Here is a 105,166-nt window from a genome sequence, read left to right as displayed (position 1 = left end):
GAATTCTGCGCGAGAGTATTGTTAGATCTTGATATTTAAATCAAAACCATTATTACATTATTTGCATTATTCTACATCAGTCCAACCCAGAGCCAACAGTGAGCCAACAATGAACCAACATTCAACCAACGTCGAAACGACTTTGGTGACAAACATGTTAAAAAGACTTAATATTATTATTGATGCAAAAATGTATGTCGGTCTCAAGAAAATAAAACTAAAAAGCAAATCAGGATGTATGAAAGCAAATATTTTGTTGCATCTAAACTGCGATACTAAGTTGGGCTAACGTTGGCCCAACGTTGAAAAACCAAAATATATATATTAATATAATTTTACTTCTTTCAAAAAGTATTGCTGGCTCTTTTCTTGAGTTCTGTTAACTGCATGTTTAATATTCATGCAACAAGTATTCCATTTAATATTTAGAACTTAATAACACAAAATAATTATTATGAATAACCAAATCTAATTTATTATAACAACAGTGTACATGATTTACCTCCCCCTTATGCAGCTTTGTAACTGAGACTACAATACACCTTTTTAAAACAAAAGTTGTCTCTCATTTGAAACAAATGCATACATATTTTCAATGTAAATTCATCCTAAACATAAAAGATTGACAGGTATTATCATATGTCTATTCAATGCAAAAAAAATTGCACATACCGAGTTTTAAGTGGAGTCCGAGTAGCTTATTTGCTTTTGTTACTTTGTATGTATGATTTCAGTTACTTTATGTTCTTTGTTTTGTGTGTCTGTTTTCTATGTCTGGTCTTTGTCCCTGGATTATATTCTTTTGATTCCCGCTATAACCTTGGTACCCTTGATTACTCTTTCAATTAATTTATATGATAAACTGAGGGGAAATGGGAGCCCTTACTCTGTAGGAGTGCACAGCATCAGCACTCTGCGGCATGACCAGAAAATATATAATAAAATTATGTTCTCATTTCTGAAGGAATACGATTGTCTGGCCATATGGTTAGGTTAACGTTGGGCTTATGTTGGGCCAACACTGGGGATTCGTTGGGTCAGTGTTGGCATTACGTTGGGCCCGAAAATCCGTCATTAGAAGCTCCTGACATCTTCATTAAAAGGGTCAGATCGAGAAAAAAATGGAAAATAGACCCTTTTGTGCTAACGTTGGGGTATTCGATGAGCATGCCCTACATGAACATGCGTAGAGCATGCTCAATATAAACTTCCGTGAGGAAAATTCTTTTGTTCTACCCAAGCTCTACCCCGCGGAAGTGTATATTGAGCATGATCACCAACTTACCACAAAAGGGTCTATTCCTCCCTGCGAGTGCGAATGTGCGGGTCAATTTGACAAAATAGTCCAGCTCTCTGCGTCAAAATTTTAATAGTTAATATCATATACATGTAATTATTGGAATCTTGCAGTTCTACACTTATTAAATAGCCTTAATGTCGTTATACGCTCATATCGTACGTAAAGTAAACATCACATTTTTGACATGGAGTATGATCGGCGGCTGAGCGACATCTTACTGCAAACTTTGAAAGGAGAATAACCCGCGGAGTGTTATTTTGTTAGTTATATTCTGAAATGTCTACCTTGGTTACATAATGTGGTTGCCGACGATCTCTAAGTCAAGTTCAGTCTATAAATAGACTTCCTTGACAAAAATAGCCTGGACACTAATTAATATCTGAAAAAGCATTCTTGATACTATCAAGAAATACCCTGGAAAACATTTCATCTCAAAAACTATCCGAATCATAAACACTTAAGTTTGTGAACTCTTTTTACGTCACAAAGAATCAATCCCTACTTTTTACATGGTTAAAGTAAGCCTAGAGAAAATCCTTTCACACACTTGTATCTTTAATCAAGATAAAGGTTGATTGTGTATATGGAAACGATTTAACACCCATGGAAACATTTAACTATTATGGTAACTATTGTCAAATTTTGGCAGACAAAAAGTTCTTTTGTGAATCTTTAAAATACTGTAACTGTGACCTTTGAACGGCGCATGTTTCCTGATTCCTACAATGTACCAGTTTTCATAAATTATAAAAATATTATACCGTTTTCCGTTCTTTTAGTATGATATTAATAAATACGAAGAAAAAGGGCATGGCCAAGGTAGTTGAAGCATACATTTGGTATGCAATTACCACAAAAAAATCATTCCCCAAAACAATGAAATTGTATTCAAAAATAGGATTTACGGATAAACAATAGGAGTATCAACCATAACCAACGGTTGTTACGGTATCTCCTAAGCTCGCAGACTTACAAATGTATGGCACGCCGTTCTCGTGAAAAGTATGGAAAATGTGATGTAAAATGATTCATTCCGCACTCAAATTTCTAATTACACACTCAAAATGTTTATTACGCACTCAAAATATGTATTCCTCACAAGGATTTCAAACATGCACCAGAAATTGCTAAATTGCACGAGAAATGAAAGGACACGCTTAAACAAGCAAAAAAAAAAAGAAAGTAACGCACCAAAAAAACGAAAATATACACATTCAAAAATGTGCGCAATTTTGAACGGCGTGCCATACAAATATTTAAAATCACTAAGACACACGAACATGAGGCTTTTTACTGTCCATTGGCGGATTGATTTGTTGATGGTGTTGTGTTTTTTAATGAAAATAAGCGAGAATGATTACAGATTTTTTAGTATAAATCATTGCCAATGAGACCGCCATCAGCCAACAGCTATGCGACAAACAATTAAAATTCTACATGTCACCACATGGTGCTGGGCAAAACCCATGCCATAAAGCAAGTTGTAAAAGGCCACAAAATAAATGAAGTGAAACTATTTATAAAGGATGAAATGGAACTAATCTATAGAAGAAAACGTACATGTAAAACGAATAACTATAATCTTAAAAAAACAACGACAGCTACTGGACTACAAGTTCCTGGCTAGGGACGGGCTCATAAAGTGTATGGCGGGGTTAAACATGTTTGTGAGCGCTCAACTGGGACAGTGGTGGGAATCTGTTAAATTTGGATTTAACTCTTGAGATCGATACAGGATATAAACAGTATAAGCAATAGGACAAAAGACAACACGCAGCTTCTACCTCGGAAGAGTGCTCGCTCGTTTTTCTAGACAGAACGTATTGTGGTATATCAGTGTTCGTGTGCTCGTTCGTGCGTCGTTTACACTTCGAACAGTTGCTCAAATTACTGCAAACTTTGGCGATTATGTGTGCTTCCTATTAATGCTTATAAAGTTCTAAATGCTGAGAACTATGTTTGGAATTCAATGGAAGAAAGTTTACATTGGGTGTTACAAATAGTGTGTTTTATTGCATTAAGTTATCGACTTTGCCCTATAATCAATTAATATGCAAGATATTTTATTATAATACAAGATTTCTTATTGAAATGCAAGAATCTTTTATTAATATGTAAGACTTTTTAATCCATATGCAAGATTATTTAGTATTATAATAAAATATATTGCATATTAATGAAAAAATCTTACACATTAATGATAAAGATATTGCGATATAATATAAAATATTGCATTTTAATATAATACATATCTATAAGAAAATATTGAATACAAATTGAAAAGTGATCAATTTTGCAACACATCACGTGCCATATTGTTTACAAGAATTTAATGCAGAGTATTGGTGTAAAATACTGCTAGCAAGTGTGCATTGTATAAATATATGATTTCTACAATTTTGTCTATAGCCAGATATTTTTAGTAAACTATTTAGAAATTTGACAAACGTTTTGAGTATTACACTTTTGAAAAAAGTTTAAGGTTATTTTTGTACATGTATATATATATAATTAATCGTCTAAATAATAGTCAACAATCAATCACTCTTACGGGGTGATGGATCGTTAAAAACGATGCGAAACATAACAGTAAATAAAATAAACGTCTAAATATGTTTAACATCACCAGAAGATGGTAAAATTTAAATTGAATATTTCGGATAACAGATATCCTTCCTCAGCACAAAACTCATAAAACTATATGAGCATAAAACTCACAAAACTTAACGAGCATAAAACTCACAAAGTTCAAGATCAAAACAGATTCAGAAGCTGAATAGCGTGCACTGTGGGTGATTGTACCTTTATCAAAGGCTCACATAAGCAACTGATGAGGAGCCTGAATGCAAATAACAAAGAGGGTCTTTTTATCAAAGTTACAATTAACTGTTGAAAACACTCAGTTGGTTTTGAGTATACGTCCGTGGAGAGCTCTCCCCTCGATAAGGTGCTGGAGGTATCGAGGAACGAGATGCTAGTAGCAGATGTTTCGTGAGTGAACTTAATTGAAAGATGTTGATTGTTGGCACAAGCGATAACCATATTATCACAGGGTTTTCAATATTCTTCGTAATAAAATAATCCAGAACCCTAGAGTGAAGTTGAGTTTTATACTTTATGCCAGAAGAAACTGCTTCTATATAAATATAAAATCGTATCCCTCGACGTATAAAAAAACAAAAAAGCACCTCCGCACATGTGCAATCGTCTACTTCCGTGTCGACAAATTTCGTCACTTCCGTCAGAATATTTTTTAACTATTCATAGTTCTGGTCTTACATTCTACATATACAGTGTATATGACGTCGCACACGCATCGTCCATACATGTACTTAAATCGATTAACAAAATCAACCAGCGCTATGACATGTACTTCCATTTTGAATTTAAGCAGTCGTGCACGTTCGTGCGTTTGTACATCTTTTTGCGTAATCCCAAAATAAACGCACGATGGATGTGTTCGTTTGTAGAATCATAAGAACATTTGTTTAAAATGTCCGATGGGAGAATTTGTTTGCATGCAAGACATAAGCGTTATTGACATATTGTTTGCTTAATATGATAATACGTATATTAATAAATACCGCTTATTGAGCATCTTCATTATACTAATTTCTCATTGGTCTATTGTTCTGGGTAGTAGAACATCCAGAAATTCGAGACATTTATGTTTTAGGGAGAAACCAGGGAATGTTTGGACGAAAGCTATTTTCAGCTGTTGTTCTAGTTACTTGTAGGTTATATAATGTACATGTACTAGTATGAAGTTTACCGACAATTCTGCCTGAATGAACGGGAAGACACGATAACGTATATTTCCTACTGAAATCTAAGCAACACTTACCTCAACATACTATAGGTAGTTCCATGGGTGTGTTGAAATTTATTTTACGACCAGATAAAAAGGCATGTCATTGGTTTATTCTACAGAATAGGCGTGTCAGATTAAATAAAATCTTTGAGATCTATCATGAGATTACTGCCATGTGTGTATGTATGATTAACCTAACGTCACCTCAAACCGGACAAGTTAATCCTGTAACTTCACCTACGCATAGGGACATTTGAAACAACGAACGTACTGTTTACTTCTGTTTTACATAAATGTTGTGAAAAGGGCATCGAAAATCATATAACATGCTTCTCTACCATACAGTGTTGTGCTGTACTCAAGTTTTCAAATTAAAATGAAGTATACTCAAAAGTTTGGTCTAACAAGTCACTATAGAAATACAGCACAAAATGTGGTTTCACAAAACATATAGATTTTCCTCGAATCCTACCTCAACTCGAATTTCAGCCGATCATATTGCTTGAAATTGAAGATTTGAGGAAAAAAAATAAGAACTTGGGTAAACCGTCAGCTTGAGATTTATTTATGAAGCCCATGTCTGAACAAACGAATTGGAATGTGCTTATACATGTATGAACTGACATCATACATCGTGTAATTTAATAATTTACAACGGACCAAACAGTTGCAGAACGACTGTATAATTTGAATAAAAAATTAAACATTTGTTTCTTTTATTTAACTCCCAATCGCATAGTAAAAGATGTATTTTTGGAAAGTGGGGTGTATATATATTTTGCACATATGGCTTGGAATCCAGGAATACTTTCCTAAATATTTATATTTCTATTATAATAAAGTAACAAGTCTATTTCATTTTCATGTTGAATATAGGTAGCCTGTTATGTTTTGACTGTTGTTTGATTCTATATTTGGAAGTTATTGGAAAGAAAAGTATTTTGCACTTGCCGTAAGAACACTTACCATTTTAAATTTCCATGTTAAAGAAAAAAAAAAGATTTAATATGCAAACAAGCTGGACCCGGTTCAACTTGTCATTATCCCTAAAGCAGTCGTTCAAAGACTTTAACGCATCGTAAAAATTAACATATCGTTAATTCTGTTGTTCAACTTTTCGTCAACTTTAATGCTTCGTTAACCATTCGTTAAATAGAAAAAAATTGTAACACAGCAGGTACCCTTCGTTAAATGCTGAACCGAAAGATTGAAAATAACAAATTGACTACGTTGATTACACCTAGACAAAGACAAGAGCCAATTTATAGGGGGACAGGGTGTCATTCGGTTAATTCATCAGATGAGGAAATGAGAAAAAAAATCAGATTGGCTAGGACTCCATTAGTTATATATGTTGACTTGTTAGCATACCTTTAAAGGAGAGCAACTCAAAAGACAATAGCCCTGAAAGTGGAGCAGCAGGTTTGCATTGCGTTAAGGTATTATGCCTCAGGGTCATTCCTTGAAGTAATTGGTGATACCAGAAGATTCTATAAGGGCACGCCCCGTGCAGGTTCGGGTGTTAAAAGAATAGGCCTGCAGCAGCGCTAAGCTTGTCGTATAAGGCGACTAAATAGTGCTCAGAAACCTAGCCGGGGGCTAGGCGCTCTGCCCACAGAGCAACTGGGATGTGTGCCCCAGGTGGTGGAATGGGGTACCCCTGGCGTGTTACATGCTGGGGTTGTCAGGCTATAATACGGAAAACCTGACCGCAAACCATAGTGGTGCCCCGTGTTGGGAAAGATGTCACGTTCCTCGCACGTTAAAGAACCCTGCTGTGGTATTCGATAGGAGTAGGAACCTTTGCGCTCCGCCACAGGAGGCTAAATTGCCCGACCTTACCCATCCCCCCTTTTTCCAGTGGCAATCAAAATTTGTCGACCCTATTATCCTTGTGACCCATCCTTTTTTTTTCATTTCATGTTCATTTTATCATCCATTTCATGTTCATTGTCTGAATATAGCTGAAATATTGCTGCTCGGACGTTAAACCCCAACAAACAAACAATTCTATAAGGGCACAGTGTCCAGAGTTATTGATGATGTGACAAATGCACTACTAGGAAAGAAAGGTGATTTCAACAAATAGCTTACAAGTGTAGCTGATAAGAACAGTATAAAATGTGGTCTTATCAAAATTTCCTCCGGAGTGAAATTAGGTTTCCTATTTCACTCTTTTTGCGCTCATGTCCAAAGTTAGGGTTTGAGGCAGCCATGTTAGTTTGCATAAAAAGTTTTTTTTAAACAATTGCATTGTTGGAAAAATAGCTTCCAAGCCAAAATTAAAATTTAATGCAGTTTAGTTTATTTTAAACAATATTTTACTTTTTCAGTATAAGGCTGAATAGGATCGGGCAGCAGGGAATGTCTATATGAGCGCAGGCGATGTCTATATGAGCGCAGGCGATGTCTATATGAGCGCAGGCGATGCCTATATGAGCGCAGGCGATGTCTATATGAGCGCAGGCGATGCCTATATGAGCACAGGCGATGTCTATATGAGCCCTCCCCAAAGATTCAAGGTACAATATTGAGATTCGATAAGCAATACAACATAAACTGTTATAAGTGTGTACATTGTACATGTATATAATTAGCATGACTAATTTTGAGAAATGTGTAAGACACATTGGTTGACGAATTTTTAGAATTGATACCTATATACACATGAATATGTTGGTTAAGAGAGGACAAATTCAACAATCAATATGACTGTATGTTATGATTTGGCTTACACCATGTACTCAAATTGACTCATGATCAATGGTACTTGTTTAGAAATTATTACAGCCCTTATTAATGCATCATTGTTAAATAATGTTATTCCAATAAAAGAACAACCTTTCAATGTCCCCCGCATAAAAAAGATAAATTTCAACCATCAAATTGCCTCCTTTATCAGTGTCAATGTAATGTTATAATACTTACAAAAGATAAAATCAATTGGTAAAAGTATTACAAAAATGTTGCGGAAAACTTTAAATTCACTGATAGTCCAAGGGCCGTAACTTCTGTGAAATCATTCAACCCTAACCAAAGTCGAACTTACTCTGTAACTTCTCATAGTATGACAGCATACAAAAGATAAAATCAAATGGTAAAAGCATTACTTAAAAAATGCGGAAAACTTTACATTCACTGAAATGTTCTAAGTCCAAGGTCCGTAACTTCTGTAAAAATTATCCAAAGTCGAACTTAATCTGTAACTCTTTATAATAAGGCTACAAACCAAAAACAAACTTATTTGGTAGGAACATTACAAAAAAGTGCGGAAAACCCGGACAGACGGCGGACGGAGGTCCGTCATTTCCATGTCCCTTCGCAACGCATCGCGGGAGGAGAATAAAATAATATCAACACAATCAATTATTGCTATCGATATCGTTAAGTAATGCTATCGTTAAATAGTGTTGAACAACAGCTTTGTTTTTTGCATTTTTTTTATTTTTTGTCGGTCGTATGACAAGGATGACATGAATTTATATCAGAAATTGTTTATTGCTCGTCATTTTCATGTCCCTAATTGTTATAGGGATAGGGCCATACCCCTTTAACCATGAAATAACCATTTATGTACCCACCATTTTCATTCTGGTGGGGATGGGGCGGATTTGATGTTGGATAATATTTTTTTCGTACATGGGCAAAATTTTCATTTTTATTTCAGCAGCAACCAAAATCAATATGACAAACATAGAAAATGGATAGAAAGATATAAAAGTCCAACAAAACTAAAATGGCTTCTTCACACACTCAAAACCTAGCGTCAACTGCCCAGATAAAAAAGTGAACTGGCCAATAAAAAACAAGAACGGAGTATGAATATCTAAGTAAAGAGAACATAGCAGACTACAAATGTACTATGAAAGAATAACATACAAGATTACAAGTACAATCACTGAAATTGATAAAACTAACTTTTATTCAGATACAAATTACACAAATAAATCATATATAGAGATATATGACTGCTTACAATAATATACTGTTCACAAACACAAAATAATAAAATACAGATATACCACAATTTGTTTTCATTGGATGATACACAATTTGTTCTCCAAAATTAGCAAAAAATGTTTTTTACCCTGTTAAAATGGACGGTCTCTTAGATATTTGGTTTCTTTTATTTAGAAGAAGTCCCAATGCAATAACCATTATTAACTTATAATGTAAAGTTAAGGGTTCTCTAGATTTCTCTAAGTTATTTTGACTACCCTTGCGATGAAAGCGTGTTCTATTTACTGAAGAAAATCCCAGTACCTTATACGTTCACTGCTTTTTTGTCGAGTTACCCAATTTAAATAAGAACGGTCTAAGAGATGACTTCGTAAATTCTTAAGAGTTTACTGTCTGAACAATAATTTAAGAGAAGTCAATTCTTCATTGACGGTGTGTAGTTACTCGATTTATACTTAAGTTGTTCTAAAGATGATTTTAAGATTAAAGAGAGCCTCTAGTTACTGGCTCTTGTTTAGTAAGATTTTCGTTATCATTTTAACGACATAAATAATATTCACTGCACCTTGGAGTATTATTTGGATGTTTTTGATTTAAAAAAATGCGATATACCAGGTGAAATGAGAAGAAGGTATCTTGTTTTCCACCAAAGTTGCTTTAGAATATTTTTTTAAGAAACAATGTTACGTCTTGATCTAAAATTTCTTTGATTTTCTTTTTCGTGTAATAAGATCTGTCAGCCTGACAACAATTATAAGATAGCTAAGCAAATTATTTTCCTAGTGACGGTAGTCATTCACGGCCATGTACATTTTGTAAAAGGTGTGGATTCAGAATTTATTTTTGAAAATTGGGATCCGATCTAGTGAAATAATTAAAGACATATACATGGAATAAATATAAAAAAAGGTTTGCCCCAATGTAATTTGCTAATAATTGTATTCACAAATTTGGCACTGCGTTATAGATTGGGTTCCGAACCTCAAAACCTCACCCTAAAACTGTCACTATAATTATAATAAAATATTCCATTTTTCACCATGATAATAGATCGACTTAATATTAGTGAAAAAGATTTTCGGAAAGCTATTTTACCAGGGTCTCATTTCAATAATTTTCTCAAATGTTTAGTAACGCTTCCATTGATATTTACAAGATACAAACACATACACACTTTTCATATTTGGTGAAAAAAAGGCAAGTGTGGGTGTGATGTCACGGCAGATCCTTGTTTCCGAAATTCATACGAAAATAGAATAACAAGTATGTAGGCGTCCATTCCGTTAGGTAGCCTATCCAAATCCGGACTTTTCTGTTATATAAATCTTGATAAAGATCAACCAACCACAATGACTGGTTACTAAGAACCTAACTAAGAGAACCCTGTCGATCCGAAACTTCATTTTCGCTTTTTTTTTTCGTAAACAAAGGATGAGAAGCACTACAGCCCTCATTCTTTGGACAGTCGCCGTCTACCAGACGGTTACATTTTCGATTGCTGCAGGTCAGTTGAATATTGTATATACCATTCTCATATATAGATATGTGTCTTGAGTCAGGCAGATCGGCTTATATACAAAGTTTTGCTTTTTATGTACAGATCCATATAAAAATAAAAAAAATGTATACAGAATATAACTTTCTTAAGTACAGATCATTATAAGAGTCAGGCAGATGGTGATGATATATATTTCTTTGCGGAACTTTCTACTGTTGCGATAAATTAAATACAAGTAAAGTCTAGAAGCACTCTTAATTTGAACAGAGGTTTTTGTTGAGATAGCTATAGTAAGGTGAAGAGTGATATATTTTGACTCGGGTTGCAGAAAATGAAATGACAAGAAAAATATTGCGGTAAAATTCAGTCAATATTCAAGTAATGCACCATCTGCATAATAAAATATGTTGGATAATTGTTTTTGGTAAATTTCCAGCAATAAACAAAAACTGAAAATAGGCGCATCGTTGTTGCATGAATTGATCGTATGGCAAGCCTTATTGCTACATGTACATGGATCTTTTTTTTTAACAGTAACTCCTTTTTATTTTGAGTTGCATGAGGTCCACATGAAAAAAAAAAAACAAAACAAAACAAATCAAAACAAAAACAAAAAGGACCGGTATAGACGTGTGGTTTGTGCTGGTAAAAGGAAATTGTTAAAATAAATGTTTTTGAAAATCAGATAAAAACATATGCAATAATGCATGTACTAACACATGTTAAAAATAAGGAAAACGTGTATTTATCATAAAAGTAGTATATTCTGTGGCCAAAGTTCGTATATTCTGTGGCCAAAGGTCGTATATTCTGTGGCCAGTTCTTCAGTCCCAAACAATTGCATGTTTTTTTTTTTAAACTAGAGACTCTGGACTCACATATATTATTCATGTGATATTGATGTCAATCGAGCTTCTGACGAAATAAACTTAACAGGAAAAGCATGTGATGTTTATGAAAAATTCACTTTATATGAATTTAAGGTGAAAAAAAAACACCCACGAGAATTTCACATGTTTTATTTGCTTCAATTCAGATGAAAATCATGTGAAATTCATGTAAAAATAATGAAAAAAAAAACTGTTTAAGCTCATTTTATTTGGTTTCTACTATGAAAAAAATGAAAAATTTCCCGCAAAATGTTTGTTCGACAATTTACACTATAACCACACAAACTTATTTTATAATTTACACACTGCTGATATATTAATTGTATCTATTTAATAATGTATAAAAGGACATTTTTGCTGCGATCTATTTTTTTAGAATGAACCGTGCACGTAAATAAGTACATGTATTTCTCAAACCAGTTCCCGAATTTCTTGAAATTCGGAAATTTAAAAAAAAGTTTGGAATCTCTCTCTGAAATTTGAACATCTCTCAATGACAATCGTTGGTGAATATTTCATTCACCGAGAGCAACAACAATTTCGTGTTTGAAAAATAAAAAAAATCAATGAACATTTGTAAAAAATATCATGAAAGATGTCATGTGAATCTATCCTACCACTTCCTGATTGCTGATAAGAACTTGGTATACATAACCTATGATCTTACATACACATGGCGAATACTTCAAGTTTTTCTAATTTAGAACTACCTTATCTATCACTTATCAGGTACACGGAAATCCGGCTTTCTTACATAAAACAAGGGTCAACAAGTTCCATTGCAAAAACGATTTTTTTTAAAATAATTGATTTGTTTTGCAATTCTAGCAAAAAGCAGACATTCACGCTGTACCAGTCAAGATATTCAACCATTTTTCCGTTCACAAAAAGGGTGACAAAATATGTTTAGTTAAAGAAAAGATAAAAAAGGTACATCTTTGCCTATAACTTTATACAATCGATTTCACAGTATTATAAATAAATTGTATTTCATTTGAGTACTAATATAGAAGTTGATGATGTTTTCAGATTGTTCCTCAAAGGCAGATGTTACATTTGTGTTGGATTCCTCAAGTTCAGTTGGACAAACAAACTTTGCTAAACAATTAGAATTCGTTAAAAACACTGTGAACAATTTAGATGTACGTCGAGAACACGTACAAATTAGTACAGTAACGTACAGTTCGGGTGTACACAATCAGTTCTTCCTGAACACTTACGACACTAAAACAGACGTACTGAATGGCATCTCACGTATCAAATATTTACCTGGTACAGTGGATACAGGGGACGCTATAACGTACGCCACACAAAATTCGTTCTCACCAAACCATGGGGCGAGAAGTGGTGCTCCTCACGTTATGGTTCTTGTCACAAACGGTCCGTCTGTAACTAGGGAGATAACCAAATTAAAAGCTCAGACAGCTAAGGACAACAATATTCTGATCTATACAGTTGGCGTTGGTAATGGTATAGACACAGACGAACTAACTTCTGTTGCCAGTGATCCCGACTCTAGATACTTCCTTACTGCTGACAACTTTAACTCACTAAATAGTCTGTCTGATCTACTAGCTACAAAGATTTGCAATGGTCAGTAATAAGAACACTGAGGTAATGGAGAAATGTCCCGGGTAAAAAATGCTCGAATGATATATGTAAGGTTTAACTGTATTGTTTTTTCAATTGCATAATCTGAAGATTTGAAAAATCAAATGCTGAACGGAAATTCGTTTTTTATATATTTAATATGGTATTTGTATTTACACGTGTTTGCTTCTAGACAAATAGAAGTATGGCTCTGATTTACTTTCATACATATAACTTGCATAAACGTTACACTTGGTGCTTTTTTTTTCAGAGATACCAAGTCCGGATCTACTTCCTCAACCAGATGGTATGCATATTACACTGTTTATCGCCTTTCTGTTTCAGTTAGGTCTATAGTGTAAGACGGATCCTGTGCATTTTGTCAGTCTTGCATTTTCAAACTTTTGAAAATTCCTAAAATTTTGGGATACCAAAGTACTTTGTACGATTATTGTATAACATTTCCGAATCCCTTAAAAGAAGTTTTAATTATGAGTTATCTAGATTTTATTACATGTCACAGCAACATTCACAATTCATGTTTAGAGTATTTCATTGAAAAAAAAAATCAATGATTATATTTTCTTTTGATACTTTAACTGTACCAATTGTCCTACATGTTCTTTTAAGTAACCATGTTATACATGAATGTATACTGTACGTAACAGGTTGTCTACAGAAAGCAGATGTTGTCTTCATGCTGGATTCCTCTAGTAGTGTTGGAACACTCAACTTTGAAAAAACAGAGAACTTCATTAAAAACTTTGTCTCAAAACTCAATGTTGGAAAAGATGGCGTCCATGTCGGACTAGAACAGTACAGTATCAAACCACTCTCTGAATTCCCACTGCGTATGTACAATAACAGGTATGACGTCATGAGAGCTATCCACGGTATGCAGCTCCAAGGCGGAGGAACCAATACCGGTGACGCTATTCAGTTTGCTAAGACGACCATGTTTTCCCCACAGGTTGGAGCCAGATCAAACGTTTCCAGAATTGCCATTATGATCACCGATGGAGGAAATACAGAAGTTAGTGCCTCCGTCAACCAGGCTAACCTTGCCAGACAGTCTCACATCGGAATCTTGGGAATTGGAGTGGGCCCTGCAGTAAATGTAGCGGAACTGAACAATATTGTCGACCAACCAGCAGCCACTCATATGGTTACTGTCAATAGTTATGACCAATTAGAAACTGTTTCTAATCAATTAATGGACATGTCTTGTAAAGGTAAATTTAACTCCAAATCAATAGCTTCAAAAAGCCCTTCTTATTGATATAAAATCTATGTTAATCTTAGAAAACTAATCTATAATTAGAGATTCTAAATACAGTTTCAATGTAAAGTCTTTTAACAAAAACAAACAAAACAAAACAAAAAAACAAAAACAAAAACAAAAAACTAAACAAAACAGTTTGGGCTATACAAGGAAAAAAAGAAATAATATGAATGATATGATTAAGTGTACAACGGCTACTATTAAAACCCATAAATGTATCAAATAATAATTTAATAACATGTATAATAAATTGGACAACGCATTTTATTTAGCATATAAGAATCCGATATATTGAGTAATAAATTAAAGAGAAACAGTTTTGGTCAATATCATGATCGTTGTTTTGATGTCCGTAAAAATGTGAATTTATTTTTTTCAGTTCAATCCTCAATCGACTTCCAAGCACGTGAGTGTTCACTGTTATAATACAGATCAAAAGAAAAGTCTGTATAATTATTTTTACAACTTCGTAATTATAATATTGATATTCCATGACGCGATATGATGACTTAAATTACGGAAAGTAAATGTTCATTCATCAATAAGTGTTGTATACAACAATTATATTCGTCGATGGCAAATCAAGAGAATGATTTTGTTCATTATGATATTCAATTGTTTTTTCTAAGCCCAAGCTTCTTGTGGTGATAAGATCAACAACTGCCCTGAGTATGGATCTAAAGTATGTATCGATTATCCAGTATGGTCATCTGAGAACTGCAAGGCCTTCTGTGGACACTGCAAGTGTAAGTTATTATATATACTGAAAAAAATCATACAACTGATGTGTGGGTGAAAGAGCGCGGATATATACTAAATATTACTGTTGGTGTAGCTCGGATATATACTAAATATTACTGTTGGCGTAGCTCGGATATATACTAAATGTTACTGTTGGTGTAGCTCGGATAAATACTAAATGTTGTTGTTGGTGTAGCTCGGATATATACTAAATATTACCGTTGGTGTAGCTCGGATAAATACTAAATTTTATAGTGTTGGTTTAGCTCGGATATATACTAAATATTACTGTTGGTGTAGCTCGGATAAATACTAAATGTTACCGTTTGTGTAGCTCGGATAAATACTAAATGTTACTGTTGGTGTAGCTCGGATAAATACTAAATGTTACTGTTGGTGTATAGCTTGTTGTTACGGTTGGTGTATAGCTTGTTACTGTTGGTGTATAGCTTGTTGTTACTGTTGGTGTATAGCTTGTTGTTACGGTTGGTGTATAGCTTGTTACTGTTGGTGTATAACTTGTTGTTACGGTTGGTGTATAGCTTGTTGTTACTGTTGGTGTATAGCTTGTTGTTACGGTTGGTGTATAACTTGTTGTTGCAGTCTTGTTAAGTATTGCGTAATGCATTGCTGGGTTTACAAACTACTCTATTTTACCTTTCATTTACACCAGACTTTAATATCATTCATAAGTATTTATTTCGTATATTTACATGTAGCTGTAGCTGTAATTTACTCTCTTGAAGCTAGTCTTATATGATTTAATGTGATAAGCTGAAGAGTATAGCGTTTCACACATCTCGTTCAAAACGTTCGATTTGCATTTTTATAGTCACCTACACTGTTCCGAAAGAGACATGTTCTGATGGTCTGAGCAGCTGTACTAATTACGGTCAAACAGTTTGTAATGCGTACTCACAGTGGGCCAACGATAATTGTAAACAGTACTGTGGATTCTGTAGTGAGTAGTCCTTCTATATATGTCTCGTCGTAGATTGATTTTGACTTCAAATATTAAATGTAAAATTGAATAAATATGATTATAATAATTCGTTAATCAACAAAAACAAAGTTTTTGAATTCAGAGCACCTTCTAGTTGAATATATATTTCACAATGTATTAACAACGTGTATTTTTTTTCAGATGCCACAGGTGCTACAGGTGGATTCTGTAAGTATCATGTCTAGCACAAACATATATGGTACTGTTTCCTTCTGATTTACTGAGCAGTCAAGTATCAATATAATCTTAGAGCGAGTTTATGGAACTGTTGATTTACTAACAATCAAGTATCAATAGAATCTTAGAGTTGGTTTTATTTGAGATATTTGATTTTTAACGGTCGTTTCCCCTTACATGTACATTTGAATAACGTGCATAATGTATGCACGTACATAACTCTTTTACCCCATTAAGAAAATGCCCAAGAAAGGCGGGTATCCCTGGTTCGGTTCGAAAGTGATTCTGTTACGTGTGAAAAATATTTAAAAAATAGATGTAGGATTTTGTACAAGTAACAATTCGTCTCTTTTTGTAACTGGTAAATCCATGAGTAACAAGTTGTTATTAACAGCACGACAGACAAACAGCAAGAGTGAAATCAAAATACACATACATGTACATGTAGAGCGGTACAAACCCCACTGACAAGGACAAGCAGCAAGAATGAAAGAAAATACACATACATGTGCACGTAGAGCGGTACAAACACCACTGACAACGACAAACAGCAAGAATTAAATCAAAATACACATACATGTACATGTAGAGCAACACAAACTCCACTAAAACAAAGTGTGCTGCAGAAAGATGTTCCTTCATTCAAATACAAATAAGTACAATGTGAGGGTTAATAAGAACTTACATGTATAATGATGTTCTCTATGGCAAAAGTATTGGAATTAATCATAGACATTTTGTTCTAGTTCTCACAGCCTTTGCTACCAGGGTTCATCGTTTTGATTGTCCAACCCGACTAATATTGTAAACGGCAATTTTTATGTTTATATTTGTATGTATTTTAGACAGCAAGTGTTCTTACAAGGGACACGTCTACGGTCCAGGAGAAAAATGGTACGATGGATGCGATTATGAATGTGTTTGCCAGGATGGTGCAAGTGGAAAATATCAGTGTTATAACAGGTTGGTGGTAGATAATAGTGATTTGCATTAAGTGACGACATGCGTTTATATTATTGTGGAACACTACAAAACAATACAAATATATAGTGTGACGACTTATTGACTACTTTGGTCCGAAGAGATATACCAATAATGATTATTCTAGAGAGTTTTCTGTTCTGTTCAATTTCTGAGTTTTATTCTCGTTGGCTTTTACAGAATGAACGTCACTAACAAAAACAAAAAAAATATATTATCAATGTTTTGATGTTATTATTCTGCTTGTAGATGTCCTGTCTATTATAACCTGCCGTCAATGTGTACCCTAATTGAAAAACGAGGTGGATGTTGTCTAGAACCTGTGTGTAACTTCAACCCAACTGTACAGAAATTTGAATCCTCTGGAAAGGGACAAAATGCAATTGGAATAGGTAAAACACATGCTATGCTTACATGTACGTGTTTAATCAGGAAAAAGTAATTCAGAAAAGGATTGATTGATTGATTGATTGATTGATGGGGTTTAACGTCCTTGCAGCAATATTTCAGCTATATTCAGACGATGAACATGAAATGATGATGAAATGTAAAATGGGATGGGATAAAAGGACAATGGGGTCGACAAATTTTGATTGCCACTGGAAATAGGGAGAGGTGGGTAGGGTCGGGCAATTTAGCCTCCTGTGGCGGAGCCCTATGGTTCCTACTCCGGGAGAATACCACAGTAGGGTTCTTTATAACGTGCGAGGAACGTGGCATCTTTCCCAACACGGTGCACCACGATGGTTTGCGGTCAGGTTTTCCGTATTATAGCCCGACAACCCCAGCATGTAACACGCCAGGGGTACCCCATTCCACCACCTGAGGCACACAACCCAGTTGCTCTGTTGGCAGAGCGCCCTAGGCGCCGGCTAGGGTTCTGAGCACTATTTAGTCGCCCTTTCCAACAAGCTTAGCGCTGCTGCGGGCCTATTCTTTTGACATCCGGACCTGCACGGGGCTTTAGAAAAGGAAGCTACATGTATGGTAACCATGACACCACATCATACAACCATTTGTGAGGTTGACACTATTATATTTTAAAAGTTGACACAATGTAAGCTGTTTTCTACTGATTTATTATTATAACTCCACAAAACAGGAGATATATATTCGTCATACTGTCTCTCATTCTCCGTTTCAAGTTCAAATCCGCAACTCTTCTGAAACCACTAAATGGAATTTGATTTAATTTTTTCACATTTATTGTCACAGGAGGCCAATGCGCGTCTCCTTTTTCGTTTTTCATCTATTTTGGGGATTTCGTGGTGCCAAATTTGACTTTATTACCAAAGGAGGGACCATCTTCCACACGCAACTTCTGTTTTGTAGTAATCCTGTGATTGCTTGTTTTAGATGTATGTGCATACAAAGGAAAGCAATACTATCAAGACCAGTCCTGGACAGATGGTTGTGATTACCAATGTACATGTTCTAATGCTACAAAGGGAGACTACCAATGTGAACAACTGTAAGGCTAGTTATATCCCCTGTTATATAGAATATAGTAGGGTTCTACACTGTATACATTATCATTATTATATATGTTATTTCTCAATATTTCTCAGTTTTGATACCGTTCTCAGAAATGCGCTTGATATCAATTTGACATCTTGATAAGAGTAATCAAGGGAACCAAGGTTATAGCGGTAATCAAAAAAATGTAATCCAGGGACAAAGACCCGACATGGAAAACAGACGTACACAACAAAGAACATAAAGTAACTAAAATCATACGTACAAAGAAACAAAAGTAAATGAGCAACTCGGACTCTACTAAAAACTGGGAGCATGGACCAAAGCATGGATAAAAAACGATACTGCACAGTGGATGTTTTAGAAGTAATGACACACGCTTTCGATTTTTATGTATTTTGTACGAAAGAAAGGGATGAAGACATCCCTCTAATTATATGTTAAGGGATGAAGACATCCCTCTAATTATATGTAAAGGGATGAAGACATCCCTTTAATTCCATGTAAAGCGATGAAGACATCCCTCTAATTATATGTAAAGGGATGAAGACATCCCTCTAATTATATGAAAAGGGATGAAGACATCCCTCTAATTCCATGTAAAGGGATGAAGACATCCCTCTAATTATATGTAAAGGGATGAGAAATCCCTTTAATTCCATGTAAAGGGATGAAGACATCCCTCTAATTAAATGTAAAGGGATGAAGACATCCCTCAAATTATATGAAAAGGGATGAAGACATCCCTCTATTATATGAAAAGGGATGAAGACATCCCTCTAATTCCATGTAAAGGGATAAAGACATCCCTCTAATTATATGTAAAGACAATGAATTAATTTATAATGAATGTCTAGAAAATATATTTAGTGTTTGTATATCTGGTTGAAAAATATTTTTGTTGGAAAATGAAAACAAAGATATTTAACACCAGACCGAGTCAGAAACTCACTATTACACCAGATCGAGTCAGTCACTCACTATACATGTAACACCAGATCGAGCCAGACACTCACTTTAACACCAGATCGCGTAAGACACTCACCACAAAATACGTATATTTCAATCAATTAAGTCACAAAAAGTTAACTGACGTGTTTCGATCATGATGATAGATAGTTGCAGTATATAATAACTTCACTCCAAGTACCATCATGGTATCAAAAAGCGATCTCTACTTTTCGCCCCTGGTTTATTATGCCAAAAACATGATACATTCCGTAACCTAAGCACTTAAATTTTATAAATGTGTCTAGTCAGTCCATCGTTTATACCCATATATATATATATACATTTGTATTTATAACAGAAATACAAGTGAGATATATGCAAGTTTCATCATTTGAGTTTTAGTCCAAATAAATTAGCGGTTTCACCATGTGAAACTTTGAGGTCCAAACTCAACGGTTAGGAGAACACGTATATTTCCATGGTACACCTTATTCTGATTAAGAATCAAGCGCAATATAAGTTTATATTTATAAACACTGAAAAATGTTGAGCATCACAAAAAAGCTAAATAGTAAATAGATACTTTTTATAACACATTTTCTTCTTTAATATTTTTAAAATAATCTGCAACAGTGTTATTCAAGGGTGGATAAACGGCTTAGGGTCTGTGTACGTTGAATAAACCGCGAAGCAAAAATAAGTCTTATATCTTAATTCAAAAACAACAGAAAACAAAAATAAAATCACAATATATTGTTTTATAATATGGAAGCAGCATTTTCTGAAATGCAGGTTTATACTTCTAACTGTCAATCGATTGCGTTATTTGTAATTTACATGTATTATTTTTAGTATATTGGGATACTCCATTGAAGTACAAACTGTTGTTACGTATTGAAGGGGCATGGCTAAAATACCAAGTTATACGAAATGGACAATGTTGCTCGACAACGCTGAACCATTCAGAATTTTACAAAATGACACAAAGATAATTTTGTATACAATGTACCTTTTTATTAATCTACATGATCGCGAAACACCATGGAGCTTATTGTAGTCATGTTTGTTTCCTCGTGATTTATGTGCTATCTACAATAAGATGGTACATCAGTTTGAAACCTTACATTATCTCCTGAATTTAGATGCCCATCCTATACAGTATTGCCACAAATTTGTCACTTAGAACGAACTCCCGGACAGTGTTGTAGACAACCAGTATGTGAGTTTACACAGGCGGTCGGTACTATCGGTGGTAATGGAATGGTTAGTGGGAATGGAACTAGTAAGTCATAAAGCCTAGAAGATGTACATGTTTATGCTTTAAAAATGTTAAGACACAAATCAAATAATTATTATTAGAGCAATCTTTTAGGTATGATGACCCACAACACTGGACCATGTATAGAAATTATTGTATTAGATAAAACGGCTCCAATCACTTGACCACGACTAGTTACACAATATAATGATTTATATAATTAGTTATAACGGCCCTGGTTACTGGACCATATGACTCTTTTAACAATACAATATCATAAGTGTATAATGGCCTCGATCACTGGACCGTGTGTAGTACATTGTTATACAATGTTTACACAATAGTTCATGACTGTGAAGACAATATCAGAAAATGCGGGCTGCCAAAGGGTAGGAAAATGGACCAAGAAAACTGATATTGGCCGAGCCGAAGGCGAGAAGTAATCTCAGTGTATATGTATATATAAAATCAATATATAGGTATTAAAATGCAGAAAATTATTATTACATAAATTCATAAATGGTTTTTATTGAAACATGCAAGGAATTACTTTTCCAGTTAATGATTGAAATTTCTTTGATAGTTACCATGGCAACGGAGTTACATAAAAATTAAAACAGTTACTAGTATTGCTTTCCACGTTTACATGCTAGGATGACGTCATTCAGTAAAAATAAGCTGGACACTTGTGTTTGCCATGTTTTCCTTATATTTTTGTCCTTTCAGAGAATTGCTCTTAATGTGTCCAAGTCACTGATTCGTTTTTTTATATTTGGAATAATGCACCAATAAGAAGTGGCCCAATACATATTTTACTGTTAATACCAGATAGTAGGACCTGTTTCATTAATTTGGATTTCTAAACATCAGCTGATCAACATTTAACCTTTTGAATGTTAGAATTTATTACTGATATGCAATAATATTATTAAGGTATAACGACCCCGACAATATTGTGTTGTAGGTATAACATAACGAACCCGATCACTGGACCATATATATATATATATATATATATATACAGTAATACAATATGATGTTGTAGGTATAACATATCGACCCCGATCACTGGACCATATATATATATATATATATATACAGTAATACAATATTATGTTGTAGGTATAACATAATGACCCCGATTACTGGACCATATATATACAGTAATACAATATTATGTTGTGGGTATAACGTATCACTAGACCATATATATATATATACAACGTCTCAGAATGTGACGACTCTATTTGCTACACTGCTCCATCGGATCAAATTGATACAGGGAAGATATATAAACGTATAGAAAGGTCTGAAAAATTCCCAACTATGTTAGAACTGTCAAATTTGCGATGCAAATTTTTGGTCGTTTCCTCCGCGGGACTCGAACTCGTACTGCTGTGACATCTATGACAACACCGCCTGCACAAAGTCCAGCGCCCTAGACCACTCGGCCAGCTAGGCTATATAAAAATATAGCTTTCGCTGGCCGGGTCATTCCTCCTCGTAGGATTAATCTAGGGTTGTAACTTAGTACACGATGTAAGGTGGTACGGGACAGTTCATTTAGATTTAGAACACATACATATATAGTTTTACCATAATTTGTTCTGTTAAAGGTATGACGGCCCCGATTACTGGACCATGTCTAGATTTAGTAACATGCTCTAATTATGGAAATGATGTTTGTACTACATACAGAGACTGGGCAATGAAGAATTGTAAACACACTTGTAATTTTTGTGAGTACTAGAAGTTCTGTATTTTGGCATTTAGTGCCCATGCAAGTTCATTCCAATGATTATACGTCTACTTACTTTCTACTTTCATTTCAATAACTGACATTCTTATAAGTAATATTATTGGCATTCCACATCGATGCTTTATAGAGATTTGAAAATATGACATATTGAACGAATCCGAGTCAACACATAAACAAATATATATGCTTATTGAATATAAAGGGCTCAGGGTTTATCGACTTCGAATGCGGAGAAAAGGATTGTAATGCTAAGCATGGGTTGTAAGTTTCTCAACATATTTTTTCTGGTCAAAATCGTACCCAAAAACAATCTTTCATTTCTGATCCCCGGATTAACAAAAAGCTCCAACATATAAGAAAAGAAACTAACACATATCATCCTCCACCCTGCCTCGGTGGATATAATTATCAGTTATTGTGTAACTTAAGATAAGTTCTATATTGTTTCAGGTACAAGTACACAGCAGGCTGGACCAAACGGTAAGTTATGACCTCAGTAATGTAAGTATAATAAATGATAAATTACTGACCAATGAAAGAGATAAAGTTTATCTAAGAACGAAAAGAGTATTTCATACATATATATATCTATTTTTTATCAACAATTCAAAATAAAAAAATAATGTAACTTAGATTCCACATTCAAGTTTTAATTAATTATCTGTAATCATATCACAAAATGGTCATATTCAACATAAGAAAGATTCGCTCGGATTATCATTACACAAGTCAAATTACAATTTATTTCTGTTACAATAAAATCAAAATAAAAAATGCATATATTTTCTGTCCAAATTTATGTATTTTTTAAGTATAATGATACTAACGGCTCTTTGTATTTCTGTTAACAAAAGTACGTGTATGTATCTTTCAGACCGATCTTTACATTTTTGTTAACAAGAGTACGTGTATGTATATTTCAGACCAATGTTTAAATTTCTGTTGACAAGAGTACGTGTATGTACATTTCAGACCGATGTTTAAATTTCTGTTGACAAGAGTACGTGTATGTACCTTTCAGACCGATGTTTATATTTTTGTTAACAAGAGTACATGTATGTATCTTTCAGACCGATCTTTATATTTTTTAAACATCAGTACCTGTATGTATCTTTAAGACCGATGTTTATATTTTTGTTAACAAGTGTACATGTATGTATTTTTTTCAGACCGATGTTTATATTCTGGAAGACAGTATAAACAAGGAGAAGTGTGGGCTCCATCATGTGGAGAGAGATGTCACTGTGAAAATGCTAAATATGGATACTACAGATGTATCAACACGTTAGTTTTAATAATATATTGTGTCTGATAAGTGTTCTACTAAAATCACTTGTTAAGATTTTTATGACGTTTTGTTTGAAGCATTGATGACTTATAACCAGTTCTTGACGATGTATGCATTTGATTTTTGCTATTGAAAATATTTTCTTCTTTTCAACGATACAGTACAAACTTCTACATGTGATTCGTAAAATGTTTGTCATAAACAATAAACAAAAAAGATACCCCATGAAATAAGACAGTAATATGTGTATTCATTTGTTAAATATTTACTTATAGGTGTCCTAAATACGCAAACCTGCCGTCTGGTTGTTCTGTGATAAAACAGAAAGGTGAATGCTGTCCCTATGCTCACTGTAGTGATGGTGTGTTTCTCACGTCGGCAAAGACCACTTCTCTAGGTGGAGGTACAGACATACATGTAAACAACCCTGGAGTGCCGCAATTTGGACAACCCCTTTTTGGGAATGGTATCACACCTCCAACCATTGGTGAGTACATTTATAATAATGTGATGACCTATAGGTTTATATTTGTCTGCATTTTTCAAATTTTAAGGGCAACATACAGGAAACGGTTGTTAAAGTCCTATGTCAACTCTAACAATTGGTTTAAACAACAGGTTTGGGAGCCGGGATGGGGTGTGAAAACTCTTTCGTATAGGTAAGTAGAGCATACTTCATAGCCATTTTTTACCATAATTGCTGAGTAGAACTTCAAGAAAGAGTAAGGTTATGAGAGCCCTTCAATAAACATTGATCTGTTTAATGAAGAAACAATGAAGGTACAAAGCAGGAAAACATTGTGGACTAAACAACACTAGAACTTAAAAAACACAACTAAAACAAAGAAAATAAACATATAACAAAGAACTGAAAGTGTACACAGAGAAAAAGGAACAAAATGAAGGATGAACTCAGGTGCTCCGGAAAAGTTTTGAAATCTTGCTTCTTGCAAGACACCTGCCTACAACTCATTGAGTCAAGTCCAGTACAAACGGGACAATAAATACGACAGATTATAATTCTTAATTTTAATTTCTTCTTTGATAGAAAGCATAATAAAGGTATAGATAAAGATCTGCACAATTATTCTAGATGAAATTGTATACATGATCTATATACCTTTTTGCTTATTTTCTTATGATTTTCTTATGTGATATTTTGTCTAATATTAAGTTACTGTCATGATTTTAAGCATTTTGACCGAAACAACTGAACATATGGATCAGGTACTGTCTTGTTTTGTTTTGGATTTATATTGAAGTCATATGATATAGAAAATCTTTATGAGTTTCGTTTTAAATTTCAATTTGTTCAATGGGGTTACTATGTAAATCTTGTTATTAAACTTTGGTTATGCGAAATAAATTTGTCATTCTGGTTTTTATACAGTTTTATATATGATATAACAAATGATAAATTTGTGTTACAGAGGGTTGTTTGTATAATGGAAAGGTATACACACAGAACCAATCATGGATGGATGGCTGTTCGAAATATTGTGTTTGTGTGGATGCTAAGAAAGGACAAATGTCATGCAAAGCCAGGTAGGTGTTGGTCTAGACCAAGACAGCTGACAATCAGGGCCACTCCCGTGTGCCGTTGGTAAGAGGTTAGAGCCCGCTTGCTGAAAGCAGGTCTCTGTAAGCCATGGGTAGGGGTCTAGAGCCAGATAGCTGACAATGAGGTCTCTTTAAGACATGGGTAGGTTGGTGGGTAGAGCCATACAGCTAACAAACAGGTCTCTGTTAGCCATGGGTAGGGGTCTAGAGCCAGATAGCTGACAATGAGGTCTCTGTAAGACATGGGTAGGTTGGTGGGTAGAGCCATACAGCTAACAAAAAGGTCTCTGTTAGCCTCGATTAGGGGTTTAGAGACATACATATACAGCTGCAAACAGGTCCTTGTATGCCACGATTAGGGATATAGAGCCAGACAGCTGACAAACAGGTCCCTGTATGCCACGATAAGGAGTCTAGAGCCAGAAAGCTGACATACAGATTCATTAGGGGTCTAGAACCAGGCAGTTGACTAAATAGGCCCGTGTATACTATGGGTAGAAAAGGTGTAAACATAGATGCTCTGTATCTTTCTACAAATGTTCATGTTTGCGTATTTATTTCCCAATATAGATTGACTTGATTTATTATGTAAATTTTGCACTAAGAGCCCATATTCGTACACGTATTACATGATATAAGCTACGCACTTTTTAAAGGAGGTTTTTTGTTCAGATCATGTATCCTTTCCTCTGTGAGAGTTACATGTAATTTCGTTACATTATCAAAATTGTAAAGAGTGACGCATACGCAAATTGAAGAGTTTTATTCTTAACTGACACTCTTGACACCTATGCATAGTCTGGTCAATTTAAAATAGACCAGGCATGAAATCGTTACTTTTGAAGTAAATGTTTTACTTCATATTTTTTTCTATACATAAAGTGAGGAAAGAGATGGTTGGGATTTTATACATCGCGTTTACCCCCAAAGGATACTACAGGCACTTTGAAGTCAGCTTCATATCTTGACCTACACTTTGATACCGGTTGTAAAGGACAACTATTGTCGAAACTATGTCAACTTTCCTTTCATCTGCGGCACCTTCGTGTGTTTTCATATCACAACTCATATGTTATGAAAGAGCTTGCCGTAACTACGCGGATGTTTTGTACCGGGCAAGACTTCTTACAATTGGGCTTCTGGAACAGGGTTGTGTTGCTAAATTTGAAGTCATCACTATAGAAGTTTTATGGTCGTCATCATGAACTTGCGGATCGTTACAGTCTTTATTTTGTATCCATCTGCACTTTGAAAACCGATTTGTTCAAAGTGTCTTAGATTTCAATTTTCCTTTCGTCTACACGGGATTTGACTTTTTATGAGCAACTCGGCGGGTGTTTTTATTATGTAGAAAAGCAGAGGAGGGCGCATACCCTACCGGTGCATCTGGTCCCTGCTCTCAGTTTTTAGTGGAGTCCCATTTGCTTATATACTTGTGTTGCCTTGTACGTACTATTTTGATTATTTTATGTTCTTGGTTGTGTTTGAGAATTTTCTATCACTTGGCGCCCATCATCGTAGTTGTTAACATTTTTTTCATACGTCTTAAAGTTTTTCTCTTGAACTCCTGAACATAATTCAATGAAAATTAAAATTATTCGTCCTTAGGGTACATGTGTATTCTGCACAAAGTTTTTGCTTGAATTCTTGAATCATAGAAAAAACATGCCCCTGTTACTTTAAAATAGAATATTGGGGTCAGACAGCAGTTTTTATCATATTTTTTTTATATGTCCAAACCTGTAAGGTTTAGTCATTTCTGACATGTAATAAAATTGTTCAGCATAATGACATGTATCTGTGGGCAAATTTTCGTTAGAAATCTATTTACCCATGTAAAGGTTACTGCCCTTTTTGGATGCTTTCTTTTGCTATTTTTGAAATAATTACTTTAAAAATCTTGTCCTAAGAAACTACTGAACAAAATTCAATGAAAATTGATGTGATTTTACCGTAGTAAATTCTAAATGAAATTACTGATTTGATTTTTGATCCATGAAAAACGTGGCCGGCGTTATCGTATAACATATACATGTATAACCATTAGGTATAAGCCGAAATATGACAGGGGTAAATATGAACAGCAGGATGAGATGTGTAGCCCATTTTTTTTTTGAAAATCTGTTCATCCATGTTGGAGTTAGTGTTCTTTTTGGATGTTTGGGCTTAAAAATCGTCTTCTCAAGGAACTACTGAACAAAATCCAATGAAAGTTGAAATGATTGTTCCGTAGGATATCCTGCACAAATTGCCCTTTGAGATGTTTTATCCATGTAAAAACATGACTGTTTTTACACAAAATAGACTGTAATGTAGCATATTAACAAAAAAAAAAAAATAAATAAATAAAAAAAAAATAAATAAATAAAATAAAACATAAAAAAAACTACGTTAATTCCAAACTTGCAAAACAACATTTTGGTAGAAAAAAATAATTAAACCTTTAGATGTATGGACGATATTTTGGCTCTTTACAACGATGACTTCAATATTTATACTAATGGTGTATGTAGAACTGTCTTTGAATAAAACAAATATTGGTAATGAAGAATGTCCGTTTCTTAATCTTAGTATTCATATCGATAATGGTAAACTTTACTTATTTAAATGTACGATAAACGGGATGATTTTTCATTCCCTATTGTCAACTATCCGTTTTCAGATGGTGACGTCCCCTTGTCACAATTGGTTCGATTTGCTGGAATTTGTAACAAGGTTTCGGATATTTTAACGAAAGGAATCTTAATATAACCGGGATATTACCACTTTGAGGTTTTTGGATACCACAAGCTCGTAAAAACAATTACAAAATCTTTCAACCGATTCAAGGAACTCACTCTCAAATACAGATGCACTTATAAAGGATCAATACGTGTGGGTATCTTTCACCCTTTGTTTTACGGTAATATTCTACACAAAGCACGGTAAGCTTGATACTCACCCAATAAGTTATCTAAACCTTTGAATAGGTTCATTCGTAAGGGATATAGTTAATATATTGTTGTCAAATCGTTAAGGATAGCATTTTTGTTGGTATTAATATTGATTCGCTCATAGGGTCTTTACATAGAAATTAAAACCCTATATTTAAAAGCAGTTTTTGGCTTGAAATGGGTTGTGTCCTCATTGTACCGTGATTCTCAATCCTGCAACTCTTTCGCTGTACCTGTTTACAATGATTTTTTGGGCAGCCCTGTAGTATGAGATTTTCATCCCGGTGGGGTTATTGTCTATTTGACATATACACCCTACCTATTCTCGTTGTACCAAACTAGGTGAGCTATTCAGGTTGTTTATGGCTTTAAGTTTATTTTCCAATAGAACTTATATTTCATCAGTTACTAAACACGCAGTCATTATATTCTTTAGTTTTTGATTTTTTTCCCAACAACAAAATATCTTTTATAAACGGCAACTCCTTCCTGCTCAATTCTTTTTTTTTTATCTCCCGTCTACTATCCACTATTTTGTTCCCTAATTTACAATTGAATGAAATGTTTTCCCTATTCGAGGACTTCCATAATAAACAAAACTTCCTAGATTCAAGCTTAAACCCACTGGTACATGTTCTGTTTGTGTAATTCGACCCTTAACACATTGACAATGATGAAGTACTTTTAAAATTGTCTATCAGAAATTATTAAGTATGTATTGTTCTTGATTATAGATGTCCAGCATACACAGGCACGACTCCGACATGCGTACTTAACGTAGACCAAAACGATCCTTGTTGCAAAGTTCCTAAATGCACTTACGATGCCAACCTAGGAAAAGTACCTCAGCCCGTACCAACATTTGGCCAGGCATCCTTGACCTACTCGGTCGTGTCACCCAAGACTAGTGCTGAAACTAATATCACTGAACAGAAGTACATAACTTTGATTGGCAGTGGAATAACTCCAGCTTCTCCAACCGTAGACCAAAAGAAAATGATTGCTGGTGGTAGGTATAATATGATTTTGGCCCATGCCTATGATCCTACGATGGACGGAGCTCAATGTCGTATTTTAGACAAAACAGCTCCTGCGCACTTGCACTCGCCTACTTCCTTGTCGACAAATTTCTACTATTCCGTCAATATTATTTAGCCATTCTGTTCATACATTCTATATATATATAGGACGTCGCTAACGCTCCGTCCATTTTAGATGTATCATATTTAGTGTAAAATCTAATTAACAACAATTATAAAAATTATATTCAGTACCTTGCAAGTTGTAAGTTTGACTATTATAATCAATCTCACTGACTGTCTGCTATTTCAGTGTATTATTTACTTAACGGACAATTTCGAGTTATTTTAATTCGTGCAATTTTAGGCTTCTGTTCGTACGATGGAAAAAAATACAACGTTGGAGAAAAATGGGATGTTGGTTGTCGGTATAACTGTATCTGTGACGACGGACAGCGGGGTCATTACACATGTATAGAAAAGTAAGTGTTGATAATATTGCTGTATTTCAAAACAGTGATTATCAGTTCAAGGTTGGACTTGTTAACGGCTCCCTTTCTCTTGCAAAGGGTCTTTACCACTACCTATATGGAAATCGATAAGTATTGATACCGTTATTATAGCTGTACAAGTTTTTAATCGTAATACGATTTGACCTTGAACATCTTAAGTAGTGCAATAAAATACACTTTGTGAATTTCTTTTGGACATATATTATATGCCTGCCTAGGTAGTTAGGTTGCAATAAAGACTAAGCTAGAAAATCTAAAGGTCTATCTATTTTATAACATGCAGCTCATAAAAGTTGAGATGCAGGTCAATAACATGCAATAGAAGAGATGGTTACACTTGTGGATGAATTTACAATATAAAAATTGGAGATGTGGTATGAGTACAAATGAGACAGTCATCTATCAAAAGTCAAGAAACGAACAATTAAACCTTTACAGATCACCACATTGTCCTCAATGATGGGCAAAACCCATACCATAAAACCAGCTGTGAAAATCCCTAAAATAAGTTATTATCGTAGCTAACTTTTTAACTTCAAGAGAAATACTAACAACCAATAAATTTACTATTGTTTTTCTGTGTAGATGTGAACACTACCAGCTCCCTTACGGATGTTTCCTCGTCCAAGATCCTAAAAACCCTTGTTGTAAGGTACCAAAATGCATCGCTCATCCAGCACACGAGGGAATTACTGGAATCAGAACCACACCCACTACTAAGAAAGGTATTTCATGAAAATTTGTACTTTTTTATAGTTATAATAGAGATATCCAAGTCAATGCCTTGTTCTATGTTTTATTTTAAAACAACTTAACCACCATTGTAACTTTCTTATTTTAGGAGCATGCAGTTATAATGGCGAATTTTACCAACAGGGACAAACCTGGTATGATGGATGTAGTTATAGATGTACATGTGAAGATGCTGAAAATGGTATTTACAGGTGTATGAGCAGGTCAGTACGGTATTCTCAGAAGCATTGGTACATTGTAGCAGAAATCTTACTTATCACACCTGAAAAGCTCAAATACATTGTGTACATGAGCACTAATTCCATATTTTGTCATACTATCTCACTATTGTTTAAATGTCTACATAGGAATGTGACAGAATGATATTGTACCTTTCTATTTTTGTAAAATTTGGAATATTCAAAGCAATTAACCATTGGGTATAAAAAACATATTTTCAAAAATTTGAATTTAATTTTTATTTTCATTGACTTTCTTTGACTCGGTATAGAATAACTGCATGTATGTATATACTTCATGTAACTTTGTTAAAAATTAAATCTTGTTTTTGATATTTTCACTGATTACTAAAAGTGTGTAAAATAAAGTGAAATGTGATTGTGCCAAGAATGTATTTAGTCATACACATGCTACACACTCATTTACATGTGTACATGTGTACATGTAAATCACAGCAGAAGTGAAAAAAATGCATATGTGTTATAGGGTAAACTTCATGCGTTTATTATCCACGATGGGCTGAGAAGTTCATTACACAATCCAAATGAAGTAGAATATAATATGGATGTTGCCTTTTCACGTCAAATAACATTCCTCTCGACACATATAAACCTTCAAATAAGAATCTCAGGTTAATAATGGTTGACACATGATTGACATGATCTCATCTTTTGTAGTAATTTTTTAACAATCTTTCTTACATAATGATGAAGATTTGAAGAGCATCCTTTTCAATCGGAAGACAAATCATACGAATCGATTATTTTAGATGTCCAGAATATCAACTAAGTACAGGAGCAGACTGTCAACTTATTCGTGATCCACGCGATCCAACTTGTTGTGAGATGAGAGTTTGTGGAGGGAAGAATGGTACGTCAGTGGTTCCACCTGCGAAGTACACTGGGGTAGAAACTAGTTTCCAAGGTACGGTATGGTTTTGTCTATTTGGAATATTCATAACATAGCCTTGTTAATGTATGTACAATAACTCTTCGAGTTTTAAGTTTTTTAAGTATCTAGAATAGAGATCAACCCAATTTGTAGATGTTTGTTAATATTTTGCAACATATTGTAGGAAAGAGTGGAGTTTGCATTTACAAAGGACAAGCCTATAAGAACGGAGACATCTGGGAGGATGGTTGCGATTTCACATGTCAATGTGATGATGAGATAAAAGGAACTTACTCTTGTACCGACAGGTAATGTCAAAGGAACTTACTCATGTACCGACAGCTAATGTCAAACCTTATGTTTTTCTAGCTCATCTTCCAATATGTTTTCAATGCTATTTAATACTGAAGACAGACTGGTCACTTCTAGAAACCATTATATTTATAATTGTTTTTTTTTCTTTTAATACCATATCTGTTTTTATGAGAATTCGTCATACACCCAGTGTATAAAACAAATCACACTATACATGATTGTATAAATCCACTGTTCAAGTCTTTTCTAAAAACATACAATTTTGTTTATTTAGTCACCAAATTTAGTCACCAAAAGGACCAGGTGTGCTTATGCTATCACTTTGCGCTTGTCACCGAACGCTGTCTTCCATCTGATAATATTTATGCACATCTGAAACTACTTGATAGGTTTTAAGAAAATTTGGTAATAATGATGAATAAGTAGTCTTCTATAAACGACCTACTTTTGGTACCGTTTAATCAAACACGATTGAGATGCTTCTGATTTCAAATGTCTACTTCTCAAACTATGTGTGTTGAAACTTATACGGTTGTTGACTTGAATAACGTCTACAAAATATTTATATTTGGTGCTGATGAAATACCGAGATTTCAGACAACTGACTTGTATATACATGCAACACAACATGGAACCGACTTTTATAGGGGTTTTCATATCAAAGTTCAACTTTAGATTGCATTCTTTAAACAGATGTCCAGTGTATGTCAACCTTCAACCTGGGTGTACTATGGTGAAAGACTTTTCTAATCCATGCTGTGAGAAACCACAATGTGTAGTGACTGGTATTCCACCCACCCGCATCTATTCAAAGGCTACAAATATACCTCCAATGCTTCAGCCAGAAAAACGTATGTACTACAATCAGCCCAAAACATGTTACCATGGGATACACAGCACTACTGTATAAACATAAAAGTTAAAAGTTAAATACAAAAGATAAAGACTTATCAAAGTACTAGAATACGTACTAATACCCAAACCATCGTAAAAGGTAGTTATGGACATGCACTCAAGACAACAAAATGAATACTTATCTTTTAAACAAAGTAAATAAGAATAAAGGTTGGGATGCACTATTGATAATTTCACAATGAATTATCACTTGGTTGTATTTTATCACAGAATATTGTATATACAAGGAAGTAAGCTATCTCCAGGGACAAATATGGGAAGATGGTTGTAGCTATAGATGTAGATGTGATGATTCCAGCAGAGGCATTTATACCTGTAACCAGAGGTTTGTAAAACATTTGTTTGACCTTTGACTCGTCTTTACACGTAGAATCCTTTTTGAAATTGTGTTGAATGTATTTCTGTGAAGCTAAAAGTATACTATATAATATTAATTTTCGATAAAAATTCCTTCTTTAAGGGACTAATAAGTTTTTATTGTTGAAAGCTAAGTGAGTGTTTAAACACATCAAAAAGGTATTTATGACTCCTAACGAACAACACTCAGTCTAATGCGGTTTTAAAGACAAATTTTAACTGTTAATCGTACAGTAATTGTACGAGGGTAAAATGTCAAATCTATGGTATAGTATATGGTGGACGGAGAATAGAGAATGGAGTTGGAGTTCTGAAATCGAGATAAAATATGTGGGATGAGGATTTTTAACGAGGATGTTCAGGGGAACCAGTTTTTTAAGTATTTATTTACACATGAAAGCTATACATAATTGAAATGAAAATAACAGTTTAAGAATTTGGCAATATGAAAATCAGCTTGATAATATATCTTAAAAATGTAGTACAGCTCTTAAATGGCATAAAGTTCAATATACAACACCCCATTCCATTTCCAATTGCCGAAGCCCTATTGTCCATATAAAATATCCTATTCCCTAGAGAAAAATAGCTATCGCCCATAAATTCCCGATTCCAATTTTCTTTATCAAATATATATATGTATGTGCTCCACTCGATCATGTTGTAGCAGTTGGTCTATCGATATCAATGAGTACTATTTGATATTAAAGTGCTCCACCCGATCCTACTACACTAGCTGGGTATTGTTTTATGGTGAATTATACTTGTAGTGTACAGATTCTACACTACACTAGCTGGGTGTTGTTTTATGGTGAATTATACTTGTAGTGTACAGATTCTACACTACACTAGCTGGGTGTTGTTTTATGGTGAATTATACTTGTAGTGTACAGATTCTACACTACACTAGCTGGGTGTTGTTTTATGGTGAATTATACTTGTAGTGTACAGATTCTACTATACCAATCGGCTGCTCTGTAATAGTGAATCGTATTTGTTGTTTACAGGTGTGCTCCACTTGATTCAAATATACCAGTTGGATGCTCTGTAATGACAGATCCACGTGATTCTTGTTGCTTAGCTCAGTTTTGTACAGGGGCAACAATTGGTCCCGGGCCATTTAATGTACCGACGCCAGTTCCAACTTTGAAGATAAATGCAATTACTGGGCAATATCATATTCCAACACCAAAACCAGGGCTTCCAACACCAACTAAACTAGGTATCTATAGGCCATATCTGTCTATGTGTAGGCCTTTTATAACTCCCTTGGCGATTTCTTTTCTATATTTTATACGATGAATTGTTGTGAAACAGATCATTGTACCTATTTTTTTTTATTAAGGTTTATTATAAAATACTCATCATAACAATAATCACAAATATTGGACAATTTCAACACGAATTTCACTTTATGTTTAGAAAAATCTGTGATCTAAACCTTTTGTAAGGAATAACATGTCCTATATATTAAACGGATACAGTAATTATATGTAAAATAAAATTAATTCACCTTACTTTTGCTGTGGATTTTGTCCAACCAGCAGAATATTACAAAATAAACTAACACCTGAGTTTAATTTAATACGGTTCACTCATTTACCGAGTTTAAATGACCTGTTGTCCACAAGTTATTATTGTCCTTCAATTGACCATTATGTCAATTTGAAAACAGATCATCTTTGATATATAGAGAGAACATTGTCTCTTATCATCATCGCATTTCAATACCGTGACTTCATTGACGTCTATAAAGCAGTAATCAGCGATTTACAAAATCCAAAAACCAAATATATTACACGATAAATCTATAATTGATAATAATCATTTGGACTAGAATTGATTTTAACCTGAAATTTTTTTCATCTCCTCAAATGATTTGTGAAAAAATGAAAACACTACTTGAAGCAAGTTGCGATCCTGATTTAGTTTTTTTTTTCTGGGTTTATTTTAGGTGTTTGTATATACAAAGGTATAGAATACACTCAAGGACAAACCTTTGAAGATGGCTGTGACTATAATTGTGTATGTTTTGATGCAAGTGAGGGAAAATATAGGTGCACTCCAAAGTAAGCAAATGTTAATCAATTTAAAGTATTAGGCTGAACGACACATCACTGTCTCCATTCCAGATAAATTAAATGAAACACGTGTACAGCAAATCGATATTTGTGACATCATATGATGGGTACTTTAATATTCGTAACCACAGCTGGCTGACAAAAGGTCCCCTTGGGTATTCACTAACCCAGTAGTCAGACTTGTCTGACCATGAATCATTTTATCGAAATTTGCAGTAACACAAAAATTCATGAAACACTAAGGCTTCATTCCTTGTATAGCACATGGTAGAGCTTCTTGGTGCTGGATTTAGCTTTATTTTTCGACACTTATGGATTTGACAACTTATATTCATTTCTTTGGAATTTGTATTTAGTCTTAATGTTGCTGATGAGAAGGTACTACTTGAAACACGTGTACAGCATATAGCTGCTGATGAGAAGTTACTCCCTGAACACGTGTACAGCATATAGCTGCTGATGAGAAGTTACACCTTGAAACACGTGTACAGCATATCGCTGCTGATGACAAGTTACACCTTGAAACAAGTGTACAGCATATCGCTGCTGATGAGAAGTTACTCTTTGAAACACGTGTACAGCATATAGCTGCTGATGAGAAGTTACACCTTGAAACACGTGTACAGCATATAGCTGCTGATGAGAAGTTACACCTGGAAACAAGTGTACAGCATATAGCTGCTGATGAGAAGTTACACCTTTGAACATGTGTACAGCATATCGCTGCTAATGAGAAGTTACTCCTTGAAACACGTGAACAGCATATCGCTGCTGATGAGAAGTTACACCTTAAAACACGTGTACAGCATATCGCTGCTGATGAGAAGTTACACCTTGAAACAAGTGTACAGCATATAGCTGCTGATGAGAAGTTACTCCTTGAAACAAGTGTACAGCATATAGCTGCTGATGAGAAGTTACTCTTTGAAACACGTGTACAGCATATTGCTGCTGATGAGAAAGTTACTCCTTGAAACACGTGTACAGCATATAGCTGCTGATGAGGAAGTTACTCCTTGAAATACGTGTACAGCATATCGCTGCTGATGACAGGTTACACCTTGAAACACGTGTACAGCATATCGCTGCTGATGACAAGTTACACCGTGAAACACGTGTACAGCATATCGAAGTTTGCAATATTATATGATTGGTACTTTTGTAATTTCATTTAACAACTGAAGCGTGTATCATTATGTGTACATAATAACTACGCAATGTAACCTTTTTTGAAACGATGTTTAGAATGAGGTGAATTTAGGTTTTTGTGTCACATTATATACTGTTATGCATTCCAGATGTCCAGTGTTTGGAAGTCTACCTAGTGCATGTCGATTGATTAAAAATCCCAGAAATCCGTGCTGTAAAATTCCAGAATGTTACAGTCCATTACAAACAACAGTTGTAAATCCAGCCTATACTGGTCCAACAACCACTGCTCCTCCATTAAAGCCAACAACAGCCAAGCCAATGCTACCAGTACCACTTATAAGGAGTTAGTGTTTTTGTAAAAAAATAATTTCTTGTTTGCTATACATGCTTAACCTCCTTGATACGAAAGTTCCTATCAATCTCATTTGGTTTCATTGATTATAAGAAGAAGATACCATACGAATCACCAGTTTATGATATATAATTCAAATTAAAGTCAATCATAGAAAAGATTAGAAATGATACTACTACATCATTCTTTTATGTCATATTGGACAGGCACAGGAGAAACCATCATGGAATAAAGGTGGACTTTGTGCACACTTTTGATGTAGAGTTTGAACAGTGAAATCGAAAATCAACCAATTAATTCTTTCGCGATCTTTTACATTTGGATAGAATGCTTCAAAATCACACTCAAATGTCAATATGAAATCATATGGTTGTATTCATTCATCTGAAAATAGAAAAGAATGATTCAGAAGGAGGTCGAAATTAATAGCTGTGTAAGCTGTATGAAAGAGTCTTCCAGGAGTGAGAGGTCACTTGATAAGTAAGCTGTTTAATGTTTGGGAGCCACCGATAAGGAAAAGTTTTAAAAAGATATATTGGAAACGTAGTGGTCAAATCGGTCAGAATGGTAATAAAATTACAAAGGCAGAAATAATGAAAATCCAGAGTCCAAATGATAGAACAGTTGAAGAGATAGAAGTCAAGCAATAACACAATTTAAATAATTAGGCCTCAATACTTTCCAACTTTCAGATGCTTGTAAGTACAATGGAATTACATATACAGAGGGACAGCAGTGGTACGATGGCTGTGATTTTACTTGTTACTGTGAAGATGGTACTGCTGGTGTTTACAGGTGTAACTCCAGGTATGGATTTTTACAAATGATATTATTATATATATATTTATTTTTGTTTCTAGTGGTGTTTCTACAGTTTGATAAATCCTCTAACACACGTGTCGTGAATGCTATATGTAAGTTATATCTTGAGTCATTTCCTTGATAATTTGAATTTTTTAAAGATTATTTTGTATCGTTTTTGTATTTCGTATTTGATAGTCCATATGAAATATCTAAATAAACAATAAGATATCTAAATAAACACCAAATTATTTAAATAAACACCAAACTATCTAAATAAACACCAAATGCGTTTAAAGCAATCGAACTAGTTCATTTATTTTATGCAACATATCATGTACATGTTACGTGTATAAGGGCACATGTTTTGAGTCATTGATTCTCAGTTTATAATTTGTTATTCATATAATGATTATACTAAAATAAAAAAAGAGAAAATATTGTTGTGATATAACCATAGAGAAGGGATGACATCCCGAATTTAATTTGCTTTGCGCTATTTATTTCAGTGATGGAACTTTGTCTTCTGATGTTTATGGCTGTATATTGTGGCCAACTGTTGTATAAAAGTTTTACATTCCAATTCGTCTCTATTTACATTGTAAAATTAAGAAATCTGTGTTTGAACATATATGTTCCATATAAGTCTAAGATTGATATCTTAATATTGTCTTTACTTTAAACCTCTTGATAAGCTTAAATAATCTTTGTTCATTTAGATGTCCACAAGTACCAACAGTAGATCCTAGTTGTACTATGCAGCCCGATCCGAGAGACCCATTGTGTTGTAAAGTTCCTAAGTGTATACAAACAGGTCAGACCACACCACAATACAACGTTATTCCGCCAAGACAAGTTACTGGTGGTGTCAAACCTGACTCTTTAAATCTTATTCCTCAACCATTGACTACACCATCATATATTTCACCTAGCGCCCATACAACAATATACCCTTATCCAACAATGAAACAGCCTGAACCTTCCTACACACCAATGATCCAGACTACACAGATACCAGTGTACAAAAGTAAGTCCATATTCCGACTGTTTTGTTCATTTTCGATACCACTTTTGTCGATACACTATAACAGTATGGTAAACTACTTGAATAATAACAAATATTTAATCGACCAAATTCTGAACTTAATAGATATTGATGTGCTGGTTGTTTTTTTTTCTTACCGTAAAGCTGTTTTATCTTTTTGTTACATGAAAGTAATTAAAAAAATAAATGTCATGTATGTGTCATATAATATGCATAGAAGAAGAAATTTATTATCAGATGCTTTGAAGGAGAAAAATAAGTATTACTGGGGTGTCCCTTATGCGACACTTCAAACCCTTGTTTTATATATTACACAGTGGTATAAGGTGTATATTATGTTTGTAGAGAACTTCTGTGTATACAAGGGTAAGACATACAGACCAGGGCAGCAGTGGCAGGATGAGTGTATGTATGACTGTGAATGTCTTGATATCCAAGGGAACTATAGATGTAGAGAAAAGTAAGTTTGAGTGACAACGTCCTTCTGTGCAATCCAATAGAAAGAACAATGTCATAGTTGTAGCGTTTAAGAAAGGAATTAGTTGCACACATTTGTAAATTAGTTTTTGCTGATATTAATTTAGATAAAATACATTTTGTTTAATAGATGTACATGTATTATACTATTATAAAATCACCACGTGATTGTAGGTGTGCAGAATACACAGACTTACAACCTGGATGTCGTCTTGTTGTTGATTACACAAATCCATGCTGCAAGAAGCCGTATTGTACTCCAACAACTACACTAAATCCTGATCTTCCAACACTTATACCTCCGTCACCAACAACACATGTTTCTACAAGTATACCATGTAAGTACCAAATTTATTATCTGTCCTGATCCAAATCAATCGTTTTTAAACATTTTAATTTAGCCTGGCCGCATAATAGAATTTTACATTCTTCAATTTGTTTATTAGTTGACCTATCAAACCAAAACAAATAACCTTACAACCGATCTTCACAAAACACCATCCAAAATAGGATTATGTTGCCATCAATACGTCAACAATTCTCTATACATATCAAATCCCTCAGCACCTGAAATGTTTGTTTTTACTATATTTGCAAATGAACCAAACATTTTGGTGATATTGATTGTTAATAAGAGATGATTTGTAGCCTTCTGTGTGTACCACGGTGTAACGTTCCGACAAGACCAGACCTGGAATGATGGATGTGATCTAACGTGTACCTGTGAAAATGCAACTTCCGGGGATTACAGGTGTAATGACAGGTAATAAAAGAAAAGTTAAACGTAATTTTGTTGTAATAAAGAGATCACACATTTTATTGGGTAAAACAAATCGTCTTTTCCTAGACATAAACACAAAGACGCCAAAAAACCTGTATGAAAAATTGCTCGTTTTATACTATAATTGAATTATGAGGATCTATTGAAATATCAAGTCTATTTTAAGTAACAATCAATCCCCTATGGTGCAGGTTTTTTTGCTGTGTACCATTTAATTGATTTTGTATTCTACCATGACAAAAATTATAGTGGTCATTCCTAAACTAAATCGATACATAAACCTGTAATGAAGTGACAGTGGAAACAATATGAATGTACAAATAATTTCCCTTACACTTTATTGATATGTATTATAAAACCTTAACACTGAAGCCTATGTTTATTGTTTGGCTAGATCCTTCAATCTCAGTTTCCGCTATATAGATGATGACGTATTTTCTTTGAACAATCCTAATTTCGGGGATTTGATACATCGCATCTACCCAAAAGAACTTGAGATAAAGGATACTACAGACACTGTGAAGTCAGCCTCATATCTTGATCTACACTTAGAAATCGTTGGTAAAGGAAAACTTGACCAAACTTTACGACAAACGTGATGACTTTTCATTCAGAATTGTCAACTTTCCTTTCATCTGTGGCAATATCCCTTCGGCTTCTGCGTATGGAGTGTTCATGTCAAAACTCATACGTTATGCCAGAGCTTGCCGAAACTACGCAGACTTTTTGTATCGCGCTAGAACTCTAACAAATAGGCTTCTGGAACAGGGTTATGTTGCTACAAGATTGAAGTCATCACTACAGAAGTTTTATGGTCGTTATCATAAACTCGTGGATCGTTATGGTGTATCCATCAGCACCATGACAACTGATTTCTTCAACGGGTCATAGTTTTCCTTCCCTCGTTTGTCTACCCCGGACTTGACTTTTTATGAGCAACTCGGTGGGTGTTTCTAGAAAAGCAGAGGACGCTTATCCTACCGGTGCACCTGGTCCATGCTCCCAGTTTTTAGTGGAGTCCGAGTTGCTCATTTACTTTTGTTACTTTGTATGTATGATTTTAGTTACTTTATGTTCTTTGTTATGTATGTCTGTTTTCCATGTTTGATCTTTGTCCCTGGATTACATTCTTTTGAATACCGCTATAACCTTGGTTCCCTTGATTACTCTTTATGTTGTTTCAGATGTCCACAATGGCCACCGCTACCAAGTGGTTGTTATCTGGATACTGATCCGAATGATGTGTGTTGTAAGGCACCAGTCTGTCAACCAAATGCCTTGAGACCACCAAGTGTACCTCTTATCAAACCAGATCAGGGCCCTAGTCCAGTGCCAAAAACGACTCTTCCACCAACTCCATACATCATTACATTGCCTACTCCTATCCAAGTCGGATATTCAGGTAAGTAATATCATTATATTTTTCATTAATTTATTGTTGAAGTGATGTTAATAATTTTTTTCCGTCTATACAAAAAATATTACAGTTATTTCCTACTATTTGATTTAATCTCAAAATCTAAGGAGTAAATATGAAGCTTAATGCCGTCACTGTGACATGGTAAAGAGTAATCAAGGGAACCAAGGTTATAGCGGTAATCAAAAGAATGTTTGTTTGTTTGTTTGTTGGCGTTGAACGCCCGAGCAGCATAATTTCAGCTATATTCAGGCGATGAACATGAAGTGGATGATAAAATGAACATGAAATGATGATGAATGGGAAAAATGGGATGGGACACAAGGATAATGGGATCGACAAATTTTGATTGCCACTGGAAATAGGGGGAGGTGGGTAGGGTCGGGCAGTTTGGCCTCCTGTGGCTATGGTTCTTATGAGAGAATATCACAGCAGGGTTCTTTAACGTGCGAAGAACGTGGCATATTTCCCAACACGGTGCATCACTATGGTTTGCAGTCAGGTTTTCCGTATTATAGCCTGACAACCCAGCATGTAACACGCCAGGGGTACCCCATTCCACCACCTGGGGCACACATCCCAGTTGCTCTGTGGGCAGAGCACCCTAGCCCCCGGCTAGGGTTCTGAGCACTATTTAGTCGCCTTTTGCGACAAGCTTAGCACTGCTTCGGGCCTATTCTTTTAACACCCGGACCTGCACGGGGCATCAAAAGAATGTAATCCAGGGACAAAGTCCAAACATGGAAAACAGACATACACAACAAAGTACATAAATTAACTAAATTCATACGTAAAAAGTAACAATAGCAAATGAGCAACTCGGACTCCACTACAAACTAGGGTATAAACATAATGTATATATTTTTTTGGCATCACAATCTTGTGAAATAATAAGACACATATTTATGATGAATTAATATCCAAGGCAATGAAATTAACTGAACAAGCTTTTTGCCTCATTTTCTTCTTCCTTTTTTTACAGTAAATGTAATGATGTATTTTAAATTATTATAATATTACAACAATGTATATTGTTATATATTTTGAAACTTCGGAAGGATGACACTTTAGAAGAATCATAGGTCCTAAGGATATTCAATAATATAGTGGTCAGACCTGTTAAGCATGTAGATATTTTTAGCATAATTTACAGTACAATTCAAAGCCCCCACAACAATCGTCCTTCTGTGTACATGGTAAAACTTCTCTGGTATTGGTATTTTAGATTCATGTCAGTACAACGGGTTAAAACATAAACAAGGAGAAAGATGGAATGATGGATGTTCTCTTGAATGTGAATGTTTGGATGAACAGGCAGGCAAATATAGATGTGTTTCAAAGTAATTAATTTGTTAATCAATAAGAGTTTTAATTTGAGAAATGCAGTGCCGATGTACAGAAAGTTAATAATAGTTCATACTATTATTTTTGTTGGAAATTTTAACCTTTTGCGTCTGAAACAATATTGGTCTAAGCCGACATATGATGTTGATGATTATGATTCATTTATGACATGTTCTATTCATTTTGATCCTCAGGTAAAAACTATACGTGTTTTTATTATAAAGACTTGATGACCAGTTGACCAATTTAAAAAAAATATCTGTTATCTCAATAGGTGTCAGGATTACTCAAATTTTCCAAGGCCCTCGTATTGTAATTTAGTTACTGACCAGCGTAATCCATGTTGTAAAGTTATTCAGTGTAATCCTTCACCTGTACCCGTAACAACGATAAACCCGCCAAAGGTATCAGTAGTATCACCAACCCCTTCGTCAACCAAACGACCAGGTAATTATGATACATATATTTTGGTTTCATTATTGTATTTTTACTCAACGAGTGGGTGATATATAGGAATTACCTTGTCTGTTTATCATTTTTTTCCGCCCGACTTTGGTCGCAATTATTCGATTCCCAGTGGATGGATAAATTTCGAATTGGTTTGTGGCTTTATAAAAGTTTGGCATACATCAGCTGTTCCGGTGGTGTAATATCTATGTTGCCAGATTTTTTTTAACTTGAGTTGATTACGAATCAGTTTAGTGTTCGATAATTTTGTTGTTACCCTAATTTAAGCGTGTTTGGTTGCTGTCCATCATTAACTTGGAACGAGTGGGATATACCAAGCTTGATAATACTGATTTGTAAGAGTGGGATATACCAAGCGATACTGATATATAGTATTGCACTCATACTGACCAGTTTAGATACATGTTACTTTTCATTTTGAAATAATTTCTATTTTCGCACCTCCTTTGTAATTGTTCACAAATGAGATGTGTTGGCAGTAAATGGAAAGTAATATTCTCAAGCAATTGCCTTTGACTCAGTGAATTAAAATTTAAATGCTGTAAATAAAAATTATCTTTGTGTGCAATGCATCTATTTGTTTATTTTCAGACGTATGTGTATACAAAGGTGTACCATACACACAAGGCCAGCAATGGTATGATTCCTGTGATAAGGTGTGTGTTTGTGAAAACGGACAATCCAATGACATCCGTTGTCGTCAAAGATGTACAATATATACGCCATCACAAAAATGTACAATGGTTCCAGATCCTAAAGATCCGAAATGTTGTCAGGTATACTACTAATACTTTATTATGAAATGATATTGTTTAGTCAGTTATTCATTATTCTATAGGGTATGGTAGACCTAATCCTCCTATACTCTGTCCTGAAATACAAGTACATGCTATGGGGAATATTACAAATAACCTCAAACACATGGCGCACACCGGATAAACAAAATCATTTTTGCAATCAGCCAATCTGTAATTTTATAATTATACTCAGATTAATCTCTTAGTGTTTATTGTTGACTCTACTGTGTATTTGTCATCTTTAATGAAGCTAAAATACACACATATATATACAACGTCTCAGAATGTGACGACTCTCTTCGCTACACTGTTTGATCGGGTCAAATTGATACAGGGAAGGTTACGTAAACTTATAGAAGGGTCTGAAAAATTCCCAACGATGTTAGAACTGTCAAATTTGCGACTCGAACTCGTACCGCTGTGACATCTATGGCAACACCGCCTGCACTAAATCCAGCGCCCTAAACATTTCGGCCAGGTAGGCTATATAAAAATATAGCTTTCGCTGGCCGGGTCATTCCTCCTCGTAGTATTAATCTAGGGCTGTAACTTAGTACACACACATATATATATATATATATTTTGCAATCCACTAATCGTATCTATTACTAATAGCACCAGTACAAACTCAAAACATATTATTTTTTTCATTGTTGTATCTGCATTTCCTTTGTACTAATCTATAAGTCTTGATTTTATTCTTCTGATCTCTCTAGGATTTATACTAATTGTCAAAAAGTGAAATAAGTTTTCTCTTTAGCCTAGCATAAATCGTTTTTTATCTAAAGCAAAATCAACATATATTGTTTTCTAATTTCCTGTTTAAAATATTCTAATTGTTACTTGTTACATAGCTTACATTTTTCTTACAATATTGACTTATTTAAATTTGTATAACGAAGAATTAGTATATATGTCTCTGTATAAAATTAACACTGGAAAAGTTATAAGTAGGTATTCTTACAAAGGTATTGACCTGGTGTAAATATAGGTACTGCACAGAAAACATAGTAATGTTTTTATAATTATAATACACATTGAAATTTTTTCTGCATATTTTCAAAAAGGATTGAAAGTTTCTTTTTGGTTTTATTACCAAAAACTTGTATTAGGTTTGATGGTACACGTTTAGCTAATTAATACCATTTATATTTTTCATAGATTCCGTCTTGTTTTCCACAAAAACCAGGAGAACATGTAACGGGTCCAGCTGGACAAGTTCCTATTTTTCAACCCGTGTCAGCCACACCTAATTTAAACTTGAATTCGTCGTCGCCAACACCAAGTAAGTTAATATATATTTTATTACTTTCTCTGTCTGTAATTTTGACAGTTTGTTATGTTTTAAAGTATTCTATTGGTTTTCGCCCGATAGTACTTGAAATTATAGAGACAACTAGAAAATAAGACGTTGGAATTTAAAACGTTATGACAATCGTGAGAATTTTGACTACCGGATAGTAAATATCTTTAAAGGGTGGATATTGTCCAATAAACTTCTCAATGAAGGGTGTCTTCAGGAACTACAGAAGTTTTATGGTCGACATCAGAATTAGACAGACTGATATGAAGATATCTTCAATTAGATTCGACGTTTACCGGATTGCCTAACCAAAGAATTTGACATCTACCAGCCGCATTAAAGAGTAATCAATGGAACCATGGTTTTAGCAGCAATCAAAAGAACGCAATTCAAGGACAAAGACCAAACATGGAAAACAGACACACACAACAAAGAACATCAAGCAACCAAAATCGTACATACAAAGTAAAGTAGATCTTTTTACAAAGTGGCTAGGTTAAAGGATTCACTACGGTTCTTCGTTGCAATTATTTATCGCAGTGCTGTCCTGATAATGTGTTTAAACTTTCAAAGTTTCATAAAAGGTGACATGTCCATGTGTTGAACGATAAGATTTATACATTATATAATTCTCTGCAGGAAGTGGATGTATTTGATACAGATTTTTTTCTCACATCATACCACACTTTAATATGATGACTGTGCTCTTGGATCAATGCGATTGTTTTCAGTTTCAAAACTATTATTTCTTTTTTTCGAATTTTAGTCCAAACTAAAGTAAATAGAATGTTCTTAAAATAAGTCCCCTATTAGAGATACAGGAACTTTTATACGCAGGTCCGGCTTAATATTAATATTGTCGATTAAACACATTTTATTTATTACTTTGATACGTTGTTGTGTCACTACGAGCATTGAGATATATATTTGATTTCTTTTGAAATCTTTTAGTAAATTGTTGGCCCTATATTAATTTTTTATCTCTTGATTTATTGTCCCGAATATCAAGTTTAAGATCAAATTCAGTTGGTTTAAAAATGATATTGGCGTAAGATTTATGGTAATTTTTGTGAGCCGAATTTGTCAATTCCAGATAATTCACCACTATTTCAAAGTTATCTACTACGTTTACATCATGATACTTTTTTTTAAATAAATGATTACACCTTAACGTGGATAATGTTTGGCCGGTGTTTCTGTGCCGCATTATTGTTGTCAGATTATTACCGGATTATACCTGCAATATGGCAGCTGTCGCTGGCGGTACTTTCCCTGCCTGAGCAACTGATTCAACTCCCTTCTTTTTCTAATTGCTAGTTGTTTGTGTTGTTTTGTTTTCCTTTATCTCAGTTTTTATGTGTAATCTTTTTTTATTCGGTTCGCTACATTGTGTATGTAAATCGTCTCTCCTTCATCTGTTCATATGTAGGCCATGGTTTGGGATTTTGACGTATTTGAATCATCAAACAGCTAACGCTTCGGTATTTTTACCGATTCAGCTGAGGTGCACATGTTTGGCAGACCTAAGCTACAAGTATTTCCGCTACTTATATAAATGTTTATTATGTGTCAGAACATGCTATAATAAATCGTCAGAATATCTATTTTCTTAAATTTGATAAATAACTTAATAAAACATTAATTTTCATGTTATAAAAGTTAATGTTAGTTGCGCACATTGTCAAAAATAATGACCGAAATATTTCTATTATCGTTTGACCGTTATTTGTATAAAGTGAATTTGAGAAATATTTTAATATGTATGTTTATTAAAACCACATTATTGAAGTAACAACATTCTTCTTAACATCACAAGACAACAATGTTTTCACCGTTAAAGTGTTTGATAAAGACCATAACATGTTTTGCGGCATTGTTTCGGATCTAAGATCTTTATTCATTTGTTCCTTTGTATTGTTATAGTAACTATTATTTCTTTGACAGTGATTGTTCTCATGTTTTCAGACTATTGTATCTACAAGAATGCACAGTACAAGTCAGGACAGAGATGGCAAGATGGATGTGATTACAACTGTAAATGTGTTAACGGAGTCCACACATGCAGTGAACGGTAAATATTTCAAATCTTTGAGGTATGATTTTTTCGCTTTATCATACTATCGTTTTTTTTAGTTTTTTGTTCAGCAATTTCCCATTCTAAGTTATCTAAGGCAATGTTATCATTATTTCTTTAACTATAGGTGAAGGCACCTACGTAAACATTTAAACGTTGCCTCTAGTTGTTCATTTGTTTACAGTTGTACAATTTGGCCCGCTAACCTGCCAGAAGGTTGTTCCCTTGTGCCAGACCCCAATGACTTCTGCTGTAAGAATGTTGTATGTAACCCTGATATGACAACACCCTATGTACCATTCATTAGCCAAAGGACTCCTCCAACATACAACCCATTGGCACCAAGCACGACACTGTCTCAGATAATATCTCCTACACCTCCAGGTTTGTTGCACTAGTGCCTAGTATATTACTATGAATCATGCAGAAGCTCATACTTATTAGTTCAAGCATATCTTTCAATCATTATATTTTACGAGGAACCCTTACAAAATTAATATGCAATTGTATTAACAATTAAAGTGCGGTTTAGTAAATAATTGAAGTGAAATTTTATTTGAATTCTTCAACGAACAGGAACATGAAATGTGCTGTAACATGTGCACCTTTTACACAAACAAACAGTCAAAATGCCATATTCCCAGGGACTCGAATATTGTGATGATAATTTTAAATTTTAGAATTCATTTATAATACTTTTGATATGAAAGAACACACGTGATGAATCATCCGCTGTTTGAAGTATAGACAGAACCATGCTTATATTATATTCTAAAACAACATTTTCCACATTTGTATGTACTTCCAACATTTAGTTGTCTCAAAGAAACAACAACAAAAATATCAAATCAAAACACACAAAAATGTAACATTGCTGTGCACGGCCTTTCAGTGTAGGTTAATACAAAAAGCCTTGACTTTACGGGCGCTGTTTGAATTTGTAGCTTTCTGTGTATACTATGGGGTATTGTACAAGAAGGGACAGACCTGGGACCAAGATTGTCAGAAGAAATGTAGATGTGACGATGCGTTAAATAACTATTATACTTGCTTTGACAGGTAAGTCATTAATTACCCAGACAAATAATAAAAAGTTCTTACCGTGTAAATGATAAGGTCTTTCTTCATTATAATATCAACACTGAGATAGATCGTGGAATTCCATGATGAATTTTGTACGGAGGGTGCGTTTTCGTGGAGAGATAACGAGATATGAACGTTTCTTTCAATATAAATGTCTTTTTTGAAAAAAAACAATAATGTGGCAATATACTATTGTTCGTACCAAAATTTCGAAGTGTACAAAATACCATAATGACATGTTGCAGATGTCCATCATACCCCGACCTTCCAGTAGGTTGTACATCACAGACTGATCCTAACGATCCATGTTGTCAAATACCAGTTTGTCCATCTCCACCACTTAAAATCACAGTCAGTCCCAAGCCATTTACTGGAAGTTCTGTATCACCAACTCCTTTGACAACACCAAAATACCAAGTTCCACCCTTACCAAAACCCGGTGAGATCATAGGAGGACCAGCAATTGTAGCCCCTTCCAATCAAAAGTCAAGTAAGTCTTAGCTATTCTTCTCCACTTCAATGGTGATGTCCTGATATAAATTGACCATTGCTAGTTTAAAAATGTATGATTATATTTTTATTCTTTTGTTCTCCTTTCTCATTATTAATTATCAGTTAAATTATCATACATTATTTTTTCTGATTTTTAGGTTTTAATACTATGTAATTTATATTTTCTTTTTGTAAGAATTCGGAAAAATGTACTTTTTTTCTTCATCATCAATGGCATTATATAATGAGTTAACATATCTTGATTATCTATATATAAACAATAAACATATTTATCACATCAAATTTAATATAAAAACAATAAAATTAAATTATATACAACTATAGCCATTATATGAACTTTTACAGAGTACTGTGAATATAAAGGAGTAAGATACCCAACAGGACAAAGATGGAGAGATGGGTGTGGCTACGATTGTGTGTGTGTCGACGGGATGTCTGGTGTTTACAAGTGCACAGAAAGGTAAAATGTTATACACCTTGATTGGCAGAACTGTAATGATCCATTATAAAGAAGATTGTGGTTTTCTTTAAAGTTAATAATTGAACATTTAGAAAAAGATTTGTCATGTTAAACAGAATACCATTTCGGGTATTCGTATCGAACAAGTTTGGGCACTATTGAACACTTTCTTCTAAAAATCTAATAATGTTTAACCACCTTTTAATGGAAAAGTGTGCTTCTGCTTAGACATTTGCCAAAATATACTTATTTAGTTAATGTTATGATAGCATCATAGTTACTTCGATAAATAAATACAAAATGTGAAATTGACTGTAAGCAACTTAACTTTTAATTAAATCATATATTGGTGTTGAATGTCGTAACCAAGAAACATGTAAGAAACATGTATATGTAATTGAGTGTTTGCAATTACTATGAATTTAATTAAGATTTTGAAACTTAATCACACAATGTTATTGATTACCTATGATACCGTAATATGATAATTGTAATGAAAATTTTATATTTGACCTATCTGAAAGCCAAACTTAGACGTAATAGAGCGGTAAGGCCATATGAAGTTAATTTGTGGGTTCTCAGCCACCAGCAACTACAAAAATGGGGCGGGTGGAAGATATAATTTTTTTAAAATTTTTCCAAGATTTGTAAAATCTTATTCCCGTTGACGAATTCGATAAAGAAATTCTGGAAATGTGTACTTTCGGTAATGTTTGCGCCATATCAAGGCTATATTTCTTTAATCCTTATAATGCGACTAACAACGAAAACCAATCTGAGATCTGCCGAAAAATATCGATATTCTGTAAACGCACACAACGTTACTCGTTTTTTACCGGAAGTATATGGTATTGTGTATAAGTAAAGTCGTGACGAATACGGACATAAAAGAAATCCGGAAACTTAAACCACCGTTAAAAAAAATGGGGCGGGCCCTTTTCAGTGGAGGCAGGCGGGGATGAGAATCTACACATTAACTTGATATGACCTAAGCTCTATAATGGGCTGTCTTTTTTTTTTGAAAATGCACAGGATGTTATACAAGACGGGCAAATGTATTTTCATTATGTATAAATAAAACTGATTAAAAACCACGAAATTTTTTGTCCAGATGTCCTAAATTTCCTCAATTACCTGAGGGATGTGAGATGGTAACTGATGTCAGTGATCCTTGTTGTCGTGTACCAAGATGTCAAAGCACGCCGAAACACAATGTGGAAATGTATACTACAACCTACAATCCACTAATTAAACCAACAACACCTTTTATTTTGTTTCCATCACCATCAGGTAGAATTCTGTTCTAATTTACTGTACCTAAATGGAGTAAAGACTTTAGAGGGTATTAGGCAACGGTGCATGGGCAAAGTGGTGAAAAGTTATTAAAAAAGAGGAATGGGAGGGGTAGTAGAATAGCTGTGTAATCTTCACATAGAGTATCACTATTTTCCCTAGTGGTTGAATTGCATACATTGTTTTACATTTTTTTGTTCAGGTATCAACCATTTCACATTTTTTCTGAAATCATATTTTTTGTGCCCAAATGAAGTAATCATACATTCCTATAATTCAAATAATTAGTATTTGTGCGTGTTCTGCCAAAAATGTATAATTTGTCCTACTGACTTATATTTGACCTATCTGATCGGTTACTTACTTACCTAATTTTGTAGAAATATGTACATACAAGGGTAAGAAGTACACCCAAGGGCAGACATGGTATGATGGATGTAATCAGAAATGTGTGTGTACAAATGGAAAAAGTGGTGTATATCAATGTTCTTCAAGGTGAGTAGATCAAGCTGCATATAAGTTTAATTTATAACATAAATCAAGAAAATGAAGTCATAACATACATATCTTGGTATAAACTCACAAGCTCCCCATTTTCATTCCCCATACTCCATAGAAAAATCCGAAGCCCTCAAAGAGTAATCAAGGGAACCAAGGTTATAGCGGTAAGAATTCCAATCGCATATTACTTATTAAATTATATATTTTTAATAGTTTTACATTTAAACTGTTATTTTAAATCACTTTAATACATTTTTCATATCAATTAATACTGAAAAAAAATTTACCCATACTACCCTTTCACAATCCCCATCCCTCTATGCACTCGTCCCATTCGCCATCCATATTCCACATCCTTCCATTCCCAATTCTCCATGCCTATAAATCTTAGAATAAATGGGAACTTCATCCCCATAAAAGTACTATAACCTACTTCAAAACCTTTTCATAATTTGTATTTTTGTCTTGTCGAACTCACATATAACGACAAAATAAAGAATACAAAAGAAATATATAAGTTTGAATGTATAGAATTTTTGTTAAAAGAAATCCATGCGAATACATTAAACTTTGCACTTTACAGTCTCTGTAGAAGTACAAGATGATGACAATTTATCATTGATCGTCTCGAGATGGTAGATAGTCCTGTTAGAATTCAATTACATTGTATTCATATTCCTTCAAACATTTGTTGGTCTCAATACAACGGTACCCCTCGTATCATTTTTTGCAAACGTTCATGTTCGGGTTATATCGAATTTTGCTATATTAATTGACTCTGGTAAAATCAAGATAGATATTGCTTAACATTTAGTATGGGGTTGGCCTGATTTGACTACAAAGAAAACGAAAAAAAATGATATACATGACTGTGTTCATTTTGGAGTCAGCGTTATGCAGTGCAAAAATATTCAAAGACAAAAACAAATGTCAATAAACGAAATGTTTCTAGGCTGTTCAAATCGCATTTTTGACAAAAAGCATTTAAAAGATAAAACAATTGAAAGTTGATGCTACTTTAGAGGTTGATACTAATGTTTCAGATGTCCACAGTATGACAACCAGCCGAATTGTATTCTAATTCCTGACCCATTGGATCCAGAATGTTGTAAGAAGCCATTGTGTCCATCACAGCAAACAAACATAATTAGTGGTATGAACCCACAACAACCACATGTTGGAACACCGCAAAAACAACCAGGTAGGTTCAGGGTCAAACTAAAGTTATTGAATTTAGTTGTCTATAATGTCGGTGCTTATTTAACAACAGCAACTCTCTTTGAACGTTTGAATGTTTAATTGATCTAATCAGTACCGCTTACAAATGTGCATTTTGTTAACCTGACAAACAAACAAAAAATACGTCGAAGTATCCGGGACTCAAGAAGGAATCAAAAGAATATATTTCAAGGATATAGACTAGACAGGGAAACAAACACTAACAGCAAAGAACATAATACGTACAAAAAATAGAAATAAATAGGAAACCGGGCTCCAATGAAAACAGGAGCATAGACCAGGTTTGCCGGTGAGGTAAGCATTCTCTGATTTTCAAGAAACACCTACCGAGTTTCTCATGAAATACGCTGTCCGGACTACATTAAAGCTGAAAGAAAAACTATGATAAAGTGAACTAATCAGTTCTCATAGTGCAGATGGATACACCATCACGACCAACAAGTTAGGAAGACGACTATAAAACTTCTGAAGTGACGCCTTTTATCTTGTAGCACCATAACTCTGTCCCAGAAGCCTAATTGTCAGAAGACTAGCACGATATAAAAAGTCTGCGTAGTTTTGGCTAGCTCTGGCACAACACATGAGATAAAGTAAAATGGGTGTTACCGCCGTCACTGACGATCTTAACAGTTTAATATTGTCATTACTAACTCTAGGATTTGTACATCACAAAAAGCTATAGCATCTAATACATCTTCAAAAGGTCATCCACAACCCGTCGATGTTAAGGAAAAGAATGTTCAAATATCAAAATTATTTTCTTTATAAGTGTAGTTTTGGTCTATTTTCCATTTATACAGAAGGTTGTATCTACAATGGTAAGTCATACCAACAAGGTGAACGGTGGCAGGATGGCTGTAGATATACATGTGAGTGTGTTGATGCAAGAACTGGACTGCATAAATGTATACCTAGGTAAGTCGAATTATTTAGGATGCATGGATTTTTTTTACATATTTTGTAATGCAAAATTATTGTATGAGTCCATAGAAACCATTTACATATTTTGCGTTATTTGATTCTTTACTTAAATACAAGGCGATATGATCTGAACAATCTTGCCTATAAATGTTGATTAAGGAATTTATTCGATTATATTTATCTTTATGTGTTTAATAACTTCATATTTTTGTTTACTTATTACAAGACAATGTATGTTTTTTAGACAAATAAATGCAATCGATTTATTCCTTTTTAATTTGACTCGTTCATTATGTACAATGATAACAACACGATTAAAAATACTTTTCACAGATGCATAGATATGGCAAGTATTCCACCAACGTGTAAACTGAAGTACAACCCACGAGATCCGTGTTGCCCACTGCCAGACTGTTTTATTCCACACACGAATCAAACCACCGTTACACCGTCAATTAACCCGTTAGCACCTCAGCCATGTACGTTTCTAGTTTATCATGATAAAATAAAATGCTAACAACCATAAATGCATTTCTTAAATAACAAAAAGGGGGAAATGTATAATTAAATAAAAATTGTTCGGAATTACATTAGATGTAAGTGAAGAAAGGTAAGGCTACACTTGCATTTTAATGCAATTGAAGAGTAAATGTAAATCCTTCAACTTCCCTTTATTGGAATTAATTATTTTATTGTATTTGCTAATTTCCAGACTACTGTATTTACAATGGTGTACCCTATAGACAGGGACAAACTTTCAATGTGGGATGTCAACAAAAATGTAGGTGCGATGACGCTGGTAATGACATAATTACATGTGATGATAGGTGGGTAAACAATTTTACAATTGATTTGTTTTTGTTTGTTAGTTATGATGAACTGAACTACATTACGCTTTAAGTGATCAGTATCTAAGCTGTGGAGATTAATTATCTAACACCACTGAAATTCCAATACAGGAAAATCGTATACTTGGAAAGGTAGGATTTCAAGTTCTTTAACGAGGATCTGCTTAGTTAGAGAACATTGAAATCTTACCCTTAAAGGAAATTTCTTTCTATTTACAATATAAGCAACTTATGTTTATCGCACCCGAGGATGAAGTAATAAAATCTCACACGGCAATAAGGTATATAAATATCATAGTCGAAAAAGTGAGAACTATTTTTTTCAGAGTAGTCTCATTTTGTCTCCTTTTCATTTGCCTTATATTGCCTGTCTTGTGTGTAAGAGAATAATTAAGGGAACCATGACTATAGCGGTAATTAAAAGAATGTAATCCAGGGACAAAGACCAAACATGGAAAGAGTAATCAAGGGAACCAAGATTATAGCGGTAATCAAAAGAATGCAATCCAGGGACAAAAGCCAGACATAGAAAACAGACATACACAACAAAGAGCATAAAGTAACTAAAATCATGCATACAAAGTAACAAAAGCAAATGAGCATCTCGGACTCTACTAAAATCTGGGAGCATGGACGAGGTGCACCGGTAGGGTAAGCGTCCTCTGCTTTTCCAGAAACACCCGCCGAGTTGCTCATAAAAAGTCAAGTTCGGGGTAGACAAACGAGGAAAGGAAAACTATAACCCGTTGAATAAATCAGTTTTCATGGTGCAGATGGATATACCATAATGATCCACGAGTTCATGATGACGACAATAAAACTTATGACTTCAATCTTGTAATAGCATAACCCTGTTCCAGAAGCCTATCTGTTAGAGTATTAGTGCGATACAAAAACTCTGCGTAGTTTCGGCAAGCTCTGGCATAACGTATAAGTTGTGATATGAATACTCTATACGCAGGTGCTGAAGGGATGATGCCACAGATGAAAGAAAAATTGACAATTCTGAATGAAAAGTTATCACGTTTGTCGTAAAGTTTGGTCAATAGTTTTCCTTTACCATCGATTTCTAAGTGTAGGTCAAGGTATGAGGCTGAACTTACAGTGTCTGTAGTGTGTATCCTTTATCTCAAGTTCTTTGGGGTAGATGCGATGTATCAAATCCCCGAAATTAGTATTGTTCAAAGATAATACGTCATCTATATAGCTTAAACTGAGACTAAAGGATATAGCCAAATAATATTCTTTCTTTCGGATGAAATCAGCTATAAAGTCAGCCTCATAAGAGTGAATAGGTCAACAAGTAAAGGAGCACAATTTGTTCCTATTGGAATGCCGACCGTTTGTTGAAAAACACGTCCACCACACTGGACAAATATTTTGTCGATTAAAAATTCCAGCATTTTGTAAACATCTTCCTCTGTTTATTTGGAAGATGATTTGGAATTATTTCTTACAAAGTTTGAGGAATCTCTACCAAGAACTTTATATTTGTATCTAGGTATACCATCTTTTTTGGAAAAAACAACGATGCATAATGTTTTTAAGTCGAGATTTAACTGCGTATGGGGAAAGGAAAACAGACATATTCAACAAAAAAAAACATAGAGTAATAAAATTATACATTCAAAGTAAGGAAAGCAATTGAGCAACTCGGACTCCTCTAAAAACTGGGAGCATGGACCAAATGCACCAGTAGGGTTTTGAGAAACCCCCGCCGAGTTGCTTATAAAAAGTCAAGTCCGCGGTAAACGAAAGATGAAAGGATAAGGTAGATTGTTTAACAATTTAAGTACTCGATGTAAATATTTTGTCCATTTATTTCACGCACAAAAGTGAGACCAGGAATACTGTGCAAATTGCCAATTCAACTCAACTATTGTTTTTGCTAGATGTCCAACATACCCACCATTGAAGGTGGGATGCCAGTTACTGACAGATCCTAATGATCAGTGTTGTCAAGCTCCACTCTGTGTTGACCCTAATCCCAAAAACCCCTATCAAGTCATCACTGCACCGAAAGGTGTATTTACTGGAGGCCAACAACCTAAAGGTCCTGACGGACAAATCATACCACAAAACAATGGAGCAAGTATGTAATAAAATACTTTTTACTATAGGGTAAACAGTAGACATTTACCCTGTTTTGTCTTTAACCTTGGAATATGTTTTTTCACTCTTCGTTTCAGTGATTTCCCTCCCATTCTCATATACGTATTAGAAATAAGCCTTACATGTATCTCCTAAGGGAGATCATACCTAATATTTCTATTGCAATACCTGTATATGAATTTCCTTAGGCTTTCCATACATTTCCACTGTTAAACATACCTAGGAATTTAGATGTAAAAACATATGTCACCGAACTTGATTTTGAGACAATAGAGCCTTACGAAAGGCAATTTCTTACATCTTATATGGAATCCGTAGGGTATTTTCAATTTTGGGCAAACTATTAAACACTGGAGTATAGAATTTCTTAGGAATATATATTAAGAATACTTACCTGACATTCATTCATATTTCAAAAAGAAAATTTGGTGGTCACCAAAATTTAATATCCAAAAATCTTTCAAAATAATTTACTCGTGCCGATACAATGGTAATCTAATTCGTAGCCTTAGCTTTAACAATTTTTCTAATCTTAGTCTTTTCAAAGAGAAATTTTGAATTTTAAATACATGTTTGATAGTATTGAAGAAGAAATGTTGCATCGAAACAACAAGCATTTAGTTCCTTCTCTTTATATCCTTTGGTGTCAACAGGAACGTTGAAAATTTATTGACTCAGTGCACTCAATAAAATATCTAAAATGGCTTTTTATACCCCATTCTTAGACCGGACGTATTATGGTATACGTTGCCCGTCCGTCCGTCTACACTTCCGACAATAACTCAAAAACCCCTTCACCAACTTTTATGAAACTTGGGTGAATGGTTCATATTTATTGAGGTAAGCTCCTTTCGATTTTTATAAATTTCATTTTTTTTTTGTTTCCGTGTTATGAATTTTTTTTTTACTTAAAAAAGGGGATTTTCAAGGTTTTGGACAATAACTCAAAAACACTTTCATCATCTTTTATAAAATTTGGGTGAATCGAATCAAATCTATTGATGTAAGGTCTCTTTCGATTTTCATCAATGCCAATTTTCAAGTTTCCGTGTTTTACTCTTTAAAAAAAGGTCGGAAACTGCCAAGGAAATTTTTTTTGTTGAATAATCGTTCAAAAAGGACCATTTGTTATGATGATCGTCTTAGAAATATACAAGGTACTTGGTGACTTTGTCAGAAAAGTGTGTTTTGAACAAGATAGAAATGTATGGGTGACAAATAAAGACAACAAACTTAGGTAAATTTGAGGTAGTGTAGATAGTGCCAAACAATTTGTGCATTTTTTATCGAATATAATTTTTTTTTTGGAGAGGGGAGGGGTACTTGACCGGGCTCATAGTATTTTTAGTTGATCATTTAAATTCATTAAAAGCATAAGGACAAGTTAAAATGGCACCGGGTGTTCCATGCACTTAAAGCACAGCTCTTTATTATGTTGTTTCAGAGACATGTGTATACAATGGTAAAATGTACAGCCAAGGCCAGAAATGGATGGATGGATGCACGTTAGAATGTGAATGTTTCGACGGAGAGACTGGAAGATATAGATGTACAGAAATGTAAGTTTACAGTACATAGAATTGCACTTGAAAAGGTAATAATCCTAATACTATGTGTTTGGAGCATCCTCAATGAAACATTGTATATCTAAGGTCAAAAGTTCCCATACTGACACACTCAATATACAGGAGCTGGGGTATTCACAGTGGCATTTTATATTTTTAAGGTCTGGTTTGTTTACAGTAGCATTTTGTATTTCTAAGACTGGGGTATTTACAGTAACATCTAATATATTTTGAAGATGTGATGACTTATTTTATGTATGAGAGCTTTTGTTTACAATAAATCACCTTTAAAACCAATTTTAAGTTTTGTTGTGTTAATTTACAGACAAATCATGAAATGATTAAAGTATTTTGTTATTATTATCAGTTGTGCTAGACATCCACAAATACCTTCATTCTGTACACTTGTCCAAGATCCTAACAACACATGTTGTCAGACGGTTTATTGTCCACCTGTTATTACACCAGAACCATACACTGGTGTGCTGACTACTTCCGCAACGGGTATCACTAGACCTATACCCGAACCCTTACGTAAGTATTTGCATCCTATTTAACTTATTTATTATGACTGAGAGGATACCTTAGATCCTGTTGGGTTTTTTTCATTGTTGTAAAAGTAAAGTTAGAACATATTATCCCTAAGGAAGTTTTGGTCGATATGACCATAAGAGACGTAACAAATGATATAGCAATGATCACATTAACATTGTATAATTATTCGTATTGTCGAATCTCGTGGTTATGTAATTCAAGATGATGATGCATATGAATTATATCATACATTTAGTTTTAACGATATGAAATGAAGTTTTCAATGTATTCCCACATGTATAATTTATAAATATCTATAAAATATCTCAAAATATGGGTTGTGTTTATTTCATCAATGAATGATAATTTCAGCTGTATGTATATACAATGGAGTGGCCTACAGACAGGGCCAGCAGTGGTACGATGGATGTAACCAAGTTTGTCGATGTGAAGATGCAGTGGCGGGTTATTACAGGTGTCAACAGAGGTTGGTTCAGTGTATTATCAAAGTAGATAAACTGACACTTGTAGAAAGGCTCAATATACAGGCTGATAATTAAGGGCTTTCCATTTCAAAGGGAAGACCTTCATGTATTTCTTCTGATTATTATTATTCTTTTTTTTTCTGCCGCCCAATTTCTCCGCTTTTCCTTAAATCATATCGCGACAAGATTTTGACCATCTTTTGCAATCTGGGATAAGACTTTGGAATTCACCCTGAGAGACGTGATCATTTGACGTTCCAGAGTTATCAGCCCCGTAGCGGAAAAACTAATTTTGTGAACATTAAACCTTTACACACAAACCGAAAGCTCCAAATTGTTCAGAAACAAGGGGCAGTACTATTTGACAAGGTTTCTCAAAGATTTGAGGTTTCCCTGAATACGCGATTTCGCGACTTGTAATTCGGTTTGTCACCTACCTTAAAACCGTAAATCGTACAGACTTGGGACCTTTACTGTTGATGTTAAATGATTTGCTGTATGTTTTGCACTTCATGGTTCTCTGTCAAACTTTGATAATATATTTTACCTCATTTGTATGGTCATTTCTGAATCTTAGGCACTTCTTTTGATGTAGTTTTTTGTTTAAGTCTTTTAGAACTATATTCCTATACAACGAATTCCATTACTGGTGTCTTTGTCGCTTTTGGTTATTGAAAATCACCTCTCTTTCGGAAAATTGGTGCACACGTTGAAAACAACAGTTCTTACCGTAATTAATGCATTTGTTTAATAAAACTAATCTAAAATAAGAATATGGATTAAGAGTTTTCTAAAGTAATCCAACAATCATGATTTATGTAATGAAAATGTGATAATGGAGTATGATTGTTTCTACATTAACTTGTTAATAACTACTACCTATGACCAAAGCTCATACAGTACACCCCGCGTCGATTGTTCGTGCACTGGGCTCTGTCATTAAACACTGTGAATAAAAACTACATGTGGAAACACACAGTTTATTTAACAAAGTACAAAGGCATGTAAAACAATGGTGCATAACGATTATAAATGCGTATCGACTATGAGTAAATTAACCGGTTTAGCTTGTTAATTGGAGATGACTGGCCTTAACTAAAATACTTTAACATTGTTCACGGAAAAGCGTGGATTTAAAATCATAACTGTTGACCAACCTTAATTAATAATTAACATTTCAACACGGCTCGACGATCAACAGAAAACCAATAAGTATAAATGTTTTAGTGTATAAAGAAGCCTAAATATCCAAAATCATTCCCTAAATCGGCAAGCCAAAAATTCCAAAAGTATTCTCCGGAATATTACATTTCTTTGAGAAAAAACGGCAAAACCATAAATAGGTCAGAAACAAAGAACGGACAGACTGTAACAGTCTTAATTAGAGAAAAGGCGTGATACACACCTGATCTGGCTATATGTAGAAGAAGCGATAAACCGCGCAGCGCACTCGCTGAAATACTCAGTTCAAAATGAATCAACCAATCAGAGCAAGGATATCAACTCAAATGTAATGAACTCGATCCGCAATACATATCGACATCCCTTAAACCGAAATACGTTAAGTCTTCTAATAATTAAGACAATAAATAAATAATGTGAATACGTTCATAGATGTGTCAGTTTCTGAAAGCTGTCTTTTTAAAACTACTCCCACTACATTTTTAAGGCGGCATAATACGTTCAATTTATAGGCACCTAAATCGCCGATGGTGGGGTTTTTAACAGTGCAAATCACTATTTACGATTTTTAACTACAAAACAAGCCTATGCATCGCCTAAAAGCCTAGCGGGAATATTACGATAATTTTACATGTATTAATAATTTTTAATTGTCTTAAAAATAGAAAGATGAAAGTCCTCATGTACTGAATCAATTTACATTGACTCTTTTAGTTGCCTTACAAAATCAAGAACAGAGACCAACTTCTTGGTTATTAATACATTTAAACAGCTATTGTACAGTAATACTGTAAAGTCACTTTATTCCGACATTGTTGTTCCAACTTACACATTGGAGGCAAATATTTCACACTTATACACAATACTCATACTTTTGTAGAAACTTAAAAGTACGAATTTAGAGTTTTATTTTGACTACATTTGTTTAATACACACTCAAATAATAAATTTACAATGCATAATACTAGGTTAAGTGTTTTTAGTACTTCATAGATGGGTGGCCATTTGACCTGGAAGAGACAATTGAGACGTTTTGCTTTGGAATACTTTATAATTTTCTCCCTTTGATTTTTTTCTTCTTTCATGAAAATCAAAAGTTCATTTTGTTCTCAAATAATTTTATTGATGAAATTGATAGGAGAAAATAGTTTATAACTACACAATTACTACTGAATTCATCTTTTTTTCTAAAAATTAGAACTATTTTGCAAATTTAACAATTGTCAAAAACCTCGCCTTTTAAAATACTAGCAAGAAATAAGTATTGTCGATCGACACGTCGCTATAGGCTGTTATACAATGAGCCATTTGCCGTGAGGCAAAAATAATTTCTTATGAACATGATTGCGGTCAAAAGAGAATTGGCGGGAAGGACCTTTCAATTGTTCTGGAACAATTGACCTTTTAATTTCAGATATTATTTTGTCATTAACCTGGGATGACAAAATATACATAATGTCATTATAGACAAGCTGAAATGAGATGATATATTTGATAATAAATAATAACACACGTTTTACAGATGCTCGCGGTACGATAATCTACCAACTGGCTGTACATATGTAGCTGACCCTAAAGATCCCCTGTGTTGTAAGGTACCACAATGTGAACCAGTACTACCAAACAATACATCTGGAATCGTTATTTCACCTAAACCAGTGTATGGAACGTTGACTGGTGTTGCTTTAAACCCAAAACCTCAGATCCCAGGACAGAATCTAGGTAAAACCCAGTACACCTTAAAGTTAAACCAAGTTACTGTTTTGCCGTTGTTTCTTACTCCTTATCCTTCTTGAGCTCCATGTTCGGTAACTTTTTATAGTCCTAGTATGTTTTTAAGTTTTCTTTTGCATGTTGTTTGTCTTTTTGTCTGTGTAAAATTAGTCATTTTTTGTTATCGATTACCGATATAATTCTGTTCTAAAACTGCCCTTATGTTTGAAACATCTAAGTCCTATTATTCTCTCAATCATCATTTTTTGTCAAAATGAAATCAGTTCGGTAATTTTGTTCTTGTTGTTCATAGCATCCATTCCCAAAATAAACAAGACAAAAGGTATTAATATGACAGAAGTTTTCTTTATAATCTATCAATTAGTGATACCGAACAACTCCTTACATTTTGAAATATATTTCAGTCTTGTACTTAATGTATTATGCCTACTCAGGAGAAAATGTCAATATTTGTTTCATATTTTTGATCTATTATGAAAAAAGTATATTAAAATATAATTGATTTTTAATATCTATTCTCAATTGATAGAACTTTTAAATGTGGGGATTAATCTAATCTAAGTATATGGTTTATATCTAGACATCAATTTTGGAAATATACAGGTTATAAAACTTTTCAGGCTGTTTTTACAACGGAAAGTCCTACAATCAAGGTCAAACATGGGATGATGGCTGTCAATATAGGTGTCAATGTGTTGATGAACAAATTGGTCAATATAAGTGCACCGAACGGTAAGACATTTTACATATCGTATTACGCAGGAAATTGTTATTTGTCTGTGTCACTTTTAAGCATGTACGAAGCAACATTTATTGATTTAAGGACAGTGGTAAAGTTTCGGCTATTTATTGTCAACACGAACCTTCACAACAAAATGTATTATGTTTATATAATACAGCGTTATAATGTACATACCATGTTGTAGGGTTGATTTGCAATGTAGAAAAAATGCTGACGAACATTTGGTGATATGTTCAGTATATAACTTAAATGGATTCATTTGATATTTTAGGTGTCAGACATATCCCAACTTACCTCAATTCTGTACACTGGTTCAAAGTCCGCAGGATTCATGCTGTCCAGTACCCTATTGTGACAGACAGCACAATATACCCGCTGTACCACAAATATACAAACAATATGGACCAAAACCAACATATAATAAAGGTAAAGAAGTCACTCATTTACTAGCATACTCCATCCTATTAATATTTTCGTTTAGTTCGGGGGATCATGGGAATGTTTACCACACAGTGATTTTGTGTACAATATGAAACAAAGCTATGCACACGGTACTGAAAATGTTATTGTGTTTTAGGCTATTGTGTATACCAAGGTGTGTATTATAGAGAAGGGCAGACGTGGAATGATGGATGCAGCAAGAGATGTAAATGTGATGATGTTTCCTCAGGACTATATAGCTGTACGCAGAGGTATACATTAGATGAGATGTATTTTCGTAATAATTCATAAAACATATACATCTTACCCAATCGTAAAGAAAATATTGTAAATTAAAAGTTTTGATAGATAGTGTTTAACGAGTAAACTCTTTGAACAGCATCAAAACGACGTAAATTTCAACTGAATGCTGTAATGGTCTTTTGAAATCTATGGATGTAGAATTCCAAGGAATTGTTTAATCTAATTGAGAGTTGAGATCCTGAAATATACGAACGATCTTCTGGAAATCCTCAATTTAAGATAATTATCAGAATACAGTACCATTAAAACCTATGATTTTTCAACTCTTTATACTGCTTTTCCCCCATACTCATTTAAAATCACGACTAAAGAACTATATATCATTCTTACTCCAAAGGAAATGGTACACTTAGATACTGATATGTAGTACTTTGTAGATAATCTTCATACTTTATAAAAAACAATTCCATATCATCTTCCAAATAACCGAAGATGTTTTCAAAATGCTGGAATTTTTGATCGACAACGTTTTTGTCCAGTGTGGTGGACGCGTTTTTCAATAAATGGTCGGTACACCAGAATTGTGGTCCTCTTCTTGCTGACCTATTCATTTACTCTCATGAGGCTGACTTTATAGCTGATCTAATTCAAAGGAAGGAACATCGTTTAGCCAGATCCTCTGATCTCAGTTTCCGCTTTAAAGAGGACGTATTATCTTTAAACAGTTCTAGTTTGGAGGAATTTATACATTGGGTTTTACCCAAAGTACATATAACTTTAGATAACGGATACTACAGATACTGTGAAGTCATCATATCTTGACCTATGATTGGTGGAAAAGGAAAACTATTGACCAAACTCTACGACAAACGCGATGATTTTCATTCCGTATTGTCAATTTTCCTTTCTTCTTTGGCAACATCCCTTCAGCGCCTGCATATGGAGTTTTCATATCACAACTCTGACGTTATGCCAGAGCTTGTCGTAACTATACAGCCTTTTTATACCACGCTAGACGTCTTACAGTTAGGCTTTTGGAACAGGGTTATGTTGCCTGAATATTGAAGTCATTGCTACAAAAGCTTATGGTCGTCATCATGACCTCGTGAATCGTTACGGTGTACCCTTTTGCACCATGGACACCGCTTTATTCGACGTGTCTATAGTTGTGATTTTCCTCTGTCGTCTACACCGGACTTGACTATTCATTAACAGTTCGGTGGGTGTTTCTAGAAAAACAGTAGCCTGTGTACGTGGTCCATGCTCCTAGTTTTTATTGGAGACCGATTTGCAAGTTTTTCAAGGGTTTGGATATTTTTGATACTTAAAATTTCAGTAAACAATGTTAATAACTTCTAGAACGTCCGGTCCATCAGCAGTGGCATTAATATTGACCCTGGTGTTTCTGAATAAGTAAATAACAACTTAAAATATATATTGTAAATTTGAAATAAAATGTTTTGTACTATTTGTCTCCATCCATTTAAAAGTGTCGAAACATAGGAACATGTCGAGAACAGGAAAGAACCGGAACCTTGGATGGCCTAAAAAGCAAACATGTTATGCAACTTGAATATAACTGTTCTTGTGAAGGGATTTTCACTTTTTAAAAACAAGCAACTGTTTCATTATAAAAGCTCAAATCAGTTTTTTTTTTTCAACATGTTTTATTTGGGATTTTGATTTGGAAAAAATATCGAAATTTAAAACAAACGGGAAAATGTATAAAAACGAATTATATTCCGTCATAGTTCATCATAAACTGATTACACGAGTCCGTAAATTGACATCTTACTTATCAAAAGATGAGAAGTGAAAAAAAGTGAATTCACGTTTTTTTTAATGTAAAAATAGAATACTGTCCTCTCCGTTTGTAAGCCTTGACAGCATATGTCATTTGAAAAAAAATCATAAGCAGCATTTGGGAAAAAAGTTTGAAATAATTATCATGTTTGTTTGCATTCATTGGGAAACAAACGACCTTATTTTGGCTCTAGTCCATATAAAACAGTATGTATGATTGCAATAATTCTTTTTGTAGGACCATTTTAAGCTCTTTAGTGTCTACACAAGATGATACCTTTATAGCTATACATGCACGTTATTACAATGTGCCTTTGTTACCTATTTACAAGAACCTTGCTCTTCTGAAAACGTAACTTCATGACAAGTATTGTTGTATAACAGTTGTTTCATTGAAATCATTGTTTCAGATGCCCTGTTTTCAATAACATTCCGGCGTCATGTACCCTGGTGACCGACAGAATGGATCCTTGTTGTACTGTACCACAATGTACTAATTTTCCAACAACCGCGATTTTCACAGGAACAGGACCAACTCCTACAACACCAAAACAACTACAAATAGTTCCATTTCCGGTCCAAGGAGGATTTACTGGACAAGGCACAATAAATCCATACTTCACTCAGAATAATGGCAGTAGAAATGGTAAGACATATCTAAGTGTCTGACAGTTTTACTCTGTAGACATGATACGAAATAACATAGTGTCTGACAATTTTACTCTGTAGAAACGGTAAGGAATATCGTAATGTCTGAAGTTTTACTCTGAGGAGATTCAGTCTCAGTAAGAATCATGCATTGAGTTGATTCTAGTATTAAAAAAAACATATCACATTAACATTGTAATTTGACTGTTTGTACCATCTTTATCCAGGAAAAGTCAGGATATTCCATTTCGTTTTAATGATTTATAATTTCAGTGAAATGCACATCAACATTTCTATGGCAGATAACTCTGGTAGAAATTATCAATTTTAGGGGAGTCTGAGTCTTTCATTTACTTCTGTTTCTTTGTACGTGTTATTTTGTTTATTTCATTTCCTTTGTTGTGTGTGTCTGTATTCCCTGACTAGTTTTATCCCTAGATTGTATTTTATCATTATTTCCACTTGAATCGTGATTCCCTTTGGTTTATTTTAGATATCTGTATGTACAAGGGAACATCATACAAACAAGGACAGAACTGGACTGATGGCTGTAACTACAAATGTGAATGTATTGATGCACTGAGAGGGCAATATAAGTGTAATTACAGGTAAGTGTATGGTTATATCAACACTGTGCATCCAGAATACTGAAATATAAGAATAAACAAAACAAATGAAATTTAGAATTTAATGTGACGATATCAAGATGTGCACAGCACACATAATTTTTTCAATGGATATTAATAATTTAAGAATTATAGTTTGCATTATATACAGTCTAGCAAAAATGAAAAAAAAAACAACTAAACTGAAAATAACGAATTTGTTAATAGATAAAATTTATAAATTGAATGGTAGGCTTAACAATATACATATATGCAAAAAAGGGGAGATGTTATTAAGTATTCATAAATCGGCATAAAATGTAGAAGTATCAATAATGGGACATTTCAAATACATCAAAATCAAAATTATTGCTTGAACTAGAAAAAAAACATGAAACAAAGACATAAATCTATAGAAACAATTTATCGAACCGAATAAGGTAGAACTTAAACATTATATAACGCTGGAAATATGAACAAAAAATCAAAGTGATCAATTTTCAATTTAGTCCGATCATCCAACGAACAAATTACGTAATTTTCTGTATCGTACATTGATGAACTTTACGTTCGTTTTAATTCATCACTAAATTAATTCTTTTTTTTATTGTTAAATATAAGTTTTTCTTATTTTATAAAATGAAATTGTTGTACGACATACAACTGGCATGAGTAAAACTTGATTTTTCAATAGACATATTGAATGCATTACAAAGTATGTTTAACAATATACAAAGCATGCAAAAAAAACCCAGGAATTTATAGTAAAATGACTCAATTGAAAGAATGTGAACCAATAAAGTCGAAAATATCAAAATAACAGATTCATTTAGTCGGTTTATATGTACCCACAAGAGTATTGTTCTTACTCTACAGATGTCCACAGTACTATAACTTACCAGCTTATTGTATGTATGAACAAGATCCAAATGATTCATGTTGCCGTAAACCAAAATGTGATCCAAGTATGACAACAACCAAAACAACTATCATCAGTTCCACACCAACAGACCAAACTACTACAAGGACTCCAAACACTCAAAGTAAGTCACACAGGGGGTATGGAAAGTTACAGAAAGGTGTTCAGTTATCTTAAAAACTGGTTGATGCTGTTCATATGACATCTGTTAATCTTGTAAGGGAACACGTTAGTGCTAGATTTATTCAATATGGTTACTTGTTAGGTTATCTACATTAGACTTGCCACAAAAAAGGGAATTAGAAACGGATGATTTTTTTTTTCACTTAAATCGAAGAGTAAATAAATAGAATGTTTCTTACCTGAATAATGATAGGATTTCTTTGCAAATTTACCGCATATTCAGTTGTGCACTGTTCTGTATTTATGATCATTTCTATTGACCTGCAGATTGATATACTAAAATTATTTTTGTTATTACTATTGAATTATATAATATTTGTTGGTTAACTAGTAAATTTGGTAAACATCTCTGTTTATTATAACAGATATATGTGTGTACAAGAACACAGAACACGCGCAGGGGTCTACATGGGCAGATGGTTGTGACCTTACCTGTACATGCGTGAATGGTACAATGAACGTCTATCAATGCAAAGCGAAGTAAGATATATTTATATATACGGGCATTGTGCATATATATAATGCTTTTTGAATACAAAATGGGTAGATATTGTAATGCAGAATGCCACTGTCAAATTTCACTGGTATTTAACAAAATACCCAGAAAATATTCTAACAATTTTCTAAATTTAATATTTTCAAACAACGTGTGTGTATCTAGATTTCCATTTGAGCTCAACTCATAGCCATATTGTCAGAGGAATTCAACTTCATATTTAGATCAATATGGATGTAGGGTAATAAGCTTTGTATGTTTGCTCAAGTCATTTCTGATTCATTCTTGGTCTTCCAAGGATCATTTATTTATATTTATACCCGTAGACTTTCATCAATATAATAGTAATTTTTTTTTCTGAAACATATCTTCTTTGTTTATTTAAAAGAGTAATCAAGGGAACCAAGGTTATAGTGGTAATCAAAAGAATGTAATCCAAGACAAAGACCAGACATGGAAAACAGACATACACAAAAAACAGCAAAGTAACTAAAAACATACATACAAAGTAACAAAAGCAAATGAACAACTCGGACTCCACTAAAAACTGGGAGCATGGACCAGGTGCACCGGTAGGGTAAGCAAATGCACTTTCAAAACCAACTTCAGGGAAAGGAATATATGTGGTAATTTACTTTATGACGTCATCTGATATTCCAAAAAGAGATCAGTATTAATATGATTATAGACACATTGAATCCGGAATATTTCTTCATCTTCATCTCAAAAAATAAAAAAAAGGGGGAGCTTTTAATTTCAAACTTCACGAAATGTACCAACTTCAAATTCCAATTGACTACAATCTTTTTTCTTCTATATGTAGCGAACTGACAGTAACGAGATTTTTCAAGTACATCAAAATCAAAGTTCATGGCCTGAACACGAGAAAAAAAAAAGATCTGCAATCACAATGTAGCGAAAACAAAATCAGCTACTGAAGCTTATGGACTTGTTGCAACCCCTACTTGCAAAGTGTGAGGTATATTGTGATTGGGGTGTCCGTCTGTCCGTCAATCCGTTTAAACTGGGTACCCATATCTTTTTTGTTATTCTTCCCACACGACTAGCTGGAATTGAATGAGACCTCATTGTACACCTCATGTTTAAATATTTGATTCGAATCAATTTTTGGGTTTAACTTAGCAAAACATGGACTTTTGTCATTTTTATATAAGCAAATGGGGAACCTATCTATTATCCGTTACTTATTTTATACCATTGAACGGGACTGGATGAAACTTTCTCAGAATCTTTATTACATATTCCCATTGTGCATTTCCTCTTTAAAATTTGTTCCGAATCAATTTGGTGGTTAAAAATAACAAAACATGGAATTTGTCATTTTTTATAGGCAAATGGCAGAACCCATCTTTTATCCTTTACTCATCTTGTACCATGAAATAAAATTGAAACTTTCACAGAATATTTAATACATGCTCTCATTGTATACCTACTGTTTAAAGTTTTGATAAAAATCAAAATGGAGGTTCAGTAATGCATATTATCAAATGGGAGAGTGGGGGTATCAAGTTAAAGAGCTTTGCTTAAAATTTTCCCTGAGAGTTTTTAAGCGATACATAGATTTTTCAGTTGCTCACGTATGTGATAATGGGGCAAAGATATGAGAAACTACCTTCCTGGTTCATAGAGTCTTTCTTTTTAACTGGACCTGTCATTTAAATCCTTGATTGAAAAATACTAATTTCTTCTTAAATAATGAATAATGATTGTTTTTTTTTGTAAATTGCTCTTTGTGCTGATGTGATCGCAAATTTACCGATTATGACGCAATGGCATGTTAATGCTTTTAAATCACCGCCGGTATATTCACCGTGCAATGGTAGAGGGAGGTTTTTCTGTGTAGTTTTCAGGTTGTGTTTGTAGTTAAGGGATATATATTTCGTCTAATGTCCTTTTAATGTTCAGAAATTGTTTTGTCGATGGATGTACCTTCTTCTGTACTTAGGGTGTTGCAGTTGGAAACATATATACATTGATAATTCAGAATAATCATCCATTGACGATTTATTGTTTGGAATATATATTCATTGACTTTTCACTGTTCTGATCATACATTCATTGACGTTTTACTGTTTGGATCATACATTCATTGATGTTTCACTGTTCATTATTATAAAACATTTGATCACTACAATTATACCTAACTTACTTCCCTGTGATTTGTCCCAATTTACAGGTATATTTTTGTTTCTATGACCTATTAAGAGAACTTGCTGATGATATTATGTTCCATTGTTAGGAAAGACTGTTCTCAAGTCTACCACTGTGTTCCATTGTTCTTATACTCTTTGCCGACTTTTTTCAAGACTACCTCCACTGTGTTCCATTGTTTTGATATTTTTTCAGATGCCGACTTTTTTCAAGACTACCTTCACAGTGTACTCTTGTCAAAGACGAATGTTGTTACAAGCCTCAATGTAAAACCACGGGATCAAATGTTACAATCGATCCATACTTTAACACTTTCAATGGATCGTCTAATATTGTTGTAAAACCAGGGCAAATAAACGTCGTACCGTTAGGACAACATCAAGTGTTCACCAGTGGATCAAGCCTTAGTGGAGGTATAATATATAGTACCAGTTTGATATTTTTATTTTGATATGTAAAGCAATTATCTATGGAGCAGTTTGTCTCTTCGGCTGATATGATAATACAATTTAAAGTTATGAAGACTTTATTTTTAAACTTGGTGTACATTGAAGGTTCAGTCAATGTGTGACACTTTCAAAATTTACTTTCCGAAATAAATTTATTCATTTAAGATCATAAACTACATAATTTCTATGGAAACAGTTTTGGGTTATAATTTACTGGAATGATAAGAAATAAAATAAATTTCATAAGATGCAGTTAAAATTTACACATGAATTAAACTAATATAATCCTGGATCTGTAGATAATTAATTGTTAGGGAACATTCAAAATGTATATTAGTCATTTACTTTTGATAAAAAATATCCCGTTCTTATGGCATCAGAATAATTTACGCAATATGTAATGTATGATGTATAATAATTGGTGGGAAAAATAAATGTTAGATATGTAAAATAAAACAATTGTTTATAATTTAAGAAGTAAATGACTAAAGAAATAAGAAAGTGTATGTATTTGTCATGTCAAATATATATTTTCTAACAAAAACAAAAGGTTTACTTTGTAAATAGTTTGAGTTAACCTGGGAGTTCGTTATACTTTTGAATTGATCATCATAAAATCATTTTGTAGGTACTGGAGGATGTGTGTACAAAAATGTTGTGTATAGTCAGGGGCAGTCATGGGACGATGGCTGTCTGTACGTCTGTACATGTAAAAATGCACAGGCAAGACAGTATGAATGTGTCTCCAAGTAAGTGTTATATGTTAAAGAGTAATCAAGGGAATCAAAATCAAAAGACTGCAATCCAGGGTCAAAGATCATAAGAAGAAAAAAATACACAACCAAGATTATAAAATAACCAAAATACTGCTTACAAAAAAAAAACAAAAGTAAAGGAGCAACTCAAGAATTCACTACAAACTGGGAATATGGACCAGGTGGGTAGGGTAAGCGTCCTGTGCTTTTCTAGAAAAAACTCATCGAGTTGCTCATAAAAGTCTAGGAAAAATAGGTTAACTGCATGCTTAAAAAAATAATGCAAGCTTATTATTGTTATAAAATTTATAATTTTAAACAAAGCAACGGGTATTTATATATAACCAAAATATCATAATGTTACATTGATTTTTGAATTAATACAGTATTTATATATGTCAAATTCTAATATCGCTTACAATTTGCTTTAGTCTTTCATTGTTTAGACTTAATACATGATATCTTGATATATATTTTCTACTTTAAGATGTCCATCACTCCCTGATATACTACCTAGCTACTGTACGAAGGTTAAAATACCTGGACAATGTTGCGCTAAAATTAGTTGTGATATCCCAGGTGTAAGTTACCTACCGCCTGGTGAAGTAGTCGCTACAACTGCATCGCCTTTTACTGTAACTCCGACAAGACCAGGTGAAATTCCTGTCGGACCGATCACAACAACTCAAGCTCCTTTACTTCCTGGTGGTGGCTTTCAAATACTTAAAATACAGTTTTCACAGGTTCGAAGTAAGTAAAATAGAGTCTTATACTGCATCTAATTACTTATGGACGATATAATTAACATTAAGTTATGCTACTCTTTAAACTGGCTCCTTTTACTTACAACATTTTACGCTTAGATGAATGTGTGAAACAACTTTTACATATTTTATGTCAGAACAGAAGTATGTGTTCAGCAATTAACACGAAGTCACCGTTGTCCTAACTTGTATTTTTTTTCAAGGTCAGTGCATATTCCACAAGAAGGCTACGAAGTCAACACCAGAGAAGTTCTTAGTTTATAATGAAGGGGAGAAATGGAAGGATGGATGTGAATACCATTGTAAATGCATGGATGGAAAGAGTGGCTACTATTATTGTGAACCATTGTAAGTGAAAGATTTTGCATAAAATACGCATAAAATGCCACAAAGATTTACATTATACGCATTGTAGTTGTGGTAAGATATCGGCAGGTAGAGAGCAAACATATCAGACTCAATAATACATAATTTATACAGGGCAAGGGTATCAGTTTAATTTATGCATAACAGACACAAGCCAGTGTGTCGGTCAGAATCTTACATAACGGCCATAATGGTTGTCAGAACCACTAAGCTAGTCAATCGAATAAGTTGCAAGCCTTGTTTAAAGAGGTGTTGAGAATTGCACTATCATATGAGAAACTGCGCTTTCTCTTGAAATACACGATTTTTCCCCAGTTAATACTGAATGAGTAATCAGGGGAACCAAGGTTATAGCGGTAATCAAAACAATGTAATCCAGGGACAAAGACCAGACATGGAAAATATACATACACAACAAAGAACATAAAGTAATTAAACTCATACATACAAAGTAACAAAAGCAAATGAGCAACTCGGACTCCACTAAAACCTGGGAGCATGGACCAGGTGCACCGGTAGGGTAAGCGTCCTCTGCTTTTCTAGAAACAGAGGAATCCATTAACATCCGGGAACATGGACCGGGTGCAACGGCCGGGTAAGCGACTTCTGCTTGTCAAGAAATATCTGCAACGTTGCGCATAAAAGGTCAAGTTCTGAGTACACAATCTATGACACAGTGAAGAAATCGGTTATCATGATGGATACGCCGTTACGATCCATGAGTTCATGATAAAACTTCACTATCACATTTTGAATGTGATAGTGAAGCCCAAGTTGTTCTTTTATGCTCAAGATTTTGTTTTATTCTTTAAGAAAATTTGTGTTATTTATAGTGTTGTATGAGTATTTTTGGACTAGATTTTCCCTGATTACGAATATCATGATTTTGGTTTTAATTATTATTTCTTTGCTTTTACGTGAAAACAGATTTTTTACGCCTTGATATAAGCATTCCAAATGCTGTAACATAATCAATATATTGAGTAATACCCCTTACTATCAGAAGATGGAATACCACAACTATGATTAAAATGGGAAAAGAACCATGTTCACAAAATGCGTTTCAATTCATGTTCAGTGTGTGAACAAAATTAGTAGTGTTTTCTATACTTTCTGGAACAAGATTATGTTGCTATAAGATATAAGTTTTATCATGAACTCATGGATCGTAACGGAGTATCCATCGTGATAACCGATTTCTTTACTGTGTCATAGATTGTGTACTCAGAACTTGACCTTTCAGGCGCACCGTTGCAGATATTTCTTGACAAGTAGAAGTCGCTTACCCGGCCGTTGCACCCGGTCCATGTTCCCAGATTGTAATGGATTCAAAATTGCCCATCTATTTTTGCAGCTTGAAACGCATTAGTTTGGTTATTTTATGTCCACTATTTTACGTGTCTAGTCTTTATCCTTGATTATATTTTATTTCCACTTGAATCTTGATCTGCTTGATTACTCTTTCTTTTACAATACATTTGTATGTTTGAGACTAAATACGATCTATTTATATTATTTAAGGTGCCCGGTGTACAATAACCTTCCATCCAACAAATGCTTCTTACAAAGGATAGACGGACAGTGTTGTAATCAGCCAAGATGTTCACTAGAAACTGGAGAAGTAGTTAATCCACTTACCACTCAAACAAAGTATACCATTATCGGTTCATTACCAAATGGTTATACTGGCTTCCGAGAAAATCATTACACAAATATAACTAAAGGTAGTTAAAAATGTTCATGAATTGATGCATAACTTTTTATATACATGTACCCATTTCTTAGTAACTGACCTTTTATGCTGTTTACTCTAGTTGGAATTTTCTGCCTCCAGAACATGCAATAAAAAACACAAAATCTTACAATATTTTAGTTCTACAATCTATTTTACCCAACTAGTCTAAAATTGTCCACCGAAAAAAGAAAGAATATTTCTGCTAGTTCTTGTTATCTAAAACAGCTGAACCTAATTGTGTTATATGGCTTTAGGTTGTTTGTATAAGGAACGTACATATCAACAAGGCCAGAGATGGAGTGATGGATGTGACTTTGACTGTAAATGTGAAGATGCCTCTAGAGGTGCTTATTCTTGTACTCCAAGGTAAGAAATTTTGTCGCCAGAGGTGCTCATTCTTATACTCTAAGGTAAATGAAGTTGCCTCCAGTCCAAAGGTATTTATTCTTGTACTGCAAGGTAAGTAAAGTTGCCTCCAGAGGTGCTTATTCTTGTACTGCAAGGTAAGTAAAGTTGCCTCCAGAGGTGCGTATTCTTGTATTGCAAGTTAAGTAAATTTGTCTTCAGAGGTGCCAGCTATTTGCTTTCTTTTTAAGGTTTATGTGCTTGGTCTAATGTTGTATTTTTCCCCGAAAAACAATACATTATCCTACCCTAACTGTATATTTTTGATAACCATTACTGTGCTTAGCAAAAAAAGTTTAAACCTTTTCTCAATACTCATATTATATGTATAACTCAGTGATACTTCTGGAAAGATAAACTGTGGTTTTGGTAAAGAAGAACATATTCAAGGCTGCAATTAACAGGTAATTGCTTTCATATACCACTATTATTTTTATGTGCAGATGTCCATCATACACGTCTTTGCCATCATTTTGTACCATGGTAAAGGACGCCCAGGATTGTTGTCCTAGACCTATTTGTGATCAGACATATTCATCGGTACCACCAACGACAACGACTACTATTTCCATTCGTCCAACCTGTTATTGGTGCAAAGATAAACTTGAGAATTGTAATGATTATGGCCAAGAAGCATGTCAGGGGGTCTATGAACCATGGGCAAACCGTAACTGTGCTCACCGATGTGGTCTTTGTGGTAAGATAAAAAGATAAATTTATTGTACATCTACAATATTATACAATTAAGAAATATTGGATGTTTAAAAAATGAAATAACAATTTGATAAATTCACATATATTATATTTACGTTGTGACCTTTTTTGTGTCCAAACCCTGAGTATAACCGACACATCAATCCGAACTTTGTGCATTCCTGATACTTCAATCCGAACATTGAGCATTCCTGATACTACAATCCGATTCCTGAGCATAACAAATACTCCAATCTGATTTCTTAGCATAACAAATAGTCCAATCTGATTCCTTAGCACTACAGTCACTTCAATCTGAACACTGTGTATTACCAATACTTCAATCTGAACACGAAGTATAAACGATACTGCAATGGTTGATGGCTAACGAAGGACAAATAGAAAGTTAAACCACTGGGTGCTCCATTGATTAAATGCTTTAAACTTCAATTGATGCTTTTGATAATGTAACTTTTACATGTTTCATTTATTGTATATTTATATTTCAACTGATTACGTTGGCTTATCTTAAACAGATTGTAACGAGGAAAAAAATATTTCAACTACTCCAAAGTCACCGTGTGATAACAAATTAGACAACTGTGACGATTTTGGAAAGGATTCATGCACCGGAATATTCCTTTCCTGGGCTAAAGAAAATTGTCCTGGATATTGTAATTTGTGTAAGTATGAAACAAGTCCTATTTTGTTATTCTAAGCTATTTGCTCGTTCATTACATGTAGTAAAAGAGTAATCATGGGAACACAGATTATAGCGGTAATCAAAGGAATGTAATCCAGGGACAAAGACCAGACATGGAAAACAGACGTACACAACAAAGAACATAACTGAAATAATTCATACAAAGTAACAAAAGCAAATGGGCAAGTCGCACTCAACTAGAAGCTGGCAGCATGGACTAGGTGCACCGGTAGGGTAAGTCTCCTTTGCTTTTCTAGAAACACCTGCCGAGTTGCTTATAAAAAGTCATGTCCGGGTAAGACGAAAAAGAAAAGGAAAACTTCGACACGTTGAACAAATCAGTTTTCATGGCGCAGATGGATCCATGGTAGCGGTCCTCGAGTTTATGATGACGACCATAAAACTTCTATAGTGATGATTTCAATCTTGTAGCAGCATAACCCTGTTCCAGGAGGTTATTTGTAAGAATTTTAGCGTGTAGTTTCGGCAAGCTCTGACATAACGTATGAGTTGTGATATGAAAACTCCATACGCAGATGCTGAAGGGATTGAATGAAAAGTCATCTTAAAGTACTAAATGATATAAAAGTCAGACAATTTATTGGTAGAGGTTAGGGTTATGGTTCAGAAAAAACCCTCTGAAAAAACACTGTTTTTTTAATTCCTCATATTTCATGTTTGTACCTAACGATGATTACTTCTGCATACAAACTTACACATTCATTTCCTACCTAGATAAACCAAACAAAAAACTCTGAGAAAATGCCAATATCATGTACAATATACATGTTTTTTATCAAATTTTTGGACCACTAGATATTTCAATTTCACACCATAAACTATGTGATAAGAACAATGTTCTATTGGGTTTATTTTTTGTGGTTGTGGCGCATTGTCTAAAAAGCGATGTAGTGCATTTTACGTTGTTCCACTGTTATAGCAAGATACACCCTAGACGGACAATTACTTGAATTTTATCCGGACAGATGCCAAATGTCGGGCAACGTATTATTGCGACGAAATCATGGAGAAAGTGGGTTGTTAAGAAGTGGAGGTTTAACATCGCTGTATTTCAACGCAATGTTTTTAATTTCGTATCTCACATATTTTCGTTTGTTATGATGTTGACATTAATATTTTGAAACATTCAATTTTCTCTCATTAAGAAACCTGAAATTATCTGAAAAGTGAATCAACAAAAGACTTATCATGTGGTATGTGACGGTTTCTGAATTTGAATTTGAAGTAAATGAGACTTATTTGGGTTTCGGACATGCTTTGAACGATTGCAACTTGACACAATGACAATTAGTACTTTAGGTCCTGGTCTATTACATATAATACAAAGTTTCTCGTTTGCTTTTTTGTATAGGTCCTACTACTCCAACTCAAGTAGGCTGCCATGACAAGCAACCACAGATTTGTATTTCACAAAAGCATATTGTCTGCAACAATAAGGCTTACGAAAATTGGGCGATTGAAAATTGTCAAAATACTTGCGATAAATGCAGATCAGGTAATATTGCCATTTAAAGTCAAGATATTTCATTTGTACTTGTGGGTAATAAACCAGTATCACTTTACGTTTTCTCCATTTTACGTCACTCATAATCCGCATCCTTGTCATACATTTTAAAGTTTACTTGAATGTTTTGTATCGGACATGTACAAGATACCGGATGAAAATAAATCGTAATTTATATATTAGCCAATGACAAGTATCTGGATAACTGAAAAATCCTCTCAAAGTAAAATGTGAATGAAAAGAATATGGTACATATATTAGAATTATTGCTTAATTATAACATTTGCAAGCTTGTACTGTAATCAATGGATAAAGACATCGATTCACAAAACAATCGACTGATGTTTAGGGTCTAATACAAAATAAGATCCTCAGTGTAATTTCATAAAGTGAATTCTGAAGTAGTCTTTTGGGTTTCAATAGGATATATCTGTTCCATTTTACTTTACTGCCATATTGAAAGTGTTTTCCATTGTATAATCTATCTACAATGAAATTATTTTAGGTGGTTCCACATCAGCACGTGAGTACATAATCAATAAAACGGTGTATTTATTTCTCAATTATGTAGTGACATACATTGTACAGACATAAATTAATTCTCTTTATTGTAACAACGGCTGAACATTAATCTTAGTGCTGATGTAACCCGCTATTTTATTTCGGACTTGATTTGATTGTGGTAAAATTGTATTTTTGTATATAATATAACTGGAATCGACTCCAGTTACGCCACATTTGTCTCACCTATTTTTTTTATCATGGTGAACCTTACGAACAAGGTGGAAATTAGCCTTAGAAAGTATTTATATGGATTGAAAAATCAACCAGTTTAGTCTTTATTTATAAATCAGGCTGTCTTATTTAAGTATTTCAGTTAAATAAGATAATTACAGTAGATATCACAAATAAGATGTCAAATGACTGTGCCTGAGCTAAATGATTACTTTTTGTCTGCTGTCTTTGATATGTCTGACATTATATATATTCCTCCATTCATTTTATTATTATGTGTACATAAGTGTTTAATATAGATGTCAACAAATGAAATACCGCATAAATAACGCTTCCTAGATACGAAATACGACTACCCAATTACTGCACATAAAACGTATTAATGTAATTTCATCAATGAACTGTAATTAAAATTGGTAATCCATTATTGCAGCTAAGAAGTGTATATATAAAGGTTCACAATACAATCATGGACAAAGCTGGAAAGACGGATGTAAATTGAATTGTACTTGCATTGATGGAAGTCCTAAATGTACTAACAAGTGAGTGACATTAGTCTTTATAGCTCACCTGGCCAAACGGGCTGTGTGAGCTATCGTCATTATTTGGCGTCTGTCTTTATTATTGTCGTCCTCGTCGTTCGTCTATCGTCTTCTTTAACAATTTTTCAAAACCCTTCTTCTCTGACACTACTTGTCTATTTTTCACCAAATTTCGTACGACTGTTTCTGCCTTAAACGTATGATGATATTTTATCCGTCGAAAAACATGGACGCTGTTAATAAAATTTTAATAAAATGGTCAGACTCGAGTTTTTCATAAGTCTCCAAATTCCGACATTGAGTAAAAGTAGTGAAATTTTCATTTAAACTGTCCAAACATCGTTTTCCTATTTTTAATGTTATAACTTGACAAATGTTTTTCATCAGAAACCACAGGACTTTATTCAATGAAAAGTGATATGATTTTTTCTTTGGTATGAACTACAGGCATTTTTATTCAAGAAAAAACAATCCCGTTTTTACAGAAACAGATGTTGCTTACCAGACAGGGTAAGCGGCGATTCAGACTCTTATAAGCCTCTAGTGATTGATTAAGTTTACATGTTGATACACTGTCACAATGCATGGTTATAAAAACGATTTATGAATAAGACGGCCATTTAATTTAGTTTAAGTTTAACGCTTAAATCAGAAACGATGTGAATAACTTAAATATTACATGGTAAAATGACGTCAATGAAGAAGCTCTACACAAACCAACTAATGCACCGTTCAATGTCCTAATTTGATTAAGTACTGCTTCCTGATATATTACGAAGCACTCCGTAAATTTGTTTCCGCGTCCTGATTGAGTACGATTTAATCCGTTAGCTTCTTTGACCTAATTAAAACTGAACATTGTTTGAAACTTAAATTATGAAACGAAAGAGTAGACTGTACTGAATAACACCAACAGTTTTATATTCATTTATTTGTTTTAGGTGCCCTATATTCGATAATCTTCTACCAAATTGGACTTTGTTACCAAATGCTGAAAACTGTTGTCTTATACCAGTTGTTAACAGAACTATTGGTAATATAATGTATTAAATTAAGCATCGAAAATTCCAATGTGATTTTCTTATCTGCATGTAAAATCAAATAAACTGGTCTGTAATGCTTTATGTTGTAAGAGTCTTTTATGGTGTAACAAACTAAATTGCGAATCCGAATTACAGTCATTGTTGGTAATACTTCATTCGAATTCTTGACAGAATTCCAATATCATTATCCATTAAAATACCGTACTTTTATGGGGAACGCTGCAGACCAATAGTATATTGGAATGGTGAATGGGAAAATATTGTAGTATAAGTAGAACAGAAATGTTGTATTAAGAGAATGGAGACGAGCGGTTGAAAAAAAATGTTCAAATAAATTCAATTTTATTTCACATAATTAAAATTGTTGGTATGTTGAAAATATTTATAAATATAATATTTGAGCTGATTATGTAACAATACCATTGGGAAAAGGACGAAATCTTTATTAGCAATGAGTACGGGGGCAATGCAGACTTTGGATGGTATATATTGTAAGTTTGAACTTTATGACATTCAAGTACTGTGGTTGAGCAATTGCTACAGAAACTTGAGCAAAACTTGCATTTGACGATTTAATCTTATCTTTACCTTTCCTTGTGCAACTTCTCCCAAACGGCTCAAGGTATGTCAATGTCTTATGTAAATATGCATGAAGAAGAATAATTATTATAGAAGGACTCCAAAGAGAGATAGTTTAAATTTAGCATTTATGTCTCATAACCTGGTCAGCGAAGAATCTTTTAAACCGCCAATTAATTTTTATGTCACAGTATTGGAAGGGGAGAAATCATATGTAAAGATGCATGAAGGAAAATTATCATTTTCCGAGGACTTAAAAGGGAATTTACGTCATCCAAACTTTTAATGTTTAAATATGTTAATAATAATTTTCAAAAACCACTTAAAAGATTTTGATGGAGTTTTATACCATACTTAGATGTATATATATATTTACAGTCCATAGCCTGTAAAGGGCGATAATTCACATTAAAACTTGACATTTTCAATCCATTTAAAGATTGTTGTGTATTTAAGATGCAATAAATTAATAAAAAAAGGTTGTTTAATATATCAAATTGTCACCTGTGTAGTCAGATCTAGATCTATTTAATCATTCAGGTTGCCATTACAAGGGAAAAGCATATATCCAGGATGATAAGTGGACAGATGGGTGCAGTTATGACTGTGTCTGTAGCGATGCTAGTAATGGACAATATCAATGTAAAGAAAAGTAAGTAATATTTTGTAAGTTTGTAAGAAGGATTTATGATTATTTGACAATGGTACAATCAAATTTGCGGGAGAGTTTGATCCATAAATTTGTTTAGTGTAGATATAAGTTAAGGTAAGGAAACCAAAATTCGATAGAAAAATGTGATATTCATGTTACAATATATGACACAATATATGAAAACAACAGACATAACATTTTAAAGAATACTAATTAACCTCATATATATACAGTAAAAAATGTTAAATATGGACAAGATGCATCGGTAGGATAATCGTCCTTAAAATATCTGTCATGTTGTTCTAATAATGTCAAATCTGAAATTTGATCTACTTCAAATTCTGTCATTAATGATGATTTAACAATTTCAAGTGTTAGAATAGTGAAATGCTGTCACATATTAAGTGGATGCGACACACGTAATGAATGGTTCTAAAATAGAATTCAGGTTTTTACAAATAATATGAAAAAATACAATAATTGAAGGTCAAATTCAAGTACAAGTAAAACCGAGATGATTTTCATGTACAAAGAAGATGAATGGAATGGTATTTATTGTATGCTTCCTACATAAAAATATCAAAAGATGTATTGGCACATGAATCAAGAAAAACTGTGACAATTTTCTTGTCAATGTTCGCCAAGATACCACCTGGCTGTTCTTGCAAAATTTCTGCATACAAATATGTTTTTTGTTCGGTCACGTCAATAGGTAGATTAAGCTTTATTGAAAACCAATCTGTCCGAAAAGTCTTTCCTAAAGTGTCAAGAGATAGAATTACTATAGAATTAAAAAAAATCGTTCTTCCCCTGAGTCCTAAAAAACAGTTAGAATATAGTTATGAGTGCTTGTCATTGTCATTGTCTAGAATTTCCAGGAATTTTTTTTATACTTTGAAATATGTATTTATTAATTTTTCTTAAGTTTTGACACTCGTTATTTTGACGAACGAGGCAGTTCTAAATATTGTTATTTGTCTAATTAATCTAATGAAAGGTTTGTTGTTTGTTTCGTTTAAGGCATGGCCTTGGTCATCCGTATTTACATATATTATTTGATGTTGATATGCAGTGTGAATCGTATGTGTACATGTTTGTTTTTCACTTGTAGGTGTCCAGCATGGACTTTACCTCCTGTGTGCACATGGTTAGACCCTGCGCCAGGAAAATGCTGTAAACAACCGTCATGCCCAAAACCATATGTTATAAGTGGGTATCCAGATGAATAAGATATAACATTTTGTACTTGTTTTAATAAAAAATTCTTCCTGTGATGTGTCATTGTAAAACTTTTTTTAAACATTAATTGAATAGGTTATATTTACTTATCAATGGAACACATGATTCAAATATTGTCCAATATGGGTTTTTGTACGCTTAGATATACGCATTTACCAATAGGTGAACGTTCATATCCAGTGATTTGTACCTAGTTTTGAATTAACACATACTTGATTTTTGCCATTTATGTCTGCAACGTCTACTAAGTCTAGATAAGGAAAAACAGTAATCAGGGGAACCAAGATTTGAAGAACAATGACAAGACGTGGGAAATATACCCACAAAAAAGGAACACAATATAACCAAATTAACACGTAAAAACAAACATAAATAATCAACTCGGACTTCACTAAAAACTGGGAGCATGAAACAAAGAGCAGATATGAAAAAACAGACATACACAACAAAGAACATACAAAGTAACAAAAGTAAATGGGCAACTCGGACTCCACTAAAAACTGGGAGCATTGACCAGGTGCACCGGTAGGGTAAGCCTCCACTGCTTTTCTAGAAACACCCGCCGAGTTGCGCATAAAAAAGTAAAGTATGGGTAGACGAAAGAGGACAGGAAAACTTTGACACGTTGAACAAATCTGTTTCCATGGTGCAGATGGATACACCAGCATAGTCCACGTAAAGGTATGCATTTAGAAAATATAATAAATTTGAAAATGCATATGGCAAAACAATTCGTACACTAGTCGTACATATTTTATTTTACGCATACTCTGTTGCTCTTAAACATCAAATGGACTGGACACATTTCTTTAAGTTATTGAAGTCCCCCCGATAAATGCATTAAATACGTACAAAATACAATTTGTAGATGAGTAATAATTTCCATAACTATTATTTCCTAAGCAAGACATTGTAAAACACTGCAATACTACAAATTTATATTAGATGCATCGATCAATTTTATAGTTAAGTAGTAGTTATTTTGCTTTAATGTTTAAGTCCTATGTCAGTTGTGATAGAATAAATTACAATCAAAATACCACGAAAAGAGATCATAACCTTCAATGACAAAGGCAACATGTGCATTAATAGAATATATACCAAAACTACATTTTGAAGAGGCAAAAATGATATTATAAAATTTTGTTGATGAAACGACTATATGTTTATTGGAATCAATATAAAATATGTGGTTAAAATGTGAGTAAATACTCAAATGATTGCTAATGTTACGATCAATAGGTAAGAGACATTCATCAATGAAGTTATTAATTCGGTGATAAAAATTGGATCTAGAATAGATTGAATACCAGGTCGACTATAATGATTTTAGGTTTATTTATAAATTCACAATAAAAATATCAGAAATTGCGCCGTAGATCCAGTATTAACGTTTTGTTAAGATCCCCTGAACACATGATATTCCTGATTCATCTAGCGCGTTTGGCATCATCATATCGAAACTAGTGTAAAAGATAAAAGATGACCGTTTGTCTGACCTGTACTTCAATACAATTAAATTAAATTCAATAAAATAGATCGATATTTTAATTTGAGTTTGAGTTCGAACTACATGCTTTTACATGCGTTATTGTTGTTAAAAATGAACAAAGCGTCAATATTCTACTTAATATAACACCAGTTAATAGATCAATTTACTTAACTACATTTTATAAAGACCAGAACTAAATGCAACATATACATATAAGGTTCGTTTTAAACTTATACATAGACAACTGAGAACATTTACTTTTATTTCATATATATTTTTCCATTATACGCACATCTCTGCAATATATGTAGGTAAACTTAAATTCGAGTAAGGCGATTAAAATTTGCTAGGCTCGACTGGGATTCAAACTCTTTTAATTTATAAAAAAAATTCAAAGGAAAAGAAAAAGAACGGATATGGCAAAACATAACAAATAAACCAGCGGATAACCTGAATACAAAATGGTATATACTTGAATTTCTTTTCGTATATGAAAATCGTTATAAGTCCTTCAATTTTTCGTCAATGCGACGTTCGTTACAAGATATCAACTTGTTAGGTGTATATATATGCGATTTCTGATGAAGACAATTCCCGACATCAAACTGACCAAGCAAAGAGACGCTCCATAAGTTCTCCCAGGGATTCTAGCAGCACATATTTCAACGCTGTAGACGCCGTTAATTTGTTCAACAAGATTGACTTTGATCTGAAGACACAGACAGTCAAAATCGTATCAGAACTGCCAGATAAGTTTAAAACTAGCTCGGACTTCAAAAGCGAAGGTAATAAAGTTCAATTCGCTTTTAATGAAGAGAGACTGCACAATTTAGAAACCATTGAAACAAACTCAATTTTGGTGATTTGAAAGGCATGCAATCCATCATTGATTCTGAAAAGAAATCCATTAAATTCAGAAATAAACTTTTGAAACTAGCCGATAAACATGGCTGGGATGCAGTTAAAGAATATACTGATTCTGACATTGCTGATAATGCCAAAGATGCAGCAAAATTCCGCACAGCAGTTTCACATGCAGCCACCAAAAAGCGACAAACAGAGCTATACTCCTTATCCTAAGTCTGCACCTAGCTATGCACAGCATAATCAAGGAGTATTTCATGGAATGTCGAACACTCAGCTTTTTCTTGGCGTTAAATCAGGAGGCTTCTACCCTCGTCAACCAGCAAGTCCCGCCCAAAAACCGACCTACAACAATGTCAACTGTTACAGGCCAGCCTTCGGTTCTACATTCAACGGATTGTGCCATTCGTGTGGATTCCTGGGTTACACATTTAAATTCTGTCTATACACCTATCAATATCAGCAGAGACAGCCACCAAGTGCTACAGCAACCCGTGCAGACAACAAGCAATAAAGTTCCAGTCCAGACGACAAACTTTGAACAAGTTGAGTATTTACGGTACAATTTCAAAGAACAGTGTGAAGTTAAAAACATTGAAAATACTGCAGTTTCAGTTGAATACAGGTTAAAAAATTCTGTAAAATTTTGGAGAGAAGTTTTAAAACCTGATGTCATTCTAGATATTGTTCAAAATGGGTATAAGTTAGAATTTGTTACTATTCCAGATAGAGTTATATTGAAAAATAACAAGTCCGCTTTAGATCAGTCTGATTTCACTGGAAAGGCTATTTTAGAACTATTAGAGAAAAACCTTGTTCATGAATTTTCACTTCCTCATCATTGTGTTAACCCTTTATCTGTTTCTATGCCAAACGGTAGAAAACCCAGATTAATCTTGGATTTGCGTCATGTTAACGCTTGTTTAGAAAAGAGAAAAACAATATTTGAAGGTACAGTTGAAGGTTTATCATTCGCAAAGAAAGGCAATGACATGATTTTAGAAAAGAGAAAAGTAAAATTTGAAGGTACAGTAGAAGGTTTATCATTCGAAAAGAAAGGCAATTACATGATTAATTCGATCTGACTAGTGGATATCACCATGTAAATATACACCCATAATTTTATACTTATTTGGGTTTCTCCTGGAAATTTGGTTCAAAGGCCAGATATTTTGTCTTTAGCGTCCTACCGTTTGGCAATTCTAGTTCTTATACATAGACAACTGAGAACATTTGTTTGTTTTTACTAAGGTGTTAAGACCACTAGTTAAATATTGGTGATCTAACGGGATGAAGGCTATTCTTTACCTTGACGATGGGTGGACTTGTGACAGTTTTGATAACTGACAAAAATAGCTAAGGTAATGCAAAAAGATCTTTTTGACGCAGGTTTTCTCGTTAATCAAGAGAAAAGTCATCGGAAGTCTTCGAAAATTATTGATTGGCTAGGTTTTAGGTGGAATCTTCGAGACGGTACTATAGATATTCCAAAACAAAAGTAAGAAAACTTGCGTGAAAAGGTTCTCTGCATACGTTCTAAGCAGGTAGTTACAACTAGAGAGCTTGCATCTGGTGTAGGGTCTATTATTTCATTACGATTCGCGTACGGCCCCGTTTGTCAGTTCTTTACCCGGCAAATGTCTATACTAATTATTCAGAAACTTGTCTGGGATCAGCCGGTTCACCTTAACGTTTTGGCACGCTTAGAGTTAAAATTTTGGTTTCGTAGCGTGTTTTCCCTTCTCCCGCGTGTAATTTCACCTTGGCTTCGTGAACCGGAACGTATTATTTGTACGGATGAAAGCGATCACGATGGTGCAGGAGTGATGCTAGATTCTGTGAATCAGACTTTCCACTGTATGTGGGACGATTTTACAAAACTCCAGAGTTCTACTTATAGAGAATAAAAGCTGTAGATTTAGTTTTGCTTACTTTCGGAGAACAACTCCGTAATAAGTTCGTAAAATTATATTCGGACGATCAGAACGTTGTCACAATAACTCATATAGGTAGTATGAAATCCGAGCTACAACATTTACTGTTACTATTTTTAAGACATGTTTGCTATTTAATATAGACTTATCCTTAGCTTGGATACCACGTGAGTTTAAGGAAGAAACAGAATGTTACAGTAAACTGCTTGATTTTGGTGACTGGGGTGTAAATTATCATATCATCGCTTATTTCGACAAAATATTGGGTACTTTTACTTGTGATGTTTTTGTAGACTGTTCAAACTTTAAAGTCAAAACATTTTACTCAGCTTTTTGGGTACCCGGAACATCAGGTGTAGATGCTTTCGCTTTTGACTGGGGTACTGATTTATTTTGGGTTGTACACCCCAGTTCATCTGATTAACAGGACTATTAGTTGTTTTTTTACAATGTAGAGCAAAAGGGACACTTGTAGTTCCAAAGTGGAAATCTGCAGTACTTTGGCCATCCTTGGTGAATTTTTTTACCTTTTGTTAAGAACTTCACGGAGTATAAAATCTAACGAATTTTTCTTAGTTGGTTCGGATAAGAATAGCATGTTTGCTTCATACACGTTTCAGAGTAATGTCTTAGTGTTGAATATTGATGCAAAAGCAACCAAGGGAACCAAGGTTATAGTGCATATAACAAAATGCAAGTGCATATAAAAAATAAATAAATAATGAAAACAATATTAATAGAGGACTGTACTCTAGATTTGCTATTTATGGATTGATGGATTTTATAAGGAGGACTGTACTCCTTTGCTACAGAGGACAGCTCTCAATGATTTGAATGGCTTGTACATACATATTAATTAAAGTTTGTGTTTGACTTTGTTTAATGTTGTGCTTGTACTTTTTATTGAATAGTATCACTTATTATTCTGATATTTATTTCAGGTACTATCATTCGGAGTCACTTTGGATGAGTTGCAGGCCTTTCGGAACCACAGAGAATTTTCGGACATTGTGAAACTTTTGTCCGATATTGTGAAGAACTCTAAAGCAGATTTTACAAACAAAAAATATAATTTTTATTTTTCTAAATTTAAACAATGATGTATTGCTCATAGTTTTTCGCAATTACCAGCTTCGGTATCATCTGTTGCTCTTTTCCTAGGCTTTCTTGTTCAGCAAAAAGTTTCCTCGTCAGTTTTAGAGGCTTATTGCTATAGAATAAGGTGGTACCACTCGTTCGCACAAGTTCACAACCCTTGTTCTGATGAATTTCTTAATCTCATTCTCGAGGGAGATGAACGTATTCTTTCAAAACCATTGAATAAGGAAAAAAAAACATCACTACCGAGATTTTGTCTAAATTGGTACAATTTTATACTTTGGATGAAAACAACCTTTTAAGATTACGTACTTGCGTTTTGTGTCTTTTAAGGTTCTCTGGTTTCTTAAGGTTCAGTGAATTGTCAGGTATCCGTTTGTGAATCCGTTCGCACAGTTCACACATTCAAATAAAAATTCCCAAAAGTAAGACTGATATCTATCGAAGAAGAAATTCCTTTATCATAGCTAAAACTGGCAACGCTGTAAGTCCTGTACACTGGTTGCGAAAATATATTTTACTTGGGATAAGATCTACATTCAGAAAATTTCTTTAAAAGTGGGCAGAAATACTTAGCTACCAATAGAGATAACCCCCTTTCTTATACTAGAGCGAGAGAAGTTTTTCTGAATGCCCTTCAAGAAATAGGCTTAGATATTTCTAAGTACGCTTTACATAGCCTTAGAAGTGGGGGCGTATCTGCAGCAGTCAATAATAAAGTTCCAGACAGATTATTTAAAGTTCAAAGTAGATGGACTTCCGATAAGTCCAAAGGCGGATATATTAAAGATAGTCTACAACAACAGATTTTAGTTTCCATGAATTTCGGTCTTTAATTTTTATATCACTCCCATTTCGTTGACATGCGATCTTGTAACGAACGCACAACCCTATTTCGTCTTTGTTTTTTACTTTCATATTAGCAAAGAAAAGATTTATTTTTGGACGATTTTTTCGTATATGAAAATCGTTATAAATCCTACTTGATATGCTAATTGCATTCCTTTAACCATTCTGGTAGTCCTTTTCGTATCAGAATAGTTGGTATCACTATGTTTGTCTTGGTAGTACGTGTATTCCACTATTTTACTAATGTACGAAATATATCAGTCTTTACTATACATGATTGTAAATCGTTGAATAAAAAGCGATCCATCTTGTAACGAACGCAAAACCCTATTTGGTCTTTGTTTTTTACTTTCATATCAGCAAAGAAAAGATCTATTTTCGGACGAGTGTAACGAGGAAAAAAATACTTTAAGATATCACCAAAAGGTTGCCCTAATTAATCTGCCGAAGCCCCGACATGCAGAAGCCCGCGGAAAGTTAAGAGCTTGTTTTTCTGATCTATAACAACATGAGAAAAAAGTTTTATAATGACACCACTTACATAAAAGCTTTTATCAGTCAAATAATGTCAAACATTGACATCACTAATGCACCAGTATAAGCGATTTAGTACTAACCTCACATAAAGCCCATATCGATCGGTCCAATGGTGACCATTAATGAGCAACTCGACTGGTGTTTCAAGGAAAACAGAGGCTGCTTACCCTACCGGTGCAACTGATCCATGCGCCCAGTTTTTTTTTATGGTTCCCGAGTTGCACATTTCTATCGTTACTTTTTATGTATTGATTTGGTTATTTCATTTTCCCTGTTGTGTTTATCTGTTTTCTACGTCTTGTCTTTGCCCTGGATTAAATTATTTTGATCTCCGCTAGAATATTAGTTCCCTTGTTTACTCTTTCACTACAGTTACAATTTATGTCGGCCTTAGATATTTGAAAATTTTCTGACTCAAAACCTCCAGTTCCTTCTGGTATAATAAGTGCACAGAACGTGTGTAAAATATTGCTGCTTCAGTTATTTAAAACATTATCGTGTATTATTATTATTTTGTACAATACGATTGTGGCGTTATAACGCCCTTGGCTTTATGAGAGCAACTCTTTTTTATAACTCCCTTATGTAGTCTCAAGTTGAGATATAAATTGTAATTCTTCAATTTTCTTTCCAATTGTCAAAAAATTAGCGTGGATATCGATATGCTTGTTTTGTTAATTAATGATTTTAGCTAATTTGGATTTATGATAAAAGCGACTTAATGTCCATACCATTTATGTTTTTTTTTTTGTTTCATCAACATAACGGCTAAGTTTCATTATCAAACAAAATGTATTCAGTACTTGAGATTTATTTTCAAAAAGCAGATGACTTATTTTGTCTATCGAATGAAAACGTCCCACAACGTTTTTACTTATCCGGTTTGTGATAAGATACAAATGTAGGCGTACGTACTCTAATTAAGAATTCTTTTGTTAAGGACGTTCAATTGACAGCTGCTATTTATCGAAGAATGAAAGCCATAAATGTGATCTCTATACTTATAGCAGCGGTCTATCAGACGGGTGAGTATTCTAAACTTCTTTTATTTATTGAAAAATGGAAATAAATACTAAACATCACATGAAACATAGCAAAGTAAATGCACAATGTACGGTAAGAATATTCTGTTCCAAAGAACTTGAGATAAAGGATACTACAGACAGGGTGAATTCAGTCTCATATCATCTTGAGGTACACTTAGAAATAGGTGGTAAAGAAGAGCTATTGACAAAACCCCTTGAAAAACGTTTTCATTCAGAATTGTCAACTTTCCTGTCATCTGTGGCAACATCCCTTCAGCACCTGGATATTGAGTGTTAATATCACAACTCATACGTTATTTCAGAGCTTGCCGAAGCTACGCAGACTTTTTATTTATCACGCTAGAATTCTAACAAATAGGCTCCTGGAACAGAGTTATGTTGCTACAAGACTGAAGTCATCACTACAGAGGTTTCATGGTCGTCATCATGAACTCGTGGATCGTTATAGTGTAACCGTTTGCGCCATGAAAACTGTTTTATTCAACGGGTCATAGTTTTTCTTTCCTCCTTTGTCTACGCCGGACGACTTTTTATGAGCAACTCGGCGGATGTTCTAGAAAAGCAGAGGACGCTTTCCCTACTGGTAGCACCTGGTCCATGCTCCCAGATTTTAGTGGAGTCCGAGTTGCTCATTTGCTTTTGTTACTTTGTATGTATGATTTTAGTTACTTTCTGTTCTTTGTTGTGTGTGTCTGTTTTATATGTGTGGTCTTTGTCCCTGGATTGTATTCTTTTGATTACCGCTATAATCTTGGTCTCCTTCATTATTCTTCTACAATTGCATGCAATGTCAGTAAAATACATATAATTGGTATTGCCATATCAATACTGTATAATGTTTCCTCATGGCACCTTGTCATTTTTCATGTCATTTTGCGAATTTCCTAAACAATTCATGACCGACGCTAATCTGTAGGGACAAATTAAACAATTGCACAGATTTTGGAAATCATGCATGGTTGGAATATTTCGTCCCTGGGCTGAAGAAAACTGTCCTGAATTTTGTAATTTATGTAAGTACAAAATGTGCACTGCATGATATATAATAAGTAATGGTATCTTGTTGAGAAAGCATCTAGTACAGTATATAGATAAAACTTTACATTCTGCTAATATTTTTGTTAATGTTCAAATATCGTATACAATATGTCGACGAGGTAAAGCTGTAGGAAATGGAAAGTGAATGAAATTTCTTTGAATTGTTAATATAGATAGAACCAATTAAAATAGAATAATAATTATCAAACAATTTGATTCTGAAAAATATGTCTCGTTGAAAGAGAAGTCGATTACACGTTTCTTGTTTGTGATGTCGTTTTCATTAAAAACTTTTATAGGACATTATCGAGATACTTAACACTCACTTTTACTTTTTTGATGGATGTTTTAAAAAACAGTTTCTCCACGTTTAAGTCTATTCTATTCAAATGCTATTGACATTAGGGCGATATCCTGAGTTATCAAAAGTGACGTTACGACGTTTCAAATGTTGTTCTCCCGACACAATAGAATGTCAGGCAGCCAAAATATTGCAAATGAATCATGGAGAACAAAAGGTTAAATAACTTGTGGAAGTCAAATGTAAAAAAAATATCAAACCTCTTTAAATAATTTGTACATAATAAAAAATGGCCGATACTTGTTTGTATTTATATTTAACGCGATTTGATAGTTTACGATATTTTACTTTTACTCATCATTTACATGTATCCTATAAATGTATGTATATGTATATGTTAAACATTATCAATACTTCAACGATCGACGGTTTTCATAAAACAATTTGTGATCAAAACTAAAACAGGTATATATATGTAATATAGAAGTATAATGGGATGTGGGAACTATACCATCTAACTTGCTAGAACATTGCTATATGAACATGTAACATACACGACGAGGATCATTACAAAATGGTGATGCAAGAAAGCATAAACATATATCGCCAAGTCTAACATCCAAACTCTAGAATCGATGAGAGGCTGCACAATTGCATTCCTCAGCAGGATATGAACTCCTTCTCTGCTCTGACATCTATGGCAACACTGCTTGCACTAAGTCGCGGACGCTCCGCGACGATAGGCCAAGTAGGCTAAAAAAGTATAACGTTCATTAATCGAGTGATACTTCATTGAAATAAATCTAAAGCGTGAACATACTTTCTCGTAAGTAAGCCTAGAGCGTAAACATTACTATTCATACTCTAAATTTACTTATGAGCAAGTATCACTCGGTTAATGAAAGTGTGGCAGGACGACCTACCTACGTTGTAGTAGGTAGTGAGATTTAAATAGCCAGTTAATTGACTTGGCTAAAGGATTAAATCTTTAGCAGAATCGGTTTGTCGCTGGCTTGTCACCGAGCGGTCTCTGGTTCGATCTTCGGTGGCGGAGTATAATTGTGTGAGTCAATTCATGCTCTCCTGTTACAAAGCTATATTTTATGAAGCCTACTTGGCCTTGTGGCATGGAGCGTTAGAAATAAGCAAGCGGTTTTGCCATAAATGTCAGAGCGGAGAAAGGTTCGACTCCTGATAAGGGAGCGACCACATTTGCAGCCTCGCTTTGATTCCAGAATTTTAAGGCTTGTATGTGTATATAGATATATGAATATTTTCTCCTTTAAAAACAATCATTGATTATCTAAAACAGACTGTAACCAAGCGACAATAACAACAACTCCAGGATTGGCGAGACTCTGTAGGGACAAATTAAATGAATGTGCCGATTTTGGAAAGGATGCATGCGTTGGAATATTTCGTGCCTGGGCTGAAGAAAACTGTCCCGTATTTTGCAATTTATGTAAGTTCAAACTATGCACTACATGATATAGGATATGGGGTGGTGTTTTGTTGAGAATGTTCCTAGTACTGTCTATAGAGTTCACTTTATATTCTGTTAATATCTTTGTTGATATTCAAATAAGTTGTACGATATGTCATATCAACGAGGTAAAGCTGTAGAATATAGGAAAGTGAATGAATTTTCTTTAAATTTTAAATACAGTTAGAACCAATTAAAATAGTATCAAAAATCATCTACCATTTTGATTCTGAAAAAAAATTTCGTTGAAAGAGAAGTAGAAAGTAGGTCGATTACACGTTTCTTGTTTATGATGTCGTTTTCATTAAAACAATTATAGGAATTTATCGCGATAATTCACTATCACTAGTAATGTTATAATGGATGTTTTCAAATACAGTTTCTCCATATTTTAGTATATTATATTCAAATGCTTTAAACATTACAATGTAGGGCGATATCCTCAGTGGTAAAAAACGACGTTACAACGTTTCTAATGTTGTTCTCCCGACACAATGGATGACGTAGTAGACGGACGATCGTTGGAATGTTTCGCCATGAAATTTGCCGTAAGACATGCAGACAAAATATTTAAAAAGGAATCATAGAGAAAAAAAGTTTAATTACTCGTTGAAATCGAATATAAAAAATATACACGCTTCATGTTGGTGTTGTCGTTTTCATTTGAATTTTTATAGGGAATAATTGAGCTAAATCACTCCTGATGTTCTAACTGAAGTTTTCAAATACAGTAACTGCCCTTTCAATTGTATACAGGAGGATGGGGAATGGGGAAATGGGGTGGATTGGGAAAATTAGTTTTAAAGTATTTATTAATATGATAAATGTATACAATTTGATTAAAATAACAGTTTAAATGTTGAAAAAGTAATGAAGGGAACCAAGGTTATAGCGGTAATCAAAAGAATGCAATCAAGGGACAAAGACCAGACAAATTTACAAATATAATGCTTAATGTGATAATATCAAATTTTAATTTTATGGGGTGGAAATATTTTTCTACGGGGCATAGGGAACTCTCAATGATGAAACGGGGTGTGGACAATTGGGAATTGGGAATGAGGGGATGGTTTATTGTGTAAATGGGAAGTTTATACCATTCAAGTTCTGTATATTGTCATGTACCTGAGGTGGTAGGTTAAATCAAGGTTAACAGCGCTTCAAATCTCTCCTTCATTGCAGCATGAATATACCGGTGGTGATTATATGGCTTTTGCATGCTATAGGTAAATCAGTGTTCTTACATGTATTAACATAAAGAATACTTTTAACAAATTACAATCATTACTCATTGTTTTAGAAGAGACTAATATGTTCCTTATGATAAGGCATACAACAGACTGCAATAATAAAAGTTGTCAGTCAATATCTTCAAAAACTATGACAAATAGACAGAAACCCTTTATGAATGAAATGTTCCTAATGATAGTATTTCTTTAGTCAACATTAATGGACCATACATTGTTAGAGTTATTTCCCTTGAAGTGCAAAAATTGACTCAGATCAGCGATTCAAACTCCTTAAATCCTCTTTTTATTGATACTTGTTTACAATAAAAAATATTTCACTTTCTATTCTCAATCAAACAATCTATAAATGACAAAGTTCTCTTGCATTTGAATGGAGGATTAGGATCAATTCTTGTAACATGACGAAATTTATTTTTTACACCTAAAATTAGTTTATTGCACCTAAGCTGTTGTAACAGATACAAAGTGTACAGCTTTCCAGGTTAATTATTAGACTTCCAGGGTAAGTCCAATAAAGATAATTATTTTCATTAATCAGGCAGATGTTAGTAACATCAAAGATTTTATTTACAATATTTACCATAAAGATGTATATCATAAAGGTCTACCAAATGTTTTTTTCGCGGAGAGCCGAATTTGGAATCGCAAATTAACGAAAAGTCAGTGGGGCTCATATGATATGGGAAAGAATTAAACAAGAACAAGAAATTACATGTGTTTCCGCTATTATCAGAAAGAGAAATTTGGGATGTTTTATAGTTCTTGGTAGAGATTCCTCATACTTTGTAAGAAATAATTCCAAATCATCTTCCAAATATACAGAGGAAGATGTTTACAAAATGCTGGAATTTTTAATCGACAACATATTTGTCCAGTGTGGTGGACGTGTTTTTCAACAACGGGTCGGCATTCCAATGGAACAAATTGTGCTCCTTTACTTGCTGACCTATTTCGTCACTCTTATGAGGCTGACTTTATAGCTGATTTGATCATAAAGAAAGAATATTGTTTGGCTAGATCCTTCAATCTTAGTTTCCGCTATATAGATGACGTATTATCTTTAAACAATCCTAATTTCGGGGATTTGATACATCGCAACTACCCAAAAGAACTTGAGATAAAGGATACTACAGATACTGTGAAGTCAGCCTCATATCTTGACCTACACTAAGAAATCGATGGTAAAGGAAAACTATTGACCAAACTTTACGACAAACGTTATGACTTTTCATTCAGAATTGTCAACTTTCCTTTCATCTGTGGCAACATCCCTTCGGCTCCTGCGTATGGAGTATTCATATCACAACTCATACGCTATGCCAGAGCTTGTCGAAACTACGCAGACTTTTTGTATCGCGCTAGAAGTGTAAAAAATAGGCTTCTGGAGCATGGTTATGTGGCTACAAGACTGAAGTCATCACTACAGAAGTTTTATGGTCGTCGCCATGAAAACTGATTTATTCAACGGGTCATAGTTTGCCTTTCCTCGTTTGTCTACCCCGGCTTGACTTTTTTATGAGCAACTCGGCGGGTGTTTCTAGAAAAACAGAGGACGCTTACCCTACCGGTGCACCTGGTCCATGCTCCCAGTTTTTAGTGGAGTCCGAGTTGCTCATTTACTTTTGTTACTTTGTATGTATGATTTTAGTTACTTTATGTTCTTTGTTGTGTGTGTCTGTTTTCCATGTCTGGTCTATGTCCCTGGATTACATTCTTTTGATTACCGCTGCAACCTTGGTTTACTTGATTACTCTTTCATTATTATACACAGATTTCACATTCTAATCATTATGGTAAGGTTCGAATTTCGTTAAATCTTATCAAGAAAATTTTCAAATATAAGGGATTATTCAATGAATGTTATTTACCGTAAAAGAGGTGTGAAGTGTAACAAATCATTCAAGTAAATTGAAAGTGACTATTTTTTTACATATGCCCAGTTTTACGGGAATCTTATTTGTTTTATAATCTGTTGTACTCTTTAGATTATACATCGCTTGTGATATAAGTGTAACATTGTTTTTTTCTGAAATAATGAAGATAATAAAAAGATCTTAGGATAGTAACGGTTCTGAACTAAAACAAGTCACATGACTGTAAAATCACATGACTTATGTAGACTTTTAATCAAATATTTTTACCTCAAATGCGAGACATGTGAACATTTGTTTTACCCAGGATTTTGCTTGGGTTTGGAGTAATTTCAATACATGTAAAGGAAGTAATTTCTGTTTTGAAAGTAGATAAAATACTTCTGTTTTTGATTCTCTTTTCAGATTGAAAGTACGATTTATAAATAGAGAAAAATATAACAGTTAGTAATTCATCAATTCCCTAATATGCATGATCATCAATTTTGTTTAGTTTTTAAAACTATTTCATTTGACAAATAACAAAAGGATTGGACACAAGATCAGTTTTGTATCCTAAGCAAGACCAAGCATTTAACATTGAGAAAGCGTTTATCAAAACCAATACAAGCAAGCAATTAACACATTTCATTTATAAAGTCTTTTACATGATAGCATCTGAACAAAAAGTGGTCATAATTTCCATTGACATTGCAATAACAACATAAGTCATTTGTTACAATTTTCCATCGTGATATCAAATAGTTACATAGCAAAATAAAATACATTGGTTTCCATTCGAACACTTTAACTCTATTATCTTTCAGATGAAAAAAAAAAAAATAAAACGCAATGTTTTTTTTTCTATGATAAAGTCTCTCATGTTACATCTAAGCAATCGTTTCCACATTAAAAAACCTGTTGGTTTGTCGTTTTTTCTGTCCCCAATAATTATTTCGTATATATCTTTAGTTCGCATTGTTTTGTTTATATGATGCTTTTAAATATTTTTAAGCTGTTTTTTTTTTAAATATTGACCTGCCTTTTTGCATAATTGTTTTGTTTGTCTATAGGATTTATCCAGTGTTTTGGGATTGACCTTTTTAATGTGTTAAACTCACTTACCCAGTTTTGTTTCCTTTTTAATTTAGTGAAGATGACATTTTCTGATATTTTTCCATTTTAGTTAACAATGTCATTTATGTATAGTATGCCACTTTTTATCCATGAATAAAAAAATATGCATTTCCATTAAATTTTATGTAGGTGTTTTCCCATATAAATTGTTTTCTTATATCACATTTTTGGATAATTTGATGCACCCCCTTATCACTTATCCATGATTTCAATATCTCTTAGTAAAACTGTGGTAAAGTTATGTTTATCTAAATCTTTAACATTTTATAAGTTCATTTGAAAAATAGCCTTATACCCTACGAAGAAGTTCAAGTAGAAATTTATTAATCCACCCTATATGAATTGACCGTAGAAGTGCGTCAATATCAATCATTTTAAGTACTCCCCTCTAGATAATTTTTGGAAAGTACTTTTCTTTTAGCTCTGCCATATTTTGAATTCCAAATGAAATTGTAAATGAAGTATTTTAAAATTGTGTAATGCTTCGTTTTTCATTGCTGTATTGGAAGCAATATATGTTAAATTCGGTAGGATTAGAGATTATTCAACAACAGTTACTCTTCCAATGATGCTTAAATGTCGTTTACTGCAATCAGATAAAGTCTTTTCGGATTTAGTCATTTGTGGTTTTTTAATTTAGGTTTTGTCATTCTCTATTATTATAACCACAATTTATTCCAAGGGTTTTTATTGGAACAGAAGACCAAGTTATATTTTCAAATCTTTTTCCTTACATTTTTTTAGTCTGCTTAACCAAATACCATCAGTTGTGGTTCGATTCAACATTAAGCCAGAGTAGCTTCCAAATATTTCTATTAGACTGAGAGCAATGCTAATATCTAGTCTTGATTTTAAAAATAACGTGGTGTCGTCAGACATATGACAAATTTTGGGGTTTTTGTTTTTCCATGAATTTTTATCTCTAGACCTTTCAGATCTTTGTTTTCTCTTAATTTCATTGACATGACATGACGAAATTTACATTGACATGACGTGACGAAATTTACATTGTTTTCACTTCAAAGTGGAAGAAGAGTTGACATGACAGTGTATTTATTCCTTACTTTACTGCGTATTTAATGTAATTTTAGAAATTTTTGCCACATTATAAGTCATAAAAAATATTTTTTATGTCATCTGCTACATTCGGTGTAAAAAGGGTAAAAGTCCAAAATGGGTGCAAAAAATCAACAGTTGTAGATGATATAATACTTTTACTGAATTCATTTATTGATATTGTTTGTTAGTTTTTAAACAGCGGTTCTGCTGTAAACAAACCAAGTATACTTCGCCTATGTCTCCATTGACACAGAAACGGAATTATAGAAGATGCAGGGAATCAAGAGAACCAGGGTCATAGCGGTAATCAAAAGAATGTAATCCAGGGACAAAGACCAGACATGGGAAACAGACATACACAACAAAGAACATAAAGTAAATAAAGCAACTCGAACTCCACTAAAAACTGGGAGCATCGATATGGAGCACCGGTAGGGTAAACGTCCTCTGCTTTTCTAGAAACAACCGCCGAGTTCCTTATAAAAAGTCAATTACGGGTACACAATAGAGGAAAGGAAAACTATCACAAGTTGAAAAAAAATCACTTTTCATGGCGCAGATGGATACACCGTAACGATTTACGAGTTCTTGATAACGACCATAAAACTTCACAGTCATCGTCCTCGGTAGAGAGACCAAATGAGGACACCACAGATTTTTGGTTTTTCCACAATCTCTTTTTTGTGGGAGTGTGGTAGCAGTATAGGTCTTATCACTGCTTTTATTCTCTACGTCTACCTCTGATAGTAAACATCGGATGTAAAGCGTTTTGGAGACAAAAACAATGTTGTTGGAAGAAAAGATCGTTTTTCACAAAAACTGCTTTAAAGAGTCTGTGGAAACCAATATCTAAAATGAAGGCAACAAGTCTGTATAAACATGAGGTAGGAACAGACACAGGAGTTCAAGACTTATTTTGTAAAGGGAGTGTAGTAGAATGAGAGGTATAGAATAGAGTTTGGTTCTAATGTGATGAAGTCCAAGAGGTTTTTGTATGAAAGGAAGGTAACCATCTATGGAGAGATCGTGTAACTTAGGTGACGCATAGTGGCGATGGCCATGACTTTTTTCCCCGTCTTCGAGTTTTGCATTGAACAAACGATACGTATAGCTGCTCTGAGTGAATGAGCAAAACAGAGATCTAACATTCAATCAAGGCGCATTTGCACAAAATTGGTGCAACAGACAATTCTGTAAAAAAATGGGTTTGAGAAGTCAATTGTAAAAAGAGAACAGAAAGGAAAGAAAACTATCATGGACTGTTGATTTGCAGGTGACTACCTTATTCGTTTACCAAAAACGGGTATATAATTGATTGTCTAGTATGACTTGGTGTAAGCAAAGTAGATATTGGACAAAATCTACGTACGAATATATATCCGATGGAAGCGTAATGAAGTATGGAGGACATATCTTGTCGCGATTGTGAAAACTTTGCCGCGTAGTTGATCGGCACTTTCCAGCCGATGTATATTATAACAATATTTCCCTATTCAACGCGTTTGGTTCCCCAAGAAATGCTAATGAAATCAATGGTATGAGTAGGTCATCCCAGTATACAGACATCAATACAAGTGAAAACATTTGGATGTACATTAAGAGAAGCTTCTGACTTTTAGATATAAGAGATGTTTTGTTCTTCCAAATTAAGGACATTTTATAATAAGTTTGATTTGTATCCAAAACCTTTATAAATCAACCAATACAAACATGAATAAACTTATAAAACTGAACCTGACAAAGTATTAAAAGTATGAATGTTCGATAATTTCCTTTATTTTCATTTTAAAATGTAAACACAGTATTTGTCTTCTTTTGTGTGACTTAAAATTGCGTTAAAAAACAAAAGTTACTTGGTTTAGCTTTACTTTTTTCAATACAGCTTAGTAGGATTCACAAAAGAAGTGAGACAGTCGAATAATATCTATACTATTTATATATTGTTTGATAAATCAATATATAGGTACAAGAGTAAGGAGTCGGTCCATATTGTGTGAAAGAGGGAGGGAGGTAAGTTTATATTACCCAGTGACATTATTCTACGACTTACAGAATGAACATTAACAATTTTTGTATCAACGTAGTGTTTAACCAAATGTTTTGTTTATTGTACTTGTAAAGGTTTCCTACCAAGTCAGGGAGACTGTCATGACAAGCAACCACAGATCTGCAAAGCAGAGAAAGATATCCTTTGCAACAACAAGGCACACGAGGATTGGACTAAGCGAAATTGTTTGTACACTTGCTATTTTTGCCGAACAGGTAACTTGCAATTGTGATAATAAAAATTGCACGTTAAAATCATCAACACATCGACGTTATTAAGATGCAGGAAATAGTTTGTTCTTGTATCATCCACGTACTTCCAACCGATGGATATTATAACGATATTTCCCTAATCAACGCGCTTGGTTCCCCAAGCAATACTAATGAAAGAGTAATCAAAGGACCCAAGGTTATAGCGGTAATCAAAAGAATGTAATCCATGGACAAAGATCAGACATGGAAACAGACACACACAACAAAGAACATAAAGTAACTAAAATCATATATACAAAGTAACAAAAGTAAATGAGCAACTCGAACTCCACTAAAACTGGGAGCATGAACCAGGTGCACCGGTAGAGTAAGCGTCCTCTATTTTTCTAGAAACACCCGCCGAGTTGCTCATAAAAAGTCAAGTCCGGGGTAGACAAACGAGGAAAGGAAAATTATGACCCGTTGAATAAATCAGTTTTCATGGTGCTGATGAATACACCATAACGATCCACGAGTTTATGATGACGACCATAAAACTTCTGTAGTGGTGACTTCAATCTTGTAGCAACATAACCCTGTTCCAGAAGCCTACTTGTTAGACTTCTAGCGCGATACAAAAAGTCTGCTTAGTTTCGGCAAGCTCTGGCATAACGTATGAGTTGTGATATGAACACTCCATACGCAGGAGCCGAAGGGATGTTGCCACAGATGAAAGGAAAGTTGACAATTCTGAATAAAAAGTCATCACGTTTGTCGTAAAGTTTGGTCAATAGTTTTCCTTTATCGTCGATTTCTAAGTGTAGGTCAAGATATGAGGCTGACTTCACAGTGTCTGTAGTATCCTTTATCTCAAGTTCTTTTGGGTAGATGCGATGACAGTTCGGTTATTTCCTTTATTTTCATTTTTAAATGTAAACAAAGTATTTGTCTTCTTTTGTGTGACTTAAAATTGCGTTAAAAAACAAAAGTTACTTGGTTTAGCTTTACTTTTTTCAATACAGCTTAGTAGGATTCACAAAAGAAGTGAGACAGTCGAATAATAACTATACTATGTATATATTGTTTGATAAATCAATATATAGGTACAAGAGTAAGGAATCGGTCCATATTGTGTGAAGGAGGGAGGGAGGTAAGTTTATATTACCCAGTGACATTATTCTACGACTTACAGAATGAACATAAACAATTTTTGTATCAACGTAGTGTTTAACCAAATGGTTTGTTTATTGTACTTGTAAAGGTTTCCTACCAAGTCAGGAAGACTGTCATGACAAGCAACCACAGATTTGCAAAGCAGAGAAAGATATCCTTTGCAACAACAAGGCACACGAGGATTGGACTAAGCGAAATTGTTTGTACACTTGCTATTTTTGCCGAACAGGTAACGTGCAATTGTGATAATAAAAATTGCATGTTAAAATCACCAATAAATCGACGTTTTTGAGATGCAGGAAATAGTTTGTTCTTGTTTCATCCACGTACTTCCAACCGATGGATATTATAACGATATTTCCCTAATCAACGCGCTTGGTTCCCAAGAAAATACTAATGAAAGAGTAATCAAGGGAACCAAGGTTATAGCGGTAATCAAAAGAATGTAATCCATGGACAAAGACCAGACATGGAAAACCATAAAGATCCACGAGTTCATGATAACGACCATAAAACTTCTGTAGTGATGACTTCAATCTTGTAGCAACATAACCCTGTTCCAGAAGCCTACTTGTTAGACTTCTAGCGCGATACAAAAAAGTCTGCTTAGTTTCGGCAAGCTCTGGCATGACGTATGAGTTGTGATATGAACACTCCATACGCAGGAGCCGAAGGGATGTTGCCACAGATGAAAGGAAAGTTGACAATTCTGAATGAAAAGTCATCACGTTTGTCGTAAAGTTTAGGCAATAGTTTTCTTTTACCATCGATTTCTAAGTGAAGGTCAAGATATGAGGCTGACTTCACAGTGTCTGTAGTATCCTTTATCTCAAGTTCTTTTGGGTAGATGCGATGTATCAAATCCCCGAAATTAGGATTGTTTTTCGATAATACGTCATCTATATAGCGGAAACTGAGATTGAAGGATCTAGCCAAACGATATTCTTTCTTTCTGATCGGATCATCTATAAAGTCAGCCTCATAAGAGTGAAGGAATATGTCAGCTAGTAAAGGAGCACAATTTGTTCCCATTGGAATACCGACCGTTTGTTGAAAAACACGTCCACCACACTGGACAAATATGTTGTTAATTAAAAATTCCAGCATTGTGTAAACATCTTCCTCTGTATATTTGGGAGATGATTTGGAATTATTTCTTACAAAGTATGAGGAATCTCTACCAAGAACTATATATTTGTATCTAGGTGTACGATCTTTTTTGGAAAAAAAAGGTATAATGTTTTAAGTCGGGATTTTAACTGAGTATGAGGAATAGAAGTATACAGTGTTGAAAAATCATAGGTTTTAATGCTATTATATTCAGATAATAGTCTTGAACTGATTGTCTCCAAAAGATCTTTCGAATTTTTCAGGATCCACATTGAATTAATACCACTATGGGAGTAACAAGTGTTGTGGTAGGACTGTAGACCTTCTTTGACAGTTGTGAGTAAAGAAGTTAAAAGTTTTGAAAGCGGTTTGGTGGTACATTTTGCAGATCCAGCTATGAAACGTTGTTTGTATTGATTCTTGTGAAGTTTAGGAATCCAGTACATAGACGGTATATCACAATCATCGTCCTTGGTAGAGAGGCCAAAAGAGGATAGCACATATTTATGGTTTTCCACATTCTCTTCTTTGAAGAGAGTGGTAGCAGTGTAGGTCTTATCACTGCTATTATTTTCTACGTCTACCTCTGATAATAAACATTGAATATAAAACGTTTTGCAGACAAAAGCAATCTTGTTTTGGGCTTTGTCTGCTGGTACGACAGCATATTTGTCATGTGTAGTAGACAATGTTTTTGCTACGTCGGGGTCTTTGAAAACTGATGTAGCCTTGGCACTCATTGACCTACTTAAAACTTTCATTCGTTTCAAAATTAAAGACCTCACGGCCTTTAACCACTCTGACAGAGAATCAATGTCTTCTTGTTCTCGTTTTATCCATTTTCTTGCATAGTCCTCGACGGCATCCATAAGAACTTTAAAGTTATAATTCTAATTTATGGAGCGTGGTTAACAGTACTTGGGACCTTTAGAAAGGATATTACGCAGAGATTCGTTTTCGATAATGGTTAAATCTCCCGTAACGACGTAACCAGAAGGATCATATTTGAATGGAGAGGTTTTGCAAGAACAGTCAGGTGGTTTAGCCTTGAAGTCCTCAATCTCGAGGTTCTGCAATAGCCTTTTATAATTGAAAATTTTGGATGCGATGGGTGAAGTATAGGAATATGAAATAATTGGTATGGATTTGTCTTTGAAATATGGGGGAATTTTGTTGGTAACGTTTTTATGATGGAGTATGTAAGCCAAATTAATTGCATATATACCTTTGTTGACAAACAGTAGTGGAAGAAATGATCGTTTTTCTTCATCTGGATTTTTCACACAAACAGATTTAAAGAGTCTGTGGAAACCAATATCCAAAATGTTGGCAACAAGTCTGTATAATGATGAGGTGGCGTCAGAAACAGGAGTGGCAAGACTTGTTTTGTAAAGGGAGTGTAGTAGAGTGAGAAGTATAGAATAAAGTTTGGTTGAGACATCATATAACTTAGGTGACGTATAGTGGCGATGGCCATGACTCCTTTCCCGTCTTTGATTTTTGTCAAATAAATTCATCCCATTTATGTTATTGTTATATTGGCTTGTAAGGTTTCCTATACTTTTGATGTTGTCATTGCATCCGTAAGGTATTGCAGTACCTAGTCTGCGTATCCAGTACTCCTCTCTTTCCCTACGATAATTTTTACTTAGAACGGGACTGTTCGTAGGATGGTAATTTTTTTTTTCTAAAATACGAACTTTCATAAAGAGTATTGAATGATCTTGTTGATTAAAGGGTTGTTAAATTGTCGGGAATTTGGTGGTGTTAATTCCCGAACGATGACCGCACATTCTTTTATTTAATCGTTCTTGCGTTTCTCCGACAAATATTAAACCACATGAGTTGTGGTTTTCGTTAAAAAACAACACTGGTGCTTCAAGTTTCTTTCAGTGAGAAGATATATTCTCCAATGCCCGAATTAGTAATATATTAACTGTTGAATCATTCTTCATATGCAATGACAATACTATCTGAAACGCATGGTCAATTAAAGTATCACTTAATATGATATGTATTTCCCTATCAAAATGACATAGCAAATGCTTGTTAAATAGAACTAAATAGTCACTACGACACATCACGCATGAAAAGGAAATACTATAGTTACTATGAACCATCGCATTTGGAATGTAAATCACTCAGGTTTTATGGATAATTCTCATAAAAATTTTGTAAAACAATCGCACCATTAAGACCCAAAATGTCTCGAAATCAGGTTCGGAGACTTATGTTTAATGTTGCCTATAAAGTATGTTCATCCAAGGTC

The 105,166-nt window shown here is 34.0% G+C and overlaps 2 protein-coding genes across 3 annotated transcripts; both read left to right on the top strand.

Moving 5' to 3' along the window:
• The first annotated feature begins 10,439 nt into the window (after positions 1-10,439).
• Positions 10,440-82,473, top strand: LOC148608661 (uncharacterized). Its single transcript, XM_088545300.1, has 75 exons — positions 10,440-10,575; positions 12,489-13,052; positions 13,321-13,356; positions 13,718-14,281; positions 14,711-14,737; positions 14,961-15,077; positions 15,905-16,033; positions 16,217-16,243; positions 17,098-17,215; positions 17,483-17,625; positions 18,590-18,704; positions 20,803-20,942; positions 22,535-22,657; positions 23,128-23,157; positions 23,847-23,961; positions 24,241-24,452; positions 25,396-25,510; positions 29,193-29,467; positions 29,845-29,959; positions 30,575-30,714; positions 30,831-30,945; positions 31,731-31,885; positions 32,037-32,160; positions 32,861-33,018; positions 33,293-33,407; positions 34,447-34,661; positions 35,394-35,508; positions 36,819-37,015; positions 37,717-37,831; positions 38,545-38,852; positions 39,216-39,330; positions 39,522-39,685; positions 39,996-40,110; positions 41,313-41,530; positions 42,771-42,885; positions 43,164-43,336; positions 43,949-44,133; positions 45,316-45,439; positions 47,423-47,528; positions 47,716-47,915; positions 48,476-48,590; positions 48,860-49,104; positions 49,473-49,587; positions 50,699-50,877; positions 51,261-51,375; positions 52,425-52,582; positions 53,421-53,535; positions 53,875-54,020; positions 54,254-54,368; positions 56,282-56,481; positions 57,946-58,060; positions 58,434-58,600; positions 58,973-59,087; positions 61,790-61,989; positions 62,622-62,733; positions 63,015-63,169; positions 63,321-63,435; positions 65,641-65,876; positions 66,372-66,486; positions 67,360-67,526; positions 67,951-68,065; positions 70,449-70,666; positions 71,331-71,451; positions 71,945-72,207; positions 72,425-72,569; positions 74,109-74,311; positions 74,577-74,688; positions 75,171-75,424; positions 75,957-76,103; positions 77,496-77,639; positions 78,154-78,171; positions 78,817-78,925; positions 79,867-79,958; positions 81,088-81,199; positions 82,311-82,473. Exons 1-75 carry the CDS (start codon positions 10,503-10,505, stop codon positions 82,426-82,428), a joined length of 11,481 nt encoding a protein of 3,826 aa, XP_088401426.1. The 5' UTR covers positions 10,440-10,502; the 3' UTR covers positions 82,429-82,473.
• Positions 82,474-90,134: 7,661 nt separating this feature from the next.
• On the top strand, positions 90,135-102,078 carry LOC148608660 (uncharacterized). Of its 2 annotated transcripts, XM_088546338.1 has the most exons (4): positions 90,135-90,237; positions 92,910-93,059; positions 100,498-100,638; positions 101,876-102,078. In XM_088546338.1, the coding sequence occupies exons 1-4, from the start codon at positions 90,186-90,188 to the stop codon at positions 102,031-102,033; spliced, it is 501 nt and encodes a 166-aa protein (XP_088402464.1). In that variant the 5' UTR covers positions 90,135-90,185; the 3' UTR covers positions 102,034-102,078. The 2 variants fall into 2 exon arrangements, with proteins under 2 accessions (XP_088402464.1, XP_088402465.1); XM_088546339.1 differs by lacking the exons at positions 100,498-100,638; positions 101,876-102,078 and adding an exon at positions 93,513-93,722.
• Positions 102,079-105,166: the final 3,088 nt, after the last annotated feature.

Source organism: Perna viridis, chromosome 9, assembly GCF_037379345.1.
Source record: "Perna viridis isolate PV_CMFRI_1.1 ecotype Kerala chromosome 9, ASM3737934v1, whole genome shotgun sequence".
NCBI classification, from domain to species: domain Eukaryota; kingdom Metazoa; phylum Mollusca; class Bivalvia; order Mytilida; family Mytilidae; genus Perna; species Perna viridis.
The sequence above is the reverse complement of the archived record's forward strand: the minus strand, read 5'-3'. Positions and strand labels throughout refer to the sequence as shown.

Coding starts and splice junctions, on each gene's coding strand:
- LOC148608661 (XM_088545300.1), top strand. CDS start 10,503: ATGAGAAGCACTACAGCCCTCATTCTTTGGACAGTCGCCGTCTACCAG. Junction 34,662..35,393: donor TCCAACACCAACTAAACTAG/GTATCTATAGGC, acceptor GGTTTATTTTAG/GTGTTTGTATATACAAAGGT. Junction 37,832..38,544: donor GTTTACAGGTGTAACTCCAG/GTATGGATTTTT, acceptor TTGTTCATTTAG/ATGTCCACAAGTACCAACAG.
- LOC148608660 (XM_088546338.1), top strand. CDS start 90,186: ATGAAAGCCATAAATGTGATCTCTATACTTATAGCAGCGGTCTATCAG. Junction 93,060..100,497: donor TCCCGTATTTTGCAATTTAT/GTAAGTTCAAAC, acceptor GTACTTGTAAAG/GTTTCCTACCAAGTCAGGGA. Junction 100,639..101,875: donor TTGCTATTTTTGCCGAACAG/GTAACTTGCAAT, acceptor GTACTTGTAAAG/GTTTCCTACCAAGTCAGGAA.